Source organism: Dama dama, chromosome 10 (assembly GCF_033118175.1).
Source record: "Dama dama isolate Ldn47 chromosome 10, ASM3311817v1, whole genome shotgun sequence".
NCBI classification, from domain to species: domain Eukaryota; kingdom Metazoa; phylum Chordata; class Mammalia; order Artiodactyla; family Cervidae; genus Dama; species Dama dama.
In genome coordinates, this window is record NC_083690.1 from 9,169,115 (window position 1) to 9,310,266 (window position 141,152).

At 49.8% G+C, this 141,152-nt stretch overlaps 4 protein-coding genes and 1 long non-coding RNA gene across 10 annotated transcripts in view; 2 read left to right on the forward strand and 3 right to left on the reverse strand.

Annotated features, from left to right (window-relative positions):
• Positions 1-6,154: 6,154 nt before the first annotated feature.
• ABAT (4-aminobutyrate aminotransferase) lies at positions 6,155-93,280 on the forward strand. 2 transcript variants are annotated; one of them, XM_061152794.1, is made up of 16 exons: positions 6,155-6,262; positions 52,620-52,734; positions 59,946-60,043; positions 61,827-61,856; positions 64,148-64,265; positions 67,152-67,201; positions 74,901-74,981; positions 75,560-75,652; positions 76,127-76,189; positions 77,147-77,210; positions 78,214-78,362; positions 80,910-81,047; positions 82,641-82,808; positions 84,293-84,439; positions 88,691-88,802; positions 90,495-93,280. In XM_061152794.1, exons 2-16 carry the CDS (start codon positions 52,665-52,667, stop codon positions 90,614-90,616), a joined length of 1,503 nt encoding a protein of 500 aa, XP_061008777.1. In that variant the 5' UTR covers positions 6,155-6,262; positions 52,620-52,664; the 3' UTR covers positions 90,617-93,280. The 2 variants fall into 2 exon arrangements, with proteins under 2 accessions (XP_061008777.1, XP_061008778.1); XM_061152795.1 differs by lacking the exon at positions 6,155-6,262 and adding an exon at positions 33,692-34,104.
• On the reverse strand, positions 56,063-64,311 carry LOC133063429 (uncharacterized). Its single transcript, XR_009694399.1, has 3 exons — positions 64,202-64,311; positions 63,550-63,597; positions 56,063-56,480 (listed from the first exon to the last, which is right to left on the reverse strand). It is a non-coding gene; the product is annotated as an uncharacterized LOC133063429 (long non-coding RNA).
• Positions 93,281-100,840: 7,560 nt separating the features above from the next.
• Positions 100,841-103,660, reverse strand: TMEM186 (transmembrane protein 186). Of its 2 annotated transcripts, none has more exons than XM_061152797.1 (2): positions 103,621-103,660; positions 100,841-102,481 (listed from the first exon to the last, which is right to left on the reverse strand). In XM_061152797.1, the coding sequence occupies exons 1-2, from the start codon at positions 103,621-103,623 to the stop codon at positions 101,846-101,848; spliced, it is 639 nt and encodes a 212-aa protein (XP_061008780.1). In that variant the 5' UTR covers positions 103,624-103,660; the 3' UTR covers positions 100,841-101,845. The 2 variants fall into 2 exon arrangements, with proteins under 2 accessions (XP_061008780.1, XP_061008779.1); XM_061152796.1 differs by having other exon boundaries at positions 100,841-103,012; positions 103,621-103,656.
• Positions 103,661-103,757: 97 nt separating this feature from the next.
• PMM2 (phosphomannomutase 2) lies at positions 103,758-129,428 on the forward strand. Of its 4 annotated transcripts, XR_009694401.1 has the most exons (10): positions 103,758-103,951; positions 109,664-109,775; positions 112,603-112,679; positions 113,332-113,423; positions 116,315-116,414; positions 116,526-116,601; positions 118,522-118,637; positions 118,970-119,048; positions 119,514-119,692; positions 127,966-128,084. XR_009694401.1 is itself a non-coding variant. In XM_061152800.1 (9 exons), the coding sequence occupies exons 3-9, from the start codon at positions 109,679-109,681 to the stop codon at positions 128,065-128,067; spliced, it is 660 nt and encodes a 219-aa protein (XP_061008783.1). In that variant the 5' UTR covers positions 103,810-103,951; positions 104,660-104,857; positions 109,664-109,678; the 3' UTR covers positions 128,068-129,428. The 4 variants fall into 4 exon arrangements, 2 of the variants coding, with proteins under 2 accessions (XP_061008782.1, XP_061008783.1); XR_009694400.1 differs by having other exon boundaries at positions 118,970-119,692; XM_061152800.1 differs by lacking the exons at positions 118,970-119,048; positions 119,514-119,692 and adding an exon at positions 104,660-104,857 and having other exon boundaries at positions 103,810-103,951; positions 127,966-129,428.
• A 2,925-nt stretch (positions 129,429-132,353) lies between these two features.
• The window catches only part of CARHSP1 (calcium regulated heat stable protein 1), an 11,961-nt gene continuing 3,162 nt past the window's right edge, over positions 132,354-141,152 (reverse strand). Inside the window, exons 2-4 of the mRNA XM_061152801.1 lie at positions 136,274-136,438; positions 135,488-135,610; positions 132,354-133,547 (exon numbers count right to left, since the gene is read on the reverse strand). Of these exons, the coding sequence (XP_061008784.1) occupies positions 133,385-133,547; positions 135,488-135,610; positions 136,274-136,431 (444 nt within the window). The 5' untranslated portion in view covers positions 136,432-136,438 and the 3' untranslated portion in view covers positions 132,354-133,384. The remainder of the gene's footprint in view (positions 133,548-135,487; positions 135,611-136,273; positions 136,439-141,152) is intronic.

The following is a 141,152-nucleotide window of genomic DNA, read 5'->3' on the forward strand; positions in this document are numbered from 1 at the left end:
ATGGGCCTGGCGTCTGAACTGGGCTCAGACCAGCCCGACACTCGTTTCTCTGAGCCTCGATATCTGTGTCTCTTAAAGATGGTACTTGATAAGCATGTAAAGCATGTGGCTCACCGCCTGATTCAGGAGAGGCACGGGAGACGGCGGTCATCATTTTCACCTTTATCCCCACTGCCATCACCATCACCATCATCACTCTTACTAACTGTTCACTGTCGCGTTTCTATTAACTGCCTGTCTCGGTGGGGGATGGAAGCTCCCCAAGCAGCTAATGATGTAAAACCACCTCACTTGTCGAACCATTTTGCCTAAGTGTTATTTGACTGACAGGATGGGTTATTTTGGGGAGGAAAAAAAAATCACTCGAGCTCTTGAGTGCACCATCCCTGAAAGGTTTCCACGACAACGCACCCCTGGATGTTCCAGGGGGAAGGCAGCCACGTGGGGGAAGAGCGAGAACGAAAATCAAGAGATGGGGAGGGGTCCCCCCACTCCTCCTATTTTTCTGGCTGTGTTTGTAGAGCAGGACGCTTTACACAGGTTCTTTACACCTCATCACGACCTTCAGGACTAAGCACTATTACATTTTTCCAGATGAAGAAACCTGCAACTCAGAGATTAAAACTTGCCCAAGGGGGGATTTCCTGGTGGTCTAGCGGTTAGGACTCCGAGATTCCACTGCAAGGGGCACAGGTTCGATCTCTGGTCTGGGAACTAAGATCCCACATGCTCCCTGGTATGGCAAATATATATATATATACATATATATATATGTATATATATATATAAACAGTGTTTCTCTGGTAGCTCAATGGTGAAGAATCCGCCTGCTGATGCGGGAGACTCAAGTTTATCCCTGATTCGGGAAGATCCCACATGCCATGGAACAACGGAACCTGCGCACCACGACCACTGTGCTCTAGAGCCCAGAAGCTGCAATGGCTGAAGCCTGAGAAGCCAGAGCTGTGTTCCTCCAGAGGAGCCGCTGCAATGAGAAGCCCGAGCCCTGGAACTAGAGAGCAACCCCTGCTCACAAGTAGAGAAATTTGCTCGCTGCAGCAAAGACCCAGCACAGCCCCCCAAAAAAGCACACACAGAAGACTTGCTGTTTGGGGCCAGCAGCTCTTTGTTGCAGCCCGTCCTGTGCACTAGGGATCCTGAGCAGCATCTCAGGCCTCCTTGCAGTCGGTTCCAGCAGCGCCTCCCTCCTCCCCTGCTCATGACAACCCAAACCCGCTCCAGACGGAGCCAGGCATCCCAGGTGCTGACCCTGGGCTAGGTTAATAGTCATTCCTTACACGTGTAGGGCACACTCCCTCTGGAAAGCTCTGTCACAGGGCCTGCCTCCTGGGATCCCATGCGATCGTGTGACTTTGAGGTCTTTTAACAGTGAGGATCCTGAGAACTGGGGGTGAGCCCCGTGCCTGAGCCAGCAGACGGACACGGGAAATCAAGGGGAAACTCAACCGTCTAACCTCCTTGCTGGGCAGACACATCTTGCAGTACCACCTCTTCTTATGGGCAAGGAAACAGAAGGTCAGGGCTTCCCAGGTGTCTCGGCAGGAAGGAATCCTCCTACCAATGCTGGAGACGCGGGTTCAGCCCCTGGGTCGGGAAGATCCCCTGGAGAAGGAAATGGCAACCCGCTCCAGTGTTCTTGCCTGGAGAATTCCATGGACACAGGAGCCTGGCAGGCTACAGTCCATGGGGTCGCAACAAGTCAGACATGACTGAGCAACCAAACAAAAAACAAGAGCAAAACTGAGGTTCAGAGAGGAGGAGTGGCCCCAGGGGTCCCTGGGCCTGTGAGCGGCAGGGCTGGGTGGGCACCCAGTGAGTGGTCTCCAGTGCAGCCTCCAAGGGCTCCAGACCTCAGAGGTCACATTTGTTCACATGTGACCAGCTCTACTTGCTGTGTGGTGTCACAGACTCGAAGATGGGCTGAGGTAGGCGAGGGTCACGGGCATTCCGCTCGGTACCCAGCATGGTAGATGTCGGGCCCTTGGTGACACATAGGACCGTGGCATGGGGGGAGGGCTGTCACCTGTGGCTGCAGAGGAGAGTGGAGGATATGTCAACGTTACATGCTGCAACGAAGAGGGAAGATCCCTCCTGCCACAACCCGGAGACCTGGTGCAGCCAAATAAATAAATATCTTTAAAAAAAAGATATTAAGGAGTTCCCATCCTGGGTCTCAAAAGACACTCCTTGGAAGAATAGCTATGACAACCTAGACAGTGTATTAAAAAAGCAGAGTCATCATTTTGTTGACAAAGGTCTATCTAGTCAAAGCTATGGTTTTTCCAGTAGCCATGTACAGATGTGAGAGTTGGACTATAAAGAGGTCTGAGCACTGAAGAATTGATGCTTTCAAGCTGTGGTGTTGGAGAAGACTCTTGAGAGTCCCTTGGACTGCAAAGAGATCAAACCTGTCAATCCTAAAGGACATCAACCCTGAATGTTCACTGGAAGGACTGATGCTAAAGCTGAAGGTCGAATACTTTGGCCACCTGATGCAAACAGCTGACTTATTGGAAGACTCTGATGCTGGGAAAGATTGATGGCTGGAGGAGAAGGGGGCAACAGAGGATGAGATGGTTGGATGGCATCACTGACTTAATGGACATGAGTTTGAGCAAACTCTGGGAGTTGGTGAAGGACAGGGAAGCCTGGCATGCTGCAGCCCATGGGATCGCAAAGAGTCGGACACGACTTAGCAACTGGATCTCAGTCAGCCCCTGGAAGACACCTGGAGCCCCAAGCAGCCCCACAGGAAAACCATGGGGCTGTGGGAAATGCAAGCAAAGCTAAGGTAAGCAGGGCTTTCCCCACCTGCCAACAGTTTTCTTCACAAGTGTCACAATGAAGCTATTTGAGAATCAGCTTGCAAAGCACCTGGCTCTAAATATCCTTCTCACAGGCTCCCCAAAGCAGAAACAACGCAGCACCTCCTGAATGTCCCGCGCCAGGCCCTAACCCGCATTGATGCTCCAAACGTAGACGAATGAATGAATGAACAGATGAATGAAGACGACGCCACCCACTTTGTCTCCCCCCATTGCCTTAGACCAGGGCTTGGCAAACTTTTCCTGAAAACGCCAGATGGTAGATATTTTTGGCTTTGCAGGCTGTATAGTCTCTGTCGCAACTGCTCCTCGGCTCTGCCGTGGTAGCACAAAGACAGCCACAGACCTCCAGAAGTCGGTGGGTGCAGCTATGTTCCAGTAGAACTTCATGCACAATGAAATGTGAATTTTATGCTATTTTCTTGCCATACAAAATATTCTTCTTTTGATTTTTTTTTCTACCATTTACAGTGTAAACCCCAATTTATAGACCAGCTTGCGGGTCTTGTTAACTGATGGTGGGTTGCATTTCACTTACACTTTTGCTTTTTGTTTCTCATGTCAACTATTTGTTCTTAGTACAAAAGCAATGTGTGTATATATATATACATATATATAGTTATATAGAATAATATAGTTATATAGAATAATTAGAAATTAGTAACATACAGATAAAAGTATAGTCATCCACAATTTTAAAATGCAGAGATAACTACTTCTACTAGTGGGCACTTATTTTATTCAGTCTGCTGATCTATATATCATCTATATTGGTGCTCTCCAGTGTGATAGACAGGGGCTTCCCTAGTGGCTCAGCAGTAAAAGAATCCACCTGCAATGTGGGAGATGCAAGTTCGATCCCTGGGTGGGGCAGATCCCCTGGAGGAGGAAATGGTAACCCACTCCAGTCCTCTTGCCTGGAGAATCCCATGGATGGAGGAGCCTGGTAGGCTACAGTCCACGGGGTCGCAAAGAGTCGGGCACGACTGAGCGACTTCACTTTCACTTTAATTTCATGCAACAGATGTCCTTTCTGAGTCCCTGTTGTACTTATAAGTACTTATAAGTCGTTTTCAGTTTTTTGATATAAGAAACGAAATTACAGTAAACCACTTTATCCCTAAACTTTAGCACCTTTCATTGTTTTGGGATAAATTCATAGAGATTTAACTTCTAGGTCAAAGGGTAAGCTTGTTTTTCAGGTTTTTTGAATAGGAATACTCAGCTTCTTCCCAGAAAGGCTTTGAACATTGATATTCCCTACAGCAATTTATGAAATTGTCCACTTCCTTGAAACCTCCACAAATAGTGCTAATTATAATAATAAAAACGAGGCCATTTTGGTAAATGAAATTTTCCATCTCTTTAACTTGTCTTTCTTTGGCAAACCTTCCTCCCTTCCATATTTACTGACCGTTTTATTTCTTTGGACAGTAAAAGGGATTATCTGCATGGCTTGGGTTTTAAGGAAAAATTTCTAACCCAAGCCTCATAAAGTTCTGCAAGGTGACAGCATCAGCATACCTAAGGGACTGGCAAAGCTCTCGGTTTTAGCAGAACTGTGGTACATGCTATTTTCCAGCGATTCCTTTGTGATACTCCTCTTTTTGGCTGCGCTGGGTCTTCGTTGCCACACTCAGGTTTTCTCTAGCTGCAGTGAGCTGGGGCTACTCTCTACCAGTGGTGCACCGGCCTCTCACTGGGGTGGCTTCTCATTCTGGAGCCCAGGCCCCAGAGCTCGCAGGCTTCAGTAGTTGTTGTCCACGGTGTTAGTTGCCTCTCTGCATGTGGGATTTTCCCAGAGCAGGGATTAAACCCATGTCCCCTGCACTGGCAGGCAGATTCTTAGCCACTGGACCACCAGGGAAGCCCTCCTTGGTACTATTCTTACTTATTGTTTCTTTTGGTCCCTGTAGTCACAGACCACACTAGAGGGCAGGTGGTTTGTTCAGCAGTTTTTAAACGTATTCGTTTGCTTTGGGGTGCTCAGTTGCTTTAGTCATGTCCAACTCTGTCACCCCATGGACTGTAGCCCTCCAGGCTCTTTTGTCCATGGGATTCTCCAGGCAAGAATACTGGAGTGGGTTGCCACTTCCTCCTCCAGAGGATCTTCCCAACCCAAGGATCGAACCTGAGTCTCCTACATTGCAGGTGAATTCTTTACCCACTGAGCCACCTGGGAAGACCCCCCCCACCTTTTTTTTTTTTTTTTTTTTTTTGCTTTATATTTATCTTAATTCCCAGCACTATAGTCCTGCTCACCTAATCAGAGACCGGGCCGCCTGGATTCATGGAAGGCAGGACCTCAGGGTTTTGCAAGATGCAAACAGACAAAGGAAATAGTTACCTGATCAGGCTGAGTGGGGAAACCCAAGCTGTATTCTTTCCTGGCATTTTGAATTCTGCAACAGCTATTCATCATGAGCACTGGTGAGCTCTTGTTCTGATGGGTAGTTTCCTGTGTCTTTGATTTTACCATTGAACGATTGCATCCTCTTTCCAAATACCTTTAGAAAGCTACTGGGTTAGGAGTCATTCACACTTCAGTATTATTTAGTTTTCATACAGCACTTTAATTTTTGTGAAGGCAGCTTCATCACATCTACCCTCTCACTTGTGCTCATGAAGGGGGTGTTATCACTGCTGTCTCCACTACTGAGGATCAGAGAGGCAGAGTGACCTGCCCGAGAACGTGCAGCAGGAAGCATGGACTCCTAGTCCAGTGATCTTTGCACTGCCCCAAGGATGCACTAGCTGGGAGCTGACAGCGAGGCCCTGAGCACTTGCACGGAAGGAGGGTGTGCGTGGGGGGCGGGGGAGTCGGAGGGGGACCCTAAGCTCGTTCTCCCTCCCTTTCTTACGGAACCTTGTCTAACTCTGAATCTAGGTTTCCGGAGCCCGAGATCCAAGGCGCATGTTGCAGAGGGAGCAGCTACACACGTCCGCAGACCCCAGTATCCAGAAAAGGGGCAGGGGGCAATTAAGGTCTAGGTTAAACCAGCCTATAGAGCCTCCCCTCCTACCCCCCATTTCAGAGACGGACTCCCCACACCCCAGCTCGGCTGAGGCTTCTCGCCGCCGCGGTCACAACCCGGCTCCTCCATCCCGGCCTTCGCGGTCCCTCCTCTCGGCCCCCGGCTCCTCCGCCCCCGGGAGGCCGGACTCTGCCCCCGGCCCGCCTTCCCCCGCCCTCCCGGGGGCGGTGGCCCGTGGCGGGCGCCCTCATTGGCGGCGGCGCGCGCGAGGGCCGGGAGCCGCAGCGCTGATTGGCCAGCGCGGCTCGGCGGAGCCCAGGAGCCCGGCGAGTCGCTGGGGGAAGCGGGGCAGAGACCTGGCGCCGCCAGAGCGCAGGGCGCGGATCGCTCAAGTCAGAGCCCGGCGGATCGGAGTCCGCACGTTGGAGCAGAGGCCTGGAGGTAAGAACCAGGCGCCGGGTCGCGTGAGGCGAGCCCTTGCGCGCGAGCTGAGATGGAATCCTTCGGCCCTGCCCCCCAGGGAGCAAAAACGGGGCATCTTCTCTTAAGAGACCGAGCCCTCATCTTTCTGAGACGCGGGTCCCTCTCCCCCGAAAAGAGAGAGCCGTCCACCGTCCATAGAACAAAATAGTTTCCTTTTCCCTTCGGAAATGAGCCCTTCCTTCCTGGCCCCCCCGGCTCTAAAAATAAGATTGCTTTCCCCACATTCCCCCTTGGAATGGAACGTGCTTCCCTCCGCCCCCAAAGTGGGTTCCAGCCTCCCCGGGTTTCTAGGGCCCGTCATTTCTTTGGAGACGCATGCCTCTCCCCCGTCCCTAAAAAACTAAGTTTGGATTCTTCTCCCCACCCTCCCTTCTCAGCTCGGAGATAAAGGGGTGCTTCCTCCAGGAGGGAAAATAAGCCCCTCCCTAAGAGAAAGATATCGCTGGCCAGAGACTCTGCATGTAACCCTCAAGTCCAATACAGACCTCCCTGTACACACACCCCCCAACTCAGAAACTAGACTCAATTCCCTATCTCCCCCCACCCCAACCCCTCTTCATCCATCAGAGAGAGAAGGTTGATTGCCTCGAACACCTTCACACTTAAGGCATTTGGGAGATTACTCCTCTTTCTCAAGATGTAAGAGGAGGGGTTTTCACATTCAGAAACAGGGCAATGGTCCGGTCACCCGTCTGGACCAAGCCACACAGCTCACCCCACCCCTCTGTAACCCTTCCGCACAATCCCATCCCATTAACCAGCCCCCTACCCTGTCCCATCCCTCCCACCTCTCTACTCCACCTAATCCCATCTCTCCTTTCCTCTCCCACCATGGCCAGAGACAAGAGCAGACTGAAACCCTTAGAGCTGGGCTCCTCAGCCTAGAGATCATTCCCGGAGCCTCCAAACTGCCACCAGGGATGGCCTCTGAGGCAGCAGGACCAGTGAAGACCCCCCCCCCCCGCCCCCCCCGCCCAACACACACACACACACACAAAGGACTGTGTTCCAAATATCCTCCCCTGAGACAGACCAACCCCTCTCCTGGAGAAGAGGGTGTCCATGCAGAGAGAAGGGCCTCCATTTGCCTTCTGGGGCTCCCCCTTCCTAGCTCCTGTGAGCATTGCCCGGTGGAATTCCCTAGGCCTTTAGCCAAGAGAGATGCTGCAGGAACCATCCATCAGACTGGCTTTGATGAAGCTGGACTAAGGGACAGGTTGGTGGTGACTTGACGGGGACAAGGGAGCTGCTTTGATCTGGCTGGTCAGAGTAGGGGGTGGCGGCAGAGGAGAAAAAGCAAGGAGCTTTGCTTTGGAGCTGCAGCTGAGAGGTGGAGAAAGGAGAAGTGTGTGTCCCAGATGCCCAAAAAGGTCAGCCCCAAAAAGAGAGAAATGGTGCGATCTGGAGACCTTAGACTTCCCAGGGACTCGAGACCAAAGATCTTGCTCCTTCATTTGACAATTGAGCAAGCAGGGGCACCAAAATGGGAAGAGACTTGCTCAAGGTCACCCAGCCAGTGGGTGGTGAAGCTGGTCACAGCCTCTCTGGGACTCGTGGGCCGGCAGGGTCCAGAATACTACCTCCCATCCTCACATTTAGAACCAAGGTAGTTGGGCACCAGGCTCCCCAACTCGTCAAAGGTGGTGCAGAGGCTCTGCCAATGTCACGCAGCTAGGAGGGGACACAGCTGAAACTCGGTGCTGTCCCCCAGCAGGCCACTGCACAGAATCTATTCCCGGGCCCCTGCACTTCCCCACTCAGCCCATGGCATCCTTTTATTGAGCCAGCTGCCAAATCTAGGTTTGCCAGAATCCAGATGGACTCAGGATGGCAAGTGAGATCAGGTGTATTAGTCTGGAGCCGATGCTGCTGCCGGAGTATCTGTTGCAGGCGAGGCTTGCTCCAGGCTCTTTGGACAGCACCCCCCCACCCCCGCAAGGGAAGTCACAGCCCCTCCCCCCAGGGGCCCCTCCCTCTCTCCATCCCTGCCTTTTCCCTGTGACCCCAAGTTCTCTGCTGCCATCTCCCATCCTAGCTCAGAGCCTACTTCTTTTCCTGAGGCATTGAACCCCCACGGAGCAGCAGCACCCCAGTCCCTACAGATGGGAGGGTCTTGAGGTGGGGACTCCCCCCTGCCTCCAGCTGAGGGCTTGGCAGTGCTCCGAGATGGAGCAAGGATCCAAGTTCAAGGTGCCAAGGAGAAAGTTCACAGTATGAGGGAGAAGCGTAGTGCAATGGGGGTTGAGGGATCCATCTCTGCCCCTCTATTCAGGGTCAGAGCCCAGATTTGCTACTTCGTATGTGTGTTGGTGAAATTATTAACCTCTCTGCAACTAATTTCCTTAGTATCCTTATTAGGGTAAAATGAGTTCGTCTTGGTAAAGTACATAGCATATGGCAAGTGAGGGGAAGCACTGATTATGACAAGTCATAAAACCTCTAAACCTGGGTAGGGAGCTTATGCTTTTAGGTAAGACTTATGACTCACAATGTAGATCATCTGTCAGGCAGCGAACAGTCTGCTCTTGCTTGGAGACTAGGATGGTGTCTTCCCAGAGAGATGGTACAGGATGTGGAATGCACCCCAGACCCTAAAGTCAGATGGAGCCGGGGATCTACTTCCGTTACCGCTGGCTGGGCAACCTTGGGCAGGTCATCCGCCTCTCTGAGCCTCAGTTTCGTCATCTCTGAAATGGGCTTGTTGGTGGGAGGAGGGGCTAGGCATCAGATAAGAGATAGGTCTAGAGCAGGGTTTTCTTTTTTTTAATCAACCGTGTTACCATTTGGGGCCTGATCATTCTGTGTTGCAAGGGGTGGGGAGGAGGGCTGTCAGTGCATTGTAGGGTGTGGAGAGGCGTCCTTACCCTCTACCCATAAAGTCAGTCACAACCACTTCTAGTGACAACTAAAATCGTCTCCAAGCATGTCCTCTGGGGGGCAAAATCCCCCTCCTCACATTGAGAGCTGCTCATCTAACATAGATACTCCACTCATAGCGGATGATTGACCTTAGGAGAGCATCCTTCTTACCCAGGCTCCTCGTTCCACTTTGTGCATCGTAGAGGTTGTGTGTCAACTGCTGAGCCTCCTGATTTTGAGGGCAATATTAACGCCTCACATTTCAACAGGAAAATCCAGAGCACCTGCATGTGTGTTACTGCAGGTTTCCCATTTTACAGGTGAGCAAACTGAGGCCCAAGGGGGTTAAAGGACTCTGCTAACAGCATTATCCCATCCCTGCTAGAAGTCAAAGCAACTGTCCCTGCTGGAAGTCAAAGACAGTTTTAGAAATAACCTAGTTCTGGAGCCTTCTCAGTTGCTTTAGCAGTCTCAGAATTTTAACTGCATGCTCTGGGGCCCAGCCATCCCACGACTAAGAAAGAGTCTCCTATAGAAATGCTAGGCCAAGAAAGAATCTCCTGTAGAAATGCTAGGCCAAGGCAGGAATGTTCACCCAAGGGCTTGGCAATGCAAGATGGGAAGGGGTTCCATTATGTGGGGAAAGGAAACCGTCTTTTTAGGAGAATGGGGTCGAACTATGTTCCTGACCTGGAGAGATCTCTAAGACATCATTTAGTGAAAATGATAAAGTCACAGGATCGATATATAGGTATTTTAGTAAGTATATGTACGTACACATAGGGAAGTGAGAAATGTGAAAGGGGCCTCTGTGTGTGTGTGTGTGTGTGTGTGTGTGTGTGTGTGTGTGTGTATCTATCCATGGGGGAGGAAGAGGAAACAGGATCCTTTAGCCAGCTTATCGTGCATTAAAGATGAGCCGGGCACAGCCCCCAGAGGTTGAGACTTGCTCAGAGTCTTTCAGCCACGAAGATGGCAAGGGATGACTGTATCCCGAGTTCTGCACAGCAGGCTGGGGCTCTTTCCGCTGCCTGGCCCCCAGGAAAGAGAGGCAGGCAGGGTCTGAGGACTGGCCATTCCTGCACACCCAGTCCCTCTTTCCTGGGAAGTGGTCATGCCAGAAGCTGCCAGTGACCAAAACTCAGGCCTTTGAGCTTCCTTAGAGTTCTGGGGCCAGGCGACGGAAATCCGAGGCCTCCTGTCCACAGGCTGAGCCTCCGCCCTGCCCACGGGGGATTCTTGTCACCGGCATCTTGGTGGGGCCTGAGGTCACACTGACCAGAGCTGAACTGGGCTTCCACCAGCATGAGGCGGGCTTCCCTGGTGGTTCAGATGGTAAAGAATCCGCCTGCAATGCGAGAGACCTGGGTTCAATCCCTGGGTGTGGAAGCTCCCATGGAGGAAGGCATGGCAACTCACTCTAGTATTCTTGCCTGGAGAATCCCATGGACAGAGGAACCTGGCGGGGCTACAGTCTATGGGGTCATAAAGAGTGAGTGACTAACACTTTCACTTCACTTTTTCCCTCACAGCATGACGGCCTAGGCCATGGCCATTTTGTTTGTTAGTGTCACATTTTCCCATCTTTAGAAAGGCAATGGTAGTTGAAAGAAAGGAAAGAAGGAAGGAATAAAGAAAGAAAAGGCAGAAAGAGAAAGAAAAGGAGAAAGAGGGTGGGGGAAAGGTAGACGGAGGTGCAATGGTAGAACGCAGCTCTGGGTTACTGTGAGGATGGGCTGAAACCCTTGTTCAGACACCTGGCGGTCCCTCTTCAGTAGTGTGAGCCCTGCTCTCCCCATCTCTGTCTCCTTGCCTGCCCTTCTTGCCAGGAAGCCGGGGACAAAAGCATTGTGGGTGACATCTGGGGAGCCTGAGGGCTTCCAGAACACCCGGCTGGCTGAATCACCACCCGCTCCCCACTGCATCCCCGCAGAAGGTCTGGGAGGAGGTTCTGGGTTGTGTGTCCTCCTTTGTCTCCACCATGTCTGACTAGCCTCGCTTTCCTAGAGGCACCAGGCATTTTAAACTGTCTTACCCATTCCAGGAATGGCATCGCCTGATGCAGCCTCTAATCACACATTCTCTGTCTTGGGGTCGACTTCCCAAGGGCAAATTGCACTCCTTCAAAGGCTGTCTCCCTGACCCTTCCCGCCTCCAGCCTCCCCACAGCGAGGATCCCTTTATCCTAAGAACTGAGCCCTTAAACATCTGAGGCTTCCTTGGGTCTGTGACTGCTGGCTGGGTTTCCTCCCTGTCTGTATCCCTGGGGTGTAGACATATATTTGAGTCTCTTTCACTTCCTTCCTGGATGCAGAGCACCGTTCCTGGCACACAGTAGAGACTGGATGAGCATTTACTGCGCAGTGTGTACAAGAGAGTGTTTGCATGCTCCGCCGTGTCCGGCTCTTTGCCAGCCCCATGGACTGTAGCCCCTCCAGGCTGTCTGTCCGTGGGATTCTCCAGGCAAGAATACTGGAGTGGGATGCCATTTCCTTCTCCAGGGGGCCTTCCCGACCCAGGGTTTAAGCCAGCGTCTCTTGCATCTCCCCCATTGGCAGGTGAATTCTTTATCACCACGCCACCTGGGAAGCCCCAGGTGATTGAAAAAATGCATGTGGGATCTTAGTTCCCCAACCAGGAATCAAACGCATATCCCCTGCATTAGGAGTGGAGAATCTTAACCACTGGACTGCCGGGTAAATCCCTTAATAATTTTAAAAGGTACAGTTCAGTGACATTAAGTACTTTCACAATGTCATGCAACCGTCACCTCTCTCTAGTTCCAGAACTCTTTCATTATACCAAAAGGATACCTTGTCCCCACAAAGCAGTCACCCTCCCTTCCCCCAGCCCCTGCCAAGCAACCATTCATCTGCTTTCTGATTCAATAGATTTGCCTGGCCTGAGTGTTTCATATAAATGGCATCATCCAACATGTGGCGTATTGGTTTGGCTTCTCTGCGGTAGCATGTATCAGTACTTTGCTCCTTTTCGTGGCTAAATAATATTCTGTTGTGTGGATTATAAGCCAATTGGTTTATCCGTCTGTCAGTTGAGGGACATTTGGGCTTCTGACTTTTGATGGCTATGAATGATGCAGCTGTGGACATGTGTGTACAAATTGCAGCTTAAAGATCTGCTTTCCGTTCTTTGGGGAGTGGAACTGCTGGGTCACATGGTAGCTCTTTGCTTAACCTTTTGAGGAACCGCCATGCCAGACTCCACCATTTTACAATCCCACCAGCAATATGTAAGGGTTCCAATTTTTTCCACATTTTTGTCAACACTTGTTATTTTCCGATTACTAGTATTACAATGTATTACCTTATTCTAGTGGATATGAAGCAGTACCTGATTGTGGGGGATTTTTTAATCTTTTCTTCTTACTTTTTCTCACTGTGGTTTTGATTTTCATTTCCCTAATGATTAGTGATGTTGAACATCTTTTCATGTGCCAATTGGCCTGTTATGTATCTTCTTTGGGGAAAGGTCCATTCAAGTCCTTTGCCCATTTTTGAATTGGGATGTTTGTCTTTTTGTTGTTGTAAGAATTCTTTATATACCTAAGTATATCTTTGTCTTGCCATTTCCTCATGCATTTAAACATTTGCTTAGCCCCTGGGGGTCAGGCCCTGTCTCGTGACTTTGGGATGTCAAAATGACTATGGTACAGTTCCTGCCCTCAAGGGGTTCCTAGTTTAGAGCAAAGTTTCTTTTTCTTTTTCCTTTTTTTTTTGCCACACTTTGCAACTTGCAGAATCTTAGTTCCCCAACCAGGAATTGAACCCAGGCTCCAGCATTGAAAACACCAAGTCCTAACCACTCGACCACCAGGGAATTCCCAGAACAAAGTGTTTTTACTACACTATTGCCATGGCTGGGGTGAGGTGGGCATGGAGGCAGGTGGGGTGTCCTGTGTACTATGGGATGTTCAGCAGAATTTCTGGGTTTTGTCCCCCTCAATGCCAGTACACACTTACCTCCAAGTTGTGACCAGCAGTAATCTCCCCAGACATCACTAGATATCCCCTGGCAGAAAGTCACTGGTTTAGAAGCCTAGACAGGCATGTCTGTCTACAACTTCTTGTGCCTAACAAGATGCCTGGTGGGCATTCACAACTTATATGTTGGATGTGGAGGGATAGATAGATGCAATAATGAATGCAATTTACAGGGTCTGGACATGTGCCTGAAATTCGATTATGTGAAACAGAACACTGTTCTTCCAACTGGAATATTCTACCCCTTTCTGCCTAGCACCATGGTTCTCACACTTGCACATCAGAATCCCCTGGAGGATGTGTTAAAACAGAGGTCGATAGGTCCCACCACCAGAATTATCGCTCTGTTGAGTCACCGGCCTGGCAGAACGCTCCCAACCTGGTTTCCATGTCCCTTGGGAACCCTGCACCCGACTCCCCCGCTTGCCAGCCTGTCCATCCTCGGAGCCTCATAGTCTTAACTGTCAGCCTCGCCCACTTGGCACTAACATTTATTACTGTGAACGATCAGCAACCAGGGCTTCCCCAGTGGCTCAGCAGTAAAGAATCTGTCTGCAATGCAGGAGATAAAGGAGACGCGGGTTCGAACCCTGGGTCAGGAAGATTCCCTGCAGGAGAGAATGGCAACCCATGCCAGTAATCGTGCCTGGGAAATGCCATGGATAAAGGAGCCTGGCAGGGTACAGTCCGTGGAGTCACAAAGAGTCAATGTGCCTGAAGCGACTGAGCACATAACACATCAGCCACGTACTGGTTATCTGTCTTTCAACCACGGCACAGAGACTTCCTTCCAAGCTGGGACCCACTGTGTCCTGGCATCTTGCTACTCCAAGTGTGGTCCAGCGCCCAGTGGCATGACATCGCTGGGGAGCTGGGGGGAAATGCGGGCGCTTGGGCCCCACCCAGCCTCCTACAAAATGCAGTCTGCAGTTTAACACTATCCTGGTGGGATGAGGGGGTTCGTGTGCACCTTCAAGTTAGTTTGGGAAGCTTGTCCTTGGCCATCTCTGTAACCTAAAACTCAGAGCTAACCCCTGTAGCTTCGCTGATGTGTTACCTTGACAGCACCTGTTACACTGGAAATGGTGCCTGAGCCGGAACTTCATTAGGGTGTTCCTGGCCACCGTATCTCTGCCTGATGTATTTTATCTCTTGGAATGCCTGAACTGACCTTGCTTCACCCACTGGAAAACCAGAGGGGCGGCATCTTGCTCAAGGTCACGCGATGACCATAAGGCAGAACGGACAGATGGCCATCCGTTCCCTAGAGGGGAGCAGTTGAAACCCCCACGGTGGTGACACATGAAAATACAGGGCCGGAGGGTAGCGTTTGGAGGCTACTGGGGTGCTTTTCACACATGGAGAGCTGGGAGATGATTTAAAAGCTGGCCAAGAACAGGAACTGAAATGGTATTTTTTTGTTAATGAATTTGGTTTTGGCTGTGCGGGGTCTTCGTTGCTGTGTGGGCTCGCTCTAGTTGCGGTTCGCGGGCATCTCATTGCGGTGGCTTCTCTTGTTGTGGGGCACAGGCTCCAGGGCGCATGTGGGCTCAGGACCCGTGGCTCTGAGACTAGGCTTACAGGCTCAGGAGTTGTGGCTCACGGGCTTAGTTGCCCCGTGGCATATGGAGTCTTCCTGGACCAGGGATCGAACCCGTGTCCCCTGCATTGGCAGACGGATTCTTAACCATTGGACCACCAGGGAAGTCCTGAAATGGTATTTTTTTTTCATTTATTCAGCCAGTGTTTGTTGAGTACTTTGTAGATGTCAGACATTGGTATCCCATGTATGGTATTAACATGGAAAACAAGGTCTCCCTCTTAGTGGCTTCTGTCTAGGTAGGCAATCTAGCAATCTGCATTCATTCATTCCTAAGTGAATGTGCCCATTTGTTGTACAACTCCCACTTGTCTTATACACTAATGGTAGGGTGTGTGTGTGTGTGTGTGTGTGTGCGCGTGCGCGCATGGTAAGAAGAGACAAATACCCCGCTTCCACACCAGAGGATCTTCTAGGCTAGCTGTCAGGATGTGCTGTGTGTGCTAAATCAGTTCAGTTGTGTCTGACTCTTTGCGACCCCATGGACCATAGGCCACCAGGCCCCTCTGTCCATGGGATTCTCCAGGCAAGAATACTGGAGTGGGTTGCTGTGCCCTCCTCCAGGGGATCTTCCCCACCCAGGGATCGAACCAGAATCTCTTATTGTCTCCTGCATTGGCAGGCAGGTTCTTTCCCACAAGTGCCACCTGGGAAGCCCAGCTGTCAGGGAACAGGCCCATAAACAGCCAGTCAGAGAGAAGAGTACCAGGCAGGTGGGAGTAGATAGAGGGAGGAGCTCAGAGGAGGAAGAGGTTCTCTGTCTCTGTACCTGGGCATGCTGGGAAAGAAATTTCTGGAGGAAAAGGCAGAAAAGACAGGAAAGATATTCTCAATAGATAGGACACAAACAGGGGCTCACAGACTTCATGGAAAACTCTTAAAAGAAAATCTTCAGGAAAAAATAAAAGGGGGGTGATAAAACCATGACTCCCTTACAGATACAAAGACGAACACTTAATGATTCTGTAAAGCTCATTCAATGAAAGAACCAAGCAGATATTGGAAGAGGTTCAAAGGGAAAGTCAAATAAAGCACAGTTGTCTATGGAGTAAAGGAATGGTGAAATGCATTGCAAATGGAGGCAAGAAAATGACTGGACAAGACAGAACTGGCTCCTCTATGAGATTCCTGAGCTTCCCAGGTGACTCACTGGTAAAGAATCCGCCTGCTAATGCAAGAGACATGGATTCAATCCCTGGGTTGGGAAGATTCCCCTGGAGGAGGAAATGGCAACCCATTCCAAAATTCTTGCCTGGAAAATCCCATGGACAGAGGAGGCTGGCAGGCTACAGTCCATAGGGTCACAAAGAGTTGGACACAACTAAGGGACTGAGCACGCACACACACATCAGATTCCTACAACTTAGAAAGAGTTAAAAAAAAAATAGCTTGAAGATAATGTAATGAACAAGGCTAGAATCAGATATCTTAAAAGTTTGTGTGGTATGTAAACAATGCATAGTTTTCCACTGAGATGCCTTTTTTAATACAAAATCAATGTTCAGAGGATGGGGGAGGTGTTTGGCAGTGGCTCCCCAGGGTGGATGGCTAAGAAGAGGGGAGCTGCGAGAAGGCCAGATCATAAACAGCCTGGTGACCCTTGATGCTGAGTTTAGACTTGACTCAGAGACCCCTGGGGAACCTGGAAGGGTTTTAAGTAAGGAGGTGACCTGATTTGATTAGCACTTGAGAAATACTCTTCGGGAAGCTTCATGGAGAGTTGTCTGACTCTAGGAGGAGCTTGTTTGTTAGAAGATGAGATGGTGGGGCCTTCACGTAGAGTAGGGCTCAGCAGATTTTTTTTTTTAAAGGGATAGATAGTAAATATTTGAGGCTTTGTGGGCCATGGAGTTATAGTCGCAACCACTCAACTGTACGGTGAAATGTAAATGAATGGATGTGTTTGTGTGCTAATAAAACTTTATTTACACAAACAGGCTGGGGGGCCGGATGTCTCCCACCTCCCAACCAGTTTGTCAATCCCTGACCTAGAGCAGCTAGAGCTGTCCATGGTTTTGACAGGCCTCCTGTATCCCTTTCTCTAGATGTTTAGAGTCTACCAGCAGCTATTGGCCAGGCTTCCCTGATGGCTCAGCAGCTATTAGTGGGACCCCAGGGACACAGGTCCCCTGATTTTGCGTGTGGGTTCCCTGAGGGAATCAGACAATCCTGGGGGTGGATCCCTGGCCTTTCAGCAAAAGTTTTCAGGACCTCGAAGCTCCTTCAGGGCAAGACTAGCTGAACAGCCTCTTAAAGCAGTCGAAAGAGCAAGCCACCACCACCTCAGCAGGGCCATTCCTGAGCGAGATCAGAGCCTGCCTCCCTTCTCCGTGCCCAGAGCTGTAAATAGCTCTCTGCTGGCTTTGCAAGCCGAGCGCTGTTCTGGGGACAGGCTGGAAATGAGCACACCGGGGAGCATTTGTGCAAATTACTGCCTGCATGTGGATTTGCATGCCTGGCATTCTGCCCCAGCTCTAGGTGCACAGTCCTCCCAGGGGCTGCAAACGGGACTCAGAAAGAGCCACCCACAGAAAAGCATGGACGTTACGACCTAGGGTCAGGGTCCCAGAGGGATCCAGGGCGGGGCTGCCAGGGTAATGATGAGCTTCAGGGACAACAGGAAACATTCAGAGGACCCTGGGCAGGCTTTCAACGTAGGCTCTGTCCATCCTATTGCAATGACCCATAAACACTAGCAGCTCATATTTGCCGAACATTCAGTGGGTGCTAGGGCTATTCTGAGGGTTTCATGTGTATCTGCTCATCTCATTGCTCATAACAACCTAAAGAGGAAAGACTGATCAGGTTTCAGAGGTGGGAAATGCAGGCTCAGAATAGATGCTTGACTTCAGGCACTCATAGTAAAAACATCAAGTCTAGAGAGAAACCCAGGCTTACAGACCTGGACCTCTGCTAACACTAAGCCACATGGATGCCGCTGCTCTCCCTGGCCTCAGTTTACTCATCCATCAATGGGAATAATCTTGTCTTAGCCTTTGATGATCACAACAGAGTTTGCGAAGACCAGCTGCGACGGCAAACGGGAAAGCAAGGTTTGAAAGTCCAAAGTGATGAATAAAGCCAGCGGTGAGTGGGTTCAAAGTTCAAAGCACTTCCAGAGGCAGCCAACAACTTGGATCATTTGCAATAATTGATCAGATTCAATCCTGTGCAGCCCCTTGACATCCTGCTATGGGCTTAGGTTGGAGTCTGTTGCTTAGATGTTCCTTTGGGGTCAAGGAAAAAGTCCTATGTTTGTAAAGCAGCTGTGTTGCTGGCCTCCTGAGCTCCCTGGAAGTTGTGACTTCTGGGTCTCAGTTTCCTCATCTGTAAAATGGCAACAATACTGCCTTTTGAAATAGCATATTGGTGGTTATTAGGGCTTCCCTGGTGGCTCAGTGGTAAAGAATTTGCCTGCCAGTGTAGGAAACTCAGGTTCAATTCTTGGTCTGGGATGATCCCTTGGAGAAGGAAATGGCAACCCACTGCAGTATTCTTGCCTGGAAAATCCCATGGATAGAGGAGCCTGGCAAGCTATAGTTCATGGGATCGCAAAAGAGTCAGACACAACTGGGCGACTGAGCACGCACACACACACAGATTAGAAGATAAGAGTGAGTGATCAGATGCTTTCTACCTGCCAGGCACCGGGTTCTATTTGGAGTATCTCATTTAAAACTTTCAATAATCCAGGTGGGAATGACCTTCTTGGTGGATGTGGAAACAGAATCAGAGAATTTTAGGTTTCTTGGCCAAGGTCACAGAGGAAAGAAGGGCCAGAAACTGGACACGTGAAACATAATTCAGCCCATAGCAAGACTAGTATGGTGTTGTCATGAACATTCTAGAACAAAATGGTTGCCCCATTTAGACTCTGCCAACTGTGTATATGAGGGGTTCCCTTCCTCCATACCCTCTCCAGCTCCAGCACTTCAACTTGCTATTATATTTCAGCCATTCCAGGGGTTGTTAATTTTTTTTAAAACATTTCATTACTAACTGAATTCATCACCTTTTCTATATTACGTAGGTTGACTACCTGGAATTCCTGTTTTATGATGTGCCTATTGAGATCGCTTGTCCATTTTTCTTTGCATTTGTCTATTTTTCTTTTTCTTATAGATTTGTCAGAGTTTTCTTAATCTTTCTGGATAAAGATCCCTCTGCCAGTTATGTGTTATGGATCTTCTTCTACTCTGAGGCATGAATTTACTTTCCAATGGTGACTTTAAGTTATTGAGCATGAGTAACTCATGCTCATCTTTTTTTGTGGTTTTGGGTGCTAGTTCAGAAATTTAAAGTCATTCATGTTGCCCTTCTATTTTCTAGAAGCTTTCACATTTAGTTTTTGATATTTATCTCTATTGTCTGCCTGGGGTTGATTTTTAGGTATTGATTGAGGTAAGATCATGATAAATTTTTCTTTCCATATGAATAATCCCACTGAGCCAATATCACGGACTCTTTAATTAATTAATTAATTAATTTTTGGCTGTGCTGGGTCTTTGCTGCTCTTCACAGGCTTTCTCTGGTTGTGGCGAGTGGAGGCTACTCTTCATTTCGGTGGCTTCTCTTGTTGCAGAGCACAAACTCTAGAGCGCACGCTCAGCAGCTGTGGTGCATGGGCTTAGTTAGTCCAAGGCACGTGGGATCTTCCTGGCCCAGGGATTGAACCCATGTCCCTTGCACTGGCAAGCAGATTCTTATCCCCTGGGCCACCAGAGAAGTCCTAGGGTTGCTTCTTTGCAGGGGAATCTGTTACCTCTGTAGTGACACATGGGTCCTCTAGCCTCATCCCACAGTTCCTGGCTCTGAGTATCTTGGTTTTGCTGGCAGTGGAAGCGACAGTTTTTCCTCGCAGGCAGCCCGAGTTCTACTGGCGATAGCATCTGCCAGGCTCGACATCAGGTCTGGAACCCTTCTGTCCCCAGCCAGCGAGCATGTCCTGCCTGCTGGGCATTTGCAGGACGCGCCTGATGCGGGCCCTGCGCCACGGCCTTGAGCCAGTGCTCACCATTCATCGTCATCTCTGCTCATCACCCCACAGATGAGCAAACAGCAGCCCAGAGCGCTCAAGCCACTGGCCTAAGACCACACAGCTTCCAAGGGGCAAACGTGACGGTTTTCTTTCTTTTTTAAAATTTTATTTATTTCTCATTTTATTTTTGGTTGTGCTGGGTCTTTGCTGCTTTGCACAGGATTTCTCTAGCTGTGGTGGGGAGGAGCTGCTCTCTAGCTGCTTCTCATTGAGGTGGCTTCTCTTGCTGTGGAGCACAGTCTCTAGGCTCGCAGGCTTCAGGAGCTGTGGCTCCTGAAGAAGACTCCATAGTCGTGGTGCATGAGCTTAGCTGCTCCGTGGTATGTGGGATCCTCCCGGGCCAGGGATCGAACCTGAGTCCCTTGCATTGGAACGTGGATTACTATCCACTGTGCCACCAGGGAAGTCCATGACAGTTTTCAGCTCGCTATGGATTTTATTTTCTAAATTTGAATAGTACTTTTTTTTTCCTCTTCCAAATGGTGGATCCGATTCTTCAGGAATTTTGACTGAAGAATTCCAACTTTGTTTTGAGTCTGGATTCTAAAATATCCCCAAATCTCTGCCCAAGACCCCCTCATTCTGCCCTTGGCACTGCTTTTTCAATTTTGTACCCAGCATGGGGTTTCGTTTCTTCCTGCACCACGTAGAATAATTAAGAAGATTTTAATGTGTCAAGATACATGTCTGCTGGTTTTTGTTTTTTGGTCTGATGGTTTTTTATGGAACTGGAGGAGGGCTATGTATGCCATCACTTAAAATCTCATTAAATGGATCCATCCCTGTTTTGGGAGGGCTTCCCTAATGGCACTAGTGGTAAAGAACAATGTAGGAGGTGTAAGAGACTTGAGTTCAATCCCTGGGTCGGGAAGATCCCCTGGAGGAGGAAGTGGCAATCCACTCCAGTACTCTTGCTTGGAGAATCCCATGGACAGAGGAGCCTGGTGGGCTACAGTCCACAGGGTTGCAGAGAGTCAGACATGACTGAAGTGACTTAATACGCACTGTTTGGGGATGGGAAATCCAGACAGAGCTGACAAGATTGATGATGTTTTCATGAAACTGGGCATCTGTTGTGTTCCTTGTGGGTTCTTATGGCAGGAATTTGCTGGCGAGAGGACAAAGAAGCAGGAACTTTAGAGTCTGTAGAGATGGTGTAGTTTTGGAATAAGGATCGGCTTTCCCCCTCCACAGCGGGATGCGTGGGAGGTGGAGATGACTACACTACCAGACTACAGATTTTCATTAGTTCCTCCATTTGCAAACATTGCTTCCCATACTGGTTCCCACTTCTGTACTGAGCACCTACTCTGCATGTCAGCGTGCTGGATGCTGCAGTTACCCTCTCCTCGTAGTTGTCGTTTAGTCGCTAAGTCGTGTCCAACTCTTTGCAGACTGCAAATACCAGACCTGGACTGCAGCCCGCCAGGCTCCTCTGTCCATGGGATTCTCCAGGCAAGGACACTGGAGTGGGTTGCCATTCCCTTCTCCAGGCAATCTTCCCGACCCAGGGATCAGACCCATGTCTCCCTCCTTGCAGGCTGATTCTTTACCACTGAGCCTCCAGGGAAGGTCATCTCAAAGAGAAATAAAGCAACTAGACTCCAATAAAAATTAAGAAAGAAAGCTGACCTTGGGCCACGTCCGGGCTGGTGCTCACGGACAGAGAAGGAGAAGAAACTCTGGAGGCCACCGCATCCTAACACCTGAGTTCCAACTGGGGACCCTCAGGGGGTGAGTTCACACAGCTCTGTGCCCCGTTCCCCACCCACACAGTGCACATCCCCGACCTCCTCCCCGTCCCCCACCTAAGACCATGCTCCTGGAGCCGCTGAGCTGGTCCTGGGAACACTGGCATACATCTGTGTCTACCCTGAGTTTGTATCCAGGAGAACTTTTTTCCCACATCTCTTCAACTCTGTGAAACGAAGAGTCCCAGGTTTGTTTGGGGACATCCTTTGGAAAGAAGTGGCATGTGAATGCCACATGGTTATCGGGGTAAGTTGCTGAGTCTGCAAGGCATCTCCACACTTGAGCTGGCGTTGGAAGCGAGAACTCCTTGGAGACTTCTGTGAAAAGGCAGGAATGAGAAGCAGATGGTTCCTAGTGGCTGCGATAAGAGGCCAATGACTTGTTGTACTTACCATTTTCTGCAGGAGCCAAATGATGGTAGAGATTATGTTTCTCCGCAAGCATAGTATCATCCCATCGCACTGCACTCGTGATTCCGCAGAAAAGCAGGCCCGATGGTCATGTATTGGATACCAGGAGGGGAGATGAGACTTACTGAACCTTCCGTGGGTCTCAGTGTCCCCATCTGCAAAAAATCTCTGCCTTTGCCTCACAGGCTGTTTACGAACACCAGCAAGCAGAGAGCACCAAGGGGCACTTCGGCTTTCTCGGCCTCGGCTTTCTCATCCACTAAATGGGAAGAAGTCTTCCTTGTTACGGAGCGTTATTTTTCTGTGCTGGGTCCTTGTCCCTGTGCGCTGGCTTTCTCTAGTTGTGGTGCACGTGCCTCTCATTGCGGTGGCTTCTCTCGTTTCTGAGCACAGGGTCCAGGGCTCAGTAGTTTCAGCACTCGGGCTTAGTTGCCCGAGCATGTGGGGTCTTCCCAGACCAGGGATGGACCCTGTGTGCCCTGCATTGGCAGGCGGGTTCTTAACCAACGAGTCTGACGTCCCAGCCCCAGAAGTGTCCACATCCCAAGGACTGAGCAATACTCAACACACAAATTATATTTCGCATCGACAATAAGAGAGTCTACGGCCATACCACCCTGAACGCGCCCGATCTCGTCTGACAATAAGAGAGAGGTGAAAGGGAGCTTACATCCTGGGGCAGGGAGACAGATGTTTCCATGAACAAATGGGAAACAGCGAAGGGCCTCAGTGAAAATCAAATTCCATGACTTGAATTAGTGGGAGTCAGCAAGTCCATGTGAGAGTCAGACCATAAAGAAGGCTGAGAACCAAAGAACTGATCCTTTCAAACTGTTGTGCTAGAGAAGACTCTTGAGAGTCCCTTGGACATCAAGGAACTCAAACCAGTCAATCCTAAAGGTAATCAACCCTGAATACTCATTGGAAGGATTGATGCTGAAGTTGAAGCTCCAATACTTTGGCCACCTGATGTGAAGAGCTGACTCACTGGAAAAGACCCTGATGCTGGGAAAGACTGAGCGCAAGAGGAGAAGGGGGTGAGAGAAGATGAGATGGCTGGATCGCATCCCTGGCTCAATGGCCATGAGTTTGAGCAAAGTCCAGTAGATAGTGAAGGACAGGGAAGCCTGGCGTCCTGCAGTCCGTGGGGTGGCAAAGAGTCAGACACAACTGAGCAACTGAAGAAAGAAAGAGAGGCCTCCCTGATGGGGTGGTTTCTGAGCTGTGAAAGGTGCCAGTCATTCAGAGACGGGGAAGCATGTTCCCAGGTTGGGGGCTAGGCTCTGCGCAGCGGGTGCACACAGGACCCAGTCCAAGGATTTTGAGGTTATAGTGAGAAGGTTGGGTTTTATCCTCTTTGCAATCAGACACCGTTGACAGGTTGTTAACCAGGGAGTGACGTGATCTGCTTCACTTTAAAGCAATCCCTCTGGGTCCAGCCCTCGCTCCAAAGCTGGTCCCTGGTGCTGGAAAGGATGGGAACTGCTGCTCTTCCGTGACCTACAGTATTTACAGCAAATGATACTGCTTTCTAGACACAATAGTGACGTACAGGTTTTCACTTAAAGTTTTTTCTGGTCAAAAAGCAAGAGGGGGGGCTTCCCTGGTGACTCAGTGGTAACAAATCCACCTCCCAATGCAGGAGACACGGGTTTGATCCCTGGTCCCGGAAGATCCCGCAAGCCACCGAGCAGCTAAGCCGGTTCGCCAAAACTACTGAGCCCATGCTCCAGAGCCTGGGAGCGACAGCTATGGAAGCCTGAGCGCCCTAGAGCTCGGGCTCAGTAACAAGAGAAGCCACCGCAAGGAAAAGCCCGCTCACGGCAACTGGAGAGGAGCCCCACCTTGCCGCAACTTGAGAAAAAGCCTGCACAGCAAAGAAGACCCAGCACAGCCAAAAATAAATAAACAATTTAAAAAAAAAAAAAAAAAAGCAAGATAGGGACTTCCCTGGCGGTCCAGTGGTTAAGACCCCACACTTCCATTGTAGGGGACTCTGGTTAGATCAGGGAACCAAGATCCCATAGGCCACGCGGAGCAGCCAAAAACTAGGGAAACAAAGCAAGATCACGTCAAGGTGGGTGTGGGGGAGTCTTGTAAATGTTGGTAAAGACAGAAAAATGGGGCAGACAGCAAATGCTGGCTCGGGAGAAACACACACCTCCAGCACTGCCGGTGTATTAGCAGGAAAAAGAGCCTGCGCGTGGCTGCAGCGGGTGGCTCGGCCAAACCTGCGCATGCGTGCTTTCTCTACAGAATGAACTCTGGACCTGGATACGCGTGCGTCGCCGTTGTATCCTAAGGAAGATAGGATCAGTCTGTGGTTTCAAAGCTTGGAAAGCCTGGATCAGTGTCGGCTAACTTTTTCTGGAAGGGCCAGATGGCCAGTGTTTTCCGCAGTGCGGCTGTGTGCTTTCTGTCGCAGCCACAGAAGCGAACGAGCAGAGATGGGTCTTCATCTGCAAAAATCACGCAGCTGGCCCCAGTGTGCAGACTCATAGCCTAGAATTTGAGTCCCCGGGCCGCCAGGCCTCAGCACATGCTCTTGCCTGGCCTTCCAGGAATCCCAGATTTCCTTTCCCAAGCTCCCCTTTCCTTCTGTGCCTTGGGATGAGTCTAGAAGTTTCGCGTTGTGGTGACAAGACGTGCCCTGCGCTCCCTGACCCTGCTGACCTACTTTCAACTTTCAAGTATTTTACACCCGGGATCAGAATCCAGTTTGACCTGGTTCAGTGCCAGCAAACAAATGTCCTCTTTGGAGTCCATCTGAGAGCTCATCTCTTTCCACACCTTCGGAAACCAAACTAAACATAGATCAATGTCCCAGTGCCTGTGAGGCTCTCTGTGAATGCCAATAATGTCAAGTTATCCAGTACTTATTTTCCTGTGATTAAATGTCTAGACACATTCGGCTGCCATCAACTGACGCTGACCTAGCTCCGTGTTATAGTTTTTTCCTGTGTATTATTAGAGAAAGAGAGTGGCTGCTTTCAGGTCATTAACGATGATTCAGAAAATACCAAGAGGTGGAAAAAAGTAGACTTCTCCATAGCCCCATATCCAAGGCAAAACGGTGTTGAACAGAAATTTCATTTCTTTCCAGCCTTCTTTTTTCATGTATTGGTTTATGGGCTTGTTTTTGCGTCTGTATGAAATTCTAGCCAGACTGCATATAAAATTTTATGGTCTTTTCGCTCTCATTTACATCACTTCAAAAATTGTTCCCCTGCCTTTTTACGTGGTTTTCAGTAAATAATTGTCGTATCACAATTTATTTGAGCAGTCCTTTGCTGCTGGTTGTTTACATCATTTTTAGTGATCCTCTCTTCTAAAATACACTGTTCTGAACAGAGCTCAGAACTATTACTTTATTTAAGATTGATTGCATTAGCTATGTTTCTGGGGGTGGAATTATTTGGGATTCAAATATTTAATATCTCTTGACTCTTTGGGGCTCCATTGTTTTCTATAAGTGTTGAACCCAGATACTATACATCACGATCTGTTTGGAGAGACAGCAGGCATGATATTCTGACTCTCAGATCAGAAATGCAAATAACATAACTCCCAGGTGCTTGCTTGCTTGCTTGGTCCTACCTTCTGGGTCTCATTTTAAAGAGAGGGAATTGACTCCATAGTTAACACACACCCTTAACTTCACAGGTGCTATTTCTTGAGTTTAACTGTGTGCTAGCAAATTGGCCACATTTCTAGAACTTCTAGACCCTTTGGATTAGGACTTTGCACACAAGAAGATGTCATTAATTTTTTTTCTTTTCCATTTTAGTTGACTTTAAGATGTTGAATATAGTTCCCTGTGCTATACAATAAGACCTTGTTGTTTCTCTATTTTATACAAAGTAGTTTGTATCTGCTGATCGCAAACTCGTAATTTATCCCTCCGCCTCCCTTTCCACTTTCGTAACCATAAATTTGTCTTCTATGTCTGTGGGCCTCTTTCTGTTTTGTAAAGTTCGTTAAAATCATTTTTTTAGATCCATATGTAAGTGATATCATATGATAGATATCAATAATTTTGTAATATAGTTGTGTCATTTTGGAGAAGTTTGTTTTCTTCCAAGTCCTGAGCTCTCTCATCTATAAAATGGGAATAGTAAGAATCCACTCAATACATAGTGCTCATGTGCCAGGCACTGTGCTGGGGATGCACCCCTTCTCTGGAGAATGGGGAATGGCCTGGAAGACAGATACGCAGGGCTTCCCTGATGGTCCAGTGGTTAAGATTCCAGCTGCCAGCGCAGGGGACACTGGTTCAATCCCTGGCCTGGGACGATTCCAAATGCCACAGGGCAGCTAAACCCATTCAGCACAGTTGCCGAAGCCCACGCTCTCCAGAGCCCACGTTCCGCAACAGGAGAGGCCACCACCGTGGGAAGCCGTGCGCAGCAGCAAAGATCCAGCACACCCCAAAATAAATAAACAATAAAAATTTTTAAAAAGGAAGATACACAGATAAATGCAGATGTGCAATCTGTGATAAATGGGAAGGAATAATAACACAAGGAGCTGTGAGAAATTCCAGCAGGATAAGCATATTTCCATGAGGTTTTAAAAAAAAAACAAGCTTCTCCAAGGAAATAACATGTGATGTTGGAGACCTGTGTGTGTGTGTGTGAGAGAGAGAGAGAGAGAGCTCAGATGTGTCCAACTATTTGCGACCCCTGGGATTGCAGCTCACCAGGCTCCTCAGTCCACAGGGTTATCCCAGGCAAGAATACTGGGGTGGGTTGCCATTTCCTTCTCCACAACTCCAGTATTCTTGCCTGGGATAACCCTGTGGACCGAGGAGCCTGGTGGACTGTAGTCCACAGGGTTGCAAAAGGGTCAGACTCCACTTAGCAACTAAACAAAAACAACTTTATATATAATCTTAAAAAAATTGGAATCATTGTATAAACTCTCTAAACAACATGATGCTGTCATCATACCACTTTTCATGTATATCCTTCCATACTGAAATCCCCCTAAAAACAACTGGGTTTACCTCATTGTCATTAAAGAATATGAAAGAGGAAACAAACAAACAAAAAAAAGAATACTGGAGTGGGTTGCCATTTCCTTCTCCAGAGGATCTTCCTGACCCAGGGATGGAAACTGTGTCCCCTGAATTGCAGGCAGATTCTTTATAGTCTTAGACACCAGGGAAGCCCCAAATAGGACACACAACTAACTTTAAAATTTCATCTCTTTCCCTTTTTTGGTAACATGTTCAGTAGGAAAAAAAAAGTTTTAACAGGGATATTCAGTCATTTGAGAATGGCTCAGTTCTTTTTTCTTTAATTTTTATTGAGTACAGTTGATTTACAATAGCTAAGTGAATCAGTTATACATATATCAGCTCTGATCTTTATCCTGTCCTATTTTAGATGTTAGGTAATCTATGAATTTCCCCATGATTTATATCCATTTTATTTATTTTTAAAATTTTATTAAATTATAGTTGAGTTAATAGAAAATTTTAAATTACATACCTGATTCACATTTAGAATTGACCCTTGACCAACACAGATTGAACTGCACAGATTGTTTTCAATAAATATAGAAACTAGAGACTTCCCTGGCAGTCCAGTGCTCAAAGACTTTGCCTTCCAGTGCAAGGGATGTGATTCAGTCCCTTGTGGGGGAGTTAAGGTCCCACATGCCTTGCGGCCAAGAAATCAAAATATAAAACAGAAGCAATATTGTAACAAATTCAACAATGACTTTCAAATAATGATCCACATCAAAAATATCTTTTAAAAATATAGCACCTATATTTTCACTTTACAGGTCTTTGAATTAACTAAGCGTGTTGGAGATTTGTGCAGGATTAGAGCTCACAGTATGTGGAATACAAAAAACTGGGGTTTGAATTCTGATTCTATGCACATATGTCAGCTTCCTGCCCTTGGGTGAGTCATTTATCAGTTCTTTGTTTTGAGGCAGAGACAGCGCTATGCAGATTTTGGGCTGTGGAGGTCGGTGACCATGACCCCCATGTTGTTTGATGGTCAGGTGTCCATTTTTAACTACAGTGGTCTAAATGGGGCTCCCCAGGTGGCATAGTGGTAGAGAGTCCACCTTCAATGCAGAAGACACAAGAGATGCAGGTTTGATCCCTGGGTCGGGAAGATCCTCTGGAGAAGGAAATGACAACCTGCTCCAGTATTCTTGCCTAGAGAATCCCAGGGATGGAGGAGTTTGGTGGGCTACGGTCCCTGCAGTAGCAAAGAGTCGGACACGACTAATTGACTGAGCTTGCACACACACAAAGTTCTGATTTAAGAAGTAGGAATGATTAAGGAATGAGAAAATTATGGACTCCACAGCCAGAAAGATTTGGAGGTACCCGGGTAGCACCCCTCTGTAGGTTATCAGGGAAGCTTGTTAACCTCTCTGTGCCTCTTTCACATCTGCAAAATGGGAGGGAAAATTCCTAACAGAAAGGAGTCGTTTTGAGGCTTAAAAGAGATTACATAGGAAAAGTGCTTACCTCGGTCCTAGACACAAAACAGGTGCTCAGACAGAAGCGACAGGTACAGCTTTGGTTCCAGGTGCTTAGGCATTCAAAAGTGGGCTGAGCACACTATGGAGAACAGTATGAAGGTTCCTTAAAAAAAACTCACCATTCAGAAAACTAAGATCATGGCATCCGGTCCCATCACTTCATGGCAAATAGATGGGGAAACAATGGAAACAGTGAGAGACTTTATTTGGGGGGCTCCAAAATCACTGCAGATGGTGACTGCAGCCATGAAATTGAAAGATGCTTGCTCCTTGGAAGAAAAGCTATGACCAACCTAGACGGCATATTACAAACCAGAGACATTACTTTTCCAACAAAGATTCATCTAGTCAAAGCTGTGGTTTGTCCAGTAGTCGTGTATGGATGTGAGACTTGGACTATAAAGAGAGCTGAGCGCTGAAGAACTGATGCTTTTGGACTGTGGTGTTGGACAAGATTCCTTGAGAGTCCCTTGGACAGCAAGGAGATCCAACCAGTCCATCCTAAAGAAAATCAGTCCTGAATATTCATTGGAAGGATTGATGCTGAAGCTGAAACTCCAATACTTTGGCCACCTGATGCGAAGAGCTGACTCATTTGAAAAGACCCTGATGCTGGGAAAGATTGAAGGCAGGAGGAGAAGGGGACGGCAGAGGATGAGATGGTTGGATGGTATCACTGACGCGATGGACATGTCTGAGCAAACTCAGGGAGTTGGTGAAGGACAGGGAAGCCTGGCGTGCTGCAGTCCATGGGGTCTCAAAGAGTCGGACATGACTGAGCGACTGAACTGAGCTAAAAAAAATGTAAAACTAGAGTTTCCACGCCATCCAGCCATCCCACTCCTTTGCATCCCAATGTTCATAGCAGCACCGTTTACAATAGCCAAGACAGGAAAACAACCTACATGTCCATCAATAGTTGAATGGATTAAGATGATGTGGTCCATGTACACAACGGAATACTACGCATCCATGAGGCAGAATGAAATAACGCTATTTGTAACATGCACAGAGCTAGAGGTTGTCATACTAAGCAAAGTAAGTCAGAAAGAGAAAGATAAATACCGTATAATACCACTTATATGTAGACTCTAAAACACGACACAAATGAAAGTATCTGTGATACAGAAACAGACTCACACACATAGAGAACAGACTTGTCATGGCCAAGGAGGAGGGGCGTGGGGGAGGGAAGGGCTGGGAGTTTAGGATCAGCAGATGTAAACTATTGCATATAGGATGTATAAACAACAAGCCCCTACTGTATAGCACAGGGAACTATATTCAGGATCCTGTGATAAACTATAATGGAAAAGACTATTTTAAAAGAATATACATATACACACACATATAGGTGTAATTGAATCACTTTACTATTTGGCAGAAATTAACACAACATTGTAAATCAACTATAAAAAAAAAGTGGGCTGGGGCTTCCCTGGTGGCTCAGTGGTGAAGAATCCACCTGCCAATGCAGGAGACAGGGGTGCGATCCCTGGTCTGGGAAGATCCCACATGCTGCGAGGCAGCTCAGTCCTGGCGTCACAGTTACTGAGCCCATGCTCTGCAAAAGAGAAGTCACTGCAACGAGCATCCCACGCAGCACAACTGGAGAGCAGCCCCCAATCGCCACAACTAGAGAACAGCCCACGCAGCAACAAAGACCCCACACAACCAAAAATAAATAAATAAATAATTTTAAAACAACTAACAATAATAAAAAGAAGTGGGCTGAGTAGATCTGAAGGTAACTCCCTGGGTGTAGCAAGATGGCTTCAGCATGCTGTTTTCACCTCCATCACCACCTTTGATCTTAAGAACCACCCTGCAAGGTATAGTCAGCCCCTTGCAGAGCTGGGGAGACTGAGGCATGGGGGCCCTGCAAGGTCCGAACATGACCTCGGACCAAGTGTCTTCCTGTCAATGCCCTCGTGCTCCCTTGAAACTTGCCACACCTCCGAGGTGTGTTCCAGTTTTTGCTTCACCCTCTGGTTATGTATGGCGCTAGTGGTGAAAGAACCCGCCTGTCAATGCAGGAGACTCAAGAGATAAGGAAATAGCAACCCACTCCAGTATTCTTGCCTGGAGAATCCCGTGGGCAGAGGAGCCTGGCGGGCTGCAATCCATGGGGTCGCAGGGTTGAGCATGACTGAGCAACTAACACATACTCTGCCGTCATCCTGGAACAGGGAAAAAGACCATCATCTAGTACCAACTAGCCCCTGCAGGGCTGACCTTCCCTGAGGGTGCAGTGGGGGTGCTGTGTGTTTTCTGGGGAGGCTCACAAAGCGGGAAGACATTTCTCATGAAGAGCTAGTGTTGACATTTGTGACTGCTCATAAAGCCATGTTCCCCAGACTCACTGGTTCACTTAAGTCTCAAACCAGTGTGATACCCAAGTCTAAGAGCTGCTGGGGGCTCAGGGGACATTGTTCCATACTGCTCCTTTGCAACTTCTTTGGCTTAGATTTTGATCGGTTGCTCTCCCAGATATTTGTAGAAATGTGTGCCCCCTGCAGCATGATCAGGTAGTTCATGATGATCAATCAGCATGGAGAAAGCAGAGGGAGAGTGAGGTGGCAGCCGGGAGGCCAATCAGAAGGCTGGGGCCGCCGTCCACCTAAGACACGATGGGGACCACAACTGGGACAGGAGAAAGAGGAGAGGGTGGAGGCTGGAGCTGGTGTGGAGGGAAAATGCCAGGGCGTAGTACTTAGTGGAGAGAGGGAGGGAGCAAGGCTGTGTCTCGGGTTTCCAGCTTGAATAACTGGGTAGACAGTGGTTCTACTTGCTGAGATGCTGAACACAGGGAATGGAATAGAAGCGGTGAAGGGGGGGAAATGATGGTTTTTAGCTGGAAATGTATCGAGCTTAATGTGCACGACTCTGGTTGGAACAAAGAGGAAGATTCAGGGATGGGGAATCATGTGTGGAAACCATGAGCGCACATGAGCACTCCCAGGGATGCATGGATGGATGGATGGGTGGATGGGTGGACAAGTGGGAGACTGGGTGGGTGGATGGATGGAAGAAAAGATAGATGGGTGAAGGCAACTGGAAGTATGTAGAAAAGCTGATTTGTGTAATGATCTCCAAACATTTCTGATATAATATGAATATTTTTTTTTAAATCAATACTCTGATACTAGTTTTGAGTTGAGGCTCATATATATCTAAATCTGAACATTGTCTTTCTATTTCCTTTTCATGTGAAACTTGTTAATTATGTATTATACAAATATTTTTCTCCTAGATGGACCTTGAAGGCATGTTGCTAAGTGAATAACTCAAACAGAGAAACACATATACTGTATGATCTCACTTATATGTGGAATCTAAAACAAAAGTACCCACCAAGCTCATAGAAAAAAAGGTCAGACTTGTGGTTGCCAGAGGTAAAGGAAGAGAAAACTAAAGGAAGGCAGCTGAAAGTTATGAACTTCCAACTATAAGATAAATAAATACTAGGGACGAAATGTGTAATGATGATGATAGTTTACACTGCTGTATAATACACAGGAAAGTTGTTCAGAGAGCAGATCCCAAGAATTCTTATCCTAAGGAAAGTTTTTATTCTATCTATGTGAGATGATAGATGATAACTAAACTTACTACAGTGATTATTTTACAGTATATGTAAATCAAACCATCATGCTGTATACCTTAAACTTAGTGATGTATGTCAGTTATTTCTCAATAAAACTGTGAAACCTTAAAAAAAAAAAAGATAGATGGGTGAATAGATGGATGGATGGATGAATGGGAGACTGGGTGGGTGGCTGGATGGAAGAATAGATAGATGAGTGAATAGATGGTTAGACAGATGGGTGAATAGATGGATGGACAGATGGATGAATGAGTGGATGGATGGATGGCTGGATGGATGGATAGAAGGATGAGTGGGAGACTGAGTGGGTGGATGGATGAATGGATGAGTGAGAGACTGGATGGATGGGTGGATGAATCGATGGATGGATGGGTGGGAGGATGGATGGATAAATAGAAGGATGAGTGGGAGACTGGGTGGGTGGATGGATAGAAGAAAAGATAGGTAGGTGGATGGATGGTCAGCTAGATGACAGACAGAAATCTAGATTTTATTCTATTTAGATTGAATCAGGTGGAATTGCTGTTTTGGTTGTTAAAAATGATCAAATATTTAATTTTTGCAGGCTGAAGCACTTGAGGGGGAAGGGTACTGATGTCTGCAATTTACTTTGAAATGCATCAACAAATCAAGAGGGTTAATGGATGGAGAGAGGGGTAGATGCTGTGATGAAGTGATTATGGTAAAAACGTTAACAGCAGAAGCCAGGCTGTGGGTGGACAGGTATTCAGAGTCAAATTCATCTTTGCTGTATGTTGGGAATTTCCATAATAAATTCAGGGGAAATGTTTTCCAATGGTCAAATGTTGACATTTTCGTGTGGTTTCACTGAGTGTTTACTCCTCATCTCGCCAAAAGATCCTTGCAGGTTTCCTTTCTGTGTCATCAACTGCCTCTGCCTTGCTGAGACTCCTCTGGCCTTATTCTTCCCAGAATTGGGGGCTGGGGCAGGGGTCATTGTCCCCCACACCACCCCCAAAGTTCAGGTTGAATTGCCCCAACGTGCTGATTACCGCCCCAAGTTCGCCGGTATCTGGCTTGTAATAATTATAGATTTCCTCTGCGATTTGAGCGCATTGGTTGCCATGGCAACGGCGTAATAGCTCAACTGAAGCGCTGTCACGGTGATTTAGCCTCCGGTCTGGGCGACCCCACCTCCTTGCCGTCGTCATGGCAACTGATGAGCAGCATGTGATGGAAAGCTCTGGGCTCCCCCCACTCAACCTCCCCATCTTGTGACCATTGCCACGCCCTCTTCTGGGCCCCTCTTTGGACAGGCACTGACCCCAGCTTGGGCTGTAATGGGGAGGCTAGAGTAATCCCGCAGACCCCCTCCCAGAGAGGGGGGTCAGATGGACTGTAAGGACCAGGGCAGCCGCCCCTCCCCCTGGCCCCGGAGGTCTTGGAGATGACCTGGCGCCCCTCAGAGCCCCTCAGGGCTGTGGCCCCGACACAGGCTGTTTCTGCCGCCACCGTCCAGGGGAAGCCATTTAGTCTTCCGCAGCCTTGGGTTTGTGCTTTGTAGCTTCAGGAATTCCTGAGCTGGCTAGAGAAAAATCAAGAGAGAGGCTTCTGGAAGGGGTCAAGGCGACAAAAACAGCCTATTTCAGAAAGTCCTAGCGCAGGTGGTTCGTGTGGATCTTTTCCTTTCTGCTTCTGTGCGGAAATCTCTCTCCCTCTCTCTCTGAATCCATCTTTCCACCTCACGCGCTCTCTCTCCCTTCCCTCCTCCTCACCTTCTCCCCATCCCTCTCCTCTAAGCGCTTGCTAGGAGCCAGCTGAGCGCATCCTTTTCCAAAGCTGCTTTGCTTCGCAGGCTCCCTGTTCCCCCTCCAGTATCTGAGCCAATGTTCTGGGGACAGCCTGGGAGTCTAGAGCATCCTCCTAAGGGGGGATCTGTTACCGGGCGCCGCCTCTTAGGATGAACCAGCTGGCCGCGTCCCTGAAACTCTGCAGGATGGCATAGAGGAGGCATTGTAAGCAGGCAAGAGCTGGGCTTGCTGCAGGACCCTGACGACCGGGCACTGTGAGTGCAGACGTGTGTGTGTGTGTGTGTGTGCATGTATTTGCATGTATTGCATGTATCTGCTGACATATGGAGGTGTGTCACTGTTATCTGTGGTAGCGGGTGTGTGAGTGTGTACCCCGTGGCACATGGGCAAGTGTGCCTGTGGGTGACTTTCTATCTGAAGGACACACAAACCTGCATGACAGATTTTTCAAGGATATTTTGCAAAGAGAACGTTGCAGGATGAGCCCTCCTATTTTAATTTTTTATTGAAGTATAGTTGACTTTTTTTTTTTGATGTATGAGCCCCTTTCACATGATAACAAGATAAACAAAGATGGATGTTAAAATGCTAAGCAAGGAATTGAATTTGCATCAGTAGGTTGGCAGAACCACTTCTTAATGCATCTGCCTTCTGGCCCTAGGAAATGAAGTGAGGGTCACCTTGAAAGGGCATTTTTGCTCAAGCCCCCCCCCCCCCAAGAGATCCTTGCCTTTTGTCATACGGGCTAAAACAGCACACACATGCACACACACACATGTACATACATACACATACACACACACACACAACCTCCTCTTTGAAACTCGAAGGCTGAGGGAGCCCCTTCAGGGCACATTTCGCTTTCTTCCTCCATGAGACAGGAGGAGTTTGCTTGACATGTGGGGGGCTTATGACAAGGAGGTATGGGAAACTTTGGCTGGCAGCATGCTCACAGTGTTCATTTCTGTGGTCGATTAGAAGTTCCTTTTGTATTTTTTGACCAAAGCAGCCCCGGCCTCAAGAGGCAAGCAGGTTGAGAAAGGGAGATTTGATTTCCAGGGCAAGATGTGGGAACCCTGGCAACTTGCCGCTTAAGATCGAGCAGTTGGTGAGTGAGGGCAGGCGGCCGCATCGCCTCCTGGAAGGGAATTCTTTGTGCTTCTCCGCTCCTGAGTGTTTGGGAGGCTTGGCGGCCAGTATCTGTGGGTGAACGCTGCTGGTGGTCTGGGCAGTGCCCTTGGCATCTTGAAGGAAAGAACAGATTCGAAGATAAGGACCAGCCTCAAGAAGTTTCCAGTTCACGTAGGCACAGACCCTGCTTATTCAGCACCTCGCCCTCGAGGCCTTGCTGTTACTTGTGATTCTAAGTTGCTGCCCTCATTCCCCTACGCCACGGCCTCTGTCTGCAGAGGCCCCGCCACCCTGGCCCACCTGCCAAAGCTCTAATCACCTTTAAACATCCTCCGTCACTGCTTCCGGGAACCTCTTAGACCCAGGTAGACCAGATGCCCTACGTCCTCCTCGGCAGGCCCCCAAGTCCCCTGCACCTCCGGCATCAAGTACCCTGTAGACCGCTTTCTTCATTTACCCATGAGCTACAGTTAATTTTACAAGGAGTCAGAAAAATACGAAGACATTCAAAGTGACCAGCCTGGACTCTTAAAATATCAGTGGCATGAAAGACAAAATGGCTGAGAAATGGTCCCAGGTTAAAAAGAGATGAAAAGAAAGAAAAAAATGAGAGAGAGAGAGAGAGATGAAAGAGCCTTGCACAACCAAGTGCAGTGATGAGTGGTTCCCAGGGGAAGTTTGAAAAACAGAAAGAGCCGCCAGAGATGTTTTGGGGAAAAATGGGGAAATTTGAATACAGAAAATATTTGATACTATTATGTAAAGAATCCGCCTGCCAGTTCAGGAGACACAGGTTCTATCCCTGGATTGGGAAGGTCCCCTGGAGAAGGAAATGACAACCTGCTCCAGTATTCTTGCCTGGGAAATCCCATGGACAGAGGAGCCTGGCAGGCTACAGTCCATGGGGTTGCAAAAGAGTCGGACATGACTTAGCAACTAAACAGCAACAAATTATGTCAATGGTGAATTTCCTGAAGGTGACATATCTGTATCTCAGGTCATTTGTACTGAAGTTCTATGAGACAAAGTCTCGTTTTCAGAATGTACAGGCCAGAGGATTTAGGGATGAAATATCATAGAGTCTGCAAGTACTTCTCAAAGAATTCAGAAGAGAGATAATCAGTACATAGACTGATTGATAGATGGGATAGGTATGTATGTGGCTCACTGTTAACGGTTGGTGATTCTGCGATTACAGGTGGTTGTTGAGCAACTTGCAACTTTTCTGTAGGTTTGAGACGCTTTAAAGCCCCACCACATGCTGCCTAGCTCAGTCCGTGTACTGCTTTATATAATGCTCAGAGCAGCCTCTGGATGGGGGAGCTCTGTCATACCCATTTTCCAGTTAAGAAAACAGAGGCAGAGCCAGATTCCAGCCCCAGCCAAAATCCACACAATGCCACTGCTCTACCGCCTCCCTTCTGGGGAAATTACGAAGGGTAGCAGTCTTGCCCACTTTCAGTCTGAGTCTGAGTGACTTCACATCTTCACTATGGTGTAGAGGTTAAGAGCGCTGGATCTAGAGCCAGCCTGGGTTTGTAGCCTGGCTCGTCTATTTAGTGGTTCTGTGTTTGGGGGCAAGTCACTTAACCTGTCTGTACTTCCATGTCCTTTTTGGTAAGAGAGGATGGTAATTGTAACTGCTTCAGAGAGCTGTTCTAAAAATTAAAAGCACTAGTATGTGTAAAAGTTTGAAACAGGGTTTGACCCAAAGCAAGTGATCCCTGGCGGCTCAGATGGTAAAGAATCTGCCTGCACTGCAGGAGACCCGGGTTCGATCCCTGAGTCGAGAAGATCCCCTGGAGAATGGAATAGCAGCCCACTCCAGTATTCTTGCCTGGAGAGTCCCCTGGACAGAGGAGCCTGGCCGGCTACAGTCCATGGGGTCACAAAGAGTGGGACACAGCTGAGCAACTAACACACACACACAAGTGATCCCAAATATCAACAATGTTTATTGTTGTTGCTATTACTGTGATTCTCGTAACCCCAGCGTTCTTGCCTCAGCCAGTGATGGTTAACCCTAGAGGGGTCTTTCTCTTCCACACCTAGGCCTGGCTTGCTTTCTAGCCCCTAGCAGTCTCTGCAGAGATATCAGGCTGGGTGGGGGGTGTGGTAAGAGGCCATCTTATCCCACCTCTTCCCAGCAGAACTGCCCTCCACAACTCACCTGAGAACCAGTTACTCAGCGTGCCGTAAAGACCTCCAGGGAAACATACAGCGGTTGGGTCGGAGCCCATGAGCCCAGGAGTTCACCAGAGCCTGCAAAGCCCATCCCCAAAGGCTGGAAGCAGGCACCTGTGATTTGTCTGTTGGGGGTCGCTCTCACGGCTTGACGTTTTGGGGGCAACTCCTCAGGGTGATCAAGAAAGAACCTCCATCGGGAGTGTTTATCTGTTCCCCCGTGGCCTTTTGTGAACCAGATGTTCGCACACTTGAAAAGTCATCCTAGGAGTGGACTGTGGGGGCCGGGGGTTGGGCGGGTGTTGTGTCTCAGTCCTGAGCCGCTGGGGTGGATCCTCAGTCACCCTGGTCCCCCTTCACGTCCCCCTTTCGAGGGGTGGGAGAGGAAAGGACTGTTAGCATAGTGACCACAGAGCCCAGGCTGCCTCGGAGGGACCCTGTGCTCAGAGCGTCCAGCATGTGACGTGCTGCTTGGTGGGGAGGTGATGGGACGAACGAACCGGTCGCTCCCTGTCAAGGGATGCCGATGACTCTCATCACAATGGGAAATTATCTTCTTTGTTTACTTATTTATTGTCTGTCTCTTCAGCCGGAATAGAGAGCAAGGGCTCTGATCTCTGGTCCCACCACTCTCGCCTGGGTCCTTGGGATTTACTGTTGTGTCTTTAGGTGACAGGCAGTCAGGAAATAGCAGAGCCTGATGGCAGACCCGTGAATGAATGAATGAGTGAATACATGCATTTCACAGGCTAAAGGCAGAGACAGGGATTGTGAACAGATCGCCACAGTACAGGTGAACATGCATAAGAATATGTGTATAAATCCATGGCTATTCTAATCATGACAAATATTGACAGTTGGAACAAGGTGATAGGTACAGCTAAGTTCGTCTTGTGTGTTTGCTTTTTTCTTCGGGCAGGGGGCCCACACCATTCAGCTTGCAGAATCTTAGTTCCCCAACCAGGGATTGAACCCGGGTCCCCTCCAGTGGAAGCTCAGAGTCCTAACCACTAGACCTCCAGGGAATTCCCCTGAAATGTTTTGTTAAAAAAAAGAAAAGAATGATTGCTGGGATTTCCCTGGTGCTCCAGTGGGAAGCAGGGGGCGTGGGTTCCATCACCAGTTGGGGAACTAAAATTCCGCATGCCTCAAGGTGCAGCCAAAAAAAAAAAAATGATTGCTGGAGAAATACAGATGAGTGGCGTCTAACCCTGAACTGAGAGTCAGGAAGGCTTCTTGGAGTAGGTGACCAGAAGTGGCCACTCTGAAAAAGTGCCCAAGATTCAGGGAATACCCACAGGGGAGGGGGCAGAGAGGACAATCCAGCAGACAGGATCATGTGAGAGATGACCTGGAGGCAGCAAAGAGCAGAGTGTATGTGAGTCTGCGCCCAGAGGACAGGGAGAGGGGGCGGGACATACAGGTTGCGGGAGTGGAGTGGGGGGTTACCCGGATGAGCAGCTGGGCTTTATCCTGCAGGTTGCAGGGAGCCAGGGAATGTTGGGGCACCCATGTTGTATGAAAAACTAAGATGATTTCAATATGAAGCCTTTAATTCGTTCCTACAACCCTTACCTTTTTGCCTGGAGGATGGCTGGGGGTTTTGTACTTGTCTCAAAGAGTATCCTTCCCCAGTGGTTCAATGGTAAAGAACCCGCCTGCCAATTCAGAAGATGCAAGAGACTTGGGTTTGATCCCTGGGTTGGTAAGATCCCCTGGAGGAGGAGGAAATGGCACCCCACTCCAGTATTCTTGCCTAAAAGAGAATCCCATGTACAGAGGAGCCTGGCAGGCTATCCATGTGATGGCAAAAGAGTGGGACACAACCAAGTGACTGAACAGAAGCAAGGAGTATCATTTTAGAGATGTGCTTTTTTTACTTAGCAAGTTTGTTTTCCTAAAATTATCTAAAGGCATAAAATGGAGGCATTTTTCTCAACGGGGGGTAAGGTAGAAGTAAGGTGGAGAATGACTGCTGATGACAGAAACCAAAGGAGGTTTGGACACCTGGGTGGGATTCTCCTACAGGGAGCATGCCAACCAGGATAAATTCCATCCCAGGTTTTTTGGGTTTTTTGTCTTTTTTTTTGGCGGTGGGGGGGGAGCTGTGCCACGAGGTATACAAGGCTACCTCGGTGGCCCAGCAGTAAAGAATCGGCCTGCAATGCAGGAGTTGTAGGAGACGCAGGTTCAGTCCCTGGGTCAGGAAGGTCCCCTAGAGGAGGGCATGGCAACCCACTCCAGTATTTTTGCTTAGAGAATCCCATGGACAGAAGAGCCTGGTGGGCTACAGTCCATGGGGTCACAAAGAGTCAGATACAGCTGAAGCAACTGAGCATGCACGCATGCAGCATATGGTATCTTAGTTCCCCAGGCCAGGATAGAACCCAGGCCCCCTGCAGTGAAAGCTCACAGTCTTAACCACTGGACCCCCAAGGAAGCCCCCATCCCAGTTTTATTTACTCTGAATATCTGGCTCTATGTGGACAAAAGACAGGAGAGGCGATCGATGTTTTGCACTTGCTTGACACTCTACCTTGCACATTGATAATCACCAGCAGCTGGGATCAGCCTTCCTCCCCAGGTTCAGGTCCCAGCCCTTTCTTTGGCGCTCTTTTTGTTTTGTCCTGGGGCCCCCCTCCTTTCAATAAACAAGCTAAACAATGCATTGCAAGCTGTAGGGTTAAGAGCTTCAGCCATCTGCCCTCTAGTACCATGGGAAGGCTCCCTAAACAGACAGGCTACGTTTGATGTCTCAGATGCTGCCAGACTGCAGGGGGCGTAGTGGGAGGTGGATGAGACTGGCATGAGGATCTTGGAAATCAACACGCATTCAGAAAGCCCTACTTTGATGCCCATCAGCAGACGAATGGATAAGGAAGCTATGGTACATATACACAATGGAATATTACTCAGCCATTAAAAAGAATTCATTTGAATCAGTTCTAATGAGATGGGTGAAACTGGAGCCCATTATACAGAGTGAAGTAAGCCAGAAAGATAAAGACCAATACAGTATACTAACGCATATATATGGAATTTAAAAAGATGGTAACGATAACCCTATATGCAAAACAGAAAAAGAGACACAGATGTACAGAACAGACTTTTGGACTCTGTGGAAGAAGGCGAGGGTGGGATGTTCTGAGAGAATAGCGTTGAAACAAGTATACTATCAAGGGTGAAACAGATCACCAGCCCAGGTTGGATGCATGAGACAAGTGCTCAGGGCTGGTGCACTGGGAAGACCCAGAGGGATGGGATAGAGAGGGAGGTGGGAGGGGGGATCGGGATGGGGAACACATGTAAATCCATGGCTGATTCATGTCAATGTATGGCAAAAACCACTACCATATTGTAAAGTAAATAGCCTCCAACTAATAAAAATAAATGAAAAAAAAAAAAGAAAGCCTTACTGTTTGGCCAGGGTCACATGATTGATGGCCATTGTGCCAGTCAACAGCTTGACTGGTTCAGAAGATGATGCATCGGGCGCTTTTTCATGAATCTGTCTTTGGATCTCCTCTCCTCTTCGCTGTCTCTCCTGCACCAAAATTTTGAAAGCATAGACTAGAAGAATTAGGAAGCAAGGAAAGGTAGGCAAACTCTTGGTCATATATTGATTTTTTTTTTTTAATTTTGCCTTTTGACCATTCCACATGGCATGTGGGATCTTAGTCCCCAGACCAGGACAGAGTGCTTTGTGGAATTCAGTCCTCTGCACCCTGAAAGGGAAGGTGGGATAAGAATTGGGATGTAGGCAAAGTGCCAAGTGTGGGCTGAGGTTGGAAATGAGTGCAAGGCCAAAAGATAAAGACTTTCTTGGGTCTTCCCTGGCAGTCCAGTGGTTAAGACTCCATGCTTCCAATGCCAGGGGTGTGGGTTCAATCCCTGATCAGGGAACTAAATGTCCACATGCCGCAGCCAAAAAAAAAAAAAAAAATACACAAACAAAAAAAGATGAAGATCTTCAGGAAGACTGCAAACAGTGACAGCTGTTAAGTTTTTTTGTCCCTGTAAAGGAAGTGTATGTTGGTCTCAGTTAATTGATGAGGTTTCTGGGTGAGGACCACAACCACCAAACTGGTAATATTCCCAGATCTTGGTCTTCAAGCCCAGAGGGCCCTTGTTCCAACCCAGCTCCACGATCTCTGGCTGTGTGTCCTTGTGCAAGTGTCTGAACCTCTCTGAGCCTGTTCCCTCACCTGAAAAAAATGGCAAGAGTAGAATTTGCATTTGGAGAGTAGATGAGATAACGTGGGTCATGTTTGGCACACCAGGCATTTGTTCACTGAATCGTAGCAAACCCTCCATCACACATCAGCTCCTTTGAATTTCTGAAGCTAAGGCATTTCTAAGGGATTATAGGAATACCGTCAGGCATATGTGGTAACTCTGATCACCAAAAAAGTGTTTCCAAGTTGCCCTCAGTGCAGACCTGGGAGAAAATAAATGGCTCATTTGTAACACGCTGTGGTATTTGCACCCTCAGCAGTTCCTGGAGTCCTTAAAACGATTTGGTTTCTCCGAACAGGAAACATGTCTCCTCCCATCATACAGACTTTATCTGCTGGTTTTTGCCGCCCCCCACCTCCGCCCTCACCCTGAGCAGGAATGCTGGGGTCCCTAGGGCAGAGCAGAGCACGTGCTCAGTGGACAGACACCTGGTAAACACTCATGAAACTGAGCAAACAGCCTCCAGTCCTCTGGCCCAGGCCGGCTTGTTCAGCGTTGACACAGATCTTTCCCAACCCAGATTCTGTTCTCTCACTCCCGCTCCCTGTGGGGTCAGAAATCCGAAACTCACCCAGCACTTCCAGGACGTGTCTTTCCGCTTGTGTCCTGCCTCCAGAACGAAGCCTCTGCCTCTCCCGTTCGGAGCTTGGATTCGAAGCCTTGTCTGCTCTTTTCTCCCTTCACTCTATTCTAGAGACACCATGTCCATGCTGCCTGCATGCGGGATTTAAGTTCACCTTATTCTTCCTGACTTCCTGTTCTTCCTGGGGCTTCCCAGGAGGCTCCATGGTGAAGAATCCGCCTGCTAATGCAGGAGACACAGGTTCGATCCCTGGATTGGGAAGATCCCCTGGAGGAGGGCATGGCAACCCACTCCAGTATGCTTACCCAGAAAATTCCATAGACAGAGGAGCCTGGCGGGCTACAGTCCGTGGGGTCACAAAGAGCTGGACAGGACTTCGTGACTGAGCACGCACATCTTCTTCCTGATAGAGCCTCGGGGGCTGGGGCAGTGCGGGCAGGTGAACTGGGAGACAGAAACCTAAGGATGGAGAGATTGGGGCAGGCCAGCTTCTGTCTTGTGGAAGCTAGATCTTCAGGCTGGAGCAGAGCCAGAGATTTGCATGCACACATGGGCCCTCCCAGGACGTTAGACTGTGGAAGAAAGGCCTTCCCCACAAGGTGGAGGTTTGTTTGGAAACTGAGAACGTGGCCTGCGAGGAGTGGTCTCTTCTACATCCTGTGTGCGGGCTTCAGTTGGCCAAATTCTGTGCCTCGTGACCATGTGGGTAGGTTTTGTTCTTCCCATTTCATAGATGAGGAAACTGAGGTCCCAGTGAGCTGAGCAACCTTTTGGGGTTTTTTTGTTTTTTGATTTTTTTTTTTTGGTGGGGGGCCACACCATACAGCTTGTGGAATCTTAGTTCCCCCACCAGGGATTGAATCCGGGCCCTCACCTGGGCCCTCGGCAGGGAGAGTGCTGGACCACTAGGGAATTACTGAACTGAGCAACCTTCCCAGTCATCGAGCTACTAGATGGCACATTTGGGCCCAGTCTCTGGCTGACGTTACTTTCTCAACTGCATGCTCGCTCTGTCTTAGGAGTCAACACTTGCCGATTTCTAAGAACAGTATTCCTCTCCCCTTATTACAAGTCAGTGATGATTGTATGGTGTTCCACCAGCAGGTTATAGGGAATCATGAGTTCATGAATGCAGGGAGGAAGAGCCAGGGTCTGTTTTGCAGAGAAAGCTGGGGTGGGGAGGGGGGCTGGAGGAGGGCAGCCAGGTCCGAGATAAAACCTTCTGTCCCAAGGCCATCGTCACAGGCCCTTGAATGGGGCCCTGTTAGCCATCTGCAAAGGCCAGGCCTCTGGCTTTATTGGTTGCCATGGCGACCCCTGGCCTTGACAATGGAGGCCCACTTAGCTTGAGCCCGTCATTGTGTCCCATTGAGTCTGCGGAAAAGCTGACAGTTGGGGCTGCAGACAGGGAAAGGAATGTCCCCAGTCTCTGCCAGCGTTTCTGTCTCCGTTCCAAGAGCAGATAGAAGAATGAGAACAAGTGTTTGGGGGGCCTCAGAGAAGTCCAGGGGTGCCACCTCCAGCCAGTGACACATGCAAATGGTAGAGAGATGAGTCCGTCTTCATGGGATGGTTTTGGAGTGTTTAGTATGTATTCAATGATTGTTTGCAGCGCGCACTGGGGCTGTGGACAGCAGGGACCAAGTCCCGGGTCTCGGCTCACCCTCAGCTAGGCCATGAGTTAGGTGCAGTTGTTCTTGTCCCCGTTTTACAGAGGAGGAAGCTGAAACCCAGAGAGGTTCCTCAAGGTGCTCAAGGTCACAGAGCAGGCAAAAGAGGCTGGTTTCACATCAAGCGCCCTGCACCCCAGCTCCCCAAAGGGCCACCTTGGTCTTCATTTTTTACTCTTACTTTTTCATCTTTGGAATGTTTAACTTTCAAAGCCATTTCCAAGGACTTGGGGGCAGTGCAGACCTGGGTCGAGCGCAGGGTCCACCGTCTACCCCTTAGGAAGGTGGTTGTACTCGAATAGCCAAAGTAATCTTGAGAAAGAAGAATGGAACTGGAGGAATCAACCTGCCTGACTTCAGACTCTACTACAAAGCCACAGTCATCAAGACAGTATGGTACTGGCACAAAGACAGAAATATAGATCAATGGAACAGAATAGAAAGCCCAGAGATAAATCCACGAACCTATGGACACCTTATCTTTGACAAAGGAGGCAAGGATATACAATGGAAAAAAGACAACCTCTTTAACAAGTGGTGCTGGGAAAACTGGTCAACCACTTGTAAAAGAATGAAACTAGAACACTTTCTAACACCATACACAAAAATAAACTCAAAATGGATTAAAGATCTAAATGTAAGACCAGAAACTATAAAACTCCTAGAGGAGAACATAGGCAAAACACTCTGCGACATAAATCACAGCAAGATCCTCTATGACCCACCTCCCAGAATATTGGAAATAAAAGCAAAACTAAACAAATGGGACCTAATGAAACTTAAAAGCTTTTGCGCTACAAAGGAAACTATAAGTAAGGTGAAAAGACAGCCCTCAGATTGGGAGAAAATAATAGCAAATGAAGAAACAGACAAAGGATTAATCTCAAAAATATACAAGCAACTCCTGCAGCTCAATTCCAGAAAAATAAATGACCCAATCAAAAAATGGGCCAAAGAACTAAACAGACATTTCTCCAAAGAAGACATACAGATGGCTAACAAACACATGAAAAGATGCTCAACATCACTCATTATTAGAGAAATGCAAATCAAAACCACAATGAGATACCATTACACACCAGTCAGGATGGCTGCTATCCAAAAGTCTACAAGCAATAAATGCTGGAGAGGGTGTGGAGAAAAGGGAACCCTCTTACACTGTTGGTGGGAATGCAAACTAGTACAGCCGCTATGGAAAACAGTGTGGAGATTTCTTAAAAAACTGGAAATAGAACTGCCATATGACCCAGCAATCGCACTTCTGGGCATACACACTGAGGAAACCAGATCTGAAAGAGACACGTGCACCCCAATGTTCATCGCAGCACTGTTTATAATAGCCAGGACATGGAAGCAACCTAGATGCCCATCAGCAGATGAATGGATAAGGAAGCTGTGGTACATATACACCATGGAATATTACTCAGCCATTAAAAAGAATTCATTTGAACCAGTCCTAATGAGATGGATGAAGCTGGAGCCCATTATACAGAGTGAAGTAAACCAGAAAGATAAAGAACATTACAGCATACTGACACATGTATATGGAATTTAGAAAGGTGATAACGATAACCCTATATGCAGAACAGAAAAAGAGACACAGAAATACAGAACAGACTTTTGAACTCTGTGGGAGAAGGTGAGGGTGGGATATTTCAAAAGAACAGCATGTATACTATCTATGGTGAAACAGATCACCAGCCCAGGTGGGATGCACGAGACAAGTGCTCCGGCCTGGTGCACTGGGAAGACCCAGAGGAATCGGGTGGAGAGGGAGGTGGGAGGGGGGATCGGGATTGGGAATACATGTAAATCCATGGCTGATTCATATCAATGTATGACAAAACCCACTGGAAAAAAAAATAATAATAATAATAAAAAAAAAAAAAAAAAGGAAGGTGGTTGTAACCCTGCCTCGGGAGCGTCGCCAATGCCCAGGTCACACTCATGGGTGTCCCTGAAAGAGGGAGTGTCATAGATGGAGAGCTCCCCTGATTCTCGCCGGCAGCAAGGGTCAGAATCACTGGCTTTTGAGCCCCAGGACCGTGGGGAGTCATTCACCTCTGAGCCTATCACCCGAGGCGGACACAAAATGTCACACAGAAGATATGGTGCACACAATAGGTGAGCCATAAGCGGCAAGCAATACTGTGATTATTGTTCAGTCGCTACGTTGAACTCTTTGCAACCCCATGGACTGCAGCATACCTGTCTTTCCTGTCCTTCACTATCTCCCAGAGTTTGCTCAAACTCATGTCCATTGAGTCGATGATGCCATCCAACCATCTCATCCTCTGCCCGCCTCCCCCACCACCTTCTCCTTCTGCCCTCATTCTTTCCCAGCACCTGTGTCTTTTTATTCTCTATGACTTTTTATTCATAGAAAAAAATCCGAAGATTTTTTTTTTTGCCCTTTCACCTGAATTTCTCTCGCCCTATTGATTTAAACATTGCTTCTGCCCAGCCCACCCTCCAAATGCACCAGGAAGATAAGAGGCAGCAGAGAGAACTAATTAGCATTTTAATTAAAGGAACCGGGATAGGAAGCGGTGGGTGGAAACCCAAGGACTCCAGTATCTGGTTAGACCTGGGTTTCAACTTGTTTTGACTGAAACTGCGCACTGAGAAACAGATTCTTTGTAGGGGCTCCACGTGTCTGAAACAAAGGTCACCCCCCACCTACCTCGTGCTCTGATGGTCCTATTCTCTTAGTTTATTGATTGATTGAAATTTCTCTTTTGGTTCTCATCATGGCAAGGAGAAAAGTTCCTGTCTGATGCTAGCCTGCTTTTAACACCTGTCTGAGAGCTGCTCATCTCCATCCTAGCAAGAAGATGGGGCCCTCTGCAAAAGATGGGGCCCGGCAGAGGCCGGAAACCTTGGGCAGTGAACCGCATCCAGCTTTTAATTTGACAACCTGCCTTGATTTTATTACATTCTTTCCCCAATCACTTTTATTTACAGCAAATGAAACTTTGAGGGAAGGATGCTGGGGAGTGATTCATAGGGGCCGTTGTTGATCAGTTGTTCAGTTCTGTTTGACTCTTTTCGATCCCATGGACTGCAGCTTGCCAGGCTTCCCGGTCCTTCATTGTCTCCCAGAGTTTGCTCAGACTCATGTCCGTTGAGTCAGTGATGCCATCCAACCATCTCATCCTCTGTCACCCCCTTTTCCTGCCTTTTATCTTTCCCAGCATCAGGGTCTTTTCCAGTGAGTCGGCTCTTGGCATCAGATGGCCAAAGTATTGGAGCTTCAGCATCAGTCCTTCCAATGAGTATTCAGGGTTGATTTCCTTTAGGATTGAATGTTTGATCTCCTTGCAGTCCATGGGACTCTCAAGAGTCTTCTCTACCACCAGCTGTGTAGGAAAGTAATTTTAAATAGGAAAGTTTAAAAAGCAAGTTGATCTCAAGAAGTACATTAAGTGGGGACTTCCCTGGCAGCCCAGAGGTTAAGACTCTGTGTTTCCACTTCACAGGGCATGGGTTCAATCCCTGGTCAGGGAGCTGAGATGCCGCATACCACGTGGTGGGGCCAAAAAGACAAGGATTTCAGGGACCAGGGGTGCCTGGCAAGCAGCCTGTTTTCCATTCAGAGTCGGAATTTCTCCCCTGCATTGGTCCCAAGCCTTAGGGTGGGCTGGTGCTCAGAAAGCTCCCCCTCCAGCCTGGGATCCCTCAGGCCACCCCATCCCTTTTCCAGATGTGCAGCAGATTGCAGAGACGGTGGCAGGGGGACCCAGGTGGAGGGGAGGCTGGTACCACTTCTGGGGGCCAGGAGCAGTGCTGCAAGGAATTCTCCATAAACTGCACCCCAGATGCTTCTCAGGGTCAGAAGGGGCCTTAGAAACAATGTGTCCAACACCTACATTTTACACACATGGAAACCGAGGCGGGAAGTGGGGTGTGTCTTGGATTCTAGAGCCAAACAAGGGCTGTGGTGTACAGGCAGTGACTCAGTGACTTCAGAGTTGGGGGAGGGGAGTACTATTATTAAATTGCTGTTTTAACACGAATTTCAGACCTGCTTACTAATTTTATTTGTTTTTAATTATTATTTGTGTTTTTGGCTGAGCAGGGTCTTCATTGCTTTGCACCGGCTTTTTCTCTAGTCGCGGAGTGTGGGGACTACTCTCTACTTGCCGTGTGGAGGCTTCTCATCTCAGCGACTTCTCTTGTGGCGGAGCATGAGTTCAGTAGTTGTGGCCCAAGGGCTGAGTTGCTGCTCAGTTGCTCTGTAGGATCTTCCCGGACCGGGGATCGAACTCATGTCCCCGGCATCAGCAGGCAGGTTCTTAACTACTGGACCACCAGGGATGTCCCTGGATTTACCTATTCTCGAAGTTTCAGACATAAACAGAATGTTACAATAGGTGACCTTTTATGTCTGGATTCCTGCACTTACAATGTCTTTAAGGTTCATCCATGTTGTTTCAGTGCTTCTTTCTTCCCTTTTTATGGTGAATAATAGTCCATGGCACAGACAAGCCACTTGGCATTCATCTGCTCATCCATCGGTGCACGCTGGGCTGTTTCCACCTTTTGGTGATTGTGAATGGTGCCACTGTGAACACGCGTGTTCATGTTTTCCCTCAAGTTGCCATCTTAGTTCTTTTGGGTGTGTACTTAGAAGTGGAATTGCTGGACCATATGGTAATTCTGTGTTTAACATTTTGAGGGACCCGTAATTCTCAAACCACCAGCTCTAAGGCTGGGGATTTAGGAGCTGGTCCCTGGCTTCTTCCTCGCCATCAACTCCCACCCCACTTGATGTTCTCCACTCAGCTCATCCCAGCAAGTCCCCCTCCCCAACTCATCAATGACCCCAGCATCTCATTAACATACTGAGTACCTGTTCCCTCCTTGCCCTCTGGGACTTGGCTGAAGAGGTTCCTTCTGGATAAGACAAGAGCAACTGGCACCTTCCTTCCTTCAGAGCGTCTCTAGGGGGTTCCATCTGGCAATTAGCAGATTTTTTTTTTTTTAATATTTGTTTACTTGGCTGCGCTGGGTCTGTTGCAGCATGCAGAATCTTTAATCTCTGCTGAAGCATGTGGGATGTTACAGTTGCCGCTTTCGGGGCTAGTTCCCTGACCAGGGATAGAACCCGGGCCCACTGCATTGTGAGCATGGAGTCATGGCCACTGGACCTCTGGGGAAGTCCCGGGACCTAATTCTGTGCATCTTCCCTTTCACTGCTCTGAGATATCATGCCTGAGTCCACGGGCAGTCCACGTCCTTTCATGCCTTTGAGCATTAGTTCAGCTGCCCAGGTGGCCCTAGTGGTAAAGAACCTGCCTGCCAATACAGGAGACATAAGTGATGAGGGTTCGATCCCTGGGTCAGGAAGATCCCCTGGAGGAGGGCATGGCAACCCACTCCAGTATTCTTGCCTGGAGAATCCCAGGGACAGGGGAACCTGGCACGATACAGTCCATAGAGTCGCAAAGAGCTGGACATGACTGAAGCAACTTAGCATTCATTTCTTCATTCATTACCTCCCCTTTCTTTCTATGGCTTCTGAAACCTTGCAGCTTTTCAAGGGGCAGCACCCCCACACACACCTAGAATTAATTTCTCTGTTCCCCTGGCAGCTTGTTTATACCAGCAAAGGTACAGATTCCATTCTGTCTTATGCAGAATTAGCGGTTGACAGTGAACTGGGCATTTCTTCATCCACATATCCTGCCAGGTTATTTTAAGGATTTATTGACATGATGGGTAAAGCAGTTGCTACATTAAATTCTCCTGTTTTCTTCCCCTCATTCCTCTGACACTAAATTATGAGCTTTAGAAAGAGAGCAGCATTTTATTCACCTTCGTTTTCGCCTGTGTCTAGATAATGCAGTGCCTTTCGTGAAACGGGTACCTGATTAATTTTGTTGATTGGATTAGTGGGCCAGAGAAACTGAATGAATGACGTCAACTCTTCTGATTGTTGGAAATATATTGTGCTGAGAACTAACGTCTGATAGAGATCAGGTTTCGTTATAAGGTCAGTTTCAACTGCGGGCCACTGAAATGTCAGCGAGATATATTTCCCAATGTGACATTTTGTAATTGAAATTGTACGGGTGTGACTTTCACTTTTGCGGAACACTCAAATGTATTCGAGTTCTCCGAGATTCTCGAATTTTCAAACACACACCTAATGGCAGTTGAATGGTGTGGAGTCCTTAGTGCTCCCATTTGAGATGAATAGTCTTCAAGGAGAGACAGCAATCGCTCTTTCTGCCTCGTTGTGTTGTTGTGCTTAGTCGCTGAGTTGTGTCTGACTCCCTGCAACCCCGTGGACTGCAGCCCTCCAGGCTCCATGGGATTTCCCAGGCAAGACTACTGGAGTGGGTTGCCATTTCCTTCTCCAGGGAATCTTCCCAACTCAGGGATTGAACCTGAGTCTCTTGCATCTCCTGAGTTGGCAGGCAGGCCTTTACCACTAGCATTACCTAGTTACCAGGCTGCTAAATTAACAGGCTTGCATTGAGTTGGCTGTTCTGAAATAGATCAAAAAATCCAGAGTTATCACAGAAAGAGTCTGGTTTCTCAGTTAATTTATGGTCACACTTTCCAAGACCATGCTTTCCTCAATAATATTTCCTCAGGTGAAAAGCAGCAAGATTTCCTCTCTTAACAGGATCGTTTGTATTCATCAAGCCCCTTGCCTCTATAGTTAGGTGTTTTGTTAGTCACTGAATTAATCCATGTTGTCATGAGCAAGGGTTTGGGGTTAGACAGTCCCAAGCAATCCTGTGATCAAGGCCAAATACCATGACCTCTCTGAACTTCTATCTTCTCATATCGGAAATGGGAAGGTACTCTACTCCCTGGATGGTTGAGCAGATTGAGGGGGATCAAATACCCTTCAAAACAGTCACTTCTTGGAGGAGGAAATGGCAACCCACTCCAGTATTCTTGCTTGGAGAATCCCATGGACAGAGGAGCCTCACAGGCTACAGTCCGTGGGAGTCCCAAAGAGTCAGATGTGACTGAGCATGCACACACATTAATTGAATGCATCAATATGTTTTTAGAGAGGGATATGATCAATTAGTTTGAGAAGCACTGCCCTGGGGGTCCTCTGGTCTCACTTATTTCTTTCCCACACCTGGAGTTGCTAGTATTTCCCACCCTATCTCTTTTGACTTTTTTTTTTTTTTTTTTTTGGTGGCAAAGGGAAATAATAACATTTCAGCAAAAGATGGAAAATTTAAAAATCACTCCTTTTCTAAGCTTCCAGATAATAGTGGTTTCCATTGTGTGTCTATGTGTTCCTTTCTAAACTTTGTCCACATGCAAGATATATTTTTTCATAAAAGCCTTCTGTTACAACATTTAAAAAAAAAAAAAAACACAGTCCCTTCCATCCTGGAGGATTCTGGTGGCTCAGACAGCAAAGAATCCATCTGCCATGCAGGAGACCAAGGTTCAATCCCTGGGTCAGGAAGATCCCTTGGAGAAGGAAATGGCTACCCTCTCCAGTATTCTTGCCTGGAAAATCCCATGGACAGAGGAGCCTGGTGGACTACAGTCCATGGGTCACAAAGAGTCAGACACGACTAATCACGTACATGCCACACCATAGCAGAAACCACCACAACACTGTCAAACAACTTTACTCCAATAAAAATAAATGAATGAATGAATAAGTAAATACCTATTCAATGAGAATCAGAAAAGAATAATAAAATGAAGGCATCCCATATTCATGTGATTGCCGTTTTTGTGAATTCTTTTAAAAAAAAAAAAAAGCAAAACCTGGAAGTTCCACATCCTGGAACCCTCTTGGTCCAGAACACATCCGGGATGGTTGGTCGTGCTGGAGAAGCCCACCCCTCAAAATGGGCCCCGGGTACTGCCCTGGATCTGCAGGGTTCCCAGCGACCCAGCCACCAACATTCTGTGTGTGAACAGGGTGGGGGGCCTCCTGGCCTCCCCCACTGAGCGGTCACCAGGACGTCTGCCCTGGAGTTTGCTCCATCTGAGTTTTTCCATCATGTAGTACGCAGGCTGCTTTACTTATCAAGGTGGACAAGGCCCTCTCGCCAGCTTGCCCACAGAGGGTCCTCCAGCCAACCCTGTCCTCTCTCTTTGTTTTCCCATCTGGAAAGTGGGTGTAATAATCCTACCTAGATACAGGTCAAGAAAAAACACAACGTGGGGTACTTTGCTGATGGTCCAGCGGCTAAGACTCCAGCTCCCAATGCAGAGGGCTCAGGTTCCATCCCTAGTCAGAGAACTAGATCCCACATGTCACAGCTATAAATTCACATGCTGCAACTAAAGATCCTGCATGCTGTAACTAAGACTCAGTGCAGCCAAATAAACTAAGAAAATATTTATTTAAAAAAAAAAAAAAAACCACAAGGTGAACAGACTTTGATTTAAAGTGTAAATACTCTGGGGACCACCCCCCCCCCCCCCGCCACCCGTTGCCTCCACCAGTGGTTCAGTAGTTAGAACTCTGGACTTTCACTGCCGTGGCCTGAGTTCAATCCCTGGTTAGGGAATTAAGATCATGCAAACCACACAAAAATTTTTTTAAAAATAAATAAAGTGTAGGACTTCCCTGATGGTCCAGTGGTTAAGAATCTGCCTGCCAATGCAGGGGATACTGGTTCAATCCCTGGTCTGGGACGATCCCACATGCCAGGAAGCGACTGGGCCAAGTGCCACAACTCCTAAAGCCTGTTCTCCTCAACAAGGGAAGCCGCTCCAATGAGAAGCCCTGATGGCCACCACTAGAGAAAGCCCTTTAGTTGCGAAGCAGGGAAGACCCAGCAAAGCTAAAAAAATAAATTATAATTTTTTTAATCATAAAAAATAGAGTGTACCTTCTGCATGAAAGCAAAGGATCTGATATTAGCAGAACCTCTCCACCATGTGGGGGAATGGTGGGGAGTAGGGTACTTGGTCAGCAAGGGCGTGGCCTCTGTCGGTCTGACTCTGAGTTTCTGGTTTCTTTCAGGGCCGGAGCGTGTGACAGGGGTCTCTGTTCCCAGCAGAGGGGACCATGGCCTCCATGTTGCTCAGCCAGCGGCTGGTCTGCAGCTTCCAGCACAACTACCGCCTATTGGTGCCGGGTAAGCCCCGGGAGATCTTGGCAAGAACTGGTCCTAATGGAAGACGCAATCCAGACTAGGGACTTGGGGGTCCGGAAGAGTTCCTGGGGACAGAGGGAGCTGCTGTCCCACCCACCCCCATAAAACTGTCCTCTTGGCCGCTCCTCCCATCTCCAGCGTGTGCTCCTGTGCCCAGGAGGACAGCTCAGCAATGGGCAGGGAGCTGATCTGCCCTGGAGCCGCTCTGCTCACCCCCGAAGCCAGAAGGGCCCAAGCCATCTCCACAGGGACCACTGGGGGAAACACAGAGCTAGGTTTGCTGCCCAGAAACAAGGAAACTACAAAAGCCCTTGTAATTCACCTAAAAGCTTCAAGGGCACTGGAGAGTGGGCCCTATCCAAGGAATGGCCACCCTGCCCCTCCCTCTCCCTTACCTCTGCTCACCCCGCACCCAAATGGCCAGCAGCTCATGCTGTCACCCCACCCCAGTTCAGTTCAGTCGATCAGTTGTGTCCGACTCTTTGCGACCCCACGGACTGCAGCACACCAGGCTCCCGTGTCCATCAACAACTCCCAGAGCTTGCTCAAACTCATGTCCATCAAGTCAGTGGTGCTATCCAACCATCTCATCCTCTGTTATCCCCTTCTCCTCCTGCCTTCAATCTTTCCCAGCATCAGGGTCTTTTCCAATGAGTCAGTTCTTTGCATCTGGTGGCCAAAGTATTGGCATTTCAGCATCAGTCCTTCCAATGAGTATTCAGGACTGATCGCCTTCAGGATGGACTGGTTGGATCTCCTTGCAGTCCAAAGGACTCTCAAGAGTCTTCTCCAACACCACAGTTCGAAAGCATCAATTCTTCAGCGCTCAGCTTTCTTTATAGTCCAACTCTCACATCCATACCTGACTACTGGAAAAACCATAGCCTTGACTAGATGGACCTTTGTCAGTAAAGTAATGTCTCTGCTTTTATATGCAGTCCCTCTCAGATGCTTCCATTTCTCTCTGCCTCTCTGAGTTCAGGCGGCATAGCCTAGTGAGCACCCTGCCTGTATGATCTCAGGAGACCTCCCTCCATAGGTCCCACAAGGAAGGAAAGGGTGAAGCCCAGTTTACAGATGAGAAAACTGAGGCCCAGAGAAGCCAAGTCACACAGCCCCTTGAATACAAGTCAGATGTGGGAAATAGAGCCCACTGGCCCGAGCCCACTGGCCCAATCCCAAGGGGTGGACTTGGAGACACAAGGCGCAGCGAGAAGCAAGGCTTTAATGATGATGTTGCCAGATCAGGCGTCTGGGGGGCAAGCACGCCCAGAGTCATTATAGTGGGGTTTTTGTCCTCTCAGCACGCAAGTCCCTCCCCCAGTCCCTCATGGTTGCATACTATGGGGTTAACAGTCTTCCTGAGAAAGTCACCTGGATTTATTACTCCCCCTTCATCTGGATTTTCCCACACAAGTATCCTAATGGCTATTACATCAGCAGGCTGTCCCTCTAGGCTAGTTGTCCTTGAAAATGGACCACTTTAAGTTTTTCTTACATCAGCCCAGCTCCAAACACTGGATTATTATCCACCCCCTCAATGTTCCTCCTGGGCTTCTCCGGTGGCTCCGTGGTAAAGAACCTGCCTGCCAACGCAGGAGACGTGGGTTTGATCCCTGGGTGGGAAAGATGCCCTGGAAAAGGAACTGGCAACCCACTCCAGTATTCCTGCCTGGGAAATCCCATGGAGCCTGGCAAGCTGCAGTCCTGCCAGGGGGTTGCAGAGAGTCGGACACGACTTAGCGACTGAGCATGCATGCAGCTTGCCTCCCAGCAGCGCTGGGAGAAGGAAGCTTGCGGTAGCCTGCTTCAGATGCCTGCCCCTCCAGGTTGTCCCCAGTTCTCAGATCATGATGTCTCCTTCTTATCGTGTGTCCCATCTGCCTTCTGAAGACAAATTGTCGGCGCAGTCCTTGGTCTCCTTGTTGAATGTTGCAGGCGTTTGTATCTTGAGTAGGATAGAAAGCAGGAGTGTTCTCTCCTCTCCCACAGGTTTTATTTTTAAATAAACATTTATCTTGGAGTATTTTAGATGTGCAGAGAAATTGCAAAGGCAGAGCAAAGAGATCCCACATGCTGTTCACCCAGTTTTCCCCAGTCTCATCATCTTACGTCACCAGGATTGTCATTGCTGAGGAACTGACCTTAGTACATTGATCTGAACCAAACTCCAGACTTGCCTGTGAATTTCACCAACTTTTTCTCAGGGCCTCTTTCTGCTCCAGGGTCCAATCCAGTTTCATTATTTCCTCTGGTCTATGAGTTTCTCAGTTTTTCCTTTTTTTTTTTTTAACCTTGATAGCCTTGAGAAGTTACTAGTAGGTTTTGAGGGTTGTTTTTTTTTAAATTAGAAGATAAGCTTATTAATGCTTACCCTAATTATGTAACAAATAAACCCCAATGATGCAAGTCTGTTGTGTTCCAAGTAGAAGGGAGAGTCATTAGCACGGAAGATTCATCAGATCTTAGCTGCGGCTCATGGACTACCTAGCACAGGCTTAGTTGCTCCACGGCCTGTGGGATCTTAGTTCCCCTGGCCAGGGACTGAACCTGCATCCCGCACATTGGAAGGCAGATTCTTAACCACTGGACCAGCAGGGAAGGGAAGTCCCAGATGTTCAGTTTAGTTTTTAACAAAAGCAGAGCAGATAACTCCAGTTGAACTTGATCTTGACTTTGGCTAGGCTCACATACAGAGCCCTTGCTGTTTGGAAAAGTGACATTCATTTATCACTCTCAGTAGAAGATCTAGAGGACATTAAAAACATCGGATGGCAGTTTGGAGTTAAAAACTGACTCTCTGGATTGGCACAGTCATGGAGGGTGGGGTGGCGAGCATCATTATCAGACCCAGAGGATTGGGTTGAATTTACCCACCCTGCCTGGTCTTGTCAGTCAGGGCACACCCCTGCCCTCTGGGTGTTCTATTTTATTCATGAATGAAAATGTTGGATCTTTCAATGTTGATTAAAACTTCCTCCTCCTTTTGGCAATAATTTGCCTCTGGGGAAGTGAGTTGTTTTGCTGAGAATGTTTCATTTCAAAACCCACACTAGATGAGATGGACTATACATCCATGATGCTCACAGCATCTGGGAAAGGGGAGGTCCAGTGGACAGACTTCCAGCTTCACCACTTTCCATCTGTGTGACTTTGGGCAAATTAATTGACCTTTCTGAGCTTATTGTCTCCTTTAACATAAGACTCATAATAACATTTGCCTCCTATGGGGCTGTGAGGATTACGTGAGGTAATCCATGGAAATAACTCGGAATAATGTCCAGTGTGTTCACCGTAAGTGCTCAATGAATGGACATCTGCTCACACAGCTTGATAGAAGGAACCCTGGAAAAGGCTTTCTTGATCATTCAAATCCTATTCTTTTTTCCTGTGGTTTATGGCATTACATGTCATCATTAAGTGTTGTATTGGCACTTGGTCATTTTTCTCTACAAAAAGTCAAAATTGAGATATAGTAAGAAAAGCACAAATTTTCTGGACTCAAATTCAGGCCTTGCAAACTCACTAGCTATGTGACCTCAGGAAACTTGCTTAACCTCTCTGATCCTCACCTGTGAAATGGGGACAGTATCTTCTCAGAAGAAGGTTGTAGATTAATTAAAACAATAAGTGAGGGGCTTCCCTGGCGTTCCAGCGGTTAAGACATCAACTTCCAGTGACAGGGGTGCAGGTTTGATCCTTGGTCAGCGAGCTGAGATCCCACAGGCCTAGGGGTCAGAAACACCAAGACATAAAATGGAAGCAATATTGTCGCAAACTCAATAAAAACTGTAAAAGTGGTCCACATCAAAAAAAAAAAAAGTCTTTAAAAAAAGAATAAAATAATAGGTGAGCGTTTGCCTGAATACATGTGAGCTTCTCCATCTTCCTTTTTCCGATAGCACATTTGCAAAAAAAAAAAAAACTCAGCAGGCTCTGATTTTCAGGATTTCTGCCCAGCATTTTTGGCCCGCTCCCATCCTTACCTAGAAAGACTTGGAACACGGTAAGAACCAGTGTGGTTCCTGACCCAAACGCATCTGCCTCGCCCCTGGCCTTGGCGTCCCCATCTCGTGCCCCATCAATCTCCGCTGTGTCTCTCAGGTCCTACCCTGACCCCGCCTCCCAGTCCTGTTTACTCATGGTCCCGGCATCCTCCCCAGGACCTCACACACTCCGTCAGCATCCTTTCAGCTTCAGGTCCCACTGCCAACTGCCTCCACCCCTGGTATTCCTGCTTCCCAACCCCTAAGAAATCTGATTGCTACAAAGCCATGTCAAGACATTTTCTGGAGAAAGGGAGAGAGGACTTGTATGTCCTCATGAGAGGACAACTTACTTCTTATAGATTTTTCACTTTCCCCCCTTTTCTGGAAACAAAGGAAGAACAACAGGTTAAGAGCCCTATTTATCCAAATAGACCTGTTGAATGTAGGTCTAGTTGGAATCAGTCTTGATCAGTAATGCTGAGTTCAGGCCAAGGAGGAAACAGTTGAGTGTGTGTGCGTTGTTTTTTTCTTTAAGTCATCAGTATGGTCCATGATTTTTAACTCTCTGCTGTTGGAATAAGATCTTTAGGAATTCCTTTTTCATTGTAAGATCAAACAAAAGATAATAAAAGCTGGTATCTTCATGCCTGAAAATCAGGGTGGTATTGGATTTTAACTGGATTTTATGTTCAAAGGACTCCACTTTATTGCATATTAATTCAGAAACCTTCTTTGATATTCCAAGCAATTCTGAAAAATTAAGAATGAATTTATGTCTTCTAATATCATGGCTTTTTCTAGTTTGGCAGGTTTTGTGTGTGTGTGACAGAGAGACGCTAGCGTGTTTTTAGTATTAGTTGCCTCTCCTGTGTAATGCAATAAATAACAACTACCCCTCAGGGTTGTGGAAAGATGAAATAAGATCACGTACATGGGTTTTTTTTTCCTTTTTTTAAAAAAGTAATATATTTTAATTGGTGGCTAATTACTTTACAATATTATGGTGGTTTTTGCCATACATCAACATGAATCAGCCACGGTGCACATGTGTCTGTCCATTCTGACCCACCTCCCTCCCCACCCCCTCCCCACCTTATCCATCTGGGTTGTCCCAGAGCACCAGTTGTGAGTGCCCTGCTTCATGCATTGAACTTGCACCGGTCATCTAGTTTACATCAGGTAATATACATGTTTTAATGCTATCCTGTCACATCATCCCACCCTCGCCTTCTCCCACGTAGTCCAAAAGTCTGTTCTTGTGAAACAGATCACCAGCCCAGGTGGGATGCATGAGACAAGTGCTCGGGCCTGGTGCACTGGGAAAACCCAGAGGAATTGGGTGGAAAGGGAGGTGGGAGGGGGGATCGGGATGGGGAATACATGTAACTCCATGACTGATTCATGTCAATGTATGACAAAACCCACTGAAATGTTGTGAAGTAATTAGCCTCCAACTAATAAAAAAAAAAAAAAAGGTCTGTTCTTTACATCTGTGTCTCTTTTGCTGTCTCACATATAGGGTCATTGTTACCGTCTTTCTAAATTCCATATATATGCATTATTTTATATTGGTGTTTTTCTTTCTGGCTTACTTCACTCTGTATAATAGGCTCCAGTTTCACCCACCTCATTAAAACTGACTCAAATGCGTTCTTTTCTATAGCCGAGTAATATTCCATTGTGTATATGTACCACAACTTCCTTATCCATTCATCTGCCGATGGACATCTAGGTTGCTTCCATGTCCTAGCTATTGTAAACAGTGCTGCGATAAACATTGGGGTACACGTGTCTCTTTCAATTCTGGTTTCCTCGGTGTGTATGCCTAGCAGTGGGATTGCTGGGTCATATGGCAGTTCTATTTCCAGTTTTGTAAGGAATCTCCTCACTGTTCTCCACAGTGGCTGTACTAGTTTGCATTCCCACCAACAGTGCAAGAGGGTTCCCTTTACTCTACACCCTCTCCAGTATTTATTGTTTGTAGACTTTTTGATGGCAGCCATTCTGATGGGTGAAGATCACATACATAATTTATATGAAACATCTTATTGTTTAGTCACTAAGTCATGTCTGACTCTTTCTGTCCTATGGACTGTAGCTTCCTCTGTCCATGGGATTCTCCAGGCAAGAATCCAGGGATTCCTGGCAGGGATTTCCCTGCCAGGGCAGGGAAAGCATCAAAGTCCTAACCACTGGACTGCCAGGGAATTCCCATCTACTGGATGATTTTTAATTGACACAACTTAGGGCACAACTCGAGGCAATGCCACTGACTTCTAATGGCAGGTGGCCAGGGATGCAGCTAAACATCCTATAGCACCCAGGGCAACCTCCCACAGCAAAGAACCATCCAGCTCACAATGTCAGTAGTTCCAGGGCTGAGAAATTTGAGTCTCTCTCTCTCTCTCTCTCTCTCTCTCTATATATATATATATATATATATATATATATATATATATATATATATATATATATATATACATACATATGGAGCAGACATGGGTTTGATCCCTGGGTCGGGAAGATCCCCTGGAAAAGGAAATGGCAACCCACTGCAGTATTCTTGCCTGGAAAACTCCATGGACAGAGGAGCCTGGCAGGCTTCATAGTCCATGGGGTCACAAAAGAGTCAGACATGACTGAGCATGCACACACAATACATATGGATATAGATTAATATTTTTTTTTACAAAATTTGTATTATTTTTATTATGGATACATAATATTCCCAATATTCTGCTGCCCATGAAAATGGTAGGACACGGCACATTCTGTTTAGTGACCCTCCTCTGTTGGACATTTAGATTTTTTCCTCTCTGTTGTTGTTAGAAACAATGCTGTGATGAATATTTTTAATCTACATCTTTTTGCACTGGTCCAATTATTTTCCGGATGAATCTGGAAAACTGAGGTTGCTTAGTCGAAAAGAATAAGAAGTCGGCATCACCTTAGCCTCACAACAGTGGGATGTGAGCATGCCTGCTTGCCTACAGCATCACTGGCACCAGGCTTTCCCATTTCTTGAAGTCCTCAGGGTGCTTGTGGTACCCATGTCTGACCACACGCAGAGTTCTGGGATCATCAGGCTGGCATGGGCCTCAGGCCCTGGCACTGCCTCTGTTGGGGACTCCCAGTGTTGTAACAAGGGCAGGATTCTCGTATCTCCATTACTCAGGGGTTTCTCACCGCCTCTGTTTACTGCAGGGTCCAGACACATCAGTCAGGCTGCAGCCAAAGTCGACGTTGAATTTGACTATGACGGACCTTTGATGAAGACGGAAGTCCCAGGGCCTAGATCTCGGGTGAGTTGAGCACACTTGAGTGGTATGTTTCAGAAAAGAACAAAAAGGGTCCATGGGACAAGAACACAGCCCCGCTGAAGGTCCTGTATCCTTAGCTGCTTTCAGAGAGTTCACCATTAGAGGTCCAGAACTTTAAACCAGGCCATCCTTCCATAAGAAGTCAAAGAAGTCTTCTTAGAGGATATGTATCAGTTATAAATTGCTACAATAGTGCTGCATAACAGTCCCAGAAGCCTTAACAGTATACAAGTTGCTCACGCAACCGTGGTTAACTGGCAGTTGGGTAGGCAGCTGTGTTGGGCTCATCTATGTGCCTGAGGGATGACTGGCCACCAGTTGATCTAGGTTAGGCTTGTCTTGGGTCAATGTGGTAATGTGGCTCAGCTTCATGGGTCTCTCATATTCCAGCCAGCCAGCCTGGGCTTGTTCTCATGGTGATGGAAAGGAGTGGTTGCTATAGGTCTCTTGAGCCAGGCTCCCCACTGACCCACCACTACTTCCACCTCGTTCTGTTGGCCAAAGCAAGTTACGTGGCTTGTTTCTGAGTCCAGAGTCAGGGGCTGGGGCAGAGCGTCCCACCAACGGTGAAAGAACCTGACCGTGTGATGTAGCACAGGGCGTGTATGACAGATGCCTCTCTGAGCTTGATCTTGAAGGGCCACAAGGAGGAATTGGCAGGAGTGCATTCTGTTCTAGGCAAGGGGAATGGTGACAAGCCCGCAGGGTACAGTGCATGGTGTGTGAGAGCTTTTGGGCAGCTCAGAATCCCTGGAATAGATGTTGGAGACACAGATAAATGTGGCGAGGGGTGTTGCGGCTTCTCCCCAGAGAAGCTACAAAATCTGCATACACCACACTTTGCAAGAGTGGTTAACCTTGATTCTGTGCTGTGATGTGCAGTACTGTTTCTGATGTTTGCATCTAAAAAATAACAGTGTAAACCTTTGTAGTACAAATTTATTTTTTTCTCTGCATATTGTGCAGGCTTTATCCACACACAATGTCTTTGTTTTTTTTTAATTCAAAAGATGTTTCTTTTGACATTGAAACTATTTAATAAAACTAGAAATCTTGTGCTGATGTAAATGATTGTAGCTATTTTCATGGTCCTTTGCTAACAAAAGAAGACTTTTTTTCATGCATATTTCTATTGGTAAGGGGTGAATTTTAATTTAGTAACAGTAAAATAGCTGGAATAAATTTCATATTCTTATCTGAATATTACTTTGTATTTTTACATGGAAATATATGATTTTATGATACTAATTGCTAAAGTTTACTTTCTGTGACTTCTTTTAAGAGATGAAATCTTTGTAATAGTAAAACCCCTAGGTTATAATTCCCAGTTGCTATGTATAATTGTACAAGTGATTTATGGAATGTTCAGATTATAATTATAAATGGTGCAGATTTCTATTTTCCTAATGGTGTGTTAGAGCTTTTTCTTCCCCCCCTAAATATAAAAAGAACCCATACTTTTCTGGACATTAGATAAATATCTTCAGCTCAATTTTTGTTGTTGTTAAATATTTTAGTTTACTTGATTGTTATTTTTGAAGTGTCCGGCCCTCTAACCTGTCTGTTGTACTGGTAATTGAACTGGCAAGAATCATTTCCCACCAACTATTTCTTTTAAGGATTTTTAAAAAATATGTATAATATTGTTGACTAACTATTAAGTTATTGACATAAAGGGGGAAGAGCCCCAAGACTTGGGAAAAGATGAAAGATTTTAAGCAAGCATGTGTCCTTGCTATGATGCTTTTTTTCTTCTCTCCTGCAGGAGCTAATGAAACAGTTGAATATAATTCAGGTGAGTAGGGATGAAATAGCCATCCTATCTTTGCTTCTTGGTTACAACTTAATCTGTGCTGGCTCTTTTTATAAAACATGCTTTTCTTCTAAACCTTTTTCTTCTAATTTCATCTTTTCTTCTTTGACTCATTGGGTTGTTTTTTTTTTTTTTTTTTAAATATTTAGTTATTTATTTGGCTAAGCTGGGTCTTAGTTTCTGTACGCAGGATCTTAGATCGTCTCTGCAGCATGTGGGATCTTTAGTTGTGGCATGTGGGATCTAGTTCCCTGACCAGGGATTGAATCTGACTCCCCTGCATTGGGAACACAGAGTCAGCGATTGCACCACCAATGAGGGGTGTCCCATATTGGTTACTTATATAGTGTAATTCCCACATTTTGGTGAACTTCCCAAACTTCTGAGATTTCTAATCTCCTTCAACTGGGGTTGGAAAACTTATTTTGAATGATTTCAATTCTTGGAAATTTATTGACCCTTTTTTATGGCCTAGCATTTGGCCTATTCTAGAAAATGTTCTGTATGCACTTGAGAGGGACATATACCCTGCTCTTGTTGGGTGGAGTGTTCCACACGTTTTTGTGAGACCTAGTGACTTTGAGCGTTGTTCACATCTGTTTCCTCACTAATTCTCTGCCTGGTTGTCCTATCCATTGTTGAAAGCCAGGTTCTGAAGCATCCAACTAGTCTCATAGAATTATTGTTTCCCTTCAGTTCTGTTAGGTTTTGCTGCATGTATTTGGAGCTGTATATCAGGTTTCACAGGTGGCTCAGCGTTAAAGAATCCGCCTGCAATGCCAGAGACATGGGTTCGATCCCTGGGTCAGGCAGACTCCTAGAGGAGGAAATGGCAACCCACTCCAGTATTCTTGCCTGGAGAATCCCAGGGACAGAGGAGCCTGACAGGCTTCAGTCCATGGGGTCTCAAAGAGCCAGACATGACTGAGCAACTAAACAATATCAGCTGCTTACATGTTTATCGTCTTCTTTGTGGACGGACCCTTCTGTCATTTTAAAATGCCTCTCTTTACCTCTAGGAACATGTTATTTGTTTAACAGTTTTATCTGATATCACTATAAAGCATCCAGCTTTCTTATGATTGCTATGAGAATCATATATCTTTTCCTATTTACTCTCAACCTAATTTGTATTCTAGAATCTAAAATATAACTCATGTAGACGGCATATCACAGAATCTTTTAATCCAGTCTGATAGTTTCCGATTTTTTTTAATTGACTTACTTAATCCATGCACAGTTAATGTTAATATTGATGTAGCTGTATTTACAGGTTCAGTTTTATTTTCTGGTATTTTTAATTTATAACATTTGTTTATTTGGCTGCACTGGGTCAGTGGCGTGTGGGATCTAGTTCCCTGACGAGGGATTGAGCCCCGGCCCCTCGCAGGGGCAGCAGGAAGTCAGCCACTGAACCAGCAGGGAAGTGCCCAGTTTTATTTTTTGTTCTCTCTCTTCCTCTTGTCTTTTTTTATTCCTCACCTTGTTTTCTACTATTATTTTGGTACATAATGTGAAAATCTTCTAGTGTACCATTTTCATTTCTTTCACTATGTAATGTATATTATCAGTATATATATCAGTATATAATATATGTATTATATTATCAGTATATAATATAATCAGTATATTATCAGTATATAGTTTTTTAGTTTTCTTACATCCTAAGACTTACCATATACATCTTAACTTTCCAGAATTTTCTTCAGATTTATTTTTCAATCTATTTTGTTGGGATATATAAAACACAGAAAAAAAATCATTAAATACAAACCCACAGCATAATAAACAATTATAAAGCAAATCACCTATGTATTAATAATTACGAGCAGGGCAAAAAAATCCAACATTGCCAACAACTACAGACACCATTCATGTGTCTTTAAATGGTCAGGACATGGTTTGAACCCAGGTCTCCTGCTCTGCAGGGGCTTCCCAGATGATGCCAGTGGTAAAGAATCCACCTGCCAATACAGGAGATATAAGAGACACGGGTTTGATCCCTGGGTCAGGAAGGGCATGGTAACCCACTCCAGTATTCTTGCCTGGAAAACCCCATGAACAGAGGAGCCTGGCAGGCTACAGTCCATGGGGTCACAAAGAGTCGGACACGACTGAAGTGTCTTAGCACGCATACTCCTGGATTGCAGGCAGATTGTTTAATGTCTGAGCCATCAGGAAGGCCCCTTACTTCAGCAGTTCAAGCTTAGTTCTGAAAGACTGAGGGTCTAGAGAATTTTAGTGAGCCTGATCCAGTCTCTTCTTTCCCCAAGAATGCAGAGGCTGTGCACTTTTTCTGCAATTATGAAGAGAGTCGAGGCAATTACCTGGTGGATGTGGACGGCAACCGGATGTTGGATCTTTATTCCCAGATCTCCTCTGTCCCTATAGGTAAGAGCTGAAAAATAAATCCTTGGATGGAGCTTCTCTCCGTGTGTTAGTCATGGTTATCCAGGCTTCAGTCACTCCTTCCAAGAGACACATCCTTGTATGTGTGGCCAGACACTTCCCTCAAGGGCAGAGGAAAAGAATAAGTTGTTTGCAGAGGGTATATTACAAAAGGAACTTTACATGTCTTTTCTCATGTACTCCTCCCCCAAAACCTGACAAATATGGGTCTCGGTAAATATACCCGTTTTGTAGGTAGATGAGCAGAGCTTGGCAAGGAAGCACAGGTAATGTGAACCCATGTCCAATATCAGCAGTCTTAGGACTCCTGGAAGAAGATCGGAGGTGGGGATTCAGTGCCAGTGGTTAATTAAGGGAGAGCTGTGGGGGGAGAGGGGGGAAGGGAGCAGAGAGCAGACGGGAGGATAAGAAGGGTGAGGTCTCAGCCAGCAACCAGCCGCAGCCTGCTTCCACGGGGCGGAGGGGGTGGGGCTCTGGAATGTGAATTGCACCCTAGAGTCAATCCCAGACCAATGCGAAGGGGCTGGTCTTTTGGTCCCCCTGGGCCAGTCGGGTCATTGCGCATCAGCTGCCAGAGGGAAGGATGTGTCATCTTTCAGGCAACGCAGCTTCCATTCATCAGGGGCAGTTTGCCAGAGGAGGTGGCTGGAGCCACTATCAGTGACCCCTCCCCCCCAGTATACAGACGCACAGAGCGGCTGGGAGAGGGGTGGCTGGCCCGAGAAAGGATCTCTCTCAGCAGGCCATCTCCTGGCCATCCAGAGCAAGACTGTCCTACTGCAGGAGGGAGAGGCAGGGCTGATGGGCACATTTGTAGCTTGGCTGGCCCATGTTTCTTTGGTCGATGGAGTCCTCACGGCACCCACCAGTGAAGCTTGTCCCTTCGTGGATAAAGCCAGAGCCCCCACAGCTCCCCACCCGCCTCCATCCCCCTCCACTCGCCTGCTTAGGGTCTTTCCGCAGAGATCCGCCCCTCTATTAGGTTTCCACGCCTCCTCTGCTTTTGCCAATTGGGTCCCTCAAACCTATTTATTTCCCATGAAGATGAGATCCAACAGCAGGCAGATGACTCACTGTTTCTGGTAAGTTCATCATTCGGAGATGCCTTGGGCTCTGAAGGCGACTTGGAGTCTGAGATTTACAACTCTCTCTCTCCATGTCCCGCCAGAGTGAAAGGGGTAAAATCTCACATTATCCTGGAACCGTGGGCCAGTCTCTTCCTGGCTACCCCTACATCCTCCCCACCACCACCCAGGGCTCCTTCAGCTCAAATCCCCAGCCAGCCGGCATCTCTGTGGGGCTGGGGGAATCGGGCTAATCAGACTGGCATTGGTTGTTAAAAGACCAGAAGTTCGAGGGCTTCCCCAGTGGCTCAGTGGTGAAGAAGCCAGCTGCCAGTACAGGAGACATGGGTTCGATCCCTGATCCAGGAAGATCCCAACGCCCTGGAGCAACTAAGCGCGTGTGCTTCAACTTGTGAACCCTAGCTCTAGAGCCTGTGCTCCGCAACAAGGGAAGCTACCACAATGAGAAGCCCGCGCATCACAACTAGAGAGTAGCCCCAGCTCTCCGAAACTAGAGAAAAGCCCACACAGCCACGAAAACCCAGAGCAACCCAAAATAAATACATAAATAAAATTATTTTTTTAAAAGGCCAGAAGTTCTTAAAGTTTTGTCTCTGGCCACCTTTATTCCTACATCTGTAATCACTGAAATATTTTTTTTTAACTAATAATTATTGAAAATTTCCTGTCTGGTATAGTGTCTTCCAAGGGCTTCCCAGGTGGCCCTATTGGCAAAGAACCTGCCTGCCCATGCAGGAGATGCAAGAGACTCGGGTGGGATCCCTGAGTCGAGAAGATCCCCTGGAGAGGGGAATGGCAACCCACTCCAGAATTCGTGCTTGGAGAGTCCCATGGACAGAGGAGCCTGGCGGGCTACAGTCCATGGGGTCGCAAAGAGTCGGCTGAAGCGGCCTGGCCGCATGCATGGTGTCTTCCATGTTCTCTCATTTAATTCCTACAGCCATCCTATAATGTCAGATCTTTTAATATCACCTCGGGCCCATCAACAGGGAGTCAGGTTTCAAGGGGTTTCAGGGTTCCCCCAGCCACCCACGGAGCCCGAAGCTTTGCGTCAATGACTCTGCCTCCTAAGCTCACTTCTATAAGAGCAGCCTTCAGACAGCTGCCCCTGTCCTGCAGTGTGGGGCGGCCCATGACATCAGAGACCCGGGTGTGCAGACTTCCCTGAGGGTCCAGTGGTTAAGACTCTGCACTTCCACCGCAGGGGGTACAGGTTCAGACCCTGGTGAGGGAGCTAAGATTCCACGTGCTGCTCAGTGTGGGTGAAAAAAAAAAGTCCAGGCGTAGGATTTCCTGATCAGAGGGGCTAGGTCTGCTTTCGTCTTTCTTTTCTGCATCTGTGGCTTAACGTGACTCCCTGACACTGCCTTTATCTACTGAGGCAGAAAAGTCATCAACATCCAGGCAGCGTGGTAAGAGTCAGAGCTGAAAGACCTCTGGCCACAGGTCAGTTGGAAAAAACCCCACACTGTTCCTTCCCTGGGGAACAAGCAGTTCCCAACCTTGGTCCCGGCACCCCTGGGCGTAGGATGGGTGGTGGAGAGACGGAGGAAGAGTGTTAATTACTCTCTCCCCTGGTCCTCACACCACTGCCCAATCCACACCCCCTGCATCCAACCGAGTGAAGCCACAGGGCTTTTCCTGGGCGGGGCCCCAGAAATGGGCCTTTGTATTTGAAGAGGGTTATAGGGTTGGAAGGGAAGGAAGGGGGCAGGTGATGGGGTGAGGGGCAGGGGCCCCCCGGATACGATGCTAGTCTCTAACTGTATCTTCCTCTCCCCAGGTTACAACCATCCTGCTCTCATGAAACTCGTCCAACAGCCTCAAAATATGGTGAGTGCCCGGGGTTGCGTTCATGGAGATTCAGAGGGTGACTGGGGCAGCCTTTGGAAATGGTCCATCCACTTAGTCCTCCCTGAAATATTTGTTGAGCCCATACTGTGTGCTAAGCCCTTGGAACACCTTGCCAACACAGTGCCCTGCTCCCACGGAGGCAGCCAGTTAATCACACACGTAAGCAGAGAATCGCAGCCGTACGAAGCGCTACCGAGCAAGGCAATCAGAACTGTGTGGGCACAAGACAATGATCATGGTAATAATGAGCAATAATTAAGAGCGTAATACATATAAACACTGTGGCCGGCACAGATCGAATATTGCCAAGTCCCTGAGGCGGCTGCTTTTGTTATCCCTGTTTTTACAGATGAGGGAACTGAACACAGAGAGGTTAAGTATTTGTCCAAAGTCACACAGCCAGAAGAGGCACTGGAAATAAAAAGCCCAAGGGAGCTGGGCTCTTTAGGGATGGATGGGCTGGGAGTTGGGGAAGAGTGGTCCCTGTAGGGAGTGGAGGGTGGGAGGGAGAGGTGCAAGGGGCTTCAGGAACAAAAGAGGGCAGGGCAGCTGGATCAGAAGAGCCAGGAAGGGTCCAAGTGTGACTGGGGCGGCAGGCAGGGGCCGGGGGCACTTTCTCATGCTCGGCATTGCTACCATCTGGGGCTGGATTCTTCTCAGTGGTGGGGCCGTTGATTGATGACGCTGGCTGTGACACGCGTGGGGATGTGCATACACACTAAGCGTACTGTGTGTGTGTGTTTGGTCGCTTCAGTCCTGTCCGACTCTTTGCGACCCGTGGACTGTAGCCCACCAGGCTCCTCTGTCCATGGGATTCTCCAGGCAACGCCCTCCTCCAGGGGATCTTACCGACCCATGAATGGAACCCAGTCTCCCTGGGTTTGCAGACAGATTCTTTACCATCTGAACCACCAGGGAAGCATACTACTGAATGAATTTTCCCCTGTAACCCAGTGTTTCTCAAGTTTTTCTTCCCATTATGACTCACTTAAGGAGCCTTTTTTTTTTTGGCTGCACCTTTCTACATGTGGGATCTTAGTTCCCCAACCAAGACTTGAACCCACACCCCCTGTAATAGAAGCACAGAGTCTTAATCACTGGTCCATCAGGGAAGTCTCTCAGGAGGCTTTTTAGACATTGTTTTCCTAATTGTCTTCCCCAACCATGAAACGTTAATACCACCCTGTTTTAGTTTCCTGTTGCTGGCATCACAAACTACCACCAGCCTAGGGATTTAAGACAACAGCCATTTATGGTCTCACAGATCTTGTGGGTCTAGAATCCGATGAGCAAAGCTGAATGCTCTGCCTACGTGAATGCTCAGCCTAAGCTGAGGTCAGCTCGTAGCTGGAGGCTCCGAGGGAGGATCTGCTTTGGGGCTCTTTCAGGTTGTTGGCAGAGTTCGTTTCACGTGGTCCCTCCACCATCAGGCCAGCAACGTATGATCCAGCCCTCTTTGTATCCCTTCTCCGCCTCTGCCCTGAGCAAAGGGCTTGTGTGGTTGCACTAGACCCACCCAGAAAATCTAGGACTGTCTCCTTTCTGAGCTGAATAGAAAGCTTAATAACATCTGCAAAGCCCCCTCTGCTATGTAACATATTCACAGTTGTGGGGATGGGATAAGAGTGGGGTGTCTTCTTGGAAGCCATAATGGTGCCCACCACACACCTATGATACATGGTATATATATATGTGTATGAAGAAGTGTGAAGTGTTAGTCACTCAGCTGTGTCCGACTCTTTGTGACCGCATGGACTGTAGCCCACTAGGCTCCTCTGTCCATGAAATTCTCCAGGCAAGAATACTGGAGTGGGTTGCCATTTCCCTCTCCAGGGGATCTTCCTGACCCTGATCGAGCCTGCATCTCCTGCATTGCAGGCGGATTCTTTAACGCTGCAATTCTTTAACCATGGAAGCCTCCCCTTACTTCTAACAGCACATAGACAGAATCGTACTGTGTGTGCTTTTTATCACATCTGGGTTATTTCACTCAAAATCCATCTGGAGATGTGTCCTTGGTAGCCAAAGGGCATCCATCCTCCCGGCTTTAATTGTTCCATTGTGTGAACTGTTCCATTGTGTGAACGCGCTGTAATTAGCATCCTACCTACCTTGGATGAGCATCTGAGTCACTTCCCACGAAGGCCACTGCTGTGGACCTTCCGGTTTGTGTGTTGGTGACACAGTCATGCATCCCATGATACAAGGTGCGGACAAAACCAGCCCATCTCTGCAGCAGTGTGCACACATGGTCAGCCTCAGCAGATCCTCAGATACCCGGACAGTTTTCCGTCTGGCTACTTCCCAACCACCCCCCACCCCGGGCGCCCTGTGTCATTAGGGCTTCCATTTTTCTCAGAGTGTGACATCATGTCCACACATAAGGGGTGTGATTCCCAAAAAGAAATCAAAGAAAGACGGGAGGACTGAAAGCCTGATCCCGGCAGGAACCAGCTCCCCAGCTTTTTATATATTTTTAAAATACTATATATTTGACTGTCTTGGCTCTCAGCTGCAGCATGTGGATCTTTGTGTCTGTCATGCAGGATCTTTGGTTGCACTGCACGGACTCCCTGGGCTTCCCCAGGGAGTGGCTCAGTGGGTAAAGAACCCGCCTGCCAAAGCAGGAGTCGCAGGAGCTGCGGGTTTGATCCCTGGGATGGGAAGATCCCCTGGAGGAGGGCAAGGCAACCCACTCCAGCATTCTTGCCTGGAGAATCCCACAGACAGAGGAGCCTGGCGGACTACAGTCCATGGGACCGCAAAGAGTTGGCCACGGCTGAAGCGACTGAGCACTCACACACTCTCTAGTTCATTGCGCAGGCTCTAGGGCACAGGCTCAGTAGTTGCTGCAAAGCTCCACATCATGTGGGATCTTAGTTACCCAGGGAGGAATTGAATCCACGTCCCTGCACTGCAAGGAGGATTCTTAACCACTGGACCAGCAGGGAAGTCCCCTCTCCAGCCTTAAAGAAGCAGCAGAAGATAACAGGAAAGAACTCAGCTCCTCTTTACCTGTGGGTGGGTGTGCCTGCCTGGGAGGGACCTGGGGATGGTTCTCACCTCCGATGGGTTGACAAATTCAGGGGCTGCTCTGGCAGAAGCCTTGTCCCCCCACCCCCCAAACCCAGGGTTTCTGGCGAGGCCTGTTGGTGTCTCTGAGCGTGTGTTTACATTCAGAGCCCAGCTTTGTTTCGAAACGTTCTGCGGATCCCAGATGCCTCAGCAGTTGGTGCTAAAAAACTGTGTCAACAAACACGCCAGACACATTTGCCGTGTCAGCTGCCTCCGGAGGCAGAGTGGCCCCAACAGCACATGACTTCCAGGCCCAGGGATTCTGATTTGCAGGGGCAGGGGGTGGGGGAATGCCCTGTGTCCACCTATCCCTGCCAAGAACCTGGACGCCACCCCTCATCTTCCCTTCCCCCACCCAGGCAGGGACCAGTCCTAGCTCCCCCTCTTCCACTTGGAGTTTCCCATCAGCCCCTCTCCATCTCCCCTTCCACTCCACGTCCATTCTCACCTCCTCCAAACCATCCTCTAAACTGCTCTGTGCCTGGAACCCTCTCCTGGTACCCACTGCCTTCAGGATGCCTCCCAGCTCCTCCTCTTCACGTGCAAAGCCCTTTGTGATCCGCCTCCTGCTTCTTCAGCCTCAGTTTCTTTCTTTTTTTAAAAATTAGCTTATTTTTATTTTTTTGACTGCACTGGGTCTTCATTGCCGCAAGCAGACTTTCTCTAGTTGCAGCGATTGGGAGTCACTCTTCCTTGTGATGCACAGGCTTTTCACTGCAGTGGCCTCTCTTGTTGTGGAGCACGGGCTGTAGGCACAAAGGCTTCCATGGTTGTGGCATGTGGACTTGGTTGGTCCTGTCACGTGGAATCTTCCTGGAGCAGCGATTGAATCTGTGTCCCCTGCATTAGCAGGCGGATTCCCATCCATTGTACCGCCAGGGAAGTCCCAGCCTCATTTCTTGACATCTGTTCACTTAATGATGGATGGAGTACCTACTGTGTGCTGGGCACTGTCCTTGGTGCTGAGCTTGATGATGCAATCACAGTCTAGGTTACAGTCCAGAATAGTCTGGACCAGTGTCTGGATCACAGATCAGATCTGCCTAGATCGCCACCTAGACCATAGTCTGGATCAAGGTCTAGATCACAGTCTGAGCTGATGTTGTTCTTGCAGAGGGCTGGGTGTGGGAAAGGGAGACTGGCACAGCCTTACAGAAGTGATCGTTGACCGCCACAAGCTCAGCAGAGTGCATCTGAGGCGTCAGACAGGACGACCTTGATTGACGTCTTCCAAACTCTTAGCAAGAGATGCACTCAGGTGGTGCATGGTGTTTTACCTGTCCTGGGCAGGTTACTGCCAAGTCATTGAAGTCCTGAGATGGTGCTTATCAACCCTTCCGTACCCCAACCACATCATCTATAATTCATGTGCCAGGTCACCTGGATCTAACCAGTTGAAGTTAGAGCTTCTTATGTCCCCGGGGCAGCCTCATCACAGTGCTCACGGGCTATACAGTAATTACTGGTCATGTCATTTGCCTGGTCACTGCAATAAATGATGAGTGCCGACTGACATCCATGGTGCCTTGGCTGGGCTGGCCGTAGGGCAGCTGACCTTGTCAGCTAAGACATCAGTGTGACCTCCAGGCCTTTCCACCTGCGTGATTCTGTCCTTCAGGACTAGCTCCTGCCTCATTCATAGGCTGTGTCCTCTCACTGGCTCCTGACGAGCACCCAGGAAGGCATCCTCATTTTCTCAAATAAGGACCAGAGAGGTTAAGTGACTTGCCCCAGGGTGCACAGCTGCTTAAACCAAGCCCATTCTCCTCCTTCTGCACTTTATAGCTGCTGAGTCTGATGGCAAGGATTCTAGAAACCTGTCCTCAATTGATTCTGCTACCCAGAGTCCCAGATACCTTCTGTTCTTAATGGATGTCACGCTTTGCCGAACAAGAACACCACCCCCACATCTCGCCTGGGCCCAGAGAGGCAGTCAGCCTGGCCATCTCCTCTGTGAGCTGCTTCCCCCACTACCTGTGCTGGAAATTCACCTCCACCCCGAGCTCATGATGTGTTTGATTTCCTCGGAGCCACATTGACTGTGTGTGTGTGTGTGTGCTCAGTTGCCCAATTGTGTCCGACTCTTTGAGACCCCATGGACTGTAGCCCGCCAGGCTCCTCTGTCCATGGGCTCCTCCAGGCAAGAATACTGGAGTGGGTTGCCATTTCCTTTTCCAGGGGACACAATGAATGGCTTGAAGCCAAAACAAAAGACCGCTCAGAGGCTCCCACAGGCCACCCAAGGTCTCCAGTCTCTGCCAAGCCTACTTACCAACAGCATCTATAGTTTCAGGTGGAGGCTCCCTGCAGTGTCCGGCAGAGGCTGGGATCGGATGTCAGCCAACCTGGGTTTGACTTATGGTTCTGCCTCTGTCTGTGTGATTTGAGGCCGGTTGCTTGACCTCTCTGGTCCTCCATTTCCCCAGCTCTACAATGAAAAGGGTTAACTCCCCCCACTGCTTATCCTCGACCTAGCCAGCTAGTTGCTGCTGAAAAAGAAAAACCAAAAGAGGCACAAGGCTACCATGACGTCCAGCGGGCCACGCCTGGACTCTGCAGGAGGATGGGTGCTAGGGCCCGCCTGTCCTTGAGTTTCCTCCTGTTTGGATTTGCACTGAGTTTGTTTACGCAGCTGAGTCCGAGAGAGAGGGGTGCGTGAGAATTTCCAGGCTCAGTCAGTCCTTCCTTCCTTTTAACTCGACTCGCAGGATCTTAGTTCCTGCTTGCAATGCAGGAGATGTGGGTCAGGAAGATCCCCTGGAGGAGGGAATGGCAACCCTCTCCAGTATTCTTGCCTGCAGAATTCCATGGACAGAGGAGCCTAGCGGACTATAGTCCAGGGGATTGCAAACAGTCAGACATGACTGAGCAATTAACACTTTCACTTGCTTTGAAAGCATGGAGTCTTAACCACTGGACCGTCAGGGAAAATCCCCAATCCACTTCTTGATGACCTCATTGCTCATTCACTGTGCAGACCCCACTCAGACTCTTGCTGACCCTTCAGGGGGACCTGGCTGCACCTGGAGAGACAGATCAGCTCTGTTCTTATCCCCATTTGCATTTCCATTTGCATCTTTTCCATAAGGGTGGATGCAGGTTGATACATTTATCAACACCCACAGAAGGTACACGACTCAGTGAAGCCTAACATACAACTGTGGCCTTTCCACATGCCATTTTACCAGCGATACAACATTGTCATCAGCTAATGTACCTTCGTTTGCTTAATCTTATTTTGGCATTTAGAATGGTTCTCCCTTTTGTTGTAAGCGGTTCTCCTTTTTGCTTCCTTGTTTCCTGGGTTTCAGAAGCGAGTGTCTATATAGCGTCGGGTGTGCACTGTTGATTTCCTTACAGAGGGAATCCTTCTCTGGACCCACATCTGTCAAAAAAAGGAAGTTTCCTAACACTGCCTCTCTCATAGGCAGCTCTTTCATTAGCCAGCTCCTACATCAGATTGCTCCCCTACGCCTCACTCTCTTTAAAACTTACAGCTACTGAGACCTCTTTCTTTCCCCATTTTTTTTTAATTAGAGTATAATTCACATGAGGTCAGATCCATCCTTTGCCATATACAGTTCTATGGGTTTCAACAAATGCATACTCTGGGAATTCCCTGGTGGTCCAGGATGGTTGCACGGCAGGGGGCATGGGTTTGATCCCTGGTCAAGGAACTAAGATCTTACAAGCCACCCGGTGGGGCCAAAAAATAAATAAAACTTAAAAAAAATTTTTTTGACATTTCAAATTTATTTGCTAATTTTTTAAAATAATTGTACCTATTGTTTATATTTTTGGCTGTGCTGGGTCTTCATTGCTGTGCAGGCCTTTCTCTGGTTGCAGGGAGCAGGGGCAACTGTACTTGCAGTGTACGGGCTTCCCATTGTGGGGGCTTCTTCTGTTGCAGGGCACAGGCTCTAAGGCGTGCTGGGAATCTTTGGAAAAGCAGGCAGGCAGTTTGTCAATGTGAGGCTGCTGTCAAGGCATCCTCTTAAATAAAACTTTTTGGTGTTGTTCAGTTGCCAGGTTGTGTCCTCCTCTTAGCTACCCCATGGGCTAGTATGCCAGGCTTCCCTGTCCTTCACTGTCTCCGGGAGTTTGTGCAAATTCATGTCCATTGAGTTGGTGATGCTATCCAACCATCTCATCCTCTGCTGCCCCCTTCTCCTCCTGCCTTCAATCTTTCCCAGCATCAGGGTCTTTTCCAGTGAGTTGGCTTTTCACATCAGGTGGCCAAAGTATTGGAGCTTCAGCTTCAGCATCAGTCCTTCCAGTGAATATTCAGGGTTGATTTGGTTTAGGATTGACTGGTTTGATCTCTTTGCTGTTCATGGGACTCTCAAGAGTCTTCTCCAGCACCACAGTTCAAAGGCATCAGTTCTTCAGCATCAATTCTTTCTTTATAGTGATAGTGCAATACCCCAGCCAAGAAACTGACACTTGGTTTCCAACCCAGAGCCATCCTAGTGGATTTCTCTAAAAGTGCAGGAGAATCTGTCATTCCTGGAAGTGTGAAACACATCCACTCTGCAAAGCATCACCAGTGGGTAGGACCTGGGTCAAGCAAGAAATCACGACTGGCATTCTGGGTTTTTTGCAGAGCACGTTCATCAACAGACCTGCCCTCGGAATCCTTCCTCCGGAGAACTTTGTGGAGAAGCTCCGAGAGTCTCTGCTCTCGGTGAGTGACTCCATGGAGACAGACTGCCTATGTGAGGACCCACCTCCGCCTACTCCATCGCTAGCCCTTGGCTCTGAACTCCCGGAGGCCAGAGTAGCTGGGAAGGAAAGGGTTGACATCCATAGCAATTAAGGATGGGGTGTTTCTGCATTAGTCTCACTCTTCCTGCTGTTTCTTTCAGGATGAGTCTTTTTAAATTTTTCCTTGCGAGAATACCTGGGATCACTCATGTGCTGGAGGGTGGGGTGGGGGAAAGGGAACCCAGTGGAACTTAAATTAGCATGGGTCCTCCCTGACTTTGGGTTTCAGTGGCCACAACGATCACTGTCCTTCGGAATCCTGCCTTCCCACCTGTAAAATGTACAGTTGGTGGCGGGGAGGGCCATCAGGAGGGACCTATGGGCTTTATTTACCTTTTCTCCTCTCTGGCCTCCAGCCCCCAGGCCTTTCTGGGCTTCTCGCTCACCCTCCCAGTCTGACTGCATCCAGGACCTCGTACCTGGTTCCTTGCCCGCATGTAGCAGCCCAGCTGGAGGGAGGAAGGAGAGGGGAGCCCACGACTGTTTCCCTCCCTACAGGTGGCTCCCAAAGGGATGTCCCAGCTCATCACGATGGCCTGCGGCTCCTGCTCCAATGAGAATGCCTTCAAGACCATCTTCATGTGGTACCGGGTGAGGTTTGGGGCATGCATGTGTGTGCACGTGCACACGCACACACACACACACACAAAGGCTCCTCAGCCCCCAGCCGCACACTCAGTCCTTGTCCAATTATTCACCCCAGTTGGCCGGAATATTGGACCAAAATCCATGACCATGTCCAAAATCCAGGGAGGGCCACGGGCTAGTCAAGCCTCTCTGAATATCCCAGCAGAGAATGGTACAAAACCTCCCCAGTGTGCCTGGAATAACATACCATCTCACAGATCTTCACTGTTGCCAACAGAACAGGGATGAGCCTTATCCGTCCATCTATTTCATCACGAGCACTGTGAATAGTCTGTGCCTCCATCCAAACGTGTAACATCAACATGTGTCAGCAGCTCTTGAGAAAGCACCCCCTCGTTGCCTTGGCTGTGGGTGCAAAGCGGCAGCTCTCCCTGCCCCAGGGCATCTCTGAGAATCTTTTCTGTTCCATTGTGTCAGGGCAAGGAAAGAGGCCAGTCGAGTTTCTCCAAAGAGGAGCTGGAGACGTGCATGGTCAACCAGGTGAGCCCAGCACCCGCTCCGCCCAGTGCGTGGGGTCCTGTTCTCCTCAAGTCGGGGGGTCATCTCGGTTTGTAAAAAAAAACTGCAACATCTGTGAAGTGCAATAAAACCAGCTGCATCTCATATCCCATTTGGAGACGAACACAGGAAAACGACGAGAGGGTGTGCTGGAGTCTGTGGGAGAAGGTGATGGTTTTCCCGGGAGTCTTGGGGACCTAGTGGAGTTGAGCCGGGTCGAACCCCCAGAGGCGCGGGCCCCGAGGCGGCCTCTGCGGTGTCCCCAGCGGCTGTTCCTGAGTCACCTGGAGGCAGGTCTGATTTCCTTTCCGAGTGGACGGCCAGAAGGCAGTGCTGCTGTGCCGTTTGCTTGGGGCCAGGAGAGGCCTAGGCATTCGTGAACTCCTCCTGCGCCCAGGGTCAGCCCTGGAGGGCCAGGGAAAGCTGGTTTTCCTCCCATCCTGCTGGTCCAAAGCCTGGGCGTGTCCTGTGAGGGGCCCAGCTCAGCATCAGGTCACGGGAGGCAGATACCACCCCACACCTGGCCCATCTGCAGGCTGTGGGAATCAGAGCCACCGAACCTGGGAAAGGAAGGGTGCTGGGAGGAGCTGGAAGAGCCCATCGACGGCCGGGGTGGTGATGGAAAGGAGAAAGGGGGGTTGTGGGGACCCTGGGACAGCAAGCCCACCCACCTTCAGGCTTGGCCGAGAAAGATGGGCGCCCGTGATGCAGAACTTGTGAGAAGACAGAGGTTCAGAAATGTATCTCATGAAACCTCTTGATTTAAAAAAAAGAAAAAAATCCACAGGCTAGATACTGACCTCTGGTGTCCAGTTTGTAACTTCCACCTGCGAGGGGACCCCTGATTCTCCTGAGACTTCATGCTCCTCGAGGTCCACGTGGGCAGCCGTCTCGGTCCCTGGCTCGCAGTCCTGACCAATGGCTGTTTCCTGCTTCCAGGCCCCCGGGTGCCCCGACTACAGCATTCTCTCCTTCATGGGTGCTTTCCACGGGAGAACCATGGGTAAGGAGGGCCGTGGGATCCGGAGGCGGCAGGTAGAGTAATAACAACAACACAGTGATCGCTGCCTCTGACCGGGCATAGCAGCTTCCGCTTATGGTCTCCTTGATTGCACACCACTCCCTGCAGACTAGGGGTGGCTGTTCCCACTTTGCAGATGTGGACACTGAGGCTCAGCAAGGGAAGGAACATTCAAGGCCACTCAGTGGCAGAGCTAGGATTTAAACCCTTGCCTCTCTGCCTTCAAAGAATTAGTCTGTGATAAATCAGAAAGCAATGACACATATACACACACAAAGACACACGCGTGCGCCTTCAGCTTCAGGATGTTCCCAGAACTGGGATTCTGCAGGCACTGGGTCTCCCCAGGCTGCCCCATATCATTCTCAAAAACAGTCTGGCAGAAACCAACACAATGTTATAAAGCAATTTTACTCCAACTAAAAAGTAAATTTAAAAATAAATAAAAAGTGTTTGCTGGAGTCCTGCCTTATTGAAGGTACCATTCACTGAAGGCACAGCAGTTCTAAAATGGAAAAAGTACAATCTTTGCCTTCAAAAAAATCTAATAATTAGATAAAGACTTCGGGAATTAAGAGTATATCTTGACCTGCCCGAAAGTTTTTATAACTACTGTGATTAAAACCATTCATGAAAATTTAGAGAGACTGTGTGATGGATTTGTTGTTGTTGTTCAGTCGCTAAGTAGTGTCCGACTCTTTGCAACCCCATGGACTTCAGCACACAAGGTTTCACTACCTCCCAGAGTTTGCTCCAATTCATGTCCATTGAGTCGGTCACATAATGATGTAATGAATTGGTGATGTAATGATGTAATGGATAGACGTGTTAATTCTGTTTATGAGAAGCCCAATCTTCATTTTCTGTGATCCAAAACATGAAATTTAATAAGTTCACAAACTTTGAAATTCTAAAGAAAAAAAAGAATAACAGTCCACCCTCCTTCCCGGAGTCAACCTCTCCTCTTCTGTTCTGCTGGGCTTAGGTTGCTTAGCAACCACGCACTCCAAAGCCATTCACAAGATCGACATCCCCTCTTTCGACTGGCCCATCGCACCGTTCCCACGGCTGAAATATCCTCTGGAAGAGTTTGTGAAAGAGAACCAACAAGAAGAGGCCCGCTGTCTAGAAGAGGTAACACCCGGACCCTCCCGGTCCTCTCAACACCCCGTCCTGACCCTCAGCACCCCAAGAATTAGCCCAGATAAAAGGAATACACATAGTGTCTGGGGATCCATGTGGCCCTGGCTGGGACAGAGGAATAGGGAGCCACGTGTCCCAATGTTCCATGTTAGGAAAGGTAACGAGACACTGATTTTGCCACCCAGCCTCCACCACCCGGCTTCTGGTATCCACTTCTGTATCATTTAGGTTTCTTTGGGGACAAGCTCCACTGACTCCAGAGTAAAAGGAAATGAACTGATGGAAAGAATATGGGACAGCTCATAGGAAAACTGATTCCAGGGGATCCTCTAGTCCAGTGTGTCAGTCTTCTCCAGAATCCTGGGGCTTTAGGGGGAGCCCTGGAGGTTGCAGGAGGTGGGGGAGGGACTAAGGATGGGCGACCCTGGTCACCAGGCCTTCACTTCAACCAACAGCCCTCCCTTGATCTGTCCCAGATATTAGGGTTCCATGTAAGACGTTGAAAGGATTCTGTTGTTTGAGGGGGCAGGTGGGGAGTGGCTATCATTCAGATTTGGATTTGAGCTCAAATAAGGCTGGTTTGCCTCTTACCCACATCTCTCTTTTGAATTAATAGGTTTCACCTAGTAGGTATGAAGCTAGGTGCTAGGTATTTCGTTGTTGCGGTGGTTTAGTCGCTAAGTCGTATCTGACTCTTGCAACCCTATGGACTGTAGCCTGCCTGGCTCCTCTATGGGATTTCTCAGGCAAGAATATTTGAATGGGTTGTCATTTCCTGCTTCAGAGGATCTTCCCAATCCAGGGATCAAACCCACAACTCCTGCATTGCAGGCAAATTCTTTACCTCTGAGCCACCTGGCTATTTAGTGGTAAATAAAAGAAGCAAGATGATGGAGTCCAAGCAAAATAAGACCAGCCACATGTCCCCACAGTCGTCATATTTTTTTCTAGTCATCACATTTTTAAAAAGTGAAAAGACCTGAGTGATTAATTTTAATAACATTTTATTGAACCTAGTGTATCCCAAATATTACTGTGTCAATATGTCATTAATATTTTTAAATTATTGATGAGATGTTTTATATTCTTTTTTTGTGTTAAACCCTCAAACTGCCGGGTGTATTTTAGACATAAAGCACATCTCATTTTGGACCAGCTGCATTCCAAGTGCTGGATAGACATGTGTCTCTTCTGCATCCTATCAGAAAGTGCAGACTAGTCAGAAACACAGCGCTAGACAAATAAATGAGAAGATAGTCATGCAATGGCAAATTGCAAATGACACTCTGCAAGCAAAGAAAAGCATCTTACAACTTCCTTGGGGTCATTGGCGAGGCAGAGACCAGAATTACATCATCCACATAGATGATTTTTCTTTCATTCTGCATCACAGAGAAAGAATACCCTTGTTACTCTATCTGGGTATGTGGTTTGGGTTTTTTAAATTAAGTATAATTATTAAATTATTAATGAAGTATCACAATTACTGTTCCTTAATTATTTATAAGATGATGCCTGTTTTAGAACAAGACTCCAAGAAATATAACCACTTGGGGAAAATCAGATGCTTTTCTTACTACTCCATCACTGTTAACAGTTAAAAACTTTTTTTTCTTGTTATGACCTATAGGGAAGGAGAATCTGAAAAAGAATATGTGTGTGTGTGTTTGTGTGTGTAACTTAGTTTGCTTTATACCAGCAACTAACACAACACTGTAAATTAACTATACTTAAATGTTTTCTTTAATGATTTTAAGGTAGAAGGGTGCTCATTTCTCCACATACTCTCCAGCATTTATTATTTGTACACTTTTGATGGTGGCCATTGTGACTGGTGTGAGATTGTAACTTACTGTACTTTTGATTTGCATTTCTCTAATAATTAGTAATGTTGAGCATCTTTTTATGTGCCTGTTGGCCATCTGTATGCCTTCTTTGCAGAAATGTCTATTTAGGCCTCCTGACCATTTTTTGATTGGGTCATTTGGTTTTCACTGAGTTATGTGAGCTGTTTGTATATTTTAGAAATTGAGCCCTTGTCTGTCGCATCACTTACAAGTATTTTCTCCCAGTTCACTGGTTGTCTTTTTGTTTTGCTTATGGTTTCTTTTGCTACGCAAAAGCTTACACATTTGGTTAGGTCCCACTTATTTATTTTTGCTTTTATTTCTATTGCCTGGGAGACTGGCCTAAGAAAATGTTGCTAAAATTTATGTCAGGGAAGGTTTTGCCTCTGTTCTGTCCTAGGAGTTTTGTGGTGTTGTGTCTATATCTAAGTCCCTAAGCCATTTCGAGTTTACTTTGTGTGTAGCATGAGGGTGTGTTCTAGCATCACTGACTGCCCTGTGGCTATCCAGCTTTCCCAGCACCACTCGCTAAAGGGAGACTGTCTTTTCTCCACTGTATATTCTAATGATAAGACACCATGGCATCTTCAACATAACTCCCAGGGGTCCACAGCACCCCCCATGCCCGTCCTCCTCAGGGGCTGCCCAAGAGCCCCCACGAGCCCTTGTCCCGTCCCCCTTTGGAATCCAGGTGGAGGACCTGATCGTGAAGTACCGGAAGAAGAAGCGGACGGTGGCCGGCATCATCGTGGAGCCCATCCAGTCTGAGGGCGGAGACAACCACGCGTCGGACGACTTCTTCCGGAAGTTGAGAGACATCTCCAGGAAGGTCAGTGCTGGGGCTGTCTAGGTGGTTTCCCAGAGCGACAGGTGAGCCTGGACTCCTGTAAGCTTCCAGGTGTTCACAGGCTAACTGTGGGCTTGGTGGGTAGGAAACTTGGGGCTGACGGCAGGACAGGGAGTTCTTCCCTAAAATCTTCCTCCAAAGTAAGCCTCCAACCTGCCGTCTTAGTTGGTGGTGGTGGTTTAGTCGCTAAGTCGTGTCCGACTCTTGTGACCCCGTGGACTGTAGCCCGCCAGGCTCCTCTGTCCATGGGTTCTCCAGGCAAGGATACTGGAGTGGGTTGCCATTTCCTTCTCCAGGGCATCTTCCCCACCCAGAGATCAAACCCAGGTCTCCTGCATTGCAGGCAGGTTCCATCTTAGGGAATGCCCAAACAAGAGAACGTCCCAGGGAAAGCCTCAGCCCCCTTGTCCCTTTTCTTTGAAGGGATCCTACCTCATCTTTCAGCCCATTGTGGTTAACTCTCCACAGAAACCAAATGAACAAACTTTATTTTAATATCATGTCTATTTTCGGCTTCCTAGATGACCCTGTGGGCTTCCTTTGTGGCTCAACTGGTTAAGGATCCGCCTGCAATGCGGGAGACCTGGGTTCCATCCCTGGGCTGGGAAGATCCCCCGGAGTGGGAAAGGCTACCCACTCCAGTATTCTGGCCTGGAGAATTCCATGGACTATATAGTCCATGGGGTCTCAAAGAGTCAGACATGACTGAGCAACTTTCACTTTCAAATGACCCTAGTGGTAAAGAACCTGCCTGCCAATGCAGGAGACATAAGAGATGTGGGTTCGATCCCTGGGTCGGGACGATCCCCTGGAGAAGGGAATGACAGCCCCCTTCAGTATTCTTGCCTGGAGAATCCCATGAACAGAGGATTCTGGCCGGCTACAGTCCACAGGGTTGCAAAGAGTAGGACACAACTGAAGCATTTAGCATGCCCGCATATCTATTTTAATGTGTCTTGCATGTATAGCTGGCCCATCCAAGCAGTTTATGGATAAAGGTTTTAAAAATTGATTTAAACACAGATGCTAAGTAAATAATAGTCCAGGTAGACTTCCCTTGTGGTCTACTGGTTAGGACTCTGTGATTCCACTGAAGGGGCAGGGGTTCAATCCCTGCTCCAGGAACTAAGATCCTGCCTACAGCACTGTGTGGCCAAAATTTAAAAAAGAAAAAAATTAAGACCAATAATAATAATAGTCAGGGTGCTGAGCAGAGCTGGCAAACATGGCACCTGAAGTTTGGGAAATGGGGCTGCCTTACAACTGGAACACGCCTCCTTCTGAGCATGTTGGCCTGCTCAGGGACCAAAGCCAGTGGTTCAAGGAGCATTTGATGTTCCGATTTTGTTCCAGTTGGGCAGTGGGAGGCCACGTGCAGACACAGCCCTGCAGGAACTGACTTCCTAAGCCTTGGTTTGGTTTTTCACAGCCTGAGAATACGGGCTGGGTGTGAGGTTCAGAAAGCAGTGACTCTTGGGCTGGATTCCGGGATCCGGGATCCGGGTCCGAGGTGGGTGGGTCCGAGGTGGGCAGGTGCGCGTGGTGTTCATCTCTCCCTAACCCCGCCTCCGCCAGCACGGCTGTGCCTTCTTGGTGGACGAGGTCCAGACTGGAGGAGGCTGCACTGGCAAGTTCTGGGCCCATGAGCACTGGGGCTTGGATGACCCGGCGGACGTGATGACCTTCAGCAAGAAGATGATGACTGGGGGCTTCTTCCACAAGGAGGAGTTGAGGCCCAACGCTGTGAGTGGGGACCTGCCTGCTTGCCCCCTCCTCTTTGCTTTCCAGGGCAGGGGGCGTTGCTTTCTCTTAACTGCTTCCTTCTCACCAACAAGGCACTCAGTAAATACCTAATGTCTCACAGAAGTTTCCGAAGCCTTATTTCTCATCAACCTAATTTAAAGGCAATGGTTACAGTCACGCCAGCTGTCTCTGCAGGGTTGACTTTATAGCAGTCTATCATCAGACTTCTAATTTTTCTCTCTGTGCACAAGCAAAAATATTGTCAATAGCTGCTGCCGTGAACAGAGCCTTTGTCTCTGACCCAGTTCTAAATACTCTGCTTGTACTTTTAATCTTTACAACATCTAACCAAGTAAATGTTATTTTTCTCTGCCATTTTGCTAATGAGGAATCAGGCACAGAGAGGTTAAGTAAGTTGTTTAAGGTCACACAGCCGGTTAAGTGACCAAGTCAAGATATAAAGCCAGAGCTCATGCTCTTAACCACTTTACTGGAATGCCATATGTACATACAGATTCTCTCTCTCTCTCTCATTCCCACACACACACACACACACACACACACACAGAGTCATCAAGGGCCCAGGGTCCCTCCTTCCATCATTCCTGCATGTAGCTTCTACCCTCAAGGTCACCTCATGATCCAAAATGGCTACTTGGGCTCCAGCCCTCAAGTTTCAGCTCGAGGCAGTAGGAAGGAAAAAGGAGGCCAGGACAAAGTGGCCCACTTCTCGTCTTTAAGCAGCCTCCCCAGAAATCCTATGTTTCTGTTTCTACCGCTTTTGCCTAAGATCTGTTCATATGGCCACTCTTAACTGCAAGAGAGGCTGGGCAGTGTGTTTCAGTTGGGCCGCACAGGTGCCTGAAAGAGGAGTAAAGTGAGCAGTCTTTAAGGGTCAGGCTGCAGTCAGTCCCCTCCTGACCCCACCAAAGTGCTGTGTTTTCACAGACAGATCCCTTAACCTCTCAGAACCCCAGCTCATCCTTTATAAAAATAAGAGCTGTGGTGATGAGGAGCCAGCTGTCTCAGTTTCCCCAGGGCTGAGGGGTTTTCCAGGGCTTGGATGAGTTGGTGTCCCTAATAGTAGTAACTATAAGACCCACAAGGACTTCCCTTGTAGCTCAGTCGGTAAAGAATCTGCCTGAGTGCAGGAGACCCGGATTCGATCCCTGGGTTGGGAAGATCCCCTGGAGAAGGAAATGTCAACCCACTCCAGTATCCTTGCCTGGAAAATCTCATGGACAGAGGAGCCTGGTGGGCTGTAGTCCATGGGGTCGCAAAGAGTCAAACACAACTGAAGTGACTTTAGCACACACGCATAAGACCTACAAGGTTGCTGTGATGGAGAAAATTTGGTGAGACCATGTGTTATCCTCCCAGCCCTTAGCAGCTGCTTGCTGATTTGATCTCTCTCCTCTTAAACGGGGAGAAGTGTGTCTGAGGGTACATCTGGAACCTTCCTGATACCCCGTGTCCCGTTCTAGCCTTACCGGATCTTCAACACATGGCTGGGGGACCCGTCCAAGAACCTGCTGCTGGCCGAGGTCATCAACGTCATCAAACGAGAGGACCTGCTGAACAACGCCGCCCATGCTGGGAAGGTCCTGCTCACGGGACTGCTCGACCTCCAGGTACTCCGCCACCCAAGCCCCACCCCAGCCCTCCAAGACCCCCACCCACAGCTCCCCATGGTCCCCAGGGCAACAGCTGAGCCCTTCAGGGTGGCATCGCACCCACTGCCCCAGCGATTCTGAGTGGGCTGTGCCATTTCTGTAGGGAGCGCCTTCCTACTCCTCATTTCCAACCTTGTTCCCGGTTCCTGAGCTCCAAGTTTTCTTCTAACATCCTCCTCTGAGTTCAGACATCCCTCCTTTGAGAAACTGCCCCAACTCTCCTCTCTCCTTCCCACCTGTGCGCCGCCTGTTCCCTCCCCTGGACCATCTTCTACACCCTGGTCACTCCATAGCGGTGCTCTCCAGGGGGACAGATTGCAAGTTCTTGTTGTTCAGCCGTGTCCGACTCTTTGTGACCCTGTGGACTGAAGCACGCCAGGCTTCCCTGTCCTTCACCATCTCTTGGAGCTTGCTCAAACTCATGTCCATCAAGTCGGTGATGGCATCCAACCATCTCATCCTCTGTCGTCCCCTTCTCCTCCTGCCTTCAATCTTTCCCAGCATCAGGGTCTTTTCCAATGAGTCAGTTCTTCGCATCAGGTGGCCAAAATACTGGAGTTTCAGATTCAGCATCAGTCCTTCCAATGAATATTCAGGATTGACTTTCTTTTGGACTGACTGGCTTGATCTCCTTGCAGTTCAAGGCACTCTCAAGAGTCTTCTCCAGCACCACAATTCAAAAGCATCAGTTTTGCTTACAATCAAGATTGTAAGCTATACACATAATTTCAAAGGTCCTAGTAGCCATAGTAAAAGTTAAAAAGAAGGAGGTGAAGTTAATTTGAATAATTTGACCCATCATATTCAAAATATTATTTCAACATGCCATCAATATAGAAAATAACATGATATTTCACATTCTTCTTCTCATAAGTCTTTGAAACCCAGTATGTATTTTACATTTAGTTGTTCAGTCACAAAGTCATGTCCTACTCTTTGCAACCCCATGGACTGCAGCACACCAGGCTTCCCTTTCCTTCACTATCTCCCAGAGTTTGCTCAAAGTCAAGTCCATTGAGTTGGTGATGCCATCCAACCATCTCATTCTCTGTTGCCCCCTTCTCCTTCTGCCCTGAGTCACCTAAGGCACATCCCAATTTGAACTCACATTTCAACAGCCACATGTGGCCACCTCATTGGACAGTAGAGTTCTCTTTTATAATTATTTGCCTTTGTTGTGTCTATTCCCTGCACAACACACTCTCCTAGATTTGAGGGTGGGAGATGTTACTGGGAGGAACCACAGTATCTCCAGGACTGGCCAGTCCAGCCCAGGAGTTAGGAGGAGAGCTGACCCTCCCCAGATGTCTGGACAGAAAGAGCCCTTCCTTCCTCTGGGAGCTTGAAGCATCTGGTCCCTGGTGAGCTCAGCAGAACCACTGATGATGATGGTGATGCTAACAGTGCTGCTGATGTTGAAGGGAGGAGGGACGGTAGTGAGAACAGCCCCCACTGATTGAGACCCTGCTCCGGCCACGTCCTAACAGGGGGCCTCATGCATTCCTGGTTAAGTCCAACAGTAATGTTACTGATGTAGACACCACTGTTATCCCCATTTTACAGATGAGGAAACTGAGGGCTGGAGAGTTATTAACTTGTCCAAAGTTACACAGCTTCTACTGTGCCTTTTCTTTCTTTCTTTCTTTTTAAAATGTATTTATTTATTTGACTGCACTGGCTCTAAATTGCAGCACACAGGATCTTTAGTTGCAGCACGTGGGATCTAGTTCCCCAACCAGGGATGGAACCCAGGACCCCGGCATTGGGAGTGTGGAGTCTTAGCTTCTGGACCACCAAGGAGGACTTCCACTGGGGTTTGAACCTGATTTTGGTGACCTTCAAAGTCCATGTTCTTTGCCAGTATTCACCTCTGACATGATCAAAGACATCATCCTTTTTAAAATTATTTTTCCATCAATTGAAAATTTGCTCTGTGCCAAGCATTGTGTTAAGTGAGTTATCTCATTTAATCCTCAGAATAGGATTACTGCATTTTAAGGGAAAAATAAATGCAGGATCCTGCAGTTACATTTAAATTTCACAAGTCCAAAGCCCAGGGGAGAAAGGCAAGTACTAGACTTGGTTCCCATCACAGGGAAGAGGTAGGAGCTTCAGGGACCAACTTCTTCCTCCCCGGATACAGATGTGAGAGTTAGCAAATTACAATACAGGACTCTCAGTTAAATTTAAAAGATGGGAACTAATTTTTTTTTTAGCACAAATATATCCCATGCAATGTTTGGGACATACTTACACTGAAAAATTAGAAGTTGCTTGTCAGGGGCTTCCTTGGTGGGTCAGTGGTAAAGAATCCGCCTGCCAACTCAGGAGACATGGGTTCCATCCCTGATCTGAGAAGATCCCACATGTTGGAGCGACGTGCACCACAACTATTGAGCCTGTGCTCTAGAGCCCTGGAGCTGCAACTGCTGAAGCCTCCCTGCCTACAGCCCGTGTTCCGCAACAAGAGTTAGTTCAGTCGCTCAGTCGTGACCCCATGGACTGCAGCACACCAGGCTTCCCTGCCCATCACCAACTCTCAGAGTTTGCTCAAACTCATGTCCATCGAGTAGGTGATGCCATCCAGTCAGCTCATCCTCTGTCGTCCCCTTCTCCTCCCACCTTCAATCTTTCCCAGCGTCAGGGTCTTTTCAAATGAGTCAGTTCTTCGCATCAGGTGGCCAAAGTATTGGAGTTTCAGCTTCAGCATCAGTCCTTCCAATGAAGGTAATGGCAACCTACTCTAGTACCCTTGCCTGGAAAATCCCATGAACGGAGGAGCCTGGTAGGCTACAGTCCATGGGGTTGCAAAGAGTCAGACACAGCTGAGCAACTTCACTTTCCTTTTTCCTTTCCTTGTACGTGCTCTAGAGATATCTGTTCTTTACAATCTCAGATCGGGGATAAAGATATACAATGCACAGTCCTCAATGTCAAACCTTCAGGCCTTTCATGACTCTGTTTAGCCCTTCGGCTAGTGACGTCCTTTCTCAGCAACTCCCTCAAGGCTCTGGGAACAGTCACTAATGGCTTTCCATCAGTCACATCAGTACTTCAACATCTTGTTTTCAAGATGTTTTTCCACGATGTACTTTTTACTGCTCTCAGCCCTTTGCCTGGGGGTGATGAGAAAGTCATTCTTATTTTTCAAAGAAGCCCTGTTAATTATAGTATAGGCCTGTGCATAGCATATTCCCTATAGTACTCCGCAGCAAGAGAGGCCGCGACAATGAGAAAACCATGCACCACAAGTAGAGCGTAGCCTTCCACGCACCGAAACTAGAGAAAAGCTCACACAGCAAGGAAGACCCAACACAGCCAAAAATAAATAAACAAAAGTTAAAAAAGAAAAGAAGTTGCTTATCTGAAATTTATCTGGGTGTCCTGTATGTTTTTCTGGCACCCCTAAGCCAGGACAAGTTGAAGTTAGAAAAATATAATTCTCATTTTCTGGATGGGAATGGGGAGCTTTAAACCCAGGTCTGCCTAATGGCAGACGCTGAAGGGGTTAAGTGTGGCTGCTGAGACAGCTGAGCCCCTCCGACTGTGCTGCAAGTAGCTCGAAGGGGGATTTCTTTTTCTTTTCTAGGCCTGGATTTGCATTTAGACTGAGGCTGGGTGGGAGCAGGTGCTAGAAAAAGCCTCTGGGAAGGATGGAAGCAGAAGGACCTTCCCTTCTGCTGCCCATTCCTTCTCCCGTTGCCAGGGTGGCAGGGGAAATGTCAGGCACTTCTTTGTCCCCTGGGGGGACAGCTGGGCCCCCGTTGCAGTTGTCAGTGCCGGAGTGTGGACGTGCCAGGGCCGGCCGGGTCCTGCAAGGATCCTGTTGTTCTGAGGCTGTCCCTGCCCTGAGCCGAGTGGCCGTGAAGTCCACGGGGACTGATGGCTGCCTTGGCTTTTTTCTTTTTTACTGACCTGGGCCTTCGTTGCGCGTGGGCTTTGCTCTGGTTGCGCTGAGCAGGGGCTCACCTCTAGTTGCAGCGTGCAGGCTTCTTTTTGCAGTGGCTTCTCATTGCGGATCACGGGGTCTAGGGTGCAGGCCTCAGGCCTTGTGGTGCACGAGGCTTAGCTGCCTTGCAGGACATGGGCTCTTCCCGGACCAGGGATGGAACCCACGTCCCCTGCACTGGCGGCAGATTCTTAACCCCTGGACCACCAGAGAAGTCTTGCTTTCCTTGCACTGATGCCGGCCTTGTCTCCCGACTGCAGGCCCGGTTCCCCCAGCTCATCAGCAGAGTCAGAGGGCGAGGCACCTTCTGCTCCTTCGACACTCCAGACGAATCCGTGCGGAATAAACTCATTTCAATAGCCAGAAACAAAGGTGAGATAGCCGGGTGGGGGGGAAGTGACCACAGTTCCTGGTCGGGGGCCCAGTGGGGGCACAGAAGGTGAACCTTCACAGGACTAAAAATAGTCTGAATCTCCTTTCTCAAAAGAAGAGAAAGTTACCAGGGAGCGAGCTTTGTATGTTGATTCATGTGGCGATATTCCCTGAGGTAAGTGGTGCCTATGCTGGAAAGGATCAGGAAACCTTCCTTCAAGGAGCTTTCAGTCTAGCAGGAAGGGGTGACATTAAAGAGAATAGTTCAGAAACAATCTATTACAGTTTTAAGTCCTAGGATGGAAGAAAAGGAGCTAGAGAGAAAATAGCTGGGGAAAATGTCCAGGAAATCAGGGAAGGCTTCCTGGAGGAAGTGGCATTTTGCTGGATGAATAGTGGTTGGCCAGGTGAAGAAGGTGAGGAGGAGCGTTTTGGGCAGAGGGAGGGAGGTGTTCCTTTAGCTGGGTGAGATGGGGCTTAGAGTGTGACAAGCAACAGAGGCAGCGGCGGGTGAATCAGGTTCAGGTGGATGATGTTCAAGATTCTGGACTTTCTCCTGAGAGCTATGGGAGCCCTGAAAGTTTTAAGTGGGGGAGATCAGAGTGCCTGCTAGGTGACTAAGCTGGTATCTTTCATGTGGACCATCTTAGAGGATCCCAGCAGCAACCCTGAAGGGTAGGGTAATTCATCTCTTGAGAATGAAAAAAACAAGTCTCAGAGACACTGCGCAACCTAGGCAAGGACCCCCATCTAGTCAAAGGTGAAGTCACCCTTTAAAATAAGTACATTCTGGGGATTCCCTGATGGTCCAGTGGTTAAGACTCTGTGCTTCCCCTGCAGGGGGCACGGGTTCTGTCCCTGGTCCAGGACACTAAGATTCCCGCAGGCCATAAATAAATAGGTTTTTAAAATAAAGTAAGCAGATTCCAGGAACTCCCTGGCGGTCCAGTGGTTAAAACTCAGCACTTTCACTGCTGGGACCACAGATTCCATCCCTGGTTGGGGAACTAAGATCCCATATGCTAAAAAAAAGATAACAATAAGCAGATGTCATCTCTTGGCCATGCTGACCTGCCCACACTTGTGTAATTTACTTCTTTTTTCCATAATTGCATTTATTCAGTTACTTTTGGCCGCACTCAGGCTTTCTCTAGTTGCGGGGAGCAGGGGCTACTCTCCAGCCGCGTGGTGCAGGGGCTTCTCGTTGTGCTGGCCTCTCTCGTGGCGGAGCACGGGCTCTAGAGCATGTCTGGCACACGGGCTTATTGCTCCGTGGCATGTGGGATCTTCCTGGACCAGGGATTGAACCTGTGTCCCTTGCACTGGCAGGCCGATTCTTAACCACTGGACCACCAGGGAAGCGCTGTCATTTAGTTCTTTACTTATTTTCTCTCCCTGCCACACCAAGTTCCCGGGAGGCAGGGACTTGGTCTCAGGGTTTCCCCATCAGCAGGGTGAGTTTGGGGCAATAGAGCTGGCGTTCACAGTTGGGAGGGAGGGAAGAGAGAAGGGTGGGCAAGCCGGGCGATGGGAGAGAACAGGAAGGAAGGCTGGATGGGTGGCTGGGGGAAGGATGAAACAGTCCAGATGGATGGTAGCACCCCTGTGTGACTGTCCCCCGGGGAACCCCCAGCAGGTGACTCTGAGCCCGAGCCCCTAACCCCCCCCAACCCCCCATGCCTTTCCTTCCAGGCCTGATGCTGGGGGGCTGTGGCGACAAGTCCGTCCGCTTCCGCCCCACTCTGGTCTTCCGAGATCACCACGCCCACCTGTTCCTCAACATCTTTAGTGACATCCTGGCCGACTTCAAGTAAAGAAGCCCTCTCCTCCGCGTTCTGAGGACGGCCCGACCTCAACCGTTGTCAAATTGATTAGTTCGCCTAATTCATGTTTTCACTCAAAGTTTCAGAGGTGAAGGCATAAACTGGAGGGTTACTCGTGCAGAGGAGGGGATGTCTCTGGTGGCTTGGGGGCAGGGAGGGGCTGGTTGGGGTCTCCGTCTCCACGGAGCCGGTGGCGCACGTTGATTTTCAGCTCAGAGATTCTGCTTGAGCCCTGGACTTAGTCTTAGGATGGTCCCTGGGGGTCCTGGCCATGTAACTGCCCCCCGGGCACCCCGACAATACCTTTGGAAGCCAGTCAAGGGAATGACACCCGCTGCTGGGGCTGGCAGCCAGGACTCCTGGGTTCCGTTCCACTTGAGTGACACATTCAGAGAGGGGAGGATGCTGGTTCCCCCTCCCCTGTCCTATGCAAACAGACTCGCGTCCCCCTCACCCCGTTTCCTGGCCCTGGAGCTCTGAGCATGTCCCATGGCAGTGCAGTGATGGGCAGGACAGAGCATGGGAAGGCAGGATGGCAGGGACATGGGACTGAGCTTTGGGCTGTGGGAAGGGGGTCTTCTGGCCACTCCCCCGATGCATCTGGGGATGCCTCTCCAAACTGTGAATTCTCTCCTTGATGGGGCTTCGTCCTCGGAGAATCTCTGGGCGGCATCACCAACAGGTCTTAGTCACCACCCTCATTCCCCAAGTCCCCTCCCTCCTGTTAGGCATCAGCCTGGACCTCCCTCCTGGGAAGGAAAGCTGTGGCCCATCACCCTGGGACACACTCCCGGGAGTGTCAGCCCAGGCCGGGGACAGCAGAGACTCCCCTCTTCCCGTCCCCCTGGCATCTGGGGTCTGACTTTGGACCCCTGGTCCGGGGGGAAACCTTTCTCTAGCTTTTGCTCATCCACCTCTGCTCCACATACGACCAGCCCCCCAGGAACGGCTTTGCTGCTCCATCAGAGGGAATTGGTTACAGGACCAGGTTTCTTCTTGCGGGAGGCGTCACACATTATAAGTGCAGAGCTCCAGGCAGGAAAACACAGCCTGTCAGGGCTTGGCAGTTCCCTTGTTGTCATTGCTCCGAGTCAGAGGTTTTCCCGCCATGCGTGAGTGTGAGAGGAACAGGCAGGTGATGTTTAGAGGCTTCACTGGATGATGGCTGAGGTTCAAGGGGGTCTCTCCTGGAGGTGAGACAATTGTGCAACTAATTTGACTTCAGATGCTCCTAAAACAGAGCAGCAGGTCGTCCTAGAGCAATGAGGTGTGGCTTAGCAGGTAGATGAAGGAAGTCCGTCCAAAAGGAAGCCACTTGGGTCTCCCCGTGCTTCGGCTGACAGTTTTGGGGAGCCAGGCAGATCAAGAATCTCAATTCAGCACTTTTCTCTTTTAATAACTAATCATCCAAAGATCTCAAAGTGCTTTGGTTTTTTCTTCCCGCTTCCACTGTTGAGCAGATTTGGGCATCAACCTATCTTTGCCGAGAGTGGAAGGCAAACTCACATGCTTAACAAGAACACGGACAGATCCATAAATACTGGTTCACCCCACATCCTGCACTCTGTGCTAATCTTGCTTTTAAGGAGCTCTGCTGTGTCCCAGGGCAGGTGCACTGACAGCTAAATGGAGTTCCCTCTCTCTACAACTTTTACTCACCTGTAGATTCATTTGTTTATCCAGTTATTCATTCATGAAACTTGCATTAAATACCTGCTCTGTCCCAGGCCAAGCGCTAAGCACTAGAAATCCAAAGGTGAAATAAAACCTAGTCCCTGCTCTCAAGGGACTCACCCTCCCATTGGGAACAACAGACTCTTAAACCAACAATCAATGCAGAATGGCAAGTGCCGTAACAGCAGTATGTATGGGAACATCAGGAAATCTGAGGGAGTGACCTGATCCACCTAAGGGTCAGAGGAGGGTCCAAGGAGAAAGTGACATTTGAGCAGGGTTTTGCAGGATGCATAAGAGTTCACCTAGCAGGCAAGGCAAGGAAATGTTGCAGAAAGGGAACAGCATATGCAAAGACACATCCGTTCACAGCCTCACACCTTTCACAGGGGATCCAGATTCCACAGGCAATATCCCAAGATTCAAGGCCTTATTTAACAAACAAGCAAAATGCAAATCAAACCATACTTCACATATGCTTTCTCTTGAGAACCTTAGCATCGGATCCAAACATACAGTGAGGTTCCTGGAGTCCAAAAGGTTTTTAAGCCAGTGCACAACCAGAAACATGGCTCTCTTTGGTGGAGAGAGTGGCTCCAGTATTTTGTTCTCTCCCCATAGGGCATGGACAGACAAATGAAATCTTTTTTTTTTTTTAATCTGGAGGGTCATGACCAGACTTATTCACTCCTTACCAAGGGAAGTTACTTCTTGGAAAACTTTTTAAGCCATTTATCAGCCAGTTCTCTTTGACTCAGGGCTGAGTGAGTTCCTGAGACATCCTCTTTTGGGAGTGGGGGTCTAGCTGGAAGAATTTCAAAATAAAGATTCTCAGCAGTGTTCAAGAAACTTGTCAGAGGTTAGTGGAACACAGGGAGAGCAGAAGACAGGTGCAGAAGAGTTTTTGTGACCTATGGTCCGGAAATGAATCCATCCCACATTAGTGCAGAAGAGTCCGTGCAGACGACTTTTTGTGACCTATGGTCCGGAAATGAATCCATCCCACATTAGTGCCATGGAGTTTAGTACGTGTCGCTAGGAAATCTCATCCCTTTTACAGAAAAACGAGGTCCAGTAATAGCAAATCTTAGCACATCCTCACTTTTATTATAAATGGGTGTTTTTTTTTATAATTTTTACTGACACTCAGTAACCATGCAAAGTTATGCACAACATTCATCTGTCTATATATCTGTACGTGTCTGTAGCTATCTATATATCAGCTCATGGTAGAAAACCATAGCTAGGGAACCTCGCCAACTTACCTGCATACAAAGTGATCTTGTTTACAGTATTCTGTTGACAGTGCCAATAAATGATAAAGAAATTAACATGTCACAGTGTAACGGATGACCCTATGTCCAACTCCATGAATTCAACCTGTTTCCTGTGTTAATCAGTATTCTTAAATTAAAAACGTTTATAATGGAAACACCTGCGTTTAAGTGGCCTTTTTGGTTAGAAATGGTTTTGGTAAGGACTCATTTGACAGGTTCTTATTAAGCACGTATGATATACCTCTTCGGGATGTCGTGGGGGAACTCTGTGCCCACGTTAAATCTGCCTTGGGCTCAGGAAGCCTGCTGAGGCCACTCAGTTCATCAGAGTTCACCCAAGGTATACCACGTGTAGGGGGTGGACAAGTCGTGGTCCTCAGCTCACCTGCTGTGGGCCTGTGTAAGGACCAGGACACAGGAGGATGCTGTTCGTGAACCAAGCATAGACCCAAGGTAGGGTGGAAGTTAGGCCCTGAATTCAACTTCATGATTGAGTGAGAACTGCTCCAGTGACTCAGAGTGGGGGTAGAAGGCATTCAAGACCAAGAGAACAGCTAGCTGAAGGCTGGGTGAGGCAGGCAGGTCTGTGGCGTTCAGCCTGACTATATCACAAACACGGGGAGATGGGAAGAGCCTGGAGACCAGGCCAAAGAAAAAGGCAGGGCACGGATCCAGAGGGCCTTCTGGGCCAGGCTGGGCCTTCCACACAGTGATGGAGCCACCGAAGGTCTGGGGTAAGGGGGTAATCAACATGCATTCTAGAAAGAATGCCCTGAATGTCCCCTGTGAACAAGAGAGCCTGGACGACCAGGTGGGAATCTGTGGCCATCGAGGTGACTGGGTGGCCCGGCCAGGACAGCAGTAACGGGTTGGATGGGGAGAGGTCGAGCACAGAACCCACAGAGTCCAGGACACTGACAGTCCACACTAGATACCTTGCGCTGCTTCGTTTTTTAATATTTTTTAATTTACTTGGCTGCACCAGGTCCCGGCTGCAGCACATGAGATCTTTTCTTTTTTTTCAGCTGTGCTGTGTGGGATCTAGTTCCCTGACTAGGGATCGAACCCAGGCCCCCTGCCTTGGGAGCGTGGAGCCTTAGCCACTGGGAAATCCCAACACTGGATGCACTTTGGAGTCGCCCTAAAGAGCTTTGTAAAACCCCTAATGCTTGTGCCCCACCCCAAGCCAATTCAACTGCATTCTTTCTGCCACCGCTTGAGGTGGTAAGTGAAGGACCAGGCAGGCAGGTGCAGCGTGGGAAAGCAGGGAAGAGATGCTGAGTCAGCACCTGTGAAACCAAAACAGTCTGCCTCTTCGGTCCTCCTGGTGTCCTGACCTGGAACCACGCAGGGGTCGTGGGCTCCTGACTCGCTTCTGCGCCCAGCTGTCTCCGTACCCCTACACAGCCCTTATTTTTCTCACGTGGAAAATGTATGGTTTGGATCACAGAATTTCCAATGTTCCTTCTGGCTGGGACACCCAACACATCTATGAAATAATTGGACTTGGAAAGTAATATTTACCATTAAATGTGCTTTTAAGAATAATCACAGGTAATGATAATATTTATCATTTGTTTGAGCATCTGCTACATGTAAGCATATTCTGCTGAAAGTGAAAGTGTGAGTCGCTCAGTCATTTCCTACTCTTTGTGACCCCATGGACTATAGACCTCCAGGCTCCTCTGTCCATGGGATTCTCCAGGCAAGAATACTGGAGTGGGTTGTCATGCCCTTCTCCAGGGGATCTTCCCCACCCAGCGACGGAACCTGCATCTCCTGCATGGCAGGCAGATTCTGAAGTACCATCTGAGCTACCAGGGAAGCCCATATTCTGCTGGGGCTTTGTGACTGTCACAACACGCCTATGCATGTGGTAGCCTGTTTGTAAAATGAGAAGCCTGTTGCTCAGAGAGGTTGGAGACGCTGCCCAGCATCATACAGCCTGGAAGCAGGGATTTGAGACACGGCGGGGTGTGAGTGCGCACAGTCCATCAACGTGGGGTTGCTTGAGGAGTGACCACTCAGGACACTTCTCTCTGCCATTCTGGCCACTGGCCTGAGAAAGTGGACTTGAACTGGTCAGCATTAGTGTAAGCTCCTGAATGTATATCCCTCAGGCAGGTAGGTGGAAGGACTTCTGTTAAAAAGTTACTGTTTCCATTCTGCTGTCCTTCTTCCTGCATGTCCCCAGAGGCAGGCACACAAGGCAGGAGAATAACTGATCAGCTGCTTTCTAGCTGGGTGACCTTGAGCAAGTCCCTTCACTTCTCTGAGCTTCACCCGCAGAGAGAGACTGATCATGGTAATGCAGCTGACACTTACTAAGGGCTTTCCTGGACTGAGCACTATTGTAAGTGCTTTGCGTGTAGGAAGTCAGTCCCTTCAACCACCTTCGGGAGTGCTTTTAAGTGTCATCAATTCACAAGAAACCAAGGCACAGAGAGCGATTATTGACTGGCCCAAACTCACAGCCTGGGTGTGACAGGGCTGGGGTTCCAACCAGCTAGGAGTCTTGCTTCCAAACATGGTGCTTTCCACACTCATGCAGCTGCTGGCTCTCCAACTCCAGCCCTTGCTGGGGGGATTCAAGAAAAGCATATCATCATCGCCTGACACGTAATAGGTGCTGAATACATGCTGGTTCCTTCGGCCACTTGATCTCCAAGCACGGAGTTCACACATAGCTCTAAATATAAAACCTACATCCCAACAAGGAGACAAGTCCCACCAGATCCCAGGGTAGATTACAACAGTTAACCGGGAAAATGGATGCTTGTCTCCAGAGTTGGTATAGACATGGCCAGATGGTATTGGCCCTGCCTGATTAACCCTCAGCAGGCAAGAATTTACAGTTGAATGAATGCTACACGATCAAAACAAGGCCATAAAAGTTGGGATTCTGCCCAGGTTTCAAAAGGACACTGAAATGACTCCATTTAGGACTCATGAGTCCTGAATTCTTAAAGCAGCCAAGGGCAAGCTGCTAGTTATTTGAGTAACTTGCCCCAGGCTGAGCCCCTGCAAGCAGCTAAGCCCATCAGATCTGTTTTGGGGATTGCATTAAATGTGCCTGTTTATGATGGGCTGGGGGTGGACTACCTGGGCCTGTAACAAGGTAAGGCTCAGTTTCAATAACCAGGAGAGGAAGGACAGGGCTTTCCAGGTGGAGCTAGTGGTAAAGAACCCGCCTGCCAATGCAGGAGATGTAAGAAACTTGGGTTGGATCCCTGGGTGGGGAAGATCCCCTGGAGGAGGACATAGCAACACACTCCAGCATCCTTGCCTGGAGAATCTTCATGGACAGAGGAGCCTGGTGAGCTACGGCCCATAGGGTCACAAAGAATCGGACGCAACTGAAGCACCTTAGCACACACGCATGCATAGTAAGGACAACAGTTCCCAGCTATGCACACTGTGAATGCCCCTGGCTGCAGCTGACCTCACCAGTCCGGAGGACCCCGTCTTAGCTCAGGCTGCTCAAACAGGATACCATAGGCAGGGACTTCCCTGGTAGTCCAGTGGTTAAGACTCTGGCTTCCAATGCAGAGGCATGGGTCCCATCCCTGGTTGGGGAACTAAGATCCTAAGACCTCACATGCCACACAGCACAGCCAAAAAATATAAAGTAACATTAACAACTTTAAAAAATAAATACTAACAAAAATAAATTTTAAAAAAAGAATACCATAGATAGGGCAGCATAAACAGCCAACATTTATTTCTCACAAGTCTGGAGGCTGGAAGTTCATGGGTGGGTCCTTGGTGAGGGTCTCTTCCTACCTGTCCTCACAGGGCACTGATTGCATCATGAGGGCCCCACCCTCATGACCTCATCTAACAAGAATCACCTCCTAGAGGCCCCACCTCCAAACGCCATCACACGGAGCGGGGGCTATGGTTTCAATATATGAATTTTTAGGAGGGGACATAAACATTCAGTCCATAGCAACTACCATGTGAAAACAGACATGCTACAGGTCACCCCATTTCACCCCATAATCATTTTGTTGTTGTTAATCTGGGGCACTGGGACAGCTCCTAGGTACTGCCCTGCTGGTGCACTGCAGAGGGCCTAATCCATTTCTGTTGCCACACGGTGATCCGGGATGGTGGGGGGCTAGGGTGGGGGGCGGTGGGAAATGAAGGGGTAGAATGATGCATTTGCTCTGTGCGCCCTCTGCTGGTACTGTGTGAGCAAACCACACATCCTGGAAGTGGACTGAAGTGAAAGCTCAGTCGTGTCCAAATCTTTGCAACTATGCAGTCCATAGAATTCTCCAGGCCAGGATACTGGAGTGGGTAGACTTTCCCTTCTCCAGGGATTGGACCAACCCAGGGATCGAACCCAGGTCTCCCACATTGCAGGTGGATTCTTTACCAGCTGAGCCACAAGGAAAGCCCAAGAAAACTAGAGTGGGTAGAGGTGGCTCTTCCTGCCAAAACTGGTGAGAATCTGGGCTCTCATCTCCCACTGCGCTGACACTTCTGGGCTGTGACTGTCAACTTAGATGAGGATGGGAATCACCATCACCTAACGAAGCTGGGCATGGGCCTGGGCGTGCGGGCCTGCTCAGTCATGTCCAGTTCTTTGCAACCCCATGAACTGTAACCCACCAGGCTCCTCTGTCCACAGGATTTTCCAGGCAAGAATACTCGGCAATGGTGTTTTTTTTTTAAAGGTCTCCAGGTGACTCTACACATGGAGCCTGGGCTGAGAACCTATTCTTTGGGGGCGGGGGGGAGGAAATGGCCAAGGGAAACAAAATCCACAGAGGCATGTTAGTCTGGTGCTTCCCATCCTGGCCATCTATTTCAGAAATTCCCAGCCTGGCTACATTGCAGAATTAGCCTCAGGCTTGACAAAAAGACTCTGGGGACCCAACCCTGGATATAATCAGAAACTCCAGGGCTGAAGCTTGCTCAGGGAAGTGCTTACAAGTATCCCAAGAGGCCTATTTGAGTTCATTTTGGGTTTTAATAAGTCAAGGTCAAACCATTAATCCTTAAGACATTTTATAGGAACAGACTATCAAATGGTACAGCCTTGAGAAAAGAGGCTCACAGGTATTGAAGGCACTTGATGAGCAGGTGAGGGAAAGGTAGAGACAGGCACCAACTGTTCTAGATAATTATATAATCAAGTCTTCTGTATAACTGAATCCTCACTATAAATTTTTTAAAGACTTTTTTTGAGGTGGACCACTTTTTTTGTCTTTATTAAATTTGTTCCAATATTGCTTCTGTTTTTTGTTTGTTTTGGCTTTTTGGCTGCAAGGCTTGTGGGATCTTAGTTCCCCAACCAGGGATCAAACCCACGCCCTTGCATTGGAAGGCAAAGTCTTAACCACTGGACCACCAGGGAAGTCTCCATACGATGACTTCTTGAGGGTAAATGCAGAGCAAGAAACTGGAAAAGGAGAGACTTTTATGTAGATATCTGGGGAGAGAGGCTTCCAGGCAGAGGAACTGTGTCATACAAAGGCCCTGAGGCTGGAGGGTGCTTGACTATTGGAGGAGGAGCAAGGGAAAAACAGCCAAGTGAAGTGATCAGTGCAGAACTGTGGATGAGGCAAGGAAGCTGGGGGAAGGGGCCAGGCCATGCTCCAGGTGGGACCTATAGACCCCAGTAAGAATTTCAGCTTCTATAGAAGTGATGCAATCCTCTTTTTTCAAAGGATCACTTTGGCTGCTGTGAGAACAGGCTCTATCAGGGTAAGGATGGAAGCAGCAGGCTGCAATAATCCAGAGGCTACAAGGGCAGCTTGGATCAGGGTGGCAGGGCTGGCGGAGGTGAGAGCAGTCAGATTCTGGCTGCACCTTTAAAGTAGGTATAAAACCGTCTGTCAATGGAACCACATGCCATTTACCCTGAAGAGCCAGCACTTCTGAGTGGGTCTGAAGCCCTCGGGGACCCTTCAGGCCCACCACCAGGCTCTGGGTTACGCCTTCCACTGCACAGCCCCTCTACCTAGGGAACCCACAGACACACTGTGGCTGACAATGGGGGTGAGGGGAGGGCTGGATAGCGTTCCCAAACATCTGAGACACACAGTCACAGCCACACCCCCCGCAGACCATGGCCTCCGACTGGCAGAAATTAACACAGAGGAAGAAACTGGAAAAGGAGAGACTTCTATGTAGATACCTAGGGAGAAAATTAACAGGAAACAACAAATCCATGATAAGCCTAGTCCTATCACTTGCATCATTAACTAAAGATAAATACAAATTAAAGCCGCTTCCTCTTGTTCTTAAGTGTTCCCAAGCTTTCACAGTTCTCCCCTTTTTCTCTGACCATCAAAGCTTCCCCACAGTGATGTGGATCCAAATCAGGGTCCTCCCTGAGCAAGGGTACCCATCCTGCTCCTGTCCAGGGCAGAAGGCCAGTCTTGCTGCTCCCGCGGCCTGCCTCCTCGCACCTGGGGTGCCCTTCAAGGTCCAAGCCCCAGGCCATCTGCACCTCACTCCCCCACTCACCCCCTGCTGCTGTTCTGCTTTGGACCACCCCACTCTTCTCTTGCCTTGCACATTTCCCCATCTCTAACACACGCACACTTAGCATCTGTCCTCCCTCCCCACCGACACTGTCAGCCCCACAAAGGCCCCAAATCCCCTCCTTTTCTGAACTACATATGATGCCTTATACCTAGCTGACTTGGAAGCCTGCGGTAACAAACTGTGGTTTTTTTTTTATTATTATTATTTTTTTTTTTTTCTGGCCATGCTGAGTCTTCAATGCTGTTCAGGCTTTTCTCTAGTTGCAGAGAGTGGGGGTTGCTCTCCAGCTGTGCTTCTCACTGTGGTGGTTTCCCTTATTGCAGAGCAGGTGCACCAGGACACGCGGGCTTTGGTAGTTGTGGTTCCCAGGCTCCAAAGCACAGGCTCAGCAGCTGTGGCGCATGGGCCCAGAGGCTACGCAGCACGTGCAATCTTCCTGGACCAGGAATCAAATCGAGCCTGAATCTTCTGCCCTGGCAGGCGGACTCCACCACTGGGGTACCAGAGAAACCCCAAACCATCTTGAATTACATGCTTCACTTGCTTTTGTGAAATGCAATAGATTAAGAAGATCTAACTTGGTGCAATGGTAAAGAATCTACCTGCTAATGCAGATGACCCAGGTTCTATCCCTGGGTCAGGAAGATCCCCTGGAGGAGGAAATGGCAACCCACTCCAGTATTCTTGCCTGGAAAATCCCATGGACAGAGGAGCCTAGTGGGTACAGCCCGTGGGGTCACAAAGAGTGAGACTCGACTGAGCATGCACATGAAAAAAAACATGTTTCATGTTATCGTGATTATAAAGTCATCTTTCTCAAAATGCCATTTTTCAGTCTACACAGAGGAAGGAAACCTCTCCAAATATTTGATCTTTATCACATTGTTTACATCAATGAAAAATGGAAATCATTTAAAGGACCAGCTACATTCACTCAGTGGAATATTTTGCAATTACTGATTTTTTTTTTTTTTGCATAAAAAGTATTTAAAAGAATCAAATAATCTGGGACTTTTGTTTTTATGTATTTGTAAGGTATACTCCCCATTTTTTTCTAATTTTGAGATCTAATTGGCATATATCATTGTATTAGTTTAACATATACAATATATATATATATATATATATATATATATATATAGTAAAATTACAGTAAGTTAACAACCAGCATCTCGCAGTTAACAAGGTTTTTCCCTTATGGCTATTTTAAATGATCAACCCCTGCGGCCGCTGGGTGCACCAGGGGTCGCAGCACAGGGAGAGCGAAATCCCTCCCCGAAGCCTGGGATCCCTTCAACGAGCCACCAGCTCTGCATTAGCAGTGACACCCAACCATCCCAGGAGACCAGGAGGATTTTTTTCCACTTTACAGACGTGAAAACTAAGGTTCTGAGAGACTTCATAACCTGGCCCAGGCGCGCGGGCTTTGAAAACTGACAGAACCCAAGTCCCCCACACCTGTCCGATTTCACAGCAGAGGACGGTTTGAGCAAACCTGTCATTGCTTCCTCCGAGAACCTACCAGAAACTTCTGGCCATTATCTCGATGCCACATGCAAGTGCAGGGGAGAATCAGCACTCGGGGCCTCTCCTAAACCCGGTTACTAACGTCTACCTTGTGAGTTTTCTCACCCCAGGGGCCCCAGCAGAAGTTTCCCTGCGGCGCGACCCCGTCCTTCAGCCCCGCCCACACCCTTTGCCTCCCCACTGGAGGCCCGGCTCCCGGGATCCACTTGGGCTCCCGGCATCCACTTGGGCGCCAGGCCGTTCACTTGAGCGCGTCCAGCATCCCGAACACCTGCGTAAACCGGTCTTGGTCCAGGACGCGCCCGTAGCGCAGGGTGAGGTAGAAGGTCTGTTTCCCGCTGTACTGCTGGATCCGCACGAACAGCTCTTGGGGCCGATCCCGGCTCTCCGTCATGGGGATCACGTCGGCCACGGGGCAGTAGGTGTCCTGTCGCCGGCCCCAGAAGGTCAGGTGGGCCACCCGCAGCACAGTGCCTGCCTCGTTCACGTACAGGATGCCCACCAGCCTCCGGAAGAAATGGCTCATCCAGTACAACATGGCCAGGGCGAAGCCGGCGACCCCGCCCGCCAGGCACAAAGAGCTGAAGGGCATGAGGCCCTGGGAATAGCAGTAGAGGCCCGGCGGCAGGGCGGCCACCGTCAGGGCCGTCTGTGTCACCTTCAGCCGAGACAGGTACCCGAAGGCCTTGATGGCGTCGAACCGGTACACCATCTGAAACTTCTCCGCCTCTGGGCCCGGTGGCTTCTCTTTGGAGGGGGGCGTCCCGCTTCCCAACCCCCTCCTGGGATTCTGCCCACCGTAGCAGCACAGCCGGTGGAGGGGCCTGCCCCACGCGGCTGGCCCTGGCGACCGCGCCACAGCTCGGAGGAGGGCAGCCTGGAAGGGAGACAGGGAGACCATTTCTCTCAGGGAACTCAATCGTGAGGATCACTCAAGGGACAGGTGCAAAGCCCCTCACAAGGAGGCCAATCCTGTGAGATCGGCATTACTGCCAGAGAGGGAAAGCAGGGTAAAGTCAGCGGCTTTGTTTGCTGTTGTTCAGTTGCTAAGTCGTGTCTGACTCTCTGCGACCCCATGGACTGCAGCCCATCAGGCTCCTCTGTTGCTTACCTCACAGATCTGCAGGAAAGCTGTGTACCACAGGAACCAATACTTCTACTTTACCACGGAGGAAACCAAGCCCAGAGGAGGCAAGCCATGTACCCAAAGACCCACAGCCAGTCGGTGGGGCCGAGTCTGATTTTTAAAAGCGGTCCTCTTCCCTCCAGGCAGTTCAAGTAAATATGGGAAAGGAGGCACAATCTTCATTCATTCAACAGTCAACCTGCGAAAGGACAGCTCCACGCTGCCACTGAATAATCCATAGCCTGTGTGACATTTCCCCAGGCAGGAAAAGCCATCAGTGTCCTAGTGGGGAACAAACCCGGGAGATAGTCATCACAATAACTTTCCAATTCTTGGTCAGATTAAAGCGTCTTATTGGGGCTAAATGAAACGCTAATTCTTGGCCTAGACTGAAAAGGGATTGAACGAAGGATGAGGGAAGGATGGAGGCATCAACCCGCAGCGCTAGGGTTTCATGAGGCGCAGTTTCACACCTCGAACAGTGCAGTGAAAAATACTTTGGGCGGTGGAGTCAGAGCTGGGTTCCAATCCCGACTCCTATAGTCACCAGCTGTGGATCCTTGGGCAAATTACTCCGCCTCTCTGGGCCTCAGTTTCTTCATCTTTCAAAACGGGGATTCAGAATATACTGAATGTGATGATGGTTTGAAAGCCTTCAAAACGCACTTGATGCACTCCGAGTGCTCAGTGAGTTTTAGTTATCGCCAGCTGTAGGTCCACGTGACCGGAGGGCAAAGTAAGGCGGGAAGCAGCAAATTAAAACCCACGCGGGATGTCCCTCTGGCAGATTCTCCGAATGAGAACCCCTGGCGTCTGCATACTTGCCCCAGGCTTGCCCCGGACCCCCAAAGCACGTCATCTCCCTCGCTCCCCACCACCCGCTTTCTTACCATAGTATCGCTGCCCGGTGCCGGAAGTGAATCCACCTGCTCCCGGAACCGCTAAAAGCGCGTGCTGGGCCCTAATAGGACAGCGACGCGTTGCATTCTGGGATCTGTAGTCCAGAGCACATCCCAGTGCCGCTAGTCGCCGGCATTGTGGAAGTGGATTCTCCTCCTCCCGACGTGCCCTACGGCACGGGGGCCGGACCCGGAAGTTCCGGGCAGGGTTCCAAGTGCCAGCGAGTCCTGTCTGGTGCGCGTGTAAACTAGGGTCATGGCTGCGCCCGGGCCAGCGCTCTGCCTCTTCGACGTGGACGGGACCCTGACGGCCCCGCGGCAGGTAAGAGGCGCCCGGTGGTAGCCGGTTCAGAGCACCCTACTGCTCCCAGACGGGGCTAACGACCGCCCAGGTAGGCAATCTGGGGCGGCTAGGGACCGCCCACCTCCCTTGGAGCGACTGAACTCTGCTGTGTTCCCTGGAGGGCTGAGACGGAAGCCCTAACCAGATCTTCAAGACCCCAGGGTGCTCGGAGAGATGGGACAGGCCGAAAAACTCTAAGAGAGTAAGGAACTTGTGTTGGCTTGGAAAACGCAATTCTGGACTCTCACCGTCAGCCCTGGGTGTGAAACCCAGCTCAGCCCCTTTACCAGCTTGCGTGGTCTTCTCAGATGTATCACTGTGGTCCGTGCCTGTAGCTTGATGTGAAAGACAGATTTCCAGGTCAGACAGGCCTAGTAGAGTCTCAGCTTTACCTCCTGACAACTATGGGACCTTGAGCAAGTCACTTAACCTCAATATCTATGGCTTTAAGTGGGGAGGTGACCTGTTCCTTGAGGTGTTTGTGGGGTGGGTCGAATGAAATCATATAAGTTCATGAAAGCATCTTGCAAACGGTAGGCTGGGTTCAATAATACTCAGTTAGTATTAGCCACCACCACCACTGCCTCCTCCAGCCCTGCGGTGGAGTGGTGTGATGGATAAGACCTAGATTGCTACAAGCTGTCTGTTGGGAGTGTCCTTGGACTCCTGGAAACTTCTCTTTTCCAGGTTTTGTTGCCATGGGCACAGATTTTGTGATGTCGCTCACTCTGACCTCCCTCTGGCACGAATCAGTCACTGAACAGCGGCCGTTCAAACTTGGGACTGGTTCCAAGTGGCTTCGCTGTCTTCGAGTTCTGTCTCTACCCTGCTTGGTTCCAGCCGGATGGTAGCAGTGGTGGGTGCGCTCTGGAATTCACACGGAATGTATGTGACCTTAGCCGCATCATTTTACCTTTCTGAGCCACAAGTGCTATGTATCTAGTGATGATACTCAATTGCAAGTTCTCCAAAGGCCCTTTTTGACTCTGAGATTCCACAATCCACGCACACTTGTAAGTTAAAAACCCATAGCGGTTCAGAGCCAAGGTCAGTAATTCATTGTTTGTAAAGGGCCAGGTAGCAAATACTTAGGTGTTTGCCCACCATATGGTCAGTAGTAACTACTCGACGTTAATGCAAAAGCAGCCATCGATCATACATAGACACTGTAGCTGTGTTCCAGTAAAAGTGCTGCTCAGTTTGGCTCTTTGGTTGTAGTGATCTTGGGTTTACATTCCAAGGCTTTTTACACAATATCATGAGAGCCTCTTAACCTTTCTCCCTCTTTCATCCCAAGTAGGGTAGTTATTTCCATTTTAAATTAGGAAACAGACACAGTGAAACCATGACCTTGGTTTCTGTACAAGATCTGATGCAAGTCTCTGGGCCTCAGAGTATTGTTATTTGCTAAGTTTGCCATTTTCTGCCAAGGCTTCAAGGTGGAGGCTGTTCTGGTTACTAGGTGTGCCATTCAGGAATGTGCTTCTGATTCCCTGTAGGAATCAGGAAATATAAGCACAGAGTATGAAATAGCAGCAAAACCAGGCAACCTGCAGTGTATTCCCTTGAAACATTTGAAACGTTTTTTTGGTGAACATGATTTTTACACTTAAAAAAAAAAAAATCTAAGTTTTATGCACTGGGTGCTCCAGGTAAAAAATAAAGCTAATTTAGCAACAGATCTGCATTATACAACCTTTCCCTTCCTCAATAAACAGCATTCTCAAACACTGATAAGCACAAGGCAATCCGAAAGCAATCAAATGGATTATCTTTTCTTGCAGCTGCTGAAACAGGATATGACCTAATCAGGTAAAATCTAACCAGTGGCGTCCAGAGCTTTGCGCATTTTAGTGTGCTAGTAGAACGTTGCTGTTCTGAGAGCTTTCCTAAGAAATGCCATTGCATCTAAAAGCAGTTGAGACTTAGAAGCCTGCAAAGAGAAGCAGGGCATAAACCTGGGTGGACTGTTTTCCAGCTTTCTATCATGAAAAGCTTCAAACGTACAGAATCGCTGGGGAAAAAAAACAGTACCCAGAAGAACCATATTCACATCACTTAGATTCAACAATGATTGGTATTTTTTTTTTAATTGGTTTATTTTTGGCCACATTGGATCTTTGTTCCTGCCCTCAGGCTTTCTGTAGTTGCCGCGAGCAGGGGCTACTTTTTCTTGGCGCGCTCTGACTTTGGGGTGGCTCTTTGCGGAGCACAGGCTCTAGGCGCATGGGCTGAACAGTTGCCGTGCGTGGGCTCAATGGTTGGGGTGCACGGGCTCAGTTGCCCCACAGCATGCGGACTCTTCCCAGATCAGGGATCGAACCCGTGTCTCCTGCAGGTGGACTCTTATCCACTCTACCACCAGGGAAGTCCTCACTCTCTTTTTTTAATCTTTGCTGTATCACTTCCAAAGCTGTAGTCGTAATGGTACTTCACCCCTGAATATTTACACCTGCAGCTCTTGAGGACAGGGACTGCTGTTGTAAGCACAACTTCGTGATCACACCTCAGGAAACGATCAGCAGTGCCCTAAAGTGATTTTATACAGGGGTCAGCAAACTTTGCTCTGTAAAAAGCTGCTTGTGGCCACAGTCGAGCATCTGAACTCCCCCAGCCCCGCCGCAGGAGGTGGGAAATGGTTGAGGCTTGCACAGCTGCTCACCCCTGTAGTCATGGTTGCAGACACCACAGAGATGAATGGATGTGACTGTTGCAGTCACTGTACAGAAACAAGCAGAGGGTTGGTTCTGGCCCGCAGGCCTGGTTTTCTGACTCTTACTCTGAGCCTTAATTTTCCTTAATTATCCCTGAGAAGTCTTCTATAATTTTCTTTTTCACATTAATTCCAAGTTTGGGGCTCCTTGTGTTTTGTTTTGTCTGGGATGACTTATAAAGAATTCCTTGAATTTATCACAAGAGTTATTTAGAAACATTATGACCCAATCAAAGATTGGGCAGAAGACCTCAACAGATATTTCTCCAGAGAAGACAGACAGATGGCCAATAAACACATGAAAAGATGCTCAACATCACTCATTATTAGAGAAATCCAAATCCAGACTACAATGTGGTATTGCCTCACACCAGTCAGAATGGCCGTCATCAAAAAATCTACAAACAATAAATCCTGGAGAGGGTGTGGAGAAAAGGGAACCCTCCTACTCTGTTAGGGCTTCTCTGGTAGCTCAGCTGGTAAAGACTCTGCCTGCAGTGCAGGAGACCCTGGTTCAATTCCTCGGTCAGGAAGATTCGCTGGAGAATGGAAACCCTACCTACTCTGGTATTCTTGGGCTTCCCTGGTGGCTCAGCTGGTAAAGAATCCGCCTGCAATGCAGGAGACCTGGGTTCGATCCCTGGCTTGAGAAGATACCCTGGAGAAGGGAGCATCTACCCACTCCAGTATTCTGGCCTGGAGAATTCCATGGACTGTATATGTACAGTCCATGTGGTCGCAAAGACTCAAACACGACTGAGCGACTTTCACTTCACTTTCACTTCCTACACTGTTAGTGGGAGTATAAACTAATACAGCCGTTATGGAGACCAGTATGGAGATAAAACTAGAAATAAATCTACCATATGATCTAGCAACCCTACTCCTGGGCATATACCCTGAGAAAACCATAATAGAAAAACACATATGTGTCCCAGTGTTCATAGCAACACTGTTTACAACAGCCAGGACACGGAAGCGACCTAAATGTTCATTGACAGATGAATGGATAAAGAAGCTGGGATACATATATACAAAGGACTATTACTCAGTCATTAAAAAAAGAACTAATTTGAGTCAGTTCTAGTGAGGTGGATGAACCTAGAACCTGTTATACAGAGTGAAGTGAGGCAGAAAGAGAAAAACAGATATATTAATGGGTCTATATGGAATCTAAAAAAGTGGTATTGATGAACCTGTTTGCAGGGAAGGAATGAAGATGCAGATATTACAGAGAATGGACTTGTGGACACTGGGGGAGGGAGAGCGTGGGATGAATGGAGAAAGTAGCAACAGCATATAAACAAGATGGATAGCTGGTGAGAAGTTGGCACTCTAATGACCTGGAGGAGAGGGAGGTGGTGGATGTGTAATTATGGCTGACTTGCATTGTATGGTAGAATCAATACAACATTGTAAAAAAAAATTTTTTAATATATTTAAATAAACAGAAAAAAAGGCCTCTCCGTGCCCCCACACACGAAAAGAAACATGGCAACAGTTTTGCTGTGTGGTTACTTTCCTCCATATCTCTCTCCTGTGGTGGGGGCTAGTAGAGATGCTCAATTGTGGTCAGAAGCAGCTGGGTCTTATTTCCTGTCGAGAAATATTTGCTGCCATCTGTAAGGGAGAAGGTGCCTCTCTGACCCATGCATGTTGAGCATGTCTTCTGGCTGACCTGCCAGACCATTCAGCTCATCAGTGCTCACAAGGATCCAGATAAAAATAAATGGTACCCTTTGGCTTCTGTGTGAAGGTGGAAGTGTCATGTTTGTTGTGAGTGTTGCATTTTTAATGTTCTGCAATCACAGGAATCTTCCCCACTTCCTCCCATTCTGACCTCATGTCTGAGATCAACGCTTGGGGGGGCCTCTGGGGCCCATTTTCCGTCACTGACTCAGAGGCCACTAGACTGTTCACTAGGTCAAGATTCCACCAGAAGATGTGGAAAAGATTGCACTCTCTTAGAAGCCCTTCTGCACAATTTTATTAACCATATGCATGTACTACTCTTTAAATAATGCTTTCTAAAGAAAAAGAGAAGATTGAACTCTAGATGTTTTTGTACTGGAGTTAGGTGGATTTTTTTGCTTTTAGTTTCTGGTAGCTTTATTTGTGAAGGTAAGTGTACAAGCACAGCTTTATTTATGAAGATAAGTGTCTGTGTAAGTGTACGATTAAGATTGCCAGCAGCAATGAAACAAGGGTTTAGAAGATACTTTGTGGTTTGCCCTAACACAGGGATATCGCTGCATCTCAGTTTAAAATTTATTTTGAATTAGCACATGAGTTGAAATTAGCAACAACTTGAATCCATAAATGCAGTACAGTGTAGCATTTTAAAGGAATGGATCTATGTGCATTATGGAAAAATCAGCACAACTTAATACTGAGAAAGCAAGTCATTGTGCAAGACATAGAGTGAGTCCAAAAAGAATGTTTCAAATAGTAGAGCCTTTTTATATATGTGCCTACAGACAAGTATATAAATGCACAGGAAAAAAAAAAAGCTGGAGCAAAACATAACAGCTGTTACTGTATTATTTGTGTGTTTTAAGGCAGGTAAAATTTTTAATTTAACAAGTTTTTTTTTTCTGATAAACTTGATGTCCCAAAGTGAAAGTGAAGTCACTCAGTTGTGTCTGACTCGTTGTGACCCCATGGACTGTAGCCCACCAGGCTCCTCCATCCGTGGGATTCTCCGGGCAAGAATACTAGAGTGGGTTGCCATTTCCTTCTGCAGGGGATCTTCCCAACCCAACGATCAAACTCGGATCTCCTGCATTGCAGGCAGACTCTTTACCATCTGAGCCAGCAGGGACTCCCCCAATGTCCCAAAAGCACAGCCAAACAGTTGGTCTTAACTGTAGATGCAGAAGCAGACAAGTATGAGAGTAAAGATTGTGCTACTCTTGGGGGTCTTAATCTCCCGATTCCTGCATGTCTCCTGACTGTTTATTTTCCTTTTTGAAATGCAGAAAATTACCAAAGACATGGATTGCTTTCTGCAAAAACTGAGGCAGAAGATCAAAATTGGCGTTGTCGGTGGGTCGGACTTTGAGAAAGTACAGGAGCAACTGGGAGATGACGGTAGGCTCTGCGTTGCTCATTAGGTTTGGTCAAAGAGTAACTTCTTGTGAGGTTATCGGGACCCATCGCCACTTAGTGTTGTGGTTACAGCCCTGAACCCTCCTGCCTGTGGGGCAGCCTTCCTGCTTCCTTGTTGGGGAAACATTTTCTTTTTTTTTTTTTTTTTTTTAGTGGAGTGCAGTTTATTACACCGGCGGGCCCAAGGCAGAGTCTCCTCTTAGCTAAGGACCCCGTCCAGCATTTGTGAAAATCTTTTTTTTTTTTTTTTTGTGAAAATCTTTTATACCCCATGTGTACGTGTCCAAACCCACCACCCCAATTCCCTCGAGACTTACATAAACAAAGGAAGGGTAAATACAACTACAATAACCCCATCATTCACGTGTTATGTGTTCAAACAGTCAATAATCAATAAGCCCGCAGTTACATTCCAAATAGTTAATAACCGATAAGCCTGTGCTTACATTCTGATAGATAGTGTCCGGAGGCAGGGGTGATTAGTGTCTGTTTTCTCTTAGGTGATGAGTAACCTGGATATGATCTTCAAGGTTCCCCTGTCCGGAGGGGGTCTTATCCTTCCATTGTTGTTCTGGGGGAACATTTTCTCTGTCCTTCGTTTCTCTCTGTTTTTTTTAATCCTATACATACATCTCTGGAGCTGCTGGTGAAGCAGTTGGTACTCAGACACGTGGACAGAGGGACCTAGCAACGTGGGTGTCTGTGTCTCGGCCTGGAATCCTTCTTGCTGATATCCATTAACTGCCTTCCTGGCCTCAGTTTGGGCACCATCCCGACATCGTGCTCACCTGGGTGTTGAGGGGTCCTGTGGGTCTTCACGCCCACCTCCGTTGTCCTTTCGCAGTGTTTCCCGGAGTCACCCAGGCTCCTCCCCCACCTAGGGAACCAGAATCCAGAGCCCCGGACCTCAGGAAGCTGGAGACTGACTCAGTAGGTCCGTGGGGCCTGGAATCATACTTCAGCATCTGCCTTCAGGAGATTCTAGGGCTGCTTATGTTTTATGTAGCGCTGAATATTGGAGACTGCCTGCTTATGTCTGTCTTGAAGACTGGGACTACGGATTATTCATCTTCATGGCCCCAGGGCCGCTGGGGTGCCTGTGAGAAACAGTGGGTGGAGACCTAGAGAGCCTGAGCTTTCTCTTTGGCACCAGTGACATGTGGGGCCAGGAACTCTGTTGTCCGGTGTGTGGGATGCTGCTGGGCGGCATCCGCGGCCTCTGCTCACTTGATGCCAGCGGCGCCCCCTCGCCCAGGATGACAGCCACACGCGCCTCCAGACACCGGAGATGTCCCCCGGGGCAGCGTCACCCCCGGTTGAGAACCACTCCTCAAGATGTAATACCTTCCAGTGCAAATCTGTGTGGGGTGTATGTACCAGACCGGTTACTGAAAGAGTAATCTATGCAGTCCCTTTAAAGCCCTCTGTTCTGGGCTTCCTTGATGGTCCCAGTGGTTCAGACTCCATGCTTCCGAGCAGGGGTTGAGTCCCTAGTTGGGGAACTAAGATCCCGCATGTCTTGGGGTGCAGCCCAAAACAGAAGCTCTCTGTTCCTCTTACACTAACTGTCCTTGTAGGTGCTCTGTTTAGAAATGCCATAAACATGTTATTTGTTGTTTAATTTAGTCGCTCAGTCATGTCCGACTCTTTGCAACCCCGTGGACTATAGCCCGCCAGGCTGCTCTGTCCATGGGATTTCCCAGGTAAGAATACCGGAGTGGATTGCCATTTCCCTCTGTAGGGAATCTTCCTGATCCAGGGATCAACCCTGAGTCTCCTGCACTGGCAGGCGGATTCTCTACCACGGAGCCCACCTGAGAAGCCCGTATAAACAACATAATGGGGCACATTAAGACCCTGTTACCTGGTCCTGATTGCCCTTTGTGCCTCTGATCAGGTATTTAACCACAGGCTCAGAGAGGTTTTGTCAGTGTAGGACAGTGTGTTACCTTTCAGAGTGTGAGTGGAAACACCGGATTCAAAACAGTCACGAGCCAGAAGAAACTGAAAGACCCACCTGTATGAGAATCACCTGGGGACCTCGCTCAAATGCAGAGCTTGGCCCTCACCCAACACACCATGCCTGGGAATCTGCACTATAACAAGCGCCTGAAGTCTGAGACCATCCAGATTGATACGGGCTTCCCCTGTGGCTCAGCAGTAAAGAATCTGCCTCCGATGCAGGAAATGTGGGTTCAGTTCCTGGATGGGGAAGATCCGAGGGAATGGCAACCCACTCTAGTATTCTTGCCTGGAGAATCCCTGCGGACAGAGGAGCCTGGTGGGCTACAGTCCATGGGGTCACACAGAGTTGGACACGACTGAAATGACTTAGGATGAACGCAGGCAAGATTGATGTGGGTGGTCTTAAGAATCACCTGAAGAGCTTTTTTTTTTAAAAAAAAAATCTTCTGATTCTTAACCTGGCCCTGCAGGTTCTGATTCAGAAACGCCGGGAGCATAGCCTCAAATTCAGCAGATTTTCCTCACTGTTCAGATGGTGCAGGTTCCAGCGGGGTTTGGGAACCATCGTTGCCTTCAACTTGCCTTTGCAAATAAACAGGCGGAAGGCAGAGACACGCAGTGACCCACCACCAACTCTTCAGTCTGCAGCCTAGTTGTCATCTGTTAAATTGATAACAAAGGGCCTTTAAAAAAATTTTTTTAAGGAGCTTTATTCCACCCTCCCAATCTGTTAAGATAGGTCAGTACTGGAGTTTGGCAGTTTTGTTGGCCATGTGTTAATGAAGAAATAGAAACACGGGGTTCAATTCATTCCGTTCTAAAGTTTCTTTTGTTTTGTTGGCAGTTATTAAAAAATATGATTACGTGTTTCCAGAAAATGGCTTGGTAGCATACAGAGATGGGAAACTCTTGTGTAAACAGGTAGGTTTGCAAGTATCCAGACTACGAAAGACTACTAGTCAGATGTTTTCTGGAAAGGTACTTGAATGCCTCCGGGGGGCTGAGTGGTAGTGAATCTTCACCCTCATTTTTTACGTGTTGAACCATGTGACGATTACACATTCCAAATTGCTAACTTAATTTTTATAATTGCTTTTTAAGGGTAATTAATCTAATATTTCTCTTATGGTAGCAGAGACCAGTGCAGGCTGCCTGCTACAGACATTTTTTACGCAGCCCTATGTAGCTCTTATTACCATTAGGATCATTCTGTTCAGACAGAAGAGGAAACCAAAGTGAAACAAATATGTTTTCTATCCGTGTCTGCAGATATTTTAATGGAATAAAAGTAGCAATGATAAACTCTTTGGGGGCTTCCAGGAAGCACTTTGAGAGATAACGAACATAAAAATCTTGAGTAATGAAGCAGGAAATGGTTTTGACTGTAGCCCTTTATGGTTTGCCCGATGTTTTCAGCAAATAAAAGGAAGAGGAGAAAGGCAGTGTGGGTGTCGCCCACCCCCGCCAGGTGACCGACCTTCAGCCCACGTGGCTGAAGACCTGGCTTGGCTGGAAAGCCGTTTTGAAAACATCGCCCGCTGTGTCAAGTAACATCAGCCTTTTCTTTATCTAGAATATTCAAGGTCACCTGGGTGAAGCCCTAATCCAGGATTTAATCAACTACTGTCTGAGCTACATCTCGAAAATCAAGCTCCCGAAGAAGAGGTGGGTTTGCTCCTAGCAACGAGGCGCCACTGGAATATGGCGTCACATCCTCTGGCGGGTTAGGGCTTAGTTAACTCCGCAGCGCAGTGCTTACCAGGGGTCACCGGCAACCTTCTGCGAGGCCAGCAGTGGACGAATGACTATGTAAATGATGGCGTGTCCACATGACAGGAATTGAAAGCTCGATGCTTTCAAAGGCTGCCGGTCAAGGCACCTGCCTGTGACCCAGCAGCGTGGGAAAAGCATCAGCCCCAGCTGGGGGCTCAAAACTAGAGGCCCCCAAGCCAAATCCCCCCCAGAGCGAAGTTCGCTTGGCCCCTGCTGTTCAATACAATCTGAATTAAGTGCTGTCGTTTTTAAATTTTTATCCATTCATTCATTCATTTATTTTTGGCTGTGCTGGGTCTTTGCTGCAACGCATGGGTTTTTTTCTAGTTGTGGCGAGCGGAGCCTACTCCAGTTGCAGTGCTGTGGCGTCTTGTTGCAGAGCACTGTGCTCTAGAGTTCCTGGGCTTAGTTGCTCCAAAGCATGTGGAATCTTCCCAGACCAGGGATCGAACTGTGTCCCCTGCCTTGGCGGGTGGATTCTTAACCACTGGACCACTGGGGAAGTCCCAGTGCTGTCATTTAAAAGTCTGATTTTAAATGTCTGGGCTTCTGACTTCTGTTGCATCTGAAGACCCAATAGTTCAATGCCTGCCCTCAGCATGGCAGCAGCTGGGAGGGCATGGGCAGTGCTTACCCCCGCCCCCACCACCATCTCCAGCCTTTCACAGGCTGTTTATCTCATTTTTCTGGCCTCTCTAGACATCGATTTATGAACCTACCTCTTGCTCTGAACACTTACCATCTCAATTCTCATTTTTAAATAATAACAGTAACATGCACACATGCCCACAATTGAAAGAGTGGCAGGAAATGGAGCTGATGCTAACAGTGGCTGTTTCTGGGTAATGAGGTTACAGGTGATTTCTTTGAAATACTTTTCATTTTCTTCTGTTTTCTGCACTTAATCTGTGACACCCTAGTGATTAGGAGGTGAAACATTTCTTAAACGGCAATTAAATTTCAAGACATGCTGCACTTTCAAGACTGAATTCCTGAATCAGGTGGCCCTGCTCGGCTCCTCCTCTCAGAGGGCGGGGCTTTTGATTTTCTCGTCTTTTCTCATCTGTCCCAGGAAGCAGGGTGGATGAGAAAGGCGGGCCCTCAGGTCCATTTTCGTTGGAACTGGGAGGTGACCTATAAGCGTTCGTTACCCTGCGGTGTTGACTTTTGCATAAGTTAGAAATTCTCCATTGTAGAAAGTATCCCAGGTCAGTTCAGTCTTTACTTTGGGCTAAGCGTTAAGGGAAAATAAAAAGAGGGTAAAATCCACTCCCGTTCTCAGAGAAGATGTCGTCTAGTGAGAGAGACCAGCGTGCAGAGTTGCGACTCTGAATTAGTCCAAGGTTCCCAGTGGATTCAGGAGGCAGAGCCGAGACCCTCTTTGAGCAGCGTTTGCCCACATTTCTCATGGGCCTCACTCTGTGCCCCACTTAGAGCGGGCAGGTGCATGAAACATCAGATAGTCCAGATCTTCAAGGGGGAAGTGAATGCTTGATCAACCGCCTGAGTCCTGGTGTTAGAAGCCATTCAACAATGCATCAGCCGCCCTCCTTGCCTTGGGAATGAGAGTAATAATGTGTCCTTGAGCTGGGGAAACATTTGAGCTCTTTTTCTGACAGTTTAGGACCCACAGGCCTAGGATCCCCCACGAATGATAACTGTTGCCCCTGGACCCCCGTGTACGTGTAGACGGTGCGGGGGACCGGCCGGGCTGTACAGAGTCCAGGACAGCTGGGCGGGGGTTGGAGCAGTGTCTCCGGCGCACACATGCTTGCCTCTCTCTCTGCAAGTGGAGCACAGCAGGGGAGGGTCCCGTGAGGGAGATTTTGCTGTTTTCACTTTCCTTGATTGAGTATTCATTGCTACTCAGCAAAGTACTTTTACATAAAGATTTCAGGAGCTCCTTTGGGGGCTTAGAGTGAATGCCCTTAGCCCCCTTCTGAGGCTCAGAGCGGTGCCCAGGCTCACCTGGTAAACTGGCCTGCCTTGGCCTGGAATCTGGTCCCAGCCCCACACCTGGTGCTCGGCTTCACAGAAGCTTTACTGAGCTCACCTGAGATCTCGGCAGCGTTTCCTGCATCGCTTTGCTAGGTGAAAAGCAGCATTTCACTGGCTCCCTGGCCGAGGTGCCTGGGTAGATACTCAGGTCCCTCGGACAGCGTGAGAGCTAGTCATTGTTTCCGTAGCTCTTTGCTCACTGTAACAGTCTCTGCAGAAGAGCAGCACTGTCCAGCTGAAATGTAATATAGTTTTTGAGCTTTCTGCGGTGCTGGTTTTTTGTTTTTTAGGAAAGAAAGGAACAAGTGAAATTAGTTTTAACATGCTTTATTTAACCGAATATATCCAAAATACAGTCAAGTCAAGTATAGTCAATGTAAAGCGTCATCGGGACCTCCCTGGTGGTCCAGTGGCTAAGACTCCACGCTCCCAATGCAGGGGGCCATGTTCGATCCCTGGTCAGGGCACTAGGTCCCTCATGCTGTAACTAAGACCCAGCTCAGCCAAATAAGTAAATGTTTTAAAAGATAAGTAAAGCATTATTAGTGAGGATTACACTCTTTCACATGAAATCTGTAAATGCTCTTCTCCAATCGGATCAGCCACAGCTCAGGACTCACGGGCCACATGGGGCTGGTGACGGCCCATGGCCCAGCACAGCTCCTCCACATGTTGATCACACCTGCCTCTGCCTGTGGAATTGCCCACCTCTTAGCCTGTCTGTCCTTCTGCTGTGTTGCTCAAATGTGTCTCTGGGACCCCTCTCCCCTTCCCCTCCCGCCCAGGGGCACTTTCATAGAGTTCCGTAATGGGATGCTGAACGTGTCGCCAATCGGAAGAAGCTGCAGCCAGGAAGAACGCATTGAGTTCTACGAGCTCGATCAGGTGAGTCTTCCTGACATAGCCTGGGTGTGCGAACACGTGGTGTGCCTCTATATGGCCGAGAAAGCCGCTGTCCACTGCACTAGACTCTTGGTATCTTTTTGTCTTCCTCAGAAAGAAAAGATAAGACAGAAGTTCGTGGAGGACCTGCGAAAAGAGTTTGCGGGGAAAGGCCTCACGTTTTCCATAGGTACCATACGTCCGAGGGGTTCGTGCTGGGGTGTGGCTGTGGGGTGTGCTCTTGAACTTGGACTCAGTCTTGAACTTGGACTCAGTGCTCAGTTTGCTGATGAGCAGCAGGATTTTACGGGTGGCCCGTCCATAAGGGGGAAAGCACTCACCTGGGACTTCCCCGGCAGTCCAGTGGTTGAGACACTGCACTCCCAAAACAGGGGGGCATGGGTTTGATCCCTGATTGGGGAACTAATCCCATGTGTCGCACAGCACAGCCTAAAATAAATTTTTGAAAAATAAAAACCACTATCCTGCAGAATCAGCCATAGCAGCAACTTGCCAGGTTAGGAGATGATCTCCAGGCTGCTGGTTCTGAATCCTCACCCGTCAGGATTCTTCCTCCCAAAGCTTCCCTTGCTCAAAAATGAGAGCATCTTGCTTGATGAACTGTGTGTGATGAAGGGGCTTCCCAGGTAGCACTCACTCGTGGTAAGGAATCCGCCTGCCAAGGCAGGAGACGCAAGAGACTCAGGTTCAATCCCTGGGTCAGGAAGCTCTCCTAGAAAAGGGAATGGCTACCCACTCCAGCATTCTTGCCTGGAGAATCCCATGGACAGAGGAGCCTGGCGGGCTACAGTCCATGGCTGAGCACACACGCACACGCACGTGTGTGCGTTTGATGAAGAGTGAGAACTTACCCACACACCTTTGAGCCAGAGACAGCACGTGGGTGACTCCGTAGAAGAGGGATGGGATGGGGCAGGGGTCGGAGGGAGCCTGTCAGGTCAAGTAAGTCAAATGTGTCTGAAATCCTGTAATGTGTGACCAGCAGAGAACCTTAGAAGTCGCTTGGGCTGATTTTACAAATCAAGAAACGGGGCCCAGAAAGGAGAAGGCGCTTGTCTAGGTTCCTGCAGCTTCTGCCGACAGTGACCAGCCAGCGTGACCGTTTCTGTGTCTGATGCAGAGCTGATGCAGAGCCCTTCCTGCAGCGCCGGGCGTCTCCGCCTTGCACTCAGGTGGAACACGCCCAGCTTTAAGCAGACAGGTTTCTACTGTCAGTGCTGTTGAGCCATTTCTTAAAGCCCTCTCTTTTCACCAGCTCTAATAAGCGAGCGTACACTTGCCAGAGAACTAGAGCTGCAGAGGGACTCTGTGTAAAAGATGAGTGGGTGGGCTGTTAAGTGTCCTGAGAAAGCCTTGAAAGGGTTTTGTGTTGCCCATGAAAGCTGTGTGGAAAATCGCCGTCCGTGGGATTTTCATTTTCCTGCACAACAAGCTGGGTGCATCTTGCTGTTGGGAGGGTGCCCCAAGAGTGAGGTGTGGCTGGAGGTGGGCAGGGCTGCAGCAGGCTGTCGGCCGCTTGCACGCAGGCCTGCCTCGGCGTCTAAGCCTGCCCTGCAGAGGCAGACGCGGTTCTCACTCTGAGTCAGCATGCTGCGTCTGTCTTTCAGACTTCAGATTTTTAGATTTTAAGTGAAATGGTATCGGGGGTGGGGGAAGCATAATGCCAAAATTAATTTCTAGGGACTTCCCTGGTAGTCCAGTGGTTCGGACTTCATCTTTGAATACAGGGGTGGCAGGTTCTGTCGCTGGTCAGGGACCTAACATCCTGCGTGCCTCTGGCCAAAAAAACAAAATGTAAAACAGGAGCAACTTTGTAACATGTTCAGTAAAGACTTTAAAAATGAGCCATATCAAAAAATATATGTATATATCTATACCTTAACTAAAAATAAAACAACCATAGCAACAATTATTTAAAAAAAAATTCCTAGAAGCTACTCCTAAAGTATGGTAATTAGCAAGCCAGGGTAATAAAAATCAACCCTGGGGCTCCAGATACAGACTAGCTTGAAGGGCACCTTTTTTTCAGTGACACATCATTAACCTCCTTTGCATCTCTGGCTCCTCTGTCTCTCTCCCCGCTCGGCAGGAGGCCAGATCAGCTTCGACGTCTTCCCCGACGGCTGGGACAAGAGGTACTGCCTGGGACACGTGGAGAAGGATGGTTACAAGACCATCTATTTCTTTGGCGACAAAACCATGCCGGTAAGTGTGGAAGTGTGTTAGCAGTCGCATTGTTCAGTTTGGGCTGGGGGAAAGGACAGACAGAGGGGCTTTCTCCCCTACCACGCACACTTCGCCCGGCAGCCTGGCTGACCCTGGGTGGCGGCTTCTGTCCTGTGGGGTGGGGGTGATGGAGCCCCCTCTTCTCTGCGCTCAAGACACCTGATGCCCCTGGAGGTAAGGATAGAGCCTTTCAGTGTGGTGTTGAGTGTCGCCCGCCTGAGCACCTTCCAGAACAAGACCTGGGGCTGTCTTCGTATTCTCTTTGTATTTCGAAGCCCTTGCCTTTTATTTTTCACTGTATTTTCCCCCAGAGGCATTCATCTTGATTATGCGTGAGGAGCCCTGAATGGTGGCAGAACGGGAATCTCATAGGTCTGACGTTCAGGAGAGGTGAGAGGTGCAGGGTCAGATGCAGGCATCACTCACAGGGGGTAGGGGGCCGTCCCGGGGGCACGGTCAGGAACCCCCAGTCCAGGACTGAACCTGAACTGGAGGCCGAGAGCAGAACCGGTGTGGAGAGCCCAGCGCCAGCCGAAGGGATTTCCCCGGAGCCTCGGGGCTCTCCTGAGGACAGGCGGGTCTCCTCGGGTCGGACCGAGAGGCGTTGCCGCCATTGAGGCTCCCAGGAGGTGCGCCCCCGATGGCCACTGCCCAGCCCGGGGCCGCCACGCTTCACCTTCTCACCTCGTGTCCCTCTGCTTCCCCGTGGGCCACCCAGGGTGGTAGCTGCCGCTGCCAGGCTCCTGGCTCGGGCTTTGTGGCTGAGCTGCAGCAGCCAGTGCCACAGAAAGACTGCGTGGACGGAGTCTTTAATTCCTCCAGCACAAACCCAGGATTTGTGCGGTTTTACTACAGTCTGTTCCAGGAGGAGGGCTTCCAAGGTGGTGCTAGTGCTAAAGAACCCGCCTGCCAATGCAAGAGATGTAAGAGATGGAGGTTCGATCCCTGGATTGGGAAGATCCCCTGGAGGAGGAAATGGCAACACACTCCAGTGTTCTTGCCTGGAGAATCCTGCGGACAGAGGAGCCTGGCAGGTACAGTCCATGGTGTTGCAGAGTCGGACTTAGCACGCACATTCCACATGGACCTGCCTTTTTCAGGAAGATCTCCACGTGCTAGTCTGCCCGCAGGAAAGGGACTTCCAAATAGTATAGTCTCAAGTCCTGCTTTCCAAATTATAACTGGGGGACTTGGCTGGCAGTCCAGCGGTTAGGACTCAGAGCTTCCACTGCTGCGGGCCTGGGTTCAATCCCTGGGTGGAGAACTAGGGTCCCACAAACTGAGTGGTCTCAGCGAGGTTAACCTTCCCAAGGTCACACAGCTAATGATAGAGCTGATGACCTGAGAGCCAGCTGCCCACTTTTTCAGTGAGTATAGTTCCCAGTCCACAGACCGTCTCTCCAGCGAGCAAGCTTCTGTCTCATTCCCCAGCAAACACTGTGCTTCTCAGGAGCTGTATCTTAATGATGGAGAGAAAAGGTTTATAACCACCTCCTTTTGTTGAAATGCTTTGAGGCAGAAGTGCTTTTAAATTCACGCCTTGGGGGAAGAAAGTCACTGTCTGAGGCAAAGCAAGCAAATGATACTACCCCCAGGATCTAAGGGAGGGCCAGAGACATCCCCCGTCCCCCCAGCTTTGAGCCGGTCCTTGTAGTCTGAGAAGCAGGCTCTTAGATGGGCCAGGACAGATAATTCTGTGACGATGACCGTCTTGCTCTACGTAAACAGCCCGCTGAGTCCTTACTTGGGGCTTTGCAGAGTGGAATGCACTTCTTGAGGTAATCAGTAAACGACTTCTTTGGGGAATTTTTCATATAGGAATTAGAAAGTTTTCTGTTTAACCACTGCATTACCACACGTCAGTCTGTTTTGTTGTTTACTGTTGTTGTTTTAACTTTTATTGGAGTGTGTGCTGTGCTTCGTCACTCAGTCGTGTCTGACTCTTTGCGACCCCATGGACCATAGCCCGCCAGGCTCCTCTGTCCACAGGGATCCTCCAGGCAAGAATACCAGAGTGGGTTGCCATCCCGTCCTCCAGAGGATCTTCCCGACCCAAGACTTGAACCGGGGTCTCCTGCATTGCAGGCGCATTCTTTACCGGCTGACCTACCTGGGAAGCCCTTACGGGAGTATAGTCACTTTTTAATGTTTTGTTACTTTCTGCAGTACAGCGGTGAATCAGCTATATGTATACACAATCCCCTCTTTTTTGGATTTCCTTCCCATTTAGGTCACCACAGAGCACTGAGTAGGCTCCCTGGACTAGAGTCCTGTCTGACTCTTTGTGACCCATGGGCTGTAGCCCGCCAGACCCCTCTGTCCGTGGGATTTCCCAGGCAAGAGCACTTTAGTGCATTGCCGTTTCCTCCTCCAGGGGATTTTCTTAACCCGGGGATTGAGAAATCCCTGTGTCTCCTGCTTTGGCAGGAGGAGTCTTTACCACTGACCTCTTTTACACATAGTAGTATATCAGTTATTACCTTCTTTTTTAATCTTACCTACCTTTAAAAAATGGGTACTGTGAAATGGAGGTACCCCCCCACTCAATTCTTAATTAATAGGCATTCACTGTAGAAAATTAGAAACAGCATGAGGAAGAAAGTAGAAGGCATTGGTGAGTCACAGCTGACATGCTGCCCAGGCTTTTTGCATGTCTGTACATGACCCCAAATGTGGCACCTGGCATGTTCTTTCGTTTCTTTTCTGCTTTTGTTCTCAACATATTTCATTCCTGCCCCCGCGTTAGGGAATATTTTTTGAAGACAGACTTTTGATGGCCATATAACATTCTAGCGTTTAGGCACAGTCTATTGACCCATTTCCCTAGGAGGCCCTTTTGGGTTGTGGCTCTTTGCTCTCGTAACGAACACTGTGGTGAACCCTTCTTGCGTCATCCTTAGCCCTCTTCTCTGATCTTCTTTGTCAGTGGTTTTCCTGGAAATGGGAGTTAGCAGCCCAGCCATCTGAATCTCTTAACATCCTAACACGCGGAGCAGTTCAGATACTAGCTTTAAGCATCTTTTCGTATTCAGTGATAGACATTTTGAAAACTGTTTCCTTTCTTTGTGCTGGGCAAATGTTTTTGCTGGCTTCCCGGGAGATGGCACCTGAGCTGAGTACTGGGTGAAAAACCATTTCCCTGCCAAGCTCAGCAGACTCAGTTTCCCTCTGATGGGATCTGACATTGTATGGGGTCCCCCGTGTCTTCCCCAACCCCCATCCCACCCTGAGGACCTCCAGAGAGCAGAGGGGAGAAGTAAGAGGCTGGCCTTTGCTTTTCTAAACCCTTGTCAGTGCTGGAAACCCTCTTATCCTCGCCAGCAATCACAACAACCAGTGTCCTTCTAAACCCGAATTCAGGTTAAAGGCCCTGGCTCCAGCCTTGGGGGGCCTCAGTTTGCTGTGGGAGGGAGACAGCCAGGGCTTGGGAAGATGACCCAGGCTCTGCCTGGCTCTCTGTGGGGCTGTCACATCACCCCCAGCCTTCCTGAATTACCAGGCAACAGTGCTACTTGTTTAATGCTTTTTGTAAAAAACATCTTGACTTTAAGTCGCTTCAGCAGGAAAACACATCTGAAGCCTTTGTGAGCATTACCCACTGATGGACTTTGCCTCCATAGTTCCTCTCTGATTAATTCAGCTCACAGTTCTCTCCTCCGTGTGTTGAAACGGCTACAGAGAGGGGCTGGCCCAGCTAGGACCCCCGCCCTTCTCAGGAGAAGATGGAGTAAACACAGCTCAATGCCAGGTAGCCTGAGACAGCTAGAGCAGTGTAACAGGCTGTGTTACTGTCTAAAGACAGAGAAGTCCTCTCTCCTCGCGTTTGTGTGTCTGTGCCCACAGGGAGTCTGAGAAGATACCCCAGAAACAAATTCCCAAGTTAACTGTGGAGGTGGGGGCGAGGATGGGAGAGGGACTTCCCACTGTGACCAGATCCTACTCTTTACATTTCTGAACAGCCTGAAGGTGCTATCTATTGAAAAATAAAACTTTAAACTGTCTAATTGAAAAAGGGAAGAAGACGAAACTTTTCAAGTACTTCCTCAGCGCCAGACCCTGAGCTAGACACTTCCACGGGGTCTCCCCCGTCCCTACCGCAGCCGGGAAAGGCGGGAGCCCCACAGAGGGTCAGCCCCTGAGTGGGCTCTGGAAGCCCCTCCCTTGTCATTCTCTCCCCTCACTTCCAAAGCACTGAGATCACTCTGCCTTTAAAACCCGTGTGGTGGAGACGGGCAGTGGGCTTGAGAGCACCCAAATCTGTGCCCCCAGAAGCCCGGCGCAGTGACTCACAAGCGAGTCTCTGTCTCTTCCTGGGCCTCGGTGCCCTGGGCTGTCCACTGGGGCACGGGTCCCCTTCTGAAGGCTCGAGAACAAAGTGAGGTCTTAACAGGGCAGGCAGTGGGGCAAGCCTGGCCTGCATCCAGAAGCTAGCGCCTTTAAGGAAGTTAGGATAAGGCTCCCTGGGGCTGAGGGCGCTGTGTGAGGCTAGGGCCCACGGGGCGGATGACGCGTCACCGTTGGGAGTGGTACCAGCCACCCTCGAGATGCTCGTAGGTCTTCAGCCGCAGTCAGTACCTCCTCGCTGTGCCCAGCACCTCGAGGCATCTCCTGGACCCCCAGAGAAAGCGCCGTGTCCTGGGGTCAGACCCGCCTCACTCACGGCTCCTTTCTCTGCTGAAGTCTAAGGGCCAGGTCTCAGGAGGCTGGTGGCAGGCTTTGTTAGCGGGGTGACCGGAGCCCCCCGGAGGCTGGACCAGATTAGAGGGTCTCGGCCTGGCCGAAAAGACCCCGGTGCCCCCACTGAGAGGAGCAGAAGCTAGAATGGGGTGCAGAGGCGCCACGGGTTCCGGGTGTCCACCGGGGGCCTGCCTTCCTTCCAGACACGAGAATCCACGGCCTTCCGGGTCCAGAGGACCAGATGGTGGCTGACTGGACCAGGCCCGAGGCAGCAGTGGGACCGCCCCCTCCCCACATTCCTGCTCGGGGCGAGCGGGCCCCCAGGGGGTGCTGGTGTTCACAGCGTCAGCTTCCTGAGCCTCGACCCCTCACAGCTCTGAACCCCGTTTTATGGGTCAGGGGTGGGATATGCCAGAGCCATCAGCAGGTCAGAAGGTCAGTCACCCAGGGACTTCAGCCCAACAGCCAGCTCGCTTTCCACCACCCCTGGCCTGGGCATCTTATGTGTGCATGTTCTGTTGCTCAGTCATGTCCGACTCTGTGACCCCATGGACTGTAGCCCACCAGGCTCCTCTGTCCATGGGGCTTTCGAGGCAGGAATACTGGAGTGGGTTGCCACTTCCTCCTCCAGAGGGCCTTCCTGATGCAGGGATCGAACCCACGTCTCTTGCATCTTCTGTGTTGGCAGGTGGGTTCTTTACTAGATCTGAAACCACTGGTTCTCAGCCCTGGAGGCACATTGGAGTCACCTGGTTCCTTTCAAAATCTCATGTCCCTGGTGCCAGGCTCTTATTACTTTTTACCCTGTTTACTTTTTTCTAGGAAAAAAAAAATCAGTACTATTCTCTAAGGGCATTCATTTTCAAACATTAAAGTTGTTTGAGATTGTGGTCACGTCAGTCACTCAGTCTTGTCCAACTCTTTGCGACCCATGGACTGCAGCACACCAGGCTTCCCTGTCCATCACCAACTCCTGGAGCTTACTCAAATTCATGTCCATCCAGTCAGTGATGCCATCCAGCCAGCTCATCCTCTGTCATCCCCTTCTCCTCCCGCCTTCAATCTTTCCCAGCATCAGGGTCTTTTCCAGTAAGTCAGTTCTTCGCATCAGGTGGCCATAGTGTTGGAGTTTCAGCTTCAGCCCCAGTCCTTCCAATGAATATTCAGGACTGATTTCCTTTAGGACATACTGGTTTGATCTTGCTGTCCAAGGGACTCTCAAGAGTCTTCTCCAACACCACAGTTCAAAAGCATCAATTCTTCGGCACTCAGCTTTCTTTATAGTCCAACTCTCACATCCATACATGACTACTGGAAAAACCATAGACTAGACAGGCCTTTGTTGGCAAAGTGAGATTGCTCTCACCCGCAGCTAGTCCTCACACCAGGACAACAGCACATGTGGCAGTTAGGTGGTGAGCCCCCAGACCCACGGCCTGCTGCCCGAGCCCCGGGCGCCTGGCCCTCAGGTGGCTGGAGATACCTGAGGTGGGAGCTCTCAGTTACCTGGGCCTCTGGCCCCCCATCGTTTGTTCTTTCCCAGTTTTACTGACGAATTTTTAAAGCTCCTGCGGTGGTTGTCACCTGCCGCCAGGGGGCGAGTCCCTGCTCTGGGCCGAGCCCTGGTCTCCGAGGCCTTTGTACCCCTAACAAGTAGAGACTTGGCAAGCGCCTGTTGCACTCCCGGGGGGTAAACATCCACGTGCAGCCGCAGAGCCCGGCTATGCAGTGGCGGGTGTCCACGCAGCCCAGACCCCCTGGGAGTCACGTCGAGTCTGTCGCTCGCGGGAACCCGGGTCGGGGACGCTGAGCCCTGCTCCCCCTCTTCTTCTCCAGCGTGAGGATAATCAGGTTTCACTGGAACCCTCTCACCTGCAGCCCAGACCTTGGCCTCTCGGGGGATTAAATATTAATGGGCGACCTGGGCTGAGCCGGGGCCTCTCCTTCGGGCCAGCCAGGTTCACCCCAGCAGAAACACGACTGCTTATTCATCCTTCCGCCCCCTCCCTCCCTCCCTCCCTCTCTCCCTCTTCTCCCGGGAAACCAGAGCTTTGTTCTGGCGCTTGGGGGAGGCTGAGTCCGGTAACAGCGGTGCATATGTAAATCCAGTTTTGAAATTTCCACCATTTCCTGTCCTCCGAAGTGTTACTACCGAAGTCGTATTTTTCTCGAGGGCGGTGCCCTCACTAACTCGGTGTTGGGGTTCTGCTTCTCCCGACCTCCTTCCGAGTCTGGCTGGCGAGGTCTGTGCCGCCCAGGAGAAGCCCGCCGCGCCCTGAGGCCAAGTCCCTGGTGGGAGAGGCCTGCAGGCGGTTCCGCTTTCACAGATGATCTGAATCTCTGGACCTTGGCTTCGTTACAAGCCAGTGGCTTATACCGCAGTGGGGCTGACTCAGGTCCAGAGACAGCTCCCCTACCTGCCTGCCCCTCCTCCCCCCGCCATCAGGGCGGAGGATGGCCGTGCCAAGTGAGGCTCTGGGGGGCACCCAGCTGTCCCCACATGGGACGCCCTCCCCAGGGGACCGGGCGTGGCGGCCCTGAGCCTGGTTGCCCCAGAGGTCCTGCTGCCCAGGTAGTGTCTTCCGTCCGCCTTGCACCCTGGCTGGTGGCAGGCGCCTCCTGACTCCTGCTCCCCCGTTGGAGTCCTCATCCCCCGCCCCCAGCCGTTCTCCAGAAGGACCCTCGCGACATGAACCTGACGATGTGAAGCCTGGCTCCCCGGAGGCTTGGCGTGGACCCCGTCCTCCCGTCCTGGCCCCTCCCAGTGGGTTCTCAGCGGCAGTCTTTCCCGGATGGGCGGTCACTGTCTTCTCCGTCGCCTCCCTTCCTTCGGCCGGCCCTCGGGGAGGCCCCTCCCCGCATTCTTCACAGCCTCCTGCGGAGCTGTCTGGGTCGGTCTCAGAGACCAGCCTGGAAGGCAGCCCATCGGTGGACGTTGCCACTGTCCCTCCAGCTTCCGAGCCCGGGCCTGGCGGGTAGTGGGTGCTGCCGGCGGTTTGATGGTCTACCCATGAAAACTCAGCCCTCCCTCGAGGGTGCCTGAGTGACACCGTGGTGAGCGTGTCCCCGGGGAGGCTGGGTGTCTGACAGGGCCGGGCTGGGTCTCCCTCTGTCGTCAGCTGTTGCTGGGCGCCGTGTTGGTTTCCCCACGCCTGGGCGGGCCTAAGAGGAGTCTTGCGTTTCCTCGCAAGAGTTGGTTTCCCACGTACTTGTTTTATTGTTTTGTTTTTTAAATATTTATTTGTCTATTTATTTGGCTGCGCCAAGTCTTAGTTGCGACACTCGGCATCCTTAGTTGAGGCCTGTGGGATCTAGTTCCCTGACCAGGGATCGAACCCCGGGCCTCCTGCTTTGGGAGTGCGGGGTCTTAGCCGCTGGACCACCAGGGAAGTCCCACACATGTATTTGTTTAGGAGATGTTGGCCGTGAAGTGGGAGCTGGCTGGATGCCCAGAGTCCTCTTACGGGACATAAATTGGTGAGGCCCACGTAAGGCCCGGCCAGCTTCTGGGAATGCACCTGCCCCAGCGCGGCTCCACCCGGGCCCAGTAGCTGACCCACGTGGGTCTGTGAGCCTCACCACCTCCGCCTTCTGCTTGGGGGTGGCTGGTTCTTACAAAGATGAGAGCAGCTGTAATTTCAGGTGTCAGTCGTTTAAAAGGTTGTCAGATTTTTTTTTTTTTTAAAGATTTTTGAGTTAGGCTGCTTATCCACCATTACAAGGAAAGTGTAGGAATTTCCATGAGATGGAAAGCAGGGGCAGGGCCGGGGGTTGTGGAAGCAGCATTTCCCTGAGACAGGTGTGACTGCGGAGGGGGTTTCGGTGCTGGCTCTGGAGGGGTATCACAGTCATGGACCCCTCTGCCTGGCATGCCTGGGTCCTCCAGACACATGCCCTCAACTCCTGGGGGCATAGTGGGCGAGGGAAGCAAGAAAACCTAGGGCCCCGTGCTCGCTGAGCCCGGGGGCTGCCCCAGGACTGCTCATCCACCGGGGGCCTCCCCGCCTCAGGCAGGGTTCCACCACAATCCCCCCTTCACAGACGGGGAGCCACCTGCAGCACCCCCGTCGCTGGTGCTAGAACCAGAATCTGAGCCCAGGTCAGCAGGCTCGGGCTCCAGCCACGTGGGCCTGTTGAAGCTTAATAAACCACACTCAGCCCCTCTGTCAGGCCAGCCACACGCGTGGCCAGCGTCAGCTCAGAAATGGACCGTGTCCATCGTCCCAGGACGTTCAAGGGCAGCGCAGCTCTGGCCCGTCTGCCTTCCCCTGTGACCTGTTAGGAACATATGGGTGCGGTTACAGCAAATCGACAGCGGCAAGACTCCTGTCACCCACTCTGCCTGCTTTCTTGATAGAAAAATAAGCCTTAGACAGGTCTTGGGGAACATCGTGATTGCTTGCACAGGCGTAATTACATGTTCCTAAGCTGAAGGCAGTTCAAGGGAAGGTGAAAAACCTTCTCGGTAGCAACTGTGCCGGGTTGTTCCTCTCCTGGAATGGTAGCTGCAGAGATGCTCCCAGTGAAACGCAGGGTCCTCATTTCTCTGGTGGTCCCAGGCCCTGGGGTGGCAGGGGCCGAGGCCCAGGACAAACCAGGCGGTGCCTGCATCCACCTCGTGTCTTTACAGGGCGGGAATGACCACGAGATCTTCACAGACCCCAGGACGGTGGGCTACACGGTGACGGCGCCCGAGGACACGCGCAGGATCTGTGAGGAGCTCTTCTGCTGACCGGCCCACTCCCCGTGGGAGGCAGTCCCCCCAGCCCACCCCGCAGTCCTCACTACCGTCCCCACTCGGCAGGGGAATGGCCCTCCGTTTCCAGGACCAGGGGAAAAGGCTTGTCAACAATGGTTCCAAGGACCACCTCCAGCAGAGTTACATCCCCACCCGAGTCTCCAACCACCCCCACTCCACCCCGATACGTGCAGTCACGGTGCCCCCAGGGGTTTTATTTTTAAACTTCCCCCATCGTTCTAGAATGATCCAGAGAGAATGAAAGGAGTGAGCCTGGACCCTCCCTCTTCATGGGCCTCATGGAAAATGTAACATGTTCATGCCGGGACCCCCTGCATCAGCACCGGAAGGGGGGCTCTTGTGATGAGAAAGGACGTTTATGATGAACCGAGCCCAGCACAGACGGTTAAGACATTTCCAGAAACGAAGCCCATGAGTGTCTGCGCCGGCCCAGTGACCACTGACCCCTAGGACTTCTCACATCACTGGCGGAGGACTCGGGGTAGCTCCGTATCCACTACACGCTGAAGTGCCCGCTGGCTCTGGGGACATGGGCGGTGGAACCAACAGCCCTGCCAAGAACTGGCACACAGGCCGCCCTGAGATGCTGCTCTGAGCCCCGGCCCCATGAGTGCCGGGGCCATCACACTTCACCCGAAGGGCCTCCTCCTGAGGGGTCAGGGAAGGGCCTGAGCTGCGAAGATCTGGAGCCCGGTCTTTGGTCTTTGAATAAGCCCGCCCCACCTCCACACCCCCCACACGCCTGCCAGCCCTCCCTCACCCAGACTTTGACCCCGGGGCTGGAGCAGCTAGCTCTCAGGCCTGTAACCCTCACTCCCCTCCTCCCTCCCGCCTCCTGCAAGTTCCTGTGTGGCTGGAAGGACGGCAGCTCTGGCCCTCATCCAGAGCACGGATGCAAGCTTTCCAAGAAAACGGTTCACCCATCACTTTTCAGCTTTGGTCCCTCCAGACCAGAGTGGGGTCAGTCCAGACGGGACCTCTGCTGGGGACTCGCAGACCTGAACCTGAATCTGGGGGTGGGGGAACTGGAGAGGGGTGTTCTGGCACCCCACTAGTTGGTCCCCACCAGGTGCCTTCATCACAGAGGAACCTGGTCCCCCCCCCACCCCCAGCCTCTCCCCAGCCCGGCTTGTCTTAGCTCGGAATCGGCGAGTGCAAGCAAGAAGCAGCACCAGGCTGGAGATCGGCCCCCACCCGACCACCCACGGTCATGTGCTAGGGTGACCGTCTCAGTAAGTCCTGGGGCATCTTTCCTGGCTGGATTTTACAAATGATACTGTAATGATCTTTCAAAATGAAAAGGAGAAATTAAAGTGATTTTATTGGTTCCTGTTTCTCATTGCGATTACTGTTTTGTCCTCGGGTGGTTCAGTGAGCCAGTGCCTACTCAGATTCTGGGGGAAGAGCTCAGCCCTTTGGGACCCGAGAGTCGCTCTTTTCGATGCAGTGGTTTCCACGATGTTGCAGGATGGTACCTGCAACTGGCGGAGACCTTTCCTCCACGCTTCTCTGTCCTCTGGGTTAGTATCCAGTGGTCCGTACAAGTCCCATAACTTCTTATGTCAAAACATAAAACAGTTGAGTCTTACCTTACTCAGACTGTCCCAACCCTTATAAGAGGTGGAGGGTGTGCTGTTTCTCCACCCTGCTTGGAGCTCCCCTGGGCAGGTCCCTAAGGCCAGCCCCAACCCCACCCCGCAGTCAGAATTCCCTCAACCCGCTTCCCATTGTCCAAACGACTTCGGACTTCCCACCATCCTTCTCCGGCTTCTGTAGTCTTATCCCAGGTCAAGCCCAGCCCAAGCTCCCCCAGTCATGTCGTCCATCTCTTCTTTCTTTAGACCTTCTCCCAGGTGGCTCAGACAGTAAAGAATCTGCCTGCAATGCAGGAGACCCGGGTTTGATCCCTGGGCCTGGAAGATCCCCTGGACAAGGGAATGGCTACTCATTCTAGTATTCTTGCTGGGAGAATCCCATGGACAGAGGAGCCTGGCGGGCTACAGTCCAGAGGATAGCAAAGAGTCAGACACAGCTGAGCATGGATGCTCAGATGGGATTATAGTCCCCACCACACACATAACAAGCAAACTGACTTCAGGGTAGCGCTTGGAAGAGTGAGAGCCATCACTCACTTCATCATCCCCAGAATGACGATGAGAAAACCCTGTGAGGCAGGACTGTGAACCCTGACAGGTGAGGGTAAGTCCCTCCCTGCCTTCGAGGTTCCAGGACGGTAGACACTGTCACAAGAAATGTTAACACAGTAGCTCAGTGTTGAGCAAGAGGGAAGCAGGGAGGTCACCCCAGGTCAGCCTGGGACTGTTAAGAAAGCTTCCCGCCTCCCTCTTCCCCTTCCCCAGGACCCCCCCCACCCCCTCCCCCAGCACTCTGGAAGCTGACCTGGGTTCAAGGGCATAGGAAACCTCAGGGGGAGACCATGCCAGCAGCTACTGGCCGCCAGGAAGGCCCTTATGAACCTTGGTGAGGAGCTTGAACTTGACCCCTAGGGAGGGATCTGCATGACTCTGGCAGGTCTGTCCAGCTCCCGGGCAAGGAGTGACTGGAGGCCCAGCCGAAGAACCAGTCGGGCAGACGTCTGGATTCTGGGTGCGACCGGGTGAGGCAAGGCGGCCTCGGTGGCCCAGAATCACTTCCTCTCCCGGGGCTTCTTTCCTCCCCAGGCAGGGCCCACTCAGCCTCATCTGCCTGCCCTCCGCAGACGCCAACACCCCTTTCTGCAGCTCTTCCTGCCCCCTGCGCCCTGGCTCCCACCGAACCCTCCTTCATGCTAAATGCTGGCTCCAGCCTCCCCCTGAATGGGTTCGATGGGCTGGTTGTAATTTTTCCTAATGTGCTCTGACCATCAATATGCTCTTATGTTAAAGATGTTCACCTGCGCATCACCCCAAAGTCATCACAAAGCCTCTCCTGGCCCCCTGCATCCCCCCCCCCACACCCCCCATGCCCTTGGAAACCCCAAACCTGGGCCGCCTCCCCTGTCTGCATCAACAGCGAAATGCATCAACAGGGCACTTCATAGCAGGCCAACCAAGTGGCATTTCCTGTCGTCACGAAGCCGCATCCCTTTGCTCAGCTCAGCTCATCTACACGTGAGGGTGCTGATTAAGGAACAGGGCATGGATGATCCCATTTTCTTACTCATCCCCCCAGAAAAAGACTGAATGACTGTATCAGCCTCCTTTGGGGAGACATGCCCCCCAGCCCCCCCACCTGCTTGCTTCAAGGAAGAACTCCCTGCAGCCAGATTCCACCTTAACTCAGAACGCCAGACTCTCCTCCGGCAAAACAGTTTATTGAGAAAGATGCTGGAGAGAGGGAAGAGTCAGGAGCCCGGTTCTGTCCCCAGCTCGGTCGCCAACACCATCCATCCTCCCAGAGCCTCTGGGCTAACTCAAAGATTGTGCTTTGAGTGGGGAGAGGTCCCTTCCAGCCCTCACGACACAAAGATGTAATCACCCAGGAAGAATGGAGCATTTACAAAGGCATCTCCCCCAGCGAGAGGACCCAGAGGTCACCTGGAGGAGCAGATCTGACTTCCAGCCCACTAGCAGGCTGGTGGGGTCACGTGGAGCCCCAACCATGTACCAGGGTGAGGACAAGGCAGCAGGGTCGCCTGGGGAAGCGGGTGGCAAAGACGCAGACTCTCAACCTCAAGGATGGGTCTTGGGGGACGTGACTTCACTCAAAGTGTGGTCCATACCCAACAGACAGGGGTCTCCGGGGGCCACCTGGGGACCGTCCAAGGCTGCAGGGGAGACGGCCACTGCAGATCAGCAGAAGGCAGAGTGGGCAGGACCCTTCAACAGGACACCACAGGCTGGGAAAAAAGATCAATTTCCTTAACTGTGACGTTTCACCGCACACTTGTAACCAATACTTATTAACCTACTTAAAAACAACTCCGGTGGCCATTTCATGATGTATGGAAATACCAAATTGCTGTGTTGTGCACAGGGAACTAACATTGTGTTGTAGATTAGTTATACCACAACCCCATTGGTCCTCAGCAAAATAGCTCTGGCCTCTGACCCCCTTGCAGAAATTCAGATTTTAAGACACTGGATGAGGCCCCCCCATTTTTCAAGGGCTCACCTCCCTGCGTTGCCAAATAGACCCTTGACTACAACTTTCATGGGTGTGGCCACATATTTCAAGACCTGTGAAATATGTTTTCCCCATATTTACCAGCTATTTCTATTTTTAAATCACAACTAAAGCCGAACCAAGCCACACCAAAAGAAAGCCTTAAGGATCTGTTTACTGGAAATATCCACAAAGGTCTGCAATGTCAACAGCAAAGTGCAAACATAACTGGCTTCGGTGAGAGCTTAAGTTCTTAAAAAAAAAGAACAATCCTAAGCGGTTCACACCAGTTTTCCAGAAAACTCCACCAAAAGCATATTTCTCCTTCAACCTGTGACTTCGCCACGCTCCCAGGAAGCAAACCACCTCCTCTTTTCTAGATGGATCCCGAGACAGGTCTGTTTGGAAACAAAGACCCTCCCCCTCTCCACACTCCCCACCCCTCTCCACCACCTCCCGGATGGGTGGCTGAGCCAGAATTCTCAACCAAAGACAGACAGACAGGACCAGGCTTCAGAGAGAACGAGGACTCGCCTCTGAGCACACGACTGCCACATGGAGGACTCAGGCCTGCCAGACGCCCAGCTGTTTCACCTCCTGCTGCAGAGGCAGCAAGACCCCCGCCCTCCCCGCCCCCAGCCCCTTGGATCAACCAGCTGAGAACCGGAAAAGTCTGCTCTGCCCAGGGACAAGGAGAGACTCACGAATGGGGGCGGGGGTGGTGCGCGCGCTTGGGTGGGAATTCCTCCTGGGAAATCACGCAGGGTCCATGTCGCTACCCAGAGGACCAATCTGGGGATTCTCAGCCTTCAATTCCGGGGCGGGGGTGGGGTTGTGGGAGGGACTGCGGGCCAGGGAAGCCGCCCGACCCAGCCCCTGGGTGGGGCTCAGACTCTCCACTCAGCCACCAGGGAGCGCCTCTCCTTTTTCAATGCTTTTAATGTTTTTCAGATGGTGAGATGTTGGTTGCGGTGGTCGGAGGCTGTGCTGGTGGCCGAGGGCACCCCCGTGCCTGCCCCCATCTCCAACCCCTTCCTCCAGGAGACTCTTAACAGGGACCACGCTCTCCCCCCTTTCGGATGCCCCATCTCAAGCGGCACAGTTGTCCTCTCCCGTCTGGTCCTGCCTCCTCCTGCCCTGGGGGTCTCCCCAGAGCCCGGGGGAGCCAGGGTGCCTCCGGCCGCTCCTAGGAACTGACGACATGGCCGGACCAGGTCTCGTGTTTGGTGCCCGGCGCCAGGTGGGTGATGACCACCTCCACGGCCTGCAGCTTCTCGTTCTTGGGCGGGATGGAGCACATCTTATAGGTGACCTCGTCGCCTTCCATGGGGACGTACTCCCCCTCCACGCTGTGGGGCGAGGAGAGACATTCAGGGCTGACGCTGGGTGAAGCCAGACGCCGGCCCTGGGGCAGAAGCTGCCCCCCCCCCCCCCCCCCGCCCCGCCACCAGAGCCCTCGGTCGTGACTGAGGGTCCCCTGACCCAATCAGCTCCTTTCCCGGGGCCTCGGCTGCGGAGACAGAGATGGAGCCCCGCCCCCAGGGGTGCTCTCAGGGCAGTTACACGTGGGCACCTTGGGGCTTATGGATGGAAGAACCGGGAGAGAAAGTCTTGAGCCTGAGCATCAGAGTTGGAGGATGACCCCGCAGGGGTTTCCTGAGCAGCAGCCCAACCCCCTGCCCGGTCCAGGAGTCCCGGAAACCGAGCTGCACCTGGTTTCTGGTTTCTGTTGTTCAGCTCCTTAGAATCCCATGGAGCTTTCCAGAAAGTCCTTTTCCCTCTCTTTCTACAGGACATGAGTCACCATCTCACCCGGAATGAGGAGGTCCCCATCTTGATGCCGCCTTGGCTTTACCCAACACCCCCACCCCAGGGGAAATATCCCCTTTGGATCCTTCAGGCCAAGTCCAGCCAGCTCTCCCCTGGGACTATATGGCCTTGACTGAAGAATCACATTGCAAATCACGCTGCCCTCTTTGCTGTGGCCACCAGGAAGCTCAGGAGTAAAGGTGAGGCGTTGCTTTAGCACCGTCCTCATGTCTACACTGTACAGCGGGTCTGTGAAGCCCAGGCGTGTAGGGACGTTGGAGGAGAGTAAGGAAGCATAACTCTCCCATCTCAACAGACATTTGCAAAAGGAGCCTAATTTCAAAACATGGTTTCTACATATTGTCAGGCCTGCTGTGTGGGGTACCTTACCTGCCACCAACAAAAAGACTGGGGGTTGCTGAGGTCAAAGATGGGGATGGGGTGGGGGGGCCAATCAGGTCCCCACAAATCTGCAAGTTGCTTCGAAGACCAGAGGTGGTGTCCAGCCTGCAGGGCGCCCTCCAGCCCGAAGGCCGAGGATGTGTGGGCCCCACCCTGGGCGCCCCCTCCCTCCTCTCCCCGCCAGGGTTTCCAGACACTCAGGAAGGAAGGACGTCAGTGAGCAAGTGGCAGGAGAGAGGGTCCAGCCCCACACTTCCTTCCTGGAGCAGAGTTCGGTCAGCCCCCAGCCTCACCAGGGCAGGGTCCCCAGGGGAGTGCAGGCACCCACCCCCAGGCCAAACACAGGTTCACAGGACTCACAGGGACACCCGTGCCTGCCCACCAGACACACACAGGCACTCAGACACACCCCCAAAGTGAAAGTGAAAGTCGCTCAGTCGTGTCCGACTCTTTGCGACCCCGTGGACTATACAGTCCATGGAACTCCCCAGGCCAGAATACTGGAGTGGGTAGCCTTTCCCTTCTCCAGAGGATCTTCCCAACCCAGGGATCAAACCCAGGTCTCCCGCATTGCGGGCAGATTCTTTACCAGCTGAGCCACCAGGGAAGCCCAAAGAAGGTTCTCAACTCACATGCACATACACACAGACGCACACACACAGAGAAACACACACACAGAGACACATGCACACAGACATATGCACACGGAGACACACACAAGCACATACACACACAAAGACACATGTGCGCAGACATATGCACACACAGAGACACATGTGCGCAGACATATGCACACACAGAGACACACAGAGACACATGCGCGCAGACATATGCACACACAGAGACACACACGTGTGCGCACACCCACACACACACACAGCCGCCTGCAGTGTCTCACACGCTGCCACCACCACATACAGGCTCACACCCCCAGCCCTGAACACTGTCACACAAGCCTGGCCCACACAACCTCATCACACTTGGCACCCACCCAGCAGAGTTCACACCCTCCCCCTGCCTCCTCCAGGCCACAGCGCCCACCCCAGCCCCAGAGCACCCCGATTAGTCGCTGACTCACTCGGAGATATGCAGGAAGATGTCAGGGCCGCCGTCCGCCGGGGTGATGAAGCCGTGGCCCTTGGACCGACAGAAGCATTTGCAGACTCCTTTGTAGACTGGGCCCTGGGAAGCCCGCACCGTCCTGACAGAAGGCAGGGAGAGCATGAGGGGCCCCCACCAGCCCTCTAGGACAGCCCCCTGCTCTCAGGGGCATACCCAGCTCTTCCCAGTTCCCACCCACAGCTGTGCCTCAGGGCATTCTGGGCAGGGCCACCATGTACAGTTGTGCAGGTTGCGCACTGCACAACTCTGGGAGCCACTCGCCGAGAACCTGGTGACAGTGACTCTCTGCATGATGCTGGCAAACTTTTTCAGGCCTCAGTTTCCCCGTGTGAGTAAAATCCCCCTGAGCATCCCTCCCTCTGAAGGCTAACTTAGCAGCAGCCTCCACATGTTGGCCTGAGCTCTACCCCTGCCAAGCACCGTGTGGGTCCCCTGCAGTATAGTGGCCACCCTGCTACTGTCCCCGTTTTGCAGCTGATGAGGTCAAGGGCTCCCAGGGAAAAGGAGCTTGTGTGTGGTTAAAGCCCAATGATCTAAGACCCCAGCGATTTCCCATCCCTGGCCGCCCTCATCCCTCAACCGCAGCTCATGACAGGCTCAAGAGGGGCCTGGGGGTGGCGCGGTGCAGGGTTTATGAGGCGCCTGCCCAGCTTCCCACCATCAGCCCTTTCCCAATCCCCAAGTTTCCCATGTGATAGACAGGGACGTGGAGGCGACCTGTCTGGAGAAGCCCGAGACTCACGCTGAGAAGGTCCTGGTGCGGCGAGTAGGCAGCGGGCTTGGCACCACGTTGCCCCGTAGCGGGGACGGTGAGCGATCCCGGGCCTGTTGGGTGTCCAGCAGCCCGGCCGAGGACTGATGGGTGGGGGGCTGGGATGGAGGAGGTGGCTCAGATGACATGGCTGACCTGGAGAGAGACGGGGGCCTCTCAGGGACTCACGCCTCCTAGGGGGGCTCTCCAGATGCCTCCCCATGCTCACACCGGACAGTCTGCCATCTGAGACTCAAATACTCCTCTGGCTGTGGAATGCAGGCTCCAGGCTTACTCAACGTGGACGTCACCTACTCCAGAAACGCGCCTGCTTGTCCCAGTTGGGGCAGGTGCCTGGTCTGCGCTCCTGTTGCAGCCATGCGCCTCCCTCTGTGACAGCTCCGCACGGGAACACCGCGAGGACACCACTGGCCCCTTCTTTGTTCCCAGGACCCACACCACAGGCTCTGGCACACTAGGCGTGCATGCCGAGCTAAGCTGCTTCGGTTGTGTCCGACTCTTTGCAACCCTATGGACTGTAGCCCACCAGGCTCCTCTGTCCATGGGATTCCCCAGCAAGAATACTGGAGTGGGGAGCTATTCCCTTCTCCAGGGGATCTTCCCAACCCAGGGAATGAACCCAAGACTCTTACATCTCCTGCATCGGCAGGCGGGTTCTTTACCACTAGCGCCAGCCAGGAAGCCCTGGCACACTCAGGCACTTGGTAAATTCTTGTGAAAGGGAGGGAGGGAGAGAGAGAAAAAGGAAGGCGATTGGGAAGGAGGCAGACAGGACAGGCAGGAATGCTTCAATGCCAACTGCCTGGATGAGGACTCCAGCCATTCATCAAACCTTTCCCGACCCCTGTTAAGTGCCGGGCACTATGGGGAAAGGGAAGCAAAAAAGGGACCCACACTCAGTGCTCCTTCAGGAAACTCCGGGACACAAATCAAAAAGGGCTCAGACCCCAAGTCAAGTCTGCATCCAGGAGGAAACCCGGGGCGCAGGGGGAGTGGGCAGGAGCACTTCAAAGGCAGCATCTCCGGCCACCAGGCCCCTGACTCAGATCCAGGCCTTGAAGTTCATTTCCACCCAGCCCAAGTCTCTGATCGCTGCTGAGAAATGGAATTCCCTCTGTGACCCCTAACACACATCAGAGGCCAGGGGCAGACCCAGATGGACAGAGAGGACTCTAGAGCAGCACGTGGCCGCTGTACCCAACTCGCTGGTAGCCTTGGCTCAAGGCCATGAAGAAAGAGCCCAAGACCAGGAGCCAAAGGACCTTGGCTGAGTCCTTTCCACTGTCTGGGATCAGCTGCACATTGGTGCAGCTGGGTGGGCGTCACGCAGCACCTGCTCAGGGTTGGTGTTGGGGGTGCGGGTCCCCTGGCCCCAGGAAGGAGAGGAGCCTGACTCAGATGTCAGCCCCCACCCATTCACAGGGCATGGTAGGGCAGGAGCAGCTCCACTGGGTTCTGCGAGGTTCACACGAGGTTTTCACATTTAAAACACGAGCTATCTTTTAAACATCCCAGAGCCTTGCCCCCGCAAGCAAGGTTTCCAGCTAGGTTTGAGAAAACTAGCAGCTCCGGCAACCAGAGCCTCCAGTCCACCTCCCCACCACCACCCCCAACCCCCGCCACCACCCTGGCTTTCCTGATCTGCAGGCATTTATGTGGCCCAGGGCACCAGCTTTCAACCTGCATCGCCCAGCAGCACCCCTCTGCCCCCAACCCAAACCGCCTGAGAGCCAGGCCTGATTCCTAGGGGGACAGGCCCACCTCTGCCCCCCAAGAGGACCAACCGGCTCCCTCCACATGGCCCCGCAGCCCCCTACACACTCCCCTTTCAGGACTCAGCTCCATCTGGCTGGGAGGGGAGGCAGCCAGCTGGCTCCCTGGAGGAAGTGACATAGTACCTCCTGACCCTTCTCTCAGCTGCGGCCGCGGCCAGGGAGGACCGCGCGAGTCCCGGGAGCCCCCACCTCAGACAGGCCCCGGCAGCTTGGGGTCAAGGCTCCGGCATGACCCACCAGCACAGGTCATAGAGTCCTAGAATGTTCCAACGCCTGGGGTTCTGGGAAGGGGGGCCGGTCCAGAAAAAGGGAGGGCCCCACACCCAGGACAGCAGATGGGAACCACTAGGGCCTGAGGACACCAGAGTGAGGTGGGGAACAGCCCTCCCCACCCCCACCCAAAATCTTCCTCTTTCCCCTGCTGTCAGGCACCTCTGACTTTAAATCCCACCCTTCCAGCTGTGTGATCTTGGGCAAGTTACTTGACCTCTCTGGACCTTGGTTTCTGTATCTGGAACCTGGAGATTTTTTTTTAAAGTCCTGACTTCACACCAGCATCAGTAAGTGAAATGACATAATACATGTTTTGAGCATTCTGCACACCCTCCGCCCAGAACAAGTGAGCATTTAAGGATCAGCTACAATTGTTATAACCGTCATCATAAAGTCATTCAACAAACACGCGCCTGATGGCAGGACCTGTTTATGGCAGTAGAGACACAAGACAGCAGGACTTCCCTGGTGGTCCAGTGGTTAAGAATCCACCTGCCAGAGCAGGGGACACGGGTTTGATCCCTGGTCCGGGGAGACTCCACATGCTGTGGGGCAACTAAGCCCATGAGCCACAGCTACTGAGTCCAGGCTCTGCAACAAGAAGCCCATGCACTATAAAACTCAAACAAACAAACAAACAAGAGTGGGCCATTTCTAAAACAGAGGGCGGATCTTCCAGTGTGATAAACAGCCTGTGCAAAGGCCCTGAGGTTGGCAGAGGCAGGTGTGACTAAAGGCCAGCAAGGAGACTGGGGGTTGGGGAGGTCACTGGGGAAGGAGGGGTGAGAGGCAGGAGATAGGTGGGTGGAAGGGCAGGCCAGCTCAGGAACTAGGGCATTATCATCATCCCCACAGGTCTCCACTCTTCTTGCCCATGTCCATCCGTCTGACTGTCCCCCAGGCCCCTGCCATGCCCACCTCCCCCGAAAGCAGGTCTCAACTGGGGTCCCCTTCTCTCTCCTCCCCAGCCCCTTTGACTCTCCCAGGACACCCAGTCCCTCAGAGATGCCAATAGAAGCCCCTGGCTTGGGGACAGAGCAACCTGAGGGCAACACGGGGTCCCTCCAAGTCCTGGGCCCCAGCACTGGGGCTGGGACAGAGCAGGGTCCCCCTGACCAGCCTCAGGACCGGCAGCCCCCACTGGCGTTCACGTGGTGGGGCTGCGCGCATGCGCACTTGGCAGTGGGAGAAACTGAGGCATGGAGGGCCGCAGAGCCTCCAGGAGGGAGTCGGGGAAGGGAGCTGCCGGCCTGGGAGACCCAGGGGCTTCAACCACCACCCTGCCCGCCTCCAGAGGGCCATCCATGCAGAGCACAGCTGAGACGGGGGTAGACCTGGACGGGAGCCAGCCACCCCCCCCACCCCGCCGCCCTGGCCTGCGGGGGTGGGGGGCGGGGACAGGGAGGAGTGAAGGGCCTCTGTGTGGGGAGGCACGGGTTAAAGTCCAGCGATAAGGAAACCAGCTGGCGGAGGGAGGAGCCAGTCACCTAGGAGCCGGCTCTGGGGTCGGCTGCTGCCCCCAACCCCCCCACAAACACAGATGGGGGTGTTGAGTGTGCAGCAACGCCAGGGGGAAGCTGGCCCTGGAGGAGGCAGGGCCCACCCTACTAGCCCCTGCTCTGGGGCCTCTCACCTCCCTACAGCTTCATCCACTCCCTACAGCGGCCAGCAGTCTGCAGAGGGTCGCCTCAGGCTGAGGCTCTAGGCCAGACCAGAGATGGGCCTCAGGCCTGCAGCAAATTCAGACCAGGTGTCATGCCCAAGGCCTGTCACAGCTGCCGAGCATGTCTGCATGAGCGCATGCACGTGTGTATATGTGTGTGGCTGTGAATGTGGTGTGTATGTGTGCACATGCATGAGAGTGAAGCCAGGCACACAAGCGCGTGCATACATATGAGCGCCAATGGACTGGGCAGGGAGGGGTGGAGGAAGCCACCCTGCCCCCGGCACCAGCAAGGCCTTTACCCTGGGAAAGGGCAAGAAGGGGGCCTCAGCCCAAAATAGCCTGGGAATTTCCCACAGGCCCTGTGGGTCCTCCAGGAAGGTTCACAGAGCTCAGCTGGGCACCAGGCTCTGGTCTTCCCAGCCACTCTTCCACCAACCCACACATCCAGGGACTGGAGACCCACCCAGTCCTGCGGAGCCCCTGCCTTCCTGCCCTCAAGCCCCACCAGTCACATCGAGGGCAAGTCTGAAGCATCCCTGGTGGCTCAGTGGATAAGAGTCTGCCTGCTAATGCAGGAGACACAGGTTCAATCCCTGGTCCAGAGGAGCAGCTAAGCCCGTGCACCAAAACTATATTGAGCCTGTGCTCTAAAGCCCGGGAGCCACAGCCGCTGAAGCCCCAGTCCCCTAAAGCCTGTGCTCCACAGCAAGAGAAGCTAAGCGACAATAAGAATTCCTTGCGCCACAACCAGAGTAGCCCCCTCTCACCTCAATGAGAGAAAAGCCCGCGCAGCAACAGACACAGCACAGCCAAAATAAAATAAATAAGGACAAGTCTGTCTGAAGCCACGTAACCAGTTGCTGACTCCAGGAAGGGATCCTTGGCAGTGCTTTCGGTCATTTACACTTTAGTGAGACGTTTGCAGTTCATTTCACAAGGCTCCTCCATTCTTGGTAGCTTTCAGGCCCTTCAGGGCAGGAAGATAGGGGTGGGAGAAAGAACTGAGCTGCTTTCTCAGCCTGGCAGCAAAGCCAGATCTCATCAAGCCTACTCTGAAAAATGGGGTGTGGAGCCTTCCCTGGGTTTCTGGATGGGGGAGGCCAGAGCAGGGTACCATGTTCAGATACCTCCTAGC

Bases quoted from the DNA above. Each gene is read 5' to 3' on its own strand.
- PMM2 (XM_061152799.1), top strand. From the start codon at position 103,886: ATGGCTGCGCCCGGGCCAGCGCTCTGCCTCTTCGACGTGGACGGGACC. The intron at 103,952-109,663 runs GTAAGAGGCGCC...TTTGAAATGCAG, and splicing joins CCCTGACGGCCCCGCGGCAG to AAAATTACCAAAGACATGGA. The intron at 109,776-112,602 runs GTAGGCTCTGCG...TTTTGTTGGCAG, and splicing joins GGAGCAACTGGGAGATGACG to TTATTAAAAAATATGATTAC.
- ABAT (XM_061152794.1), top strand. From the start codon at position 52,665: ATGGCCTCCATGTTGCTCAGCCAGCGGCTGGTCTGCAGCTTCCAGCAC. The intron at 67,202-74,900 runs GTGAGTGCCCGG...GGTTTTTTGCAG, and splicing joins TCCAACAGCCTCAAAATATG to AGCACGTTCATCAACAGACC. The intron at 76,190-77,146 runs GTGAGCCCAGCA...TCCTGCTTCCAG, and splicing joins AGACGTGCATGGTCAACCAG to GCCCCCGGGTGCCCCGACTA.
- TMEM186 (XM_061152796.1), bottom strand. From the start codon at position 102,505: ATGGTCTCCCTGTCTCCCTTCCAGGCTGCCCTCCTCCGAGCTGTGGCG.